The sequence below is a fragment of the Phodopus roborovskii genome, unplaced genomic scaffold (genome assembly GCF_943737965.1).
Source record: "Phodopus roborovskii unplaced genomic scaffold, PHOROB, whole genome shotgun sequence".
Classification (NCBI taxonomy): domain Eukaryota; kingdom Metazoa; phylum Chordata; class Mammalia; order Rodentia; family Cricetidae; genus Phodopus; species Phodopus roborovskii.
Window position 1 is genome coordinate 4924577 of NW_026126407.1, and position 117833 is coordinate 5042409.

The 117833-nt window shown below is 50.2% G+C and overlaps 1 protein-coding gene across 20 annotated transcripts; it reads right to left on the reverse strand.

Annotated features, from left to right (window-relative positions):
• Positions 1-307: 307 nt before the first annotated feature.
• Myo18a (myosin XVIIIA) lies at positions 308-100150 on the reverse strand. Of its 20 annotated transcripts, none has more exons than XM_051179897.1 (46): positions 61768-61857; positions 56078-56219; positions 54183-54241; positions 49788-49865; positions 48490-48633; positions 46359-46446; positions 46063-46169; positions 45794-45970; positions 45265-45478; positions 44900-45042; positions 44013-44113; positions 43217-43280; positions 42900-43044; positions 41264-41275; positions 40487-40663; positions 40198-40288; positions 39771-39963; positions 38893-38979; positions 36730-36871; positions 36456-36615; positions 35066-35252; positions 34533-34776; positions 32087-32196; positions 28530-28595; positions 24412-24540; positions 23683-23826; positions 23267-23356; positions 23036-23155; positions 22731-22842; positions 22056-22183; positions 21676-21830; positions 20081-20204; positions 19795-19995; positions 19106-19216; positions 18506-18610; positions 18076-18222; positions 17550-17663; positions 16114-16230; positions 15741-15824; positions 15197-15334; positions 12836-13021; positions 12332-12471; positions 11548-11592; positions 8014-8136; positions 5576-6882; positions 1482-1538 (listed from the first exon to the last, which is right to left on the reverse strand). In XM_051179897.1, exons 2-45 carry the CDS (start codon positions 56115-56117, stop codon positions 5580-5582), a joined length of 6645 nt encoding a protein of 2214 aa, XP_051035854.1. In that variant the 5' UTR covers positions 56118-56219; positions 61768-61857; the 3' UTR covers positions 1482-1538; positions 5576-5579. The 20 variants fall into 20 exon arrangements, with proteins under 20 accessions (XP_051035862.1, XP_051035865.1, XP_051035866.1 ...); XM_051179899.1 differs by having other exon boundaries at positions 48598-48633; positions 61768-61850; XM_051179898.1 differs by lacking the exon at positions 49788-49865.
• Between the last annotated feature and the right edge of the window lie 17683 nt (positions 100151-117833).

Here is a 117833-nt window from a genome sequence, read left to right on the forward strand (position 1 = left end):
AAAAGTCACCTTTAAAGTGACCAAAGTTAAGTTTTGAGAAAGGCTGGGAAGAGAGGGAGGGCGGGATGGAGGGAGGGAGGAAAGGCAGGAGGGAGAGCATCTCGTTGGGGCTTTCTCTCTTCCCTAATCACTCTCACCTGTCTCCGGTGATCTGCCAAAGTGCCATGAGCGGCGCTGATCTGGCTTGTGAGTAGGTCACCACAGATCAAGTGGCTCCTCCATGTTTCCATCAGAACCCCACCTCTAGCCCTGCCCTGGGATCACCCTGGATTTCCCCTGGGCCTGCAAGAAGAGGCAGGAAGACATGTGACCAGGAGGGAAGGGGCCTTTTATTTCCTTAGGTTAATCAGGTCCACAGGGCCAGCACAGCCCGATGAGCACAAACCAATTGCAGAAGGGAAGGGGGATGGCAGACAGGTCCAGCACCAGGCACTGGTGGAGTGGCTGGGATGTCCAGACCACTTGTTGCTGTGTGTGGGAACAGGGACATGGGCAGAAGAAAGATGACAAAGGGTTAGAATTCTGGTCTGGTAAACAGACCAAAACATTCACCTTCCATTGCGCCCACCACAAAGTCCTCAGCACCAAATGAGCTGGCTACACTGTGGACACAAGGCAGTGCAGGAGGCCATGGACTGGTGCAGGTGGAGAACATCAGCTCTTGAATAATTGCTCATTGCACTTAATACTCCAACAAGGCTTGCTAGGCCCGAGCCAGAAGCACCAGGCTGCCATGCCTTCCCACAATGCCTCTTAAAGAGCCAGGGCCCCAGCTCTCCTCACCAGCGTCCCCAGGCTGCAGGCTGCATGAGTAAGGCCCTATGGAGGAGTGAAGATGGAGGGGAGATTCCCAAGGCATCCCACAGGGCCCAGCTGCGATGGCAGCCCCTCCCACTCTCAAGGATGCAGCTGCAGGAAGGTTTGGGTATTTAAATTAAACAGTAAAAAGACAGCAGGCACTGAGAAGAGAAAGCCCTCACCCCAGCAGAGGGGAGGTGTTGCTGCTCTCTCTTGACTCCCATGGGCCCCGGGCAACTTGGAGTGGTCCAACAGGTAACCTATCCACCATTCCTGAGCAGGAGGCTGAGATGAAGGTCCACTACTGGCTCCATGAAGTGCCAGGCCACTTGACATTGTCCATAATGGCCATAGGAGCCAAGAGTGTGACATTTCTGAGGCAAGAGTGGAAGGTCTCTTTGCAGAGATTCCTCTTTCCTGACCTCTTCCACATGGAGCTATCAGACAGACGCCCACAGCCTGGAAAGTCCCCCTGACAGACAGCCGAGGTGTTTTCCATGCAGAACGGCAGTCAAGTGGGGGCAGTGGTAACCCTCTGTTTCCTGGGAGACGCTGTGGGGTGGACGTACTGTGAGCCACTTTCCCTCCCTCGGGGCTATGCATTGGTCTCTGTAGGCTTGGCCTCTGTGTCACTGTCGCTCAAATAGTTGTGGGAGAATCGGGATCTGGAGGTGCTGTCCACAGGATCATGCTCATCATCTGACAGGTCAGGGGCAAGGGGCTTCCAGTGGCTGGTTGGGCTGCAGAGGGAGAGAGAGGAACAAGGTCAAGGCCAAATAAGACTCCTACTCTGGGGCACCAAGGCTCTGTTCCAGCACTTCAAAACCTCAATGTTGCTGGGTCAGTGCTCTCTGCCGGGTGAGCCCAGAAGATGCTTAATGTAGAGAAAGGAGCACATACACGGTCTACACTTGGAAAGCTTTGAAGATAATCAGAAAGCTTTGAAGATTATCAGGACAGGGAGAATGGTGGCAGCAGGGGCCAGGCTCCTATGAGTCTAACAAACAGCCGCATGTTCCTGGCTTCTTCCCCAGAAGCTAGGACTGAGCATTAGGGAGGAACCCAGGGATTCCGAGAGCTCCCACCTCCAGTGCAGGTGACGAGGATTCGAGATTGAGTGCAACTTGTCAAAGAGGAAACTCAGGAAAGCCACTCCTGACAGGATCCCAGGCCTGGAGTATTTCCCCTAATTCAGGGTTCCCCTGGGCCTGGAAGACTTCTGTCCTTGATCTTGGCATTCTCTACTGGAAAAGGAACCGGAGACTCAGGACAGAGGCTGGCAAGTCCTGTTTCCTGTTTCGGGATGGGCCCCTGGTTCTGGAGGAGGTCGTGAAGAAGTATATCTATCCCCCTGAGGGAAGAGGACTGTGACCTCTAGCAGCCAACAGGACCTCATCCTGTGGCTCCACTCACTCTCTCCCAGAGCTTCAGAGCCCCGTCCTGTCCCCACTGCCCTGACCACACACACTATAGTCTAACACCAGTGGAGAAGACACAGCCCAGCACAGCTTCACCGCCCCTGGTGCCCTGTCTTTAGCTGGGTCCCTGGATCTGTGCCATTCCCTGAGCTCTGAGTGACAAAGGGACACAGCCCTGCCTCCAGGTCCTCATAACATTCTGCTTGGGCTAAGAGTTTCTACAATCAGTAGGCCTGCTGCATTTGGAACTAGGAACCAAGGACAGCCCTTCATTTACTGGTCCTTTTAAAACCACAAGAGGAGGAAGCAAACAGCATTTTAGGTTTCCCTGGAGGAAGCTACAGGAGTGCACAGGGAAAGGTTCCACCACATAGTCTTCCTACGGGAGCCACTGCCCGTGCCCATTGGACCAATGGCTCTCAACTTGTGGGTCACGACCCCTTTCGGGGGAATGCATATCAGATATCCACATTATGGTTTGTAACAGTAGCAAAATTGCAGTTATGAAGTAGCAATGAAAACAATTCTATGGTGTGTGCGGGGGTCCCCACAACATGAGGAACTGTGTTAAAGAGTCACAGCATTAGGAAGGTTGAGAACCACAGCGTAGCCTTACTATTTGGTCTTATTCTCCCTGGCAACCTATGATAAAAAAGATGGCTCCAAGGGAAGAAGGACCTGGGCCAAGGTCTTAGCCAATACCTGACCCTGACCCTGAACCTCAGCCTTGGGGCACTCTGCCACTAGATTAGACAAGAAGAAAGCAAGACCAAACCTGAAGTCTCCTGCTGGTGGGGGAGAGGTATGTAAAGACAGGTCTCTGTGTCCCTGGCGGAAAGGAAGAGCCTGGGCAAATATATGTTCAATTATGCAAAATGGCTCAGCAACAGGGCAGTCTGGTTAATAGTTATGGTATTTCTCATGAATGAATTACCATTTTTAAAGGAATCAGAATAGCACAAAACACACTTAATATAAACTAGACTGAACATAAATGAGTCTTACTCTGATGGGCCAGAAATACTTAGGGCCTTGCACATCTCCAGGACAAAATTATAAAGCTCAGTGATAACTGTGCAACACAGAAAAAATGGGGGTCATTGTAGCCCTGGGGTTGTTTGAATTCTGAATTGGTGGGAGCCAGTTGTTGTCTTCTTTAACACAGAATTTCCTTACAGCCTGTGCTAAAGGTTTGCTTTCCGGCTAAGGAATGCCTGGCTGTGAGGAAAGACAGTGGTGTTATTTTGTGAGCAGAGGGCACCAGGCAGATGCCAGGGCTGGGTTCCAGATGTAAATGAGGCGCAGCCCTGTTTGGCCTGTTGATTCCTCCTTCATCTCTTTTCATAGGTGGGTCTCCAGCCTCCACCCCCACATCCCAGACACCCTGGTACACGCACTCAGCTTGCTCTAAAGACGCTGCGAAGAGGCAGAGCAACCAAGGACAGGGCACACTCTGCCTTGCTGTGGAGCCACAGATCCTTAGCCATCTTTCTTGAGCTCTCCTGTAGCTTAGTCTCCCTATCTGCATCTACAGCTACCACCATCAACAAGCCAATGGTGGGCAGCTCCCTGTCCCCAGAGCAAGAGTCAGAGCAATTGGAACATTTTAACTAAATTGTTTAAAAAGCTTTCCTCCCCACAAGCCAGTGTCTCCTGCTCTGTGCTGTAATAAACAATTTGGTACACATGCTAATTCCTGTTGGGAAAGCCCAGGGCGACGCTGCAGTCTGTGTTTTGGAATTCTTCACCGGTCCTTAACCCCTGGTGAAGCTCTGTCTTCCACCTTCTGCCTTTGCACAGCATAAACAGTTCAAAGGCAGCAGGAACCAGCAAAGCCCTCCCTGCCCTCTGCCCCCCACTCACACTAGTTAGCTATGTTTAGTTGGGGACCTCTCTCTCAACATTGACTCTAATCGCCATGGGGGCACAGTGAGGGTTTTCAGGACTCAGTGGCTCTCCCTGTAGACAAAAGCAAGTGAGCTGTGGGTAGAGGAGGCTGCAGACAGAGGCTTTCCGTCATATTCACTGAGAAAGGTGACTAGGAGCTAGAGAGAGTCAGGGATGGCCCGGAAAGGCACTGGCTTCCTTCTGGAAGGTGTACAGAAAGGCCCGGTCTTCTCCGATTCTAGACCTCCCCCTTCCACCCACCAATGAACTTGTCACCCTGGGCTGCTAAAAGGAGGCTGAAATTGTAGATCAAATTTTGTGACTCCTGTCTTTTCTCCCCATGGAGCTAACAAAGGCCACACATGGTCCCCCTTGAGCACTCCGAACCCATCTGCCCATCTGCCGTGCTTTCATCCCTCAGGCCCCCGCTGCCCTAAGCCTGGTCTGGATTCAAGCTTCATTGCCTCACCCCCACTTCTCAACCACTACCCTGTTCCCCTCCCACCTTTCTAAAGGGCCACGGGCAAACCTGCTCTTGTTCTACTCCTTGAAGGGACCTTAAACACACCCGAATCCATCAGATGCTCCACCACACAAGCATGCTACAGGTGCGTTAGTTCATGCGGATAGGAAACAAGTGTAGTACCCCAGGTGGCTACAGCCTGGGGCTGTGCCTCCTGGGAAGCAACAAGCATGCCTCAGGAGGGCGCCATCCTGAAAATGCTCACAACAGGGGTGACTCAAAATGTCACCACCCACCAGGGACACTGGCAACAATAGGATCCCAGTGATTCAGACTGACTCTCTGTTGAAGGTGTGGGCACGAGGGAGAAGGGCTGGGGGAGGCAGGAGAGCAGAGAGGGGGCTCTGTCACTCAGTAGCTGCTAATTTCTATTCATTAGAACTTTACAAGATGAGCAGCGCTGAGGTGACGCCCCTGTGTGGGCGGAGTGTGGGTGGGAGGGCTAGGGAGGTGGCAGGCATCTCCTGGGTCTGCTGTAGGGTGTGGCACAGTGTGGGCTGCCGCTTGAGATCCATGCCAGGGAAGAAGGCAGCAGAGCAGAGCAAAGTGCCTCGTCAGAGCTCACAGACAATGTGTCATGTCAGCTAGTACCCTTTTCCCGGTCAGAGCGCTGAAATGGGTGCTGGGTGTCACCCACGTGCTCTGCATGCGGGCCATATGGAGAAGCAGTTAAGGTTAATTAAAGGTGTTAACTGGATCTCGGTAGCCTCTGGTAAGCTCACTTCCCAGTAACTTAACCTCTCTGGGCCCTAACTTTTTATGAAACAGTGCTGATCAGACCTTTGTTATGAAGTCATAGTAAAGGTTAGCTCCAAAAACATAGCACAGGAGGCTCTCTGTGGCCCAAGAGGGGAGCCTGAGATGGTGGTTGGAGGGGCAGGGAGCAGGTTAGTTCACAGAGGGTGGAACACGCCATGCTGCACTCTATGCCAGGCCAGGTGTCACCTACTGCGCTAGTCACTCTCTGGCCGGTACAGATACCGCATCATCAGACTGTCGACCTCTTTCTTTCGCTGCTTCTCTTCCTTCTTTGACCGTCTTGGCGCTTGCCCAGTTTCCTCGATGTCTGTGGTTGGGCCCCTTTTCACACTAGAGCGGCTGTGACCTGAGACCGTCGAGCCACTAGATGAGGACGAGGAGGATTCAGACTCACTCTCTGTTTTCTTTCTTCTTGATTTGGATTTCTTCTTGCTCTTCCGAGAGCGCCCCTTCCTCCGCCGCTTGTGCTCGGAGGAACCTTCCGAGCTGGAGGAGCTGGAGCTAGAGCTGGAGCTGGGGCTAGTCCGTTTGCTCCTGCGCTTGCTCCGGCTTTTTCGGCCACTGCGTGACCTAGAGACATCCACGGCAGAGGCAGAGCGGCGGATGCTGGTGCCCCTTTCTGGGCAATCCAGCTGTGCACTACGGGCACTCTGGATGCTCTTCCGGTCGTCATCCTCAGAGTCTGGCTCCAGGCTGCTCCGCTGGAACGGCACAGGTTTGTAGCTCAAGACCTCATTAATGGCAGCCTCCAGGTCTGGATCCAGGTAGGAGTGGCGGCTAACTGGTCGGACGCTGGAGCCCTCAGTGACGGAGGCTGAGGATGAGGCAGAGCCCCGTGGCTGCTGTGGCACAGACAGACTCCGGGCCAGTGACGGGTGGCTGAATTGTGAGTGTGTCTCACTGAGGGCCACGCTGGCTCCATCATCCCACTCATCCAGGCAGCTCTGGCCAAGGGACAGCCGGGAGTCAGGGCTCTCCCGGTCCAGGCCTGAGGCCCTGTTCCAGGAAGGGCTTAGGGTCCTTGACAGGCTGTCGAGCCTAGATGTGCTGCGGCGGGAGCTGGGTGAGCCTGACAGTGAGAAGCTCAGCGAGGAGCGAGCCCGATCCTCCCCAGAGCCACGAGTGGCTGAGGAGGCCCTGCTGACTGGGGCAGAGACAGTCGAGGCTCTGTCAAAGTCTGAGCCCCAGCGCTTCTCCAAACCACGGCCAGTACGGCTCGCAGCCCCTGAGAAGATGGAGCTACCGTCATCCTGCTCCTCACACCTCCTGCCCTGGGCCTGGTCGGGTTCCTCCCTGGGGCCCACACGGGCCTTCCTGGGGGGCCTTTCAGGGGAGGTGGCACGCTCACTCAGGGTGGTGAGGAGTGAGTCCTGGTCCCCAGTGCCCCCGATGGAGTCTTTCAGGGTGAGCCTCTTGCGGTAGCTGAGGGAGCTGAGTGCAGAGGCGGGTCTCTCCTCTGGCCCCTTGCCCTCCTTAGGGAGGCTGTTGAGGGCCGTCCTGAGTGGGATGGGAGGCCCGAGAGGAGAGACCCAGAGTGGATGGATGAATGACAACAGAGAGAGAGAGAGAGAGAGAGAGAGAGAGAGAGAGAGAGAGAGAGAGAGAGAGAGGCATTAACAAAAATAAGGACACAGGGGAGGGAGGGAGGAGGAGAAAACCGCACAGCCCTGGCAAAGCGGTGGCAAGAGCATCCGAGGAAATGAAGCAAAATAATTTGCGTCAGTGAAAATAGCTTCATGGAGAATGTCATGTAAATTAGACTATTGTTCTATTTCATCACTTTTCCCCCTCTAAAACGTTTAGTTCAATTTATTTCATTGTCAACTACCTGGAGCCTTGTGCCACACTGTGGTGAACGGCAGCAGGGCGGGGAAGGCTGCATTATCTGCAATAACAAAATGTTGTTTGGCCGAATAAATTAAACCAATTACAGGGGGCCGCTGGGTGCTGGTGGTGAGGGGCTGCACTTGGGGGAAGGGGCCTGGGGGTGCTGGAAGAGACGGAGAGAGATTAGAGAGAGATTACTTTTTTTTTTTCCAGCCTCCTTACTGTCTCTGGAGAGGTGGGGAAGGGAATATGGAACTCTGTGGGGGAAGGAGTACAGGGAATAGGCCATAGCTGGCCAGTGATAGGTGGGAAGTGGCTTCCAGAAGTGGCTGTCTGTGTGACTGGGTTAGGACTGGCTAGCAGCAAGGGAACAAGCACCCCCCCCCTGTCCTAGAGGGGTGGGCCGTGAAAAGCATAGAGGAAGCAGGGAGCAGAAGAGGGGGCAGCTCTGGGAACTGGTGCATGGCTGCTCTACAGAGGTAGGTCCAGAGCCACCAGGACCGCCCGATGCAGGGCTCTAGGACCCAGAGTCCCCAGTGCCCCGCCTAAGTCTTGATTTCAAAGGCACCAACAGTTAGATGGCTGCGGACTGGGTGGGTGGAATGGAGTTAAATCTACACAAGAGCTCACACCCAAACAGGAAACCCTTATCTTGCTAAGCAGCTAGCCTTCTGTGTTCCTGCTGCAGGCCAGGAGAGTGTACACGTGGCCTGAGGGTGGCGCCCTTGGTGCCAAGATACTGCCCGCCTGTGACTGGTGGCTGAGAAGGCTTTTTCTCCCTGCTTGAGGCCAAGTGCTCACCTGGAACTCTTCAAGCTGCCATCATCAGAAGCTGCCTTGGAAGGTCCCTTGTTCTTTGACAACCAAGACTTGACCCCGTCGACCCGGTCCTCCAGCTCTGAGTCCACATCAGAGTCCCCCTCACTGTTGGGATGAGGAACAAAAAAGGTAGGCAAAGCCAGGATGGAAAGCAAGAAGGGGGTTAGGTGCCCCTTGGGTGGGGATGGAGTGCAGGTTGCATGCACATCAGTGAGTCAGGGAGAACGGAAAAGTTAGAGTGAGCACGTCACCCCACAAGGTGCCCATCCCTTCCCTCAGCAGACCACACTGAGTGACAGCCACTAAGAGGGTCCTGGGAAGCATGGAGGCACCACCCATTCTCCAGGTATGAATGACAAGCTACTCAGCTGGCCAACCAGATGAGAACAATAGGTGGGCCATTTAGAGCTGACAAGATGAGTCAGTGAGTAACAGCACTTGCCACAAAGCCTGAGTTCAAACCCTGGAAACCATACGGTGTTCTCTAACTTCCACACACATATGCTGTAACACATCCATATCCACGCATATACATATAGCCACACAAATATGTGTTTATTGCCAGGCAGTGGTGGCACAGACCTTTAACCCCAGCACTCAGGAGGCAGAGGCAGGTGGATCTCTCTGAGTTCAAGGCCAGCCTGGTCTACAGAGTTCCTACACAGAGACCCTGTCTGGAAAAAACAAACAAAACAAATACATACGTGTGTGTGTGTGTGTGTGTGTGTGTGTGTGTGAGAGAGAGAGAGAGAGAGAGAGAGAGAGAATGTGTGTGTGTGTGTGTGTGTGTGTGTGTGTGTGTGTGTGTTCCCTGGGCCCTTCAGCTCCCCCTTGAGGTCTATGTTGCTATTTTTTTGTTGACATGCTTCAGACTGTGGCTAAGGTTACCACAATTTTTTTTTTATGTCTTCATTATAAAAGCTGGGCTGCTACACCTAGGGCAGAAGACAGAACATTCACATGACTTCAGGTTAACCTGAACCTGAAGGTCTCTTTAGCTGCTAGCAAGGCAAACCTAAGTTAATGAAACACCAGCCACATCCTAGACCTACCTTGTGGTGTCTGTGGCTTTTAGAAACAGGAAAAGAAGAAAGAGTAGGGAGCAGCAGCCTTTCCTGTGGGTTTGGGGTACCTTCAGCATCCAGGGAGCCCCAGAAGTCCAGTGGGCTCAGAAAGTCTCCAGACCTCCTCATCCCTCCCTCAGGCAGCCTCCAGCCCCTGCTCCCCACTGCTACTGTTAAGACAGGCTGACCCCAGGATCTGCAAGGAAGCCTCAAAGAGTCTAATTCTGAGGCTAGAGTCCTGGTGACCCCCCCAAAAGCAGTGGGGGCATAGAGATAGTTTCTGAGTGCAAATGCTTTGCAAATTTTGCAAAATGTCTGCTCCCTAAGTTCCCCTGCTACAGATAGGCTGAGATTTTTTTCTTTGATATAAATTTCCTTTCATCTGTGTCAACAGGAGTGGCCTGGCCCTGAATTATGCTCTGGAATAAATAGCCACACAGGCACATTGGATACCCAGGCATGTGTGTATATGTGTGCACCGCACGAGAGTGTGTGCACACACACAGATACACACACACACATATCAGAGAAAACCACAGTTCTGGGAACCATGAGAGATCCAAGCACATGGGAAAGGGGAACAAAGAGGCATATTTTATGGGCTCCCATCAAATACAGAATTATAACAGAGACAAGGCCTGCCGATGCCCCAGGTAAACAGGAGTTTAGCAGGCAGCCCCCAAACCACTAATGCAAGCTCTGTGCCCATCTGAGCCTGGCAGATTTACTGTGGTGCATGGGTCCCATGGAACGCCAATACCACCTGATTTATACACCCTTGCAAAAAACCTCCCTCTATAGCTTCAGAGCCTGTAATTTATCACTGCCGTTCATAACCATATTGATTGCCTTTAGAAAGGAGGTGCTGTATGCATCGCAAAATCTATGTCTACATGTTAAAAGTGTTTCTGTATAAATCTCCCTTAATACCGCACTGTTTACTGCTTTCATTAAGGTTATGGCAATAACAACTGTATCTCTAAGTAAATCGAAACATTATTTTTCTGCCCGCCTTAGCATGCTCGTTCGATAACTTGGAGCTGCTGAGAAGGAGTCCCTCTGCCATCAGTGGAGCCTGCTTAGAATTGCACATTTTCATATACCTACATTGAGTGCACGATGGTGTGTGTATGTGTGTGTGTCCAACTATAGTTTAGAATATAATATTCAATGGACATTTTATCAGCCCTCAGAGCTCCTTCTGCATAAGGATGGCAGCACAGAACACACTGGGGACAGATTGAGGCCCAGAATATGAATTTCCTTCCTTACACTCAGAGCAGTTGGTGGGCTGAGAAGCTGGCCTTCTTCCTACCCTCACCTTCCGCTTAGTTGCAAGAATCCAGACAATGTTTGGGTTCTCTTCCTTAAATAAGCAGGCCCATAAACAAACTCCGGGGCAGGCAGGCTCAGGGGGCAGTTGAAATTTTAAATGGTCGGAATTAAACCTCGCGTCAAATACAATTTATGTCCAGGCTCATGTGCTATTAGTTAACTGGGAGCCGAATCACGGGGGAACAAACAAACGGAGACAGAACGGCAGGGGATATTAATTGTGTGTGACAACCGGGCTCCAGTGGCCCTCTATCACTGTTACACACTATTACATTTATCATTAGCTCCCCCGGACTCCTTTGCACGGCCGCCAGCCCATCCTGGCCAGGGGAGGAGGCCTGCCAGGCAGGAAATTCAGCCCTATACGGAAAAAACAACCTCCAAAAACAACCCTGTCGAACTTGACGGAGGATCAGCAAATCCACCTGAAGGCCCTGCACATCCCCACACTTTCCAGCTTCCCCCACCAGAAAGAGGGAACAGAGAAGGGCAGATATACTAGACTTCCCACCACCTGACAGACACACCAGCACAGATAGGTTCCTCCTACCACTGCCACTGCCCCAGGTGCCCCCAGGGAGCGAAGTAAACACAACTGGCTGATTCCTTCCCCTGCCACAGCAGAGCTGCCCAACATCAGCTGCCCGGATGCTTTCTCCAAAAGAGCAGCTGTGAGATGTCCCTCACCTTCAATCCTCATCTGCCTAAGGAAGGTGACAGACTTTAAACACAAAACAGACCCCTTCCTTTTGGACAGTTTGGGTTCCAAGAGCCCAAGGATGTAGACAGATGTATCCTGAACACTGCCCCCCCCCAGGCAGGCCAGTGTGGTGGCCACACTTGGTTCTTAGAGAGAGGAGGCAGATGAAGCCTTATCCTGGCTAATGGGGCTATGAAGGTCAGTCTGGCCTTCTAGGAACACACTTAACAGCCAGCCAGTCCTTCCATCCCAGCCTAAGGACAGTCAGTGGTGTTAGCATTAGAGACCAGCTAGAGAGAGTGTGAAGAGGCTGCGTCTGCATGCAGCATGCAGCAGGGGCCCCTGGCAGAAGCCCTGTGTTAGGGATGGTTAGGCACCCACGGGGAGAGGCAAAGAGCACATGGCTCTGGTCCTCACAGTTTATTCTTTCTTTTCTGATATTTTGTCACCATGTCCTGCAAACTGGAAATAGAAAAAATAAATAAATAAACTGTGGGCAAAGGGGCAAGAAGAAGCAGATGGGGGGGGGGAATCAATGGACAAACTGAGAAGTGCCCTCCTCCGAGCTTCTTTCTTCAGCTATTGACAGCTCAGCTGAGATCAGGCAGAAGTGGGGAACAGAATGCTCCGAACCAGGCCTGGTCCACTGCAGGCATGAATCCCAAAGGAGCAAGCTTCCTGGGCTGCCCTGCCCAGCCCACATGATGGGGGACCTGACCCTGAGACAGGTAGTAGCGAGTTCTGGGATCTACCTAGGTTCCAGCACCCCCCCCCCCCTCCACCCATGGCTGGTCCTCTGGATTTATGACTCACTCCTCAGTCTAGGACTACAAATTTCTCTCCTCATTCTCCAAAACCATTCCCTGGGTGGGTTTTATGCGAGAAAATCTCTAGCACAGTAACAAGGCACCACAGCCCTTAAATCTCTGCTCTCCCTAGAGTGGGGTAGGCGCCATCGGAAATGCAGCTAAACGGGGGAATAACTCATGGGGAGCAGGCAGCACCAAAGCCAGGGCTTTGGGAGGCCTGGGAAGGAGAGCATGGGGTAGGGACATACCTATCCCCCAGCACCCTCAACCTCTCCCATCTGAGTCTAGTCCTGGGAGGGTAACTGATAGGTTGCAGCTGTCACCCGGGGCCCGATCCCACTGTCCAAGAGGGCCTCTGCTCCACCTGGAACTCCATAGGCTCTGCCTCTCACCTGTTAATAAGGTCCTCGTTCTCATCGCTCTCCATCTCATCCTCAATGGCGGCTTGCAAGTCCCCAATGCGCTTGAACGCCAACTTTAGGTCAGCCTGCAGGCTTTGGTTAGCAGCTTCCAGACTCTCCAGGTCCATCTCCTAGGAGGGGTGTCTAGTGTACAGGAGGGCCACACTGTCCCCAGTATCTCTGAAGGAGCCTGGGGCGAGTTACTCACTGCCAGGCAGGAGCTACCCTGGTGCTACTTAAAGAAGCCTCCAAAGGTTCCTCTATTCAAGGGCTACTAGGCTGTCTGGGTGGGGCAATTTCACCTGTGGAGGCTTCCGAGGTCAGCCTTGACTCTCTTGCCTGTCCTCAAGACTGAACTGTCCCTCACTAAAATCCAGGGTGAGGAGAACATATACTTAACAGGATTAGGGGGCTGGAGTGCCCCCCCAGAGCCCAGGCTGAGGTGGGCATGTACTTAGCAGGACCTGGTGGCCTCCAGCTTGGAACCCACATTACCAGCTCATGCTTCTTGCGACTGGCCTCGGCCTCCTTCCTGGCAAGCTCACTCATCTCCTCCTTGGTGTCACGGAGCTGTCGTTGGAGTCTCTTGTTCTGTTCCTTCTCCCGGTTCTCAGCTGCAGCACGCTGGTCCCGTTCTTCAGTCAGCTTCTCCATGTTTTCCTTGAGCCGATTGGCCAGGCCCTGGGTGAGCAGGTTGAGAAGAGAGAGCAGCAGGTAGGCTGTCAGCCAGGCAGAGGAGCTGTTGGTAGGAAATCTGGCCAAGCTCTCTGGTCCTACTACTCAGCTATGGCTAAGAGGTGTGGGAGTTTATTATTAATTTCTTCCTACCCCTTACTCCATCCCTTTGTGCCAGAAACAACCTGTATTATTCCTTAGGTGGCATTCATTTTGTCCTTTGGGACATGGTCTCTTATTGAGACCTACAGCTCACCAATTAGACCCAGGTGACCCTCCTGCCTTTGCTCCCCAGTGCTGGGATTACAAGCAAGGGCACTATACCTGTCTTCCCCCCCCCCTTTATTTTTATTTTATGTGCGTTTGGGTTTTGCCTGCATTTATCTTGGTATGAGGACGTCATATCCCTTGAAACTAGAATCACAGAAAGTTGTGAGCTGCCATGTAGGTGCTGGGAATTAAACCCAGGTCCTCTGGAAAAGCAGCCAGTGCTCTTAACCACTGAGCCATCTCACCAGTCCCTACACCTGGTTTTTTATGTAGGCGCTGACTGAACTCAGGTCCTCATCGGAGCAGGGTGAGTACTTTACCAACTGATCTGCCTTCTTAGCCCCTGAGCTTCTCTGTCTGTCAAAGGGGAAGATGACACCTGTATCTAGGAGTCTTTGGAGGATGAAGGAAGGTGGTAATAAGAAGGCAATCAGGAGAGGAAGGGCTGTGGTTACTCTTATTAATGCAGAGACTTGGGCAGGCTCTGGGCAGAGGTTGGTCTGCCATATAATTGTCTCTATGGTCATCAGGGATTTTTCAGAGATGCTGAACTCAGAGGCCACAGCCAGTGTTCAGAGGTGACTGGCTCCACTGTGAGAGTCTGATTAAGAGACACAGGCAGAGGCAGGAAATAATTTGGAGTGGAAGCAGAGTGTGAGGAAGAACTGAGTCAGTGTCCAGTGTCGTTCTACCACTGCATACGCCCCGCCTGGTGTGTAAGTGACAGGCCCAGGCTACAGGGTCATTCGGGATGAGTCTAAACCACCATATTGCCTTTCTCAGTAGAAGGGAGTCTGAGGGGAAGGGTTGCAGCCTGAGAGACGAGTACGGTGACAAGTGCAGGAGCGGAGCCTTCATCCACCATCAGTGGCTTCCTCTGGCCCCAAGCAGCTGCATGAACCCTTTCCTGTGTGTGATGTGGGGACTGCCCTGGGGCCCTAGGGGCAGAAAATAAGCTACTAAGTTCCCTCTGGTTCTGTCTGGTTTTCCATGTTGGGAGTTTTGTCCACACTCCTTTCCTATGTCCAGGCTGGGAATGCCCTTGGCTGCCCACCTGCTATCGCCTCTCCTACAGCTTGCTGTGTGGCTGAGGGGCTGACAGGGGAAGGGGCAACAGAGAAGCTCCTCATCCACCACAGGAACACGTTCCCAGGCAGGCCTGATGACGTTTGGATAGATGTCCATAAGCTCAGAAGGAAAGAGCTTCAAGACAATGCTGCAAGTGAACCTCAGATACAGTACTGACATCTCACACATACAGGCTGGGCTGGAGCACACTGGTCCCAGGAGACCGAAAGAGGAAGGGGCCGAGGTGGAGAACGGAAGGGCCACGGGGATCGAGGGGGAAATCAAAACATGATGAAAAGAGCCCAACCAAAAAGGGGGGGGGCTCAAAGAAAGAGAAGGGGGATGAGGAAAGAGATGAGGACTTTGGAAGAGAGTAAGAAAGAGGTGGGGTGGCAATGGGGGAGAGAAAGGGGACGAGCAGAGCTGGAAAGGGCGGGATGTAAGAAGGAAGGAGAGAGGAGGGAGCCATGAGATGGGAACAGACTTAGAGCAGTGGTACCATCTGCTGCATATTTATGATCCTACCAGAGAGTGAGTGAGTGAGGGGGACAGGAGGGGGAGCTCGTGGCAGAGGAAAATATGAAGACGAAAAGCTAAGCTGCTCAGGTCCCTTGGCAGTAAGCAAGCACGGATACGGAATGTAAAATAGGCAGGCTCTGCGGGGCCCAGAGAGCAGGCCAGGCAGGCCGGAGGGGGGGCTCCCGCCCTGTCAGCTGGCCCTGCAGCTTGGCAGAGGACTCTGAGGAGTGTCCCTGGCTTGCACAGCCCTTCAGAGCATGCGTGGCTCCAGCCACTAGGGCAGCTTTGCTTGGCTTACAGTGAAGCAGACGAAGCTGAACCCACCTCCAGACGCTTCACTTGGGTCTTTTCGAACTCCAGGCGTGTTTCCAGCTCCCTGATCTTCGCTTCTTGCCTGCTGACGAGGGACTTGTCCACCATGGACTGCTCCAGGAACTCCACCTGGCTCTGCAGGGCTTGTAGCTAGGGGTGGAGGGAGCAAGAGAAGATTGAATTGAGTCCAGAAAGGGGGTGGGGGGAGTGGCAAGTCTGGGAGAGGCAATATCACCATGGTGACTAGAAGGCTGAGGGAGGGAGAGATAACACAGAGAGGGTGTGAGGAGGCCCCTCCCCCAGCAAAGGCATCCCCCACCTGCCCCTGCACTTGGTACTGATACTGCCCTTCTGAGAGGAAGGAGAGCAGTAAGGACCAGGGAGGGAATAGAAATGTGATGCAAGGCAGCTGAAGCCAAAACATCTACCATGGTGATGTGGCTGCAAGCCTAGCTCTTCCTGATGGAACAGAGAAACACCCTCCATACAAGGAGATCAAAGCTTCATCCCCACTGACCCCTGAACTCTCACTCCCATGGGAACCCAGGGTATCTACCTTCTCTTGTAGCTCTTGCTTCTCCTTGTTGGATTCTTCTAGCTGAGCCTGGAGATCATTTATCTGTGCCATGTCTCGGGAGGCCTGGGAAAAGAGGGAAAGAATAGGGACATGGGTCCCTAAACAGAAATTCAGCCCCTATCTATCCACTGAGGGCCAGGGCACCTACACTCACAAGCTATGTCTCTCCAAAGAGCCAGGCATGGTGGCGCACACCTTTAATCCAGCACTTGGGAGGCAGAGGCAGAGAACTTGCGAGTTCAAGGGCAGCCTGGTCTACATATCTCAAAAAAAGAGAAAAGTATCTAGCTGGGGATGTACAAGGTGGCTCAGACAGAGGATGGCAGCTGTGACGTCACTCCGGGCAGGGTACCTGGGCCACGGCTGCCTTGTGCTTCTTCATTAGCTCGTTCATGTCCTCCTGATCCTCTTCCAGACGGTTCTGGATCTCGTTTTTCTCACGCTGAAGGCGACTCAGTTGCTCCTCCAGCTGGACAGAGGTAGGGAAAGGTCAGAGAGCATCCATCAGGCCTGTGCCTTCAGGCCCTGGGGTGGCAAGTCCAAGCCTGCCCCACCCACTCCATGCTTCCCCTAGGAGGGGTGATAGTAGGGTAGGGACATGATGATATATATATGTTGGAATGGGTTCCAGAACCAGCGAAGCCATCTGATGGCTTCTGGTCAGGGAGATGAGAGACAGAGCTGCTTGTGTGGGACGGCAAACCCTGGGCTTCTAGAGGCTAAATGGCAGCTGCCTTCTGGAAGCTCTTTCAAGGCTAATGACAAAGTAGAAATTCTGACCCTTCGTCCCGGTGCATCAGCCTGGCTGGCATGCACTCTGCCCACATCAGGCCTCAGGGAAGGACGTTTCAAGCTGGTGACAACCCCTGACTTGGGTTTTGTTTGCCCTGGGGATGGCCCACTCTTGGGTCGACCAGCTTTCCAAGCTGGCCTTGGGGGGAGGGGAAGAGTCAGGTACTGGCAGCTTCAGGAAATGAATGAATCTATTAGTCTGTAATTCCAAACCAAAATGACTGCATCGGTGCCTTCCCTGCCCCATCCATCTTGTTACTGGGCTGTGGGGAACTGGGGAAGCCTCCGCCAAGAAATTTATTAACTCAGATTTAAATAAAATGGTAATTTTATAACAGCCTTTTTTAACACAATTAAGGAATTTGAATTACTCACCTGGAAACTGCTGAAGAGCACAAATGTCACAAGATAAATCTAGCCTGTGAGATTGGCATCTCTCTGTGGCAGGATGACTAGCTAGGGGCCATGAAGCCAAAAGCCAAACTCAGCCTCCTCCCCTGCCCCATTCCTGGCCTGAGGAGGTACGGGTGGTGACCACATCCCAGGAGTGAATACTCAGCCAGTGGATGGGCCCCCACCGCGGGAGAGGTGGGGAATTAAAAGGGAGGCATTAAATAAAAGCTCTAATTAGCTGCCGCCTGGGCTTGTCAGTGGGCTGGGCAGGGGGAGGGAGAGGAAACCTTGCCATCCTGTCCTCTTATCGGTGCTTCGGCTAATCTCGAGGCACCTGTTTACACCCCTCAGCCACATTAGCTGCCTTTATTTATGGTTCCAGGGCCTGCGGCCAAGCTCCCAGAGGCAGGTGCTTAAACAGGAAGATGTGCACCCAAGCTGGTCTCCTCTTCTGCCAGCCCCCCCTCCTCTCAAGACTGCTCTCTCTGAATGGGGGGAGGGCAGAGGATGGGGTAGGGGGTACTCTATCCTGCAGGTGTCATGTCTCAGCCCCCGCAGCCCCCCCTCAGCCCCCAGCCCTGCCCTGCATGTCATTCTCCTCACCGCTGTCTTGGCTTTGGCGATGTCATCAATCTGCAGGTGCAGGTCTTCTATCTCTACCTCCATTGCTTTCCGTGCTTTCACAGCTGCTGCACAGGTGAACTCCGACTCTTCCAGCTGGACACAGAGCCACCCCCACCCAGGGAACAAACATCAGCCGTGCTCTGGGACATGAGGGCTGCTCAGGGCACTGCCTCACAGGGGAGAAGGGGTCCAGGCATTCTCCCTGTCCTCCACCACCTCCTCCCCTTTTTCTTCGTAGATGGCAGTCTAAAAGCCATAGTTGTGCTGTGGTTCGTACGTTGTTCTCTCCTCCAGCATGCACACCTCATCCACATCACCCTAGGACCTGGCAGTGATTCCGCAGGGCAAACACAGACCCTGGGGAATCTGGCTGCTAAGGGCGGCTTCCTCCCCACATTCCAGCCATCTTCATTTTCAAGGACTTAAGAGCCAGCCAGAGAAACAAGCAGTACGGAAGAGCTTCCTGGCTGTGCCTTGAACCAGTGCAATCAACTAGGCACAGTACCTGGCTCTTCAGCTGGGCAATCTCCCTCTTGCTGGGGGCGTTGTTCTTTAAGTGGTCCAGCATGATCTGGGCATCTGCCAGCAGCGCTTTGGTGCGCTTCAGGTCTTTCCGCAAGCGCTTTTCTGATTCAAAGTCCCGCTGGTTTACCTGGGGAGGGAGGGATGTGACCATCCGGGAAGGCAGTGAGCTCCACCATGGGACTTCCTTGAGTCCTTCCCATGCTGACTGCTAATCTTGCCAAAATGAGCAAGGATGCTCTCCTGGGCATGTCAGGATCATGCTGGCAAAAGGCCTGGGTGGTGGACGATGCCCTCATCAACCCCTGTGGTATGGTACCTGCTGTGCAGCACCACCCCATGTCCAACTTTCTGTCCTCAAGATCCCCAGTCTTAGGCTGGTAGGGCAGGCAGCTGTAGGGGTCCCCGCGCACCTGGTCACTGAGTGTGGAGAGCTTGCTCTCCAGTTCCCGCTTCTCCCGCAGTGCCTTCTGCTTGTCTTCATACTCCTCCTCAAGCTGCACTTCCATCTGTTTTAGCTGAGGAGTCATGGGGACAGAGGCTCGTTGTCCTCAGTGTGCACGGGCATGAGTCCCTTCTCACGCTGAGTGTCCCATCCCAGAACAACAGGGCGTGACTGAGTGTGGGTGACCCAAAGAGGTGAGAGTGCTAGAGAGGGACAGCAGGTCACAAGCAGCTTCTGCAGCCATAGTAGACTTCATACTGAGCGAGGAGGGCGGAGACTGTCCAGCTAGGCAGGGTGGCCACAGGCAGCCCCAGGGGCCACAGGAAAGGCTGCTCCTGGACACAGCTGGCGAGGAGCTATGGTTTTTTTAAGGGCCCAAGCTTTTCTACAGACTGAGAGGCACAGGCTGGGCCAGGCCTGAGTCCTGAGAGGGTAAGTGCTGGTCCAGGATAGCAGCAGAATACAGGAGAATAATATGGAGAAACAAACCCCTTCATTTTAAAGCAGTGCCAAAGTACAGGCCCTTACATCAGCCCAGGAAGAGCCCCAGACAGTCCAGATGCCATACCTTCTTCTGACACGACTGCCGGGCCTCCTCCACCTCCTCGTCCCGACTCTCCATCTCCTTGGAATGGGTCTGTCTCATCCTCTCCATCTCCATCTCCAGACGCAGCTTAGCCTGAGGGTTGGGAGTCGGGACTGGGTTCCTTTTCCAATAAGGTCCTGACTGAAGTGCAGCTCTCCCATATTCAGGCGCACAGGCTACCCCCACCACAGTTCCCTGCCTGCTCACTCTTTGCTCCAGCAGACAGCTTCCCCCAGGGAGCTGTGCCCCCATACTAAACACCTGGCCAAGGCTCAGGAAGAGGCTGGTTGCTGGAGATGATCTTGAAACTCTCTCTCACTGTGCAGGGTCCCCCTGAACTGGCTTGGCTGTTTAGTCACATGCTCGATTGGCTCCTGGCCCTCTGGCTGCATATCTTCCCATTCTTTCCTCTCTAGATCCAATCCAGATCTGCTTTTGTAAAAAGCCTTATGGAAACTTAACTATCTTCACATTGTGGCTGGGACAGACCACATACTCACACATTTTATGAGCAGGTGAATGAGCGATTGAGAGAATGAATGAATGAATGAATGAATGAATGAATGAATGAATGAATGAACAAATGTGGACCTTGCCCTTCCCTGGCCTGTGTTAATGGTGACAGTACGTCTTGCTGTACCCCATCCCTCCTTCCGGTAACCCTCCGGTACCTGTTCCAGCATCTGTATGCTCCCCGCCTGTTCATCTAGTTCCTCTTCCTGATCCTTAACCTTGGCCTCCAAGTCCCGGAGCTGCTTCTTGACCTTGGCCAGAGAAGCCTCATCCTTGGACTCTTGAGAAGAAATGTCCTGGAGCTCAGCCTCCAAGGAGACAACCTTCTGGGTAAACCCTGCAATGTCCATGTCTTTTTCCTAGAGCGAAAGGGAAGGCGAGGTTGGCACGGGCTGTCCCCAGGCCGTGGGGGAGGGGGAGATGGAAGAGGGTCAGCCCTGGTACCTCCAGCTGCTGCTTCAAGCCGAAAGCCTCAGCCAGGAGCATGTCCTTCTCCCGCTGAAGTTTCTCCCTCTGCAGCTTCTCCCGCTGGGTCTCCTCCTGTGCCTGGGAAAGCTCACTGTCAAACCTGTGTGGGAGCAATGGCGGCCTCTTCAGAGAAGGACGAAGTCTAGCTCTCCATTACCCAGCAAGTGCCAGGAAGTGGTGCATGGGGGGGCATGGGAGGGGCTCATACAGCCATGACTTGGGGCCCTGATGACACTGAAATTCGGGGCTTATAGGTTAGACTACGGAGTGCTTCACCAAGTGGGCCTAAGAGGGTCCCACGCTGCTCTGGAAAAGAGGCAGACCAAACCTTGCCTCAGGAGACAACGTCGCTACATGAGTAGAGATGACAGCTCACTCGGTGTGCAACTCAGCAACTGCAGGTACAGCTGCTGGCTTCTACCCTGCCTCTGGCATCTGCCTCCGGCCAGTACCACCCACCTCAGCAGTCCCAGAGTCACCACCAGGGCACCCCATGCTGGGCTGGCAATGTGCTCTAAGAGACCCTTGTCTCCTTTACTCCTCTACTTCCCCGCCTTCCTTCCGTTTCCGGCCCAATGACTATAAGTCGGGAGCCTGCTGAGGTCCCTCTTACCCCTTCCCTGCATAGCTAATCAGGTTCCTGTAAAAACTGCACAGCACCCCACCTATCCCACAGCAGAAAAAAAGGAAGAAAACCCTGGGTAGCCAAAATCTAGTAAGTGGCCCAGCGGGGAGCACAGCGACATGGTAACTAGGCCAAGCTGGCCCTGTTGTCGGGTGCTCATGAAGGTGAGGTTCCTGTTAAGAATGCCATCTTAAGGAAAAAGGAGTGGGGTTGAAGCAGGAGGGGATGCCTGGTTGTTCTCGGAGGGACAAAAGACCTCGCAGACAGCCTTGTCCGCCTCAGAGCAACAGGGAGCAGTTAGCAAGGAAGGAGAGGAGGAACTGGGGACACATACTGTGATTCATACTGGGAGGAGTGGGGGCTCTGTTCTGCCCCTCTCACTGCGAGGGCCATGGGGTGAGATTGCCCTTCACAAAGGTAATTGGTACCTTTACTGGATGCCGGCAGAGGAGAAACAGACACGGTTCCCGCTCCCTGGGGCACCCCACTGTTCCCAGGGTGTGTGGGCTCCTCATGCTGCTAATGAAGGCGTCCTATTCCCAGCCAGGGAAATTAATTTAGATTGGATTTTCTCCTGTGAGGGCTGCCCCCCTCCTTCGTGCCATTACCATAATGAGATGGAAGTGGCACGGTAGTTTAATGACATTAGTCAGGAGAGTGTGTTTGTGTAGTGGAGGCGAGTAAAAGCATCATAGGCAGAGGAGGGGGTAAGGGGCAGGGGCAGGGACCCGGTGGTTCTGGACTTGGCTAAAGCCTGTCCTTTGTGGTTCGGGGCAGATGATAGGTACACTTTGAGTGGAACACATGTGAATAGAACAGAGGCCCGAATGGCCTTCGAAGTAGACGTGGCCTGAGACCTCCTGGGGGATGAGAAGTGAGTATTTCACATGCCAGCACAAATGGCCACGCAGGTGAGGCTCTCGGAGCACAAGACGGGGCCACCCACCTCCTCTGCTTCTTCTCCAGCTCATGGTTCCGGACCTGCTGGCCCTCCAGGTGCAGCTTGGTGTCCTGCAGCTCAGCGGTGAGCCGCTGACACTTCTTCTTGAGCTGCTGTAGTGCTCGCTGAGTCTCATCACTGTCTGCCTGCAGGTCCCCAAGCTAGAAATGGAGAGAGGGTGGATGGTCGGCAGCCACCGGGAACTCAAGGTAGAGGACAAGATCAGCCCCATCTTCAGAACCCAAGAGGTGGTACCCTAAGGGGAGTTCCTAGCTGTCCCTTCAGGACTGGCTAACACACCACTTCCCCTGCTCCTCTCCTGTCTGCCTGCCTCTAGCTTGTTTGCCCTGCAGGTTCAAGCCTCAGTGCCCTGGCCAGCCTCTCACCCGCCGCTCCAGCTGCCTCCTGCTCTGCTGCTCGGCCTCCATCTTGTCTTCCAGCTCCTGCTGGAGCCGCTTCCTGGTGAAGTCCACCTCCCGAACAGCGCGCTCATACTTCAGCCGCCACTCTCCCCCTGCAGGGCCGGGGGAGTTGTTGAGGGTCCCCAGGAAGGGGCAGGGGACAGAGGGAGAGGGAGAGGGGTAGGAAGGAGGAACGGGTGGAGCCAGCCAGAAGGACTTAGGAGCATTTCTGAAACGATGGCTGGAAGAAACCACCACCAGGGGAAGGTCTAGAGAAGCTGACCGGGGACCTGTGCTATCTTCCTCCTGGAGGCCTCCAGGACCACGGCCCTTGTCATCCCCATCGTGGTTCAACCCGTTTATTTTCAGCACCTTTACATTGCGGTTTTGAGGTTTTTGTCTTTTGGTTTTTGAGACAAGATCTCATAAATCCCAGGCTGTCCTTAGGTTTACTGTATAGCTGATGACCTTGAACTTTAGTCACCTGAGATTAGAAGCATGAATCACCATGCCTGGTTTTAGCAACTCTACCTTCTCATCCATTTATTTATATTTTAGTATTAAAACAGCCCACAGAAGGGAGACAAGCCTGGACAGGGTGTGTGTTTACCCAGGGCTTGCCATTCAGGCTTCCGCCTACCTCCTCCACTTCAGACCCACCTGCATCATCGTCATCCACTTCCCCGTTGACCTCTGCTGCCCGCATGAGCCTGGCCTCCATCACCTCCATTTCCATAACTTCCATTTTCTTCTTCAGTGCATCATACTGGGTCTGAAGGAAATAGCTTGTAAGCCTTGCAAGTCTCCCCCTTGCCTGTCCTACCCAATGTCCTGAACCACACAGGCCACACGCTTACCCCGGGCAGACAGAGGTGTCGAGCTAGTAGAGGAGGTGCCAAGTGGCTTTGGGGAGGCTGAGTATGGCGGTCACTAGCGGGCTGTCTTCACCCTGGCCCTGCCCTCACCTGTAGTTCCTTCATTTCCTTCTCTGCTCGAAGCCTCTCAGCGGTCTCCGCGTCCAGCAGCTGGGAGGCGGACTCTCCCGTGTTCCGCTCATCAGTCAGCTCCGATGTCAGCTCTGAGATCTAGGGTTGGGGGAGGGGGGGTCGACAGTTGAAGTGACTGCCACACTCAGCCAGAACGCCAGGGCACTTGGGGACAGTGGGCCAGTCTGTCTGGTGACTGGCGTCACCCACCCGGGTCTCCAGCCGGTCACTGTTGAGCCGAAGCTCATTCCTTTCTTTCTCCACCTTCTCAAGCTTGCTGCGCAGCTGCTGGATCTCCTCCTGCCAGGAGCAAGGAAACAAGATGAGGCTCTGCGAGGGTTGAAGACCCCAGTTCTGTCCCCTGAGGACTCCCCAATAGGAGAGGCTCCCAGGATTCATGACCCCTAGACCCTCCTCCATAAACAGTGGATGCCTACAATTTTATCCTAAGAAGCTACCTAGGGCCCATACAGCACTCCAGAGGGGCCTCTGCTTGATGGGCATAGTTCAAAGACACCAGCTCATTCAACTAATCCTAAGAGCACCTTAATCCAAGACAAGTAAGCCAGTAAGACCCTTGTGTACTTGGAGCCCCCCTGGACGGGCTGTGCCCAGAAGTTACGCACGTCTTTGTTGCGGATCTGTTCTTCTGACAGCTGAACTTGGATGAGGGGCCGCACAGTGGTGAAGAGCTTCCACCAGGGCCAGCCCTTCACCCCTTTGTTCTTCTTGATGTTCTTCTGCACACAGCGAATGGCCAGGTCCTGGATCTGCAGTTGGGGTTGCCACATCATAGACTTTCAGTTGCCTTGGTCAAGCCATTTCCCACGGCCAGCACAACCAGGACCCTTTTCATGCCCACCCTGGCTCCCACTTTGCCCCACCCCTCAGAGGGTAGGCAGTCCTGGGAGCCATGCATGGGACACTCATGTCCCACTGTCATTAGGAATAATTTCATCTGCTTTATTTGCTGCCTGATTATTTCCAGCACCCTGGCCTAGCTGTGCTATAAAACCTAATCTTGCTGAAACACAAGAGGCGGCAGTGCTGGCTGTTTTATGGACTTGCTAATAAGAAAAGGAGTCGCTGACACAGCTCCTTAATCTTCATAGAGAAGCCCATGAACCAGAGCCCACCTTTGCCTGGGCCCCGCTTCCCTCCTCCACCCCCTCCTGCAACACAGCCTCCTGGCCAGGGTGCATGTCCACACTGCTGGGCACTCAGGCATGCTCCCGCCCTGGCCCACCTCCTTCTCAGATGATGCTAACTGCTTGACCTCCCCAGCCTGTCTCCCACATGCCCTCCCACTGGCACTCTGCTGTGCCATCTAGGCTGGGATGTCCCTAGAGCAGCACCTTTCTCTTCTTGAAATGCTGGCGGGCGAGGTAGCCCCTGCAGGCCGCTTGGAACAGGGTCAGGTGCCTGCTGGTTTGCTCATCTCGCTGTTCTTCCAGTCGTGCCAACGTGCCTGCCCGGAAGAACACCTATCGGAGAAGAAGCCTGGTAAAAGCCGGAGGCTGGGCTGGGGCAGCAGAGGGAGACAAGAGGAGGTGCCACAGGGAACCAGCAGGCTAGGCCGTGAGGACCCTGGTTCAGGAAGAGCCTGAAAATCCACTGCCCAGGAGAGAGGGGAGGTGCCCTAGCAGGGCGGATGGGGAAGAGCCAGGTGCAGGTGGGAGCCTTTGGGTCTGGAGGAGTGAGGTGGGAGGCCTCCCTTCAGAGGAGAAAAGACAGCAGCACAGGGGCAGAGAAGATAACCTGGGGGAAAGGGGGACAGGAAGCCCTCACTGGCCAAACAAGGAGGGGCAACTACCACTAAGTGTGTGTGTCTGGGTGTGAGAAGATCTAAGAAGCTGCATATGGGGAAAGACTAGAGTGGGGGTGAGGCTTCTGCCCTTCTGCCCGCCCGCTCAGCTTCATTCCAGGCCAGGCGTGTCCTCTTTCATGTCGGTGCCCCACCCCTACCCCACGGCTCACACTCTTCAATCCCAGCACTGGCCTTGCCATACAGGTTTGGGAGCTGGAAGACAGATGCAGGGAGAACCTGCTGGGTACCCTGCACCCAGCGGTTCCTCTCATGTTTGCTGCCCTGTGTTATAAGAGACATAGAGCAGGTGATGATGACTCTGGTGTCCTTGAGAAGCCAAAGGGGCACAAGGTAAACAGCCACTCTCACCTGGTACAGGGCCAGTGAGGTGGCTAAGCTGCCAAGCCTGACAACCTGAGTTTGATCCCCAAGATGCACGTGGTAAGAGGACACAACTGACTCCCTCAAGTTACCCTGACCACCACATATGCACTGTGGCATGCTCACATCCACAAATAGGAAACAAATAAGTAAAACAACAACAACAACAAAAAACTATAATTTATCCTTATAAAGAAAGACAGTCTAGAGAGATGGCTAAGCGGTTAGGAGCACTACCTGGTCTTCAGGAAGACCTGAATTTGGTTTGAAGTACCCATATCAGCCCAATTGCTGTAACTCCAGTGCCAGGGGATCTGATGCCATCTTCTGGCCTCTGTGAGCACCTTTATACACACCGCATACAATACATGCATATTTACATAAATTTTTTAAAAATATTTATTTATTTATTATGTATACGTTCTTATATATGTATATGTTCTGCATGCATGCATGGTTAGACACCAGAAGAGGGCATCAGATCTCATTATAGATGGTTGTGAGCCACAATGTGGTTGCTGGGATTTGAACTCAGGACCTCTGGAAGAACAGCCAGTGCTCTTAACCACTGAGCCATCTCTCCAGCCCTACACATAGATCTTAAGAAAGAAAATGAAATTCCCTTTTGTGGAACAGAAATGGGAAATCGAGAAGAACACAGGTAACATAGTCCTTTTAGGGGAAGGGCCCAGCAGGGAGAGAGCCTACACCCAACGACAACGTCACAGAAGTCTCATCCTCTGAGACTAGCTTGGAAAAAAAGCCAGCGCCGTCCTTGTGATACTGCTCCAAATCCTACAAACTGGAGAAGTGGGGCTTTCCATGTGGCTTAAGTCTGACTCACACCTCAGTTTCCAGTAATATATGAGCCACTAAGGAAAGGGATAGCTAATTTGTTCCTCAGTGAAGCAAATATGCTTGGTTAGCAAACACGGAAGCAGAGGAGTACTGGCACAGGTAGACAGAACAGCTCGGGAATTAAAAAGAGTGGTCTAAGCCATGCAGTGGTGGCACATGCCTTTAATCCCAGTGCTCAGGAGGCAGAGGCAAGTGGATCTCTGAGTTCAAGACCAGCCTGGTCTACAGAGTGAGTTCCAGAATAGCCAGGACTACACAGAGAAACCCTTTCTCCAAAAGCCACCACCACCACCACCACCACACACCCACACACACACACACACACACACACACACACACACACACACGGTCTAAATGCTACAGATGCAAGCCTCTAACCTCTCGAACATTTGTGGAGTTGAGTCATTTGAGGGGAGCTAAGGAAATAGCTCATCCTGTTAAATGCCTGTTACACAAGCAAAAGGACCTGAGTTCAGATCCCAGCACTTGCCAATAAACCTGAGGATCTGAGTTTGATCCATAGTACCCACATGGTAGAAGGGAATAACAAACTTCTACAAGGTGTCCTCTAACACAAGGGTGTGTATACATACCCACATCCCTACTCCCTCTCTAAATAAATAAATGTAACAAAAATAATTAACAATAATAAATAAGGCAGAGAACAATGGAGGAAGACAACAGATTTATTCCCTGGCCTCTATTCAATGCCCACTACAAGCACATATTCGTGAACACACATTTACACACATGCAGAAAAAAAAAATTAGGATCCCTTTGAGTATAAAGTGAAAGACTATGGTCACCGCTTTCTCAAGAACCAATTAATGCAAATTTTACAGGAGGCTCTCAGACTCCCAGAGTCTTTGCCTCACCTTTCAGGGCCAGTGGCCTCTAATGAGGCCCCTCCACTGAAGCATTATAAATATTCAGTCTGTGCTCACCAGGCAGTGCTAAGCACAGCCTGCAATGCTAAAGCTTTCTGTCTCAAAGAAAACACCCAACCTTGTCCCCTTTTCCCTGAGGACCAGTTGGCCCCATGGCTTACCTGCCTCAGCTTGGCACCTGGGAGGAGTCAGGACAGCTGAGGGTCTAGGATGTGGCCAGAAGAAGACCAACCTGTACAGGCCTGTTCCTGCCAGAGATGTGTCTGGGAAACTGGGAACTGACTTGGAGGAGTGCCACTCCCAGTACCTAGCCAGCAGTGGTCCAGCCTGCTAGAGGGGTAGGAGCTTACAGAGAAGCCTGGGTGTGAACTAACCTGAGAGACACTAGGCAGCTAAGGAATGGTTTTGACTGCAGGCAGCCCAGCTGGCTGCCTTGGAGTCTCAGCAAGGGCCTCTCTCTCTCTCTCTCTCTCTCTCTCTCTCTCTCTCTCTCTCTCTCTCTCTCTGTGTGTGTGTGTGTGTGTGTGTGTGTGTGTGTGTGTGGTACAGGGTGACCAGAGAGAAAGGAAGGGAGCCAGATGTCATAGACAAAGCAGAGCCCAGAGCAGAAACATGATACCAAAGGAGTGGGAACACATACAGAATAAAGAGAAAAAGGAAAAAGGGACCAGAAAGCAATACACAGGGCAGAAAGGACTTTGAGGACCCAACAGAAAAGATAAATCCAAGGACAGAGAAACTGAAATGAGAAGACACAGTGAGAGAGGGTCAGGGAAAATCGAGACCTTGACTCAACCTGCAGACTTTAGGACACAGGACAAGTAGTATGTAAGCCTCTGCCTCCACCTCGCCCTGTGCAAGAGGCCTTGTGACCAGGCTTCCTTTCCTCTTTGCTGACACAGGAACACATCCATGACTTTCTCTGGCTGCCCCCTGCCTTCTTCATGCCAGTTCCCAGAGCACATTTGAGCATTTTTTGCTGGCAGAGATAGGCAGGGCTCCCCGCCTGTAGAGAGGCTGTTCCTGGCCCTTTGGTATAGAACCAGGGCCAGGTATGCCTGCCTTTATGCTACACATTCCACTCAGATGAGGAATGTGGCCTGTGGACAGGTGGTGGTGGCCCAGCTCACCTGCCCTTGCTTGCTCTTCTGCTCCTGATAGCACACTGGAGCTCTCTTCCTACTACCTCTGGCTTCCCCAGCCGCCTCCCTCCAAGCCCAGTCCTTCTGTTCCTCACTCCCCACACGGGCCAAGTTCAGGGCCATGTTCCAACCCACTCGGTCCTGAGGTCACAGAGGTTTCATAGTCCTGTACCAGTCAGCTATGCTGGCAAGAAAATAAAGATGAAGGTTGCTGGAACTGGACCATCTATACCCTGGCTTCTGGCTGAAGAAAAGGTGGCTCCTGAGTGCGGAGCCAGGGAATGAGACTCAGAAGGGACACAAGGAGATTTCAAAGTCTGACTGAGCAGCAGAATGGGGAGGGAGGGAGGGAGGGCCAGCCATCGGACTAGGGTCACAGGAAGCAAACACCTACTTACCCGACTCAGGCCCATGCAGCAGCTGCTCTTTTCCAGGTCCAGTGACTCCAGCAGCTCCTCCACAGCCTGAGGAGAGAAAGGCTACCATTAGGTCGGCACAGGTTCTCCCCGTCTCCATTCACTGGCTCCTCTCTGGGTCCCTCCTAGAGAGCCCGTCATTTCTTCCACAAGCCCCTCAGGTAGGTTTCCAAGGTGCCAGCCACTATGTCCACTCTGGGGACCAGGGGTGACGAGAAGAGGGACAGATTGTGTTGCTGGAGAGCAAGGTAAGTGGGAGGCAAGACAAGAGAAGTACATAAAGAAGGCACGGGACAGTCGGGAGTGGGCTGTGAAGGACCCAGAGGAGGGCTGCTTGGCCTGAGAATTTAGCTACCAGTTATGCCACCAACTTGAGCAAAGGCCTGGGATCACAAGAGAACACATGTTGCAAGAGTGAGGGGGCGGGTATTAAAGTGCAACCGAGGTGTGGGGAGCCCTGTGTGCCTGGGAACTCCGCAGCACAGTTCTCTCAGGAAGGGGCAGAGCCAGATCTGAAGAGATCACCCACAAAAGCAGGGAATGTGTGAGAAGAAAGGCTTCCGAGGCAAGAGCGGTCTGAACGTGCTCAGTGAGGGGTAAGAGGACAGAGAAATCCAAAGGCAGAGAGAGAAGTAAGTGTGTGCTTGGAGTGCAGGAGAAAGGTCTGGCTGAGGCATCGGTCTGGGGCAATCAGTATGTATGTGGTAAGTGAAGTGATGGGTGTGAACGAGGTTGTCAGGAGGAGACCAGAATGAGAAATGGAGCCACAGAGGGAGAACTGAGGAATGAAGCCGTGAAGGGAAGCGGGACCCTTTAGAGGGACTGCGGGGAGCAGGGGCAAGGGAAGAAACTGCATGGTGGCAAAGGAGGAAGCAGGGAACATTTCAGAACGGTAAAGTGACATATTAACAACTCCAGGAACAGCCAGGTGGGGCACACCTTTACCCCCAGGGCACTTGGAAGGTAGAGGCAGATGGATGTCGTGAGTTCTAGGCTACATAGTGAGACCCTGCCTCAAAAACAAGAAAACAGAAACAAAACAAAACAAACAAACAAAAAAAAACCCAAAAAACAAACAACAACAACAACAATAAAAACAACTGGAGAGGTGGCTCAGGGTTGAGAGCACTGGCTGCTCTTCCAGAGGGTCTGGGTTCGATTCCCAGCGCCTATCCACATGGCAGCTCACAGCCATCTGTAACTCCAGTTCCAGGGGATCTTATGCCCTCCTCCGGCCTCCATGGGCACCTAGCATAGAAAGTGTGCACATACAGCCATGCAGGCAAAACAAACACATAAAAATAAATAAATCATTTTTTAAAAATTCAAGGATCAGAGGATAGAAAGATGCCCAGTGGATCTGGCAACATGGCGGTAATAGGTAGGCCAGCCCCAGGGTACCAGGGTGGAGAACAGGATGACAGGGAACCGAGGTAGAAAACAAAGGCAGCAGAGTAGGAGCTGGTGGACGGGGCTGGGCTGGGGTGGGGTGGAGTGTGTGTGTGTAAGTGTGTGTGTGTGTGGAGTGTGGGGGGGGATGTGTGTGGGGTGTGTGTGTGTGGTGGGTGGGTGTGGGTGTGGGGGTGTGTGGGGTGTGTGGAGGTGTGGGGGTGTGTGGTGTGGGTGGAGTGTGTGTATTTGTGTGGGGGGATGTGGGTGTGTGGGTGTGTGTGGGGTGTGGAGGAGTGTGGGGGGGATGTGGGGGTGTGGGGAGGGGATGTGAGTGGGGTGTGGGTGGCGTGTGTGTATGTGGGAGGGGTGTGGAGTGTGTCTCTGTGTGTGTGTGGGGAGTGTGTGGGGAGTGTGTCTGTGTGTGGGTGTGTGTGTGTGGGGAGTGTGTCTGTGTGTGTGGGGTGTGTGTGTGTGTGTGTGTGTGTGTGTGTGTATGTGTGTGTGTACAGATGGTTCCAGGCTAGAGAGTAGAGATACAGGTCAGCATGAGAGCTGGACAAAGCCTCTTTCAGATGGAGGTTGCTATCTATGGCTGTTATCTATCTGTGGAATCACTAACAGAGAAAAGAGTCAGGGGGGAATGGATTCTAAGCCACAGAGGAAGGAACTGCCCCAAAATGGCTCACCTCTACCCTGTTTACCCCAAGGCAGGATGAGGGATGGGAAGGAGGATGATGAAGAGACTTACAAAGATGGTAGAAGCCAGACCCTTGATTTCATTAGTTCAGAGTCATCTGCAGGGAAGATGAGCTGGGAAGGCAGGGTAGGGTAGAAGATTTGAGGAGAAATGTGGGGAATGGAGTGGCAGGCAAGGAGCTGGGTGATATGGCCATATAAAGAAGGACATGCAGGAGACTTACTCGGCCATACCAAGGGCCTGCCTAAGGTTGAAGACCACAAACCTGTAGGGATTTAAGTCTAGAGAGTTGTATACCTTCTTTCCATAGACCTTGGGAGTCTAATATGAAGAGTTCAGTCACCCAAGAGCTGTGGGAGGCTCAGGAAAATGGAGGGTGATGGAGGCTAAGTGCTGGGTAGGTTGGGCCACCATGTCAAGACTATGGGGTAAATGATGGAAGAGATAACAGATTGGGTCTAGACAGATTAGGTCTAGACTTGAAAGGTCTCCCTGAGCCCAACAGCAGACTTCCTGAGCGGGGGACACTACAGGTCCGATGCTGTGGTCAGAGAGGTTCATGTAGAAAAGACAGTCTGGGAAGGACAGCATTTCCAGGGGGTCAAGTTCAGTTTAGCCTGTCACTGTGAGAGAGAAGCTGGCATGGGAGAGCCAGGGGGAGGGGCAGGTGGAATGCTGACAGGCCTAAGACTGCAGAATCTGTGAGGCTTCCATGCATGTTTGTGATTCAGAGGCAAGGGGTTGAAGATGCAGGGCAGACTAGGCAATGCTGTGGGCTTTCCTTCCCTGGGCTACAGGGTACCCTCCCTTCAGGGAAGCCTCCTAAGGACTGAGGTGCTTTCAGAGTCAAGCTGGAAGCCTGAGGCCAGTGCACAAGGGAGGAGGTCTCCTCTATTCAAGGGACCTTTAGGCTGCCTGAAGAGTTGCCTCTGGGGATCAAGGCGGCAGTGGAAAGTGATAAAGATACTTCTGCAGTCATGAGTTCACCATTTTTGATTGTAAGAGGCCCAGAGACTTATAAGCTCCAAGCACCAAAGTAGATTTGCCATCTCAGCCTCCTCATAGGAAAGATGCTTGCCCAGCTCTAGGCACCTTCTTACTTCAGGAACCAGATCCTGCCATGGAAGCTGTGGCTGAAGGACCCAGATGCCATCAGTGTGATATCCAAAACAATAAATCCTAGTCATCTACTTGGGAGGTTCTGGCATGTTTACTCAGTGTGACTGTCTGGCTTCTGAAAGCACAGACACCCAAATCCAATAACCCCAGTCCGGTCAGCGCAAGCCCTGAGCCACCTTCACACTGCCACAGTGTTGTGTCTCTGACCTAAACTTGCTTGGCTGGAACTCTATAACCTTGAGCAAGAGCCAGCCTGCAGTAGCTAGGAAAGATGGGCAGAGGGCTCCGAGTGAGTAAGGGGACTGCAAAGACCCTGGAGACCCAAACCTACCCGCTTCTCATCCATCACGATGTAGTTGCGCCCATGTTTCTTGGTCAGGTGTGGAGCCAGGACATCAAAGCGACGGCGGAACTCGGAAAACACCATGTGGTCTGGGTAACCTTGAGAGAGAACCAGAGCCAGATCCGTTAACACCTTGCTTGACTGAGTGAGGGTGTTGGGGTCCAAAGGGACAGGGAAGGTTCAGAAAGGACAGACCATCAGAGCTGTTCCACAATAAGCACAATAAGATATGAGGGCTTTCACTCAGGACGGAGCATGGGTGTGGCCCCAGGTTCCATTTCCAACATCACAGAAATAGAGAGAGAGAGAGAGAGAGACAGGCAGGCAGAGAGAGAGAGAGAATGTGGTGGCTTAGAAGTGTCCTCCGTGGCCAAGGTCACATGGCGGAGAGGAGCTGGGCCTGGATTCCAGGCCAGCCCCACATCTTCCTTCAGCTATATTCTGACGACCTATTGTTTACCCTTATTGAGTCTCCAAGGTTTCGGTGTCTGCATTATCAGAGTCATGCACTTGGGAGGGTAGAAAGTTTCCCAGAAGTCACCTAGTCCTCCCAGCCACCCCCCCCCCATCAGCTGTCCTTCCTGATCTTCATTTGGAGGCCTTGCTGAGTGGGGGTTCCCTTCTCTACCATGAGCTAAAGCTCACCCCAGGCCCATCTTCGCCTTAAACAGGGACCCTGGACCTTATTCCACATGGTAGTCATGGAGACCAAGTCAGAAAATATATAGCGAGCACAGCTTGGCTCACTTGGTGAACACTCAGAGAAACAGGATTTCCTCATCTCCTGTCTCCTGAAGCAGGGTTACAGAAAGAACTCCCTCCTTGCCCTACCTTGACCTTTAGTTTAAGGCTAAATGACCAAAAACCCTGCAATTCTCTTTTCCTAAAGTGTGTCTGGGCTTGAGGTCAAGGAAAGGGTGAGATGGCTTCTGGCTTGGAACAAGGTCAGAACAGTGGATAGCAAGAAGTGACCCCAATTGTAGTGATCTCACCAGCGCCCACAGGGATGGGGGGGGGGGATGGAGACGATGACGACGGCTGAAAGGCCTGCTACTCCAGATTGCAGCATTTCAAGCCAGAAAGGGATCCCAAACAGATCTGCTTCAGCTTTCAGCCAAGGAACCTGAGGCCTGAGACTGGAGCCACTGGGTTGCTCAAGGTCCCACAGTAGCTGTGGTCAGAGGCATAAGTGGAGTTCACACCTGGGCTGCTGACAGCTAGCTGGGGGCTTGCTCTGCCCAGCAGCTCTGGGAAACTCTCCAACTGGGAGATGAGGGCTGATGCATGTGCCTGATAATTGAAACAGGAGGCGGGGGCGGCTGAGGGGCCAAGACAAAGTGAGCTATTGATTGTATCTGAATTGCAATTAAATTGATGGGCCAGGATAGCAGTCTGGACGCCTGGCATCTTAATTAATCATCAGCGCTATCGATGGTGGCTGGGGGCCGGGGGAGCAGGGAGGCTGCTGCCGTTGGCCTCATCGATCTGCTTGTTTGAGTAAAGCACATTGATTTTGGTTCAGAGCGGTAACAATCTGGTTTTGAAATAATAAACACCAACTCCATATCAAGACATGGGGACAGATCAATGATTTATTTAGAACAGGGTAGGGAGCCTGTTTCCTGGCTTTTGCTGCTAAGGAAAAGTGAGGGTATCCATGGGGATACCTCAAGGGGACCTGACTGCAGGTGGGTAGGACCCAGCCTGCACTTCTAGCTGAGGGGGGAGGAGAAAAAGGGCAGAAACCTGGCAGTTCCTAACTTCTCAGCTTGAGAGGCCTGATAAGCCAGCCTGGCTGGAATCCAGCTCTGTCCCTGGGTGACCCTGGGCATGCTCCTTAGCCTCTGCAAGCCTTCCTTCTTATTTAGGGGTGATAACAGTTACCACCTCACGAGGATGCTGTGAATTAATGTGGGAAAGAGCTGCGAATAGCACCTGGTGAGCCATAAATACTGTATGGATGGCAACTGCTACTACTGTCATGCTTGTCCCCCATCCCCAAAGCTGGGTCCATTAAAAGGGTCTATGTGACCTTTCTTGGGAATCTTAAGTACTTCCAAGAGATTTAGCACCTGCTTTCCCCGAGGATATATAGTGCCGAAAGGGCACTGAGTCTTCTATCTGCTGCTACGGGCTAAGTTGACCCGCCCACACCAGGGATGATGGGCAAGAAGATCCATGAGAACAAATGTCAGGGCATTTGGGATGGTGTGTGTGTGTGTGTGTGTGTGTGTGTGTGTGTGTGTGTGTGAAAGGGAGAGGGGGAAGAGAAGAATCCCAAAGTAGAAAGAAATAAAGCAATAGGTTGGGCTGGGAATAATGAGAAGAAAGGGCCTTCAGAAGAAAGGGACCTCAAGCCAGTCCCTAGACAGGACAGCAGCAGGGTGGGATCTGGCAGCTCAGGAAAGAGCAGCAGAGAGGGAAGGTGTCTCACCTTGGCGGTACATTCGTATTGCATCAAGCAGGCGGGATCCCCGAAGCTGGGCACGGAGCAGGGACACATCCAGCTGTAGCAGCCCAGCCTCACAGGGGTCTCCTGGGGGCAGATCCAGCTCACTGCTGCTACTAACTCTTCGGGAAGAGGCAGATCGGGGCTCCCCAGGCCAGCCCTCAGCCACAGGCAGGAAGCAGTGCACAAAATGCATCTTGGACCTCTTGATGGTGTCTATGAGGGCATCCTGCCAAAGGGAAAGGGACCAACCTCAGGGCTCTGACGTCTACGATCCTAGAAAGTTAGTATCTCCATTCTTCACGGGGTAGTTGGTGTTTTCCACCTATTAGGACACTGCTAAGCCTGAACACCTCTGCCCTCCTCCAGCCTGGCTGGCCAGACATAGTGCCAACACTAAAAAGGCAATCCCACCAGCAGTGGTCAAAGCAGGTGGAGCTAGGTGGCCGCTATGACATGAGGACACTGAGCGCCTACCTGCCAGGAGAAAGAGACCTGGGACCTTGCTGGACACTCACCACTTGCAGCTTAATCTGTATGCACAGGGACTTCTTCTTGACAGCTGCCATACCAGTGGTAAAGGTTTTCCTCATGCTAGTCGCTCGGCGCAAGGCCAGCTGGGAGCCACCCTCCAGGCCTGCAATAGAGCCCGAGAGCACCGTGGTACCACCTGCCCGGCCTAGAAACAAGTTGCTGATGATCTTTCTGTGGGGGGAGGGAATGACCAAAACAGGAATTAGAACAAGGAGCAACAGAAGCTGCACCCCCACACACACACACACAATGTGGCCTGGGCCATCTTTTGCTGGGGCAGCATGTCCTATGTCCTACAGCAAAACTAGATAGAGGAAGAGAAAACCCAAGACAGACAGAGGCCACGCAGGCAAGGATTGGGCAGTGGGGGCAACCCACTCCTCTTTCTCACCGGTGAGGACAGAAGAGAGTGTTTCTAATATACAGCTCAGCACACTATATAATTAATCTATGTTTCATCTCTTGTTCATTACCTCTCCTCCACTAGCACGTAAACTCCATAGGGCAGGGGTATGTGCTCTCTTCACTGATAACTGGCTAGCACCTACACAGCCCTGTCTACAGAGGAAGTCTCAACTAATCTATGACATAAATGAATGGATGATAGGGCTTATGTGATTTCTGGATTTAAAATTTTTTTTTTTTTTAGTTTTTAAATTTTGTTAAGGGGTCTGAAGAGACAGCTTAGTAATTCCGAGTGCTGACTGCTCTTGCAGAGGACACAAAGTTCAGTTCCAACACCCATGTTAGATGGCTCACAACCACCTGTAGCTCCAGATCTGGGGGGGATCTGATGTCCTCTTCTGGCCTCCACAGGCATTCCATATATACATAATTAAAAAAAAAAATCTTGCCTGGCAGTGGTGGCCCACACCTTTAATCCCAGCACTTGGGAGGCAGAGGCAGGCAGATCTATGTGAGTTTGAAGCCAGCCTGGTCTACAGAGTAAGAACCAGGACAGGCTCCAAAGCTACAGAGAGAAACCCTATCTTGAAAAACCAAAAATAAATAAATAAAATCTTTTTACAATGTAGCCAAGGATGAACTTCAACTTCTGACTTCCTTGTTTCTAATCTCTGAGTGCTGAGGTTACAGGTGTGCACCACCAACTTTGCTTTGCTGACTGTAGTGTTTCTGCTTTCTCTGAAGGGAATGAGGGAGCTGTTCAACTGAAAACTATAGGCGTCTCTAACCGTATGTCTCCCATCTCTACTTCTGCATGTGATTCCTGTGTCTTCAAGGCCACACGGCCTTGACTGTGATCTCTCAGGGACTAGAGGCTTATCTGCCTTGCTGGTGATGGGCCCCTGACTCATCACCAGAGGAAGGGAGCCCAGAGAACAGTTGTAGGGAGAAGATATGAGAGGGCCTTACTTCTGGGAATCCTGCAGGAGCCGGGGTGCATTCTGGGTGGCTGGGTTCTGCTTGGTGTAGTTCAGCCAGCCAGCCACATTGTACTCCACCCAGTTGGTACCATGGCTGTGGCCCAGGAGAAAGTGCCTTGGTTTGCTGCTGCGCAAGAGAGGGCTCTGACCTGAGGGTACGTGAAGTAAAGTTCAGATCATCAGGGCACAGACACAGACACACGGCTAGAGAGTGCCACCTAGCTTTTCCAAAGCAGAAGGGCTGTCCTCCAGGCACCACCTACCTTTTTTGTCTCCTTCCTGGGGGCCGTAATAGGAGAAAAGACGGTCGAGGAGAGCATCCTCAGTGGCACCTGGCACCAGTGCCTCCTCTTCCAGCAGCCACAATAGCCCCCTTGCCTCTTCAGCATGGGCCAGTGAGCGGACCTATGGACAAGGGTAAAGATCCATGGAGCTATGCAAAGTAGACGCTACCTCCCAACAGTGCACTACTCAACAGCAAGGCTCTGGCTGCTCCCTCTCACTACTGACACCTTGTGGAAGAGATGGGCATAGAAGGAAAACTATCTGAGAAAGAATTCTCTGAACTCACAGTTAAGTTGCTGGGACTTGGGGTCCAAAGGTATCCAATACTGAAGCTTCTTCCAATCTACACCCATGCTCAGAGCTTCTCCTTAATCCTTACCCCCTCAGAGGGCACAGGATCAAGGCCAGCTGCATAATGCCCTCACTTCCCAGCAGATTCTGAGGGACAAAGTCTATGCATAGCAAAAGCTCAAAGGAGGCTTTCTCTGTTTACATTGAAATAGGATGGACCTCATACCCACAGAGATCGATCTGATCTGATTGTACCTCCAGAGTGTTGGGGTTAAAGGCGTGCGCTACCACACTCTGCTTCAAAGAGGCTCTTAATAAAGGATGGCTGTGGAGTTAGCATTGGTCCTCATGGGGACAGCCCAGATAGCTGCTGGCTATAAACTCAGGGACCAAAACCCTGAGGCAGGTGACTCTTTATGGAGGTAGTGGCCAACAGAAGCTGAATGGGGGGAAAGCAGGGTGTGTCCCCACCTACAGGGAACAACCAACAACCAACAGACACTCAAACAGACTGGTGTCCCGGAAAACAGCTAGTGAGTGTTAGTAAATCTCTCTCTCTCTCTCTCTCTCTCTCTCTCTCTCTCTCTCTCTCTCACTGTGTGTGTCTGTGTGTGTGTGTGTGTGTGTGTGTGTGTGTATGTGTGTGTGTGTGTGTCTCCCTTGTCTTCTTTAGGCAGGAAGAAATGCCCACATCCCACTCTTGCTTGGCTTTTAGGGCCTGGCAGACAAGCAAAATAAGAAAAGAGCTGTTTTCCCTCTCTCTCATCTACTGTTTAAATCTTCTCCCCATAGGAGTGGGTATGACTCCTAGAAGGCCAAGGGCCAGGGATGGTGACAGTATTCTAGTAGCTAGAGATGAACAGCAGGAAGGAGTGACGTGGTGGCATTGGAGACCCCCTCCCCAGAACCATCAAATAGCAGAAACCTAAGAGCAAGGATGACTGATTTGCAGCCTAACACACGTCTGCCCCCTGGTGCTCATGGGACACAAGGACAACTTCCTTCCACCTGAAGATGGCAAAGGCTCTGCAGGGAGGCCACCCAGGGAGCCAGGTGTCAGTAACAGGAAATCCATCTTCCCTGGGGAGCCTGTTGGGGCTTTAAGCATTTGTGTCCAAGCCTGTGCTAGCCCCGCAGGCCCCCAAAGCAAGGCAACAGAAAGCCTAGAGGGAGGAGCCTCAGCCGAACAAGAACTCTGCTGCCCAGCATAAATCTCTCTCCAGAAAAACCACAGGTGGCAAATCCCCAAACTGAAGACAATTACCAAACACCAAGTACTCACTAGACCAGCCAGTACCCCAGGCAACAGGGTATCCAAGATATTATCATAAAAGTGACAGCTTGCTCCCAAGGTTGAGGAGTCAGGGCTAGTAGCATCCTTGTCTGCCCTGCTTGGGACATTTTAAATCTGACACTGTTTCCCTGTTTGAGGGTTCTGCTGCCTCCTCATCCAGGCTCTGGACGACTGTGGGAAGGATGATTATATCCTCTGGATTTGGATTCTCACCCCATGTCCACCCCACAGCAGCAGACATCAGGGCTTGGGGCAGATATACTAAGGGCTCAGTCAGGCTCAGGACAAGGTCTGAGCCTCAGGTAGCAAGAGAGAAGGCACATTTTCTTATTCGGCTGGGACTCTGGATTATGATTCCCCACTCACTAGGCAGGGGAGTGTGCCACCTTCCCAGAGAGACTGAGTGTCCAAGGATAGAGTCCTGTAGCCATGCAGTGCATGACATGTGGGTGTGACCCTTCCTCAGCCTACAGTGGCAACTCCAGCAAGCAGCTCAGTTGGGAAGGTCTACCAAAGGCAGATGAACGGCTAGCCCAGGATTCCCTGGAATTCCTACCAGGGACTGGTGGGAAGCTTGGTCCACAACAGCCACTGAGTCGTCTGTGGCTGGCTCCAAGTCATCAAATGCCAGTTCGATGTTCTCCTAGGAAGGAAGGTGTAACAGTAACACTCAAGGGGCCATGAAGAGTATGCACCACAAGAGCAGGCTAGGCAGGGCCTCTGGGAAAAATCCAATGCCTCATCTCCCTAAACTATTCCAAAGGACAACTGCTCACTGCCTCCCAAGGTAATACTCAGTATTTTTTTGACAGCTAAAATTCTCATAATCTCTTTTTATACTAAACTGCAGTCACACTCTGATGTTATTTGCAGCAGTTGATTAGGCAATGCAGAATAAGACCTCTCTCCATTTCACACAATCATCCTTAGAGCTCATGAAGACAAAATCACATCCCTCCCTCTGGGGGCTTCTTTTAATCAAGACAAACACCCTCTTTATACAGGAGGAAGGAATCCCAGAACTCAGCCCATCCCAGGGAGGGACTCAATAGCTAGCCAACATCTAAACCTTAGATCCTAAGAGATCTGGAAGAAGAGGCACCCAGGCCCACCTTGAGGCAGAAATTGCACTGTAGTAATTCATAGACTGAAAGGGGGGCAGACCATAAAGAGGAAAAAGGAGACATCCCAGAGACTCTGAATGTGCCTTCAGCTTCCTGGAACACAGACTGTCCACAAACAAAGGGCACAGCCATGGTCCAGGACAAAATTCTTGTTCCAGAAGACAGGGAGGGCAGAAATGAGGTGGGGGGTGGGGGTGAGATGGGGGGTGGAGGTAGAGAGCTGGGACTTAATGTTGCACATGTGCAGATGCCCTGGCCAGCAAGCTTTGGCCAGAAGGTGAGGCGGAGTAGGGTTTGGGAAGCTACCTACCTCCTTGTATCTTTCCAACTCTTGCAGGAAGGTACGCTCATGGAACAGCCTCTGCAGCCTGTCTTGAGCATAGTTGTGACACAGCTCCTCGAAGGAGGCTCCACGGGCCGACCCACCCCGCTCAGGGTTCTGAAAGCCTGGCGTATCCACAATCATCATGGAACAAAGCGAGTGCTGGCTGGACTTGAGAGCCCTTCATGGGAAGAGTCTGAGTCAGGGCTGGATGGGGCATTACCACACACTAGGCCCTGCTGCTCTGTCCCTGGCAGGCAGCCGACCCCTTTCCCTGCCCAGGGCTCCTCACCTGGCTTACAGGGACAGTGAGTCTCTGCTGGTGGAGGACAGACCTGCCTAAGTCACATAAGCACCAACCCCATTTTTACTAAAGCAGAAAGTGGGGCACCTCTGGGTTCCACTTGACACTTACCTGTTTACCAGAGAGATGAGGAGGGTAAAGAGCTCACTGTAGAGGCCGGATGCCATGCCCTCTAAGCACTCCATAGCACTCAGTTTGGGGCCTGTGGGGCAAGAGGAGCTTCAGTCCTTGGGGCCACCCCCACCTGCCCAGGAATGTTCTCTATCCACATCGCCGGCTGTCCGGGACTATCCCACTGGAGACATCTAGTCACTCTAGTAGTCGCTCCCACCTCCAGGATGGCAGCAAGTCCCAGGAAAGTCCTTCCAATCCTACTCATTTGCCACGGAGCCCCAGGTACCTGTGCCCTCTCCCAGGCCGCTCTCCTCAGGGCCCTGACGGAAGGAGGTGGAACGCTGCAGGGTGCCACCTTTGAGTTGATGCTTAAAGATAGCTGAGGATAGCTCTTCCAGGCTGCAGCCCAGCAGATATGCGGCTTTCTGGGCCCATTCGTGGCGAGCAAACTGCTTACGTCCAGCTGTGGTGTAAGGGTTTAAAAAAGACAAAAAAAGATGTAGCATCTTAGGTTCTCCTTAGGACAACTGGAAGCCACTGTGACTTTTGGCAACCTCACCCCACAGGATCGGGGAGTTGGCATCTTCCTGATGACACTACTTGAGGCTGACATGGAAAAACAGAACAGTCAGCAGCTGCCAGCTCTTCCAGAGTCCCCCAGGGGTGGGAAGGAGGAAGAAGGGTCCTAAAAGAGGCACTAACTTCACTGCTGCCACTAGAGGGCCCACAATCAGTGGCAAAATCCAGGGGTGTACAGCTTGAGCTGGATGAGGACAGGGTCAGAGGATGAGGAGGCCCACCCAGCAGGGGCACCAGAGCCATGTGTGCCTGCGGGGGTTTAGCAAGAGAGAGCAACTGCACCTGTCCTTTCCCGATACATGGACACATTAAGACATCCCACCCCCTTACCCTAAGGGAGACCATAGACACCTTAATGGCTCAACAGTGGGGAGGCAACTGAGCCGCAGGGGAAAGGGAACAGCCCACACAGACATGTGTGCCTGAGCCAACATGTGCCTAATCACAGCAATTAGGGAAAGCTAACAAGAAACAAGGTTTTTACCTTCAGCAGCTTCTGTAAGGCAAAGGACCAGCATGCAGCATGCAAAGAAAAACAGTGTGTTAGCAAACAGTCATCAACTGAGCCCGCCAGGCTCTCGGGAAGGGACTGTGGGAGGTAAGGGTTTATGAAGATGAGCATGCAGGAAAACGCGATCACATTTGGCCCTGAGATACAAAAGTACATAGTCTCAAAGGAATGTGTTTGTGGATGTCACCACACTGACAGAGAAACAGACACACAAAAGATGCTCTACTGTCTATGTGGGTATACACACATACCATATGCACGCACGCTCATGCACACACACCACACACACAAATGCATGAATACACACACACAAATGCATGAATACGCATACACACAAACACACAACATACACACACAAGTGTATGAACATACACATACACACACAAATGCATGAATACACACATACACTCACAAATGAACACACACGAGTACATGTGCATACACCACACACACACACATCCCTTGGAAACACTACAAACTTGGGAGAGAATGGTGCTGGCCAACACTCAGAGCATTCCATCTGCAGTCACAACTGAGAAGGGTCTGAGGAAACCAGGGCCTGACTCCTCAGAATACAAGAACTTCTCTCGAGACACAACCACACGCCTTCACACTCTCTTGCACAGCAGTCTGCTTCTTGACGCAGGTATCATCTACTGGTACCATAAAGACCAGACACCCCACACTTGTTCCCGCATGCACCCACAACTACCAATGCTTCCCAACTCCTGCCAAGCAGCCCACTTTGTCACATCTCCAAGAAGACGGAGCAAAAGCCAGAAGTGCTGTCCAGAGCCAGCATCCCTTTTTCCAAGGCTGGAGGAAAAGAGGGTGAGGGCTGCTACAGTCGTGGCCCTTCAGTGCAGTATCCAAGGAAAAGAATAATTCTTCCAAGCCATCCACAAGCATGGATCCCAAGTGCAGAAGTTTAGAGTCCATCCAACACCAGGTGCCTGCTGCCCCCTTGTGACCTCCACCTTGACATGCAGGAGAAACAGCAGCAACTACCAAACCAGTGGATTGAAAGATGGGGAAACTGGTCTCAGGAAGCCCCAGGTTCCGGATGCAGAATGGGAAGGAAAAGCTGATATTCTGGGGGCTCTAAGAAGTTCCATAGCTAGCAGCTCCTCTTCTACCTTAACATAGAGCTTCTCCTTAGACCAGTTCCCCATGAGAATGAGCCCAGTGCCTAGAAGCCCAGGGAAGCACCAAGACGGTCAAGCAGGGCCCTATACCCCAAGGTATACCAAGATCAGTTACCAGCTTGCTCCTCAAGGGCTTCTATCAGGAAGGGAATGAGAAGGACAGTCACTCAGGTGCTGCTCTGAGGGAGTAACTTCCATCCCTCAACCCCACACCCCAGCCACCCACTCGCTGCTCACTGTGGTCTGTCTTGACTGTTAAGGCCAAGCCTCAGGCAATCATGGGCAGATATGTCTCTCTAGACTTCTGCTCAGATGTGGAGTACTGAGACAGGGTACAAGTCAAAGCATGCATAGGGCAGGAGAAGGTGGTCTGGTAACAGCTGAGTGCGTGGGACAAGAATGAACCACACAAATGGGTAGGGACCACCAAGGCATTCTGGATAACAGGGCAGGCTGCCCATTACCTTTGGTAGCTCCAGCAGCCCCCAGGTGGTAGATGGAAGCCAGGATGAGCCAGCAGGCCTTCTGTTCCTCAGGGGAGATGGCCAGCACCTTCATGGCCGCCTGTAGCTTACTGAACTGCTGAGCAGCTTTCTGCTTCTCCTCGGGCTATAAGGTAGACGGGGACGCTGTCTCTGATGCTTCCCTTCCAGCATTCCCCATACTGCTGGACCCTCTGGGACAGAGCCATGCTAGAACCACCCATGGGGAACCAACTGCCAATGACGGCATCTAGTCCCAGAGCCACCAACTCAGTCCCCATAGCCTGCCCAGCTCTCACCTTGGCCAGTGGCACAATTCCAAACACATTGTTCTCTGCCAAGTGGTTCAGGTGGAGCTCTGTCCTAGAGGTAAAAATGAGGCATCGGCATGAGGTTTGGTCCCCAGGCCATGGCCTTGTCTCTCTCAGGGGTGACAACTAATCACAGCCTCCAGACTATGTGTTCTATCTGCCCATCACCCCAATCATCCAGCCAGATCTGCCAGCTTTCCTAACTGGGCTAGGTGCCTCAGCAGGACACCAGCCTCCCTAGGACTATGGGTGTAGTCAGAACCCTGGGAAGGAGCTGGGAGCCTGCCTGAAGGGCATATCTAGGCAGGCCAGATGGTATTTCTGCTGTGAAAGGAGCTGAAGAGAATGCCTGGAGCCATGTGCTTGGCATTGAGCAGGGAGCCAGTCTGAAGGCACATATGGAGGAACACAGTAGGGGCATCCAACAGGGGGTGCAGGGGAGCAGCTGGAGGAGGCTTGGCTTCCACACCAGCTCAGCTTACAGCAGCTATGAAATGGCAGACAAGCCATACCACCTTCATCAGATCTTCTTCCCCAGACCCAGAGATCACTGAACACTAAGGAGCCAGTTGGGTCCCTTTTATACAGCATGACCCCAAGATTTATGGCCAAGTAATTCCTAAATGGCCAACCTGAGTCTCTATCATCTCACCATTCCAAGGGCCCAGCTTGGAGCCAGCACATGGCAGGTAATGGACCCAGGGCCCAGTGGGCCAGAAGGCCCAAAAGCCTAGTCAGTGGGCTGGAGTCCAGAGTCCCATTGGAGCACACCATCCAATCTCACCTGAGGGTGCTATCACCACAGGCCAGCAAGTAGTAGAAGACATTGAAAGTGGCCTCGCTGGCTGGGCGCCGGGCCACACGTAGCTTCTCCAGGAGCATCGTCTATGGCACAGCATAAATGAGGAAGATGGTCACACTCCTCCTATGCCTCAGCAGTGGGAACCAGGCCCTGGTCCTTCAACCCCACAGAACCCTCAGAGCGTCCTATCCAGGCGCCCAACCACCTGCCACTTCACCCCAAGACCAGAAAAAGCAAAAACCAGAGCCAGGCAAAAGAAGAAAGTTCCAAACTCCTGGAACTACCATGCCCAGTACCCAGCCTTCCTTAGGTGATGGATGTTTATGGCAGAAAATTTCATTTAGGGGATGGCAAGATAGCTTAGCAGGCAAAAATGCTTGCCATCAAGCCTAACAACCTGGATTCCATCCCCAGGACCCACATAATGGAAAGAAATGACTTACTCTAGCAAGTTGTTCTCTGACCTCCATATATGTGGATGCATGTGTATATGTACGCATACACATAAATGAATAAATGGAAATTTTTTAAAAAGGAAATTTACTGAGCATGGAAAAGGGTTTGTGTGCCTGGGCCTTACTTTATTGCCAAGTGTGCAGCACTAGCCTGAAAGAGTCCTAGTACCGGGATCTCAAAGAGTCGGCAGAGAGGGTAGGGTTCCCTGTAGCAAGCAGGGTGTGGGGGGAGGAGATGGCAAGAGATCTGAAGGACAGAATTAGGTCAGGACAGACCAGCCCTGTCTATCCTGCCATGGGTCTCCATTTCATCAGGGCGGAGTTCCGGGTTAATGGGGCACTGGGGAGGCTGACTCCTAGGGCATGAAACCAGGGGTCCATTTTGGCTCCCTAGGCCTGGGGAATGCCCCTTACCTGAATGGAGGCTGAGGCCACCTGGCCAGCTTGGTCAAAGTCCAGGGAGAGAATCTGGGAAAAGCGGGTGGCACTACCATTCATGATGGTAGGACTGTTCCCGAAGGCTTCCAGGAGGGTGTACAGGGCCTGCCACTTCTCCACTGCAGAGCACAGGCACAGGGACATCAGCAAGACCAGGGACAGCTTACCTGCAAGCCACGGGCTCCCAGATGCCCCAGACAACAATGCCCAGGGATTGGGGTATGTGAGTCCAGGGGGAAAAGGAACCCAGGGATAAAAGAGCCAGCGTCCAGGAGAGTCCTTCTCCTTTCCCCGCACCCCTGCCCCATCCCTGTCTGATTTTCCTGCTGCCCCTGTCTCACCAGAAAACACCTTGCTCCCGCTGGTGCCAGCAATGGTGGCCAGATATTGCACCAGATGCTGGAAGCTGGTAGTCTTGCCACTGCCACTGCTACCCAGAAGGACAATGGATTGGTCCTGGCGGCTCATCAACATTGCCCTATATGCAGTCTGGGCCACGCCGTAGATGTGGGGTGCCGTGTCCTCCCGCCGACACCCCTTGAACATGTGCATCACCTTGCACAGGAAAGACATAGAGTAAAGGAAGGCACTTTTAGAGCTAGGCCCACCCAGTCAAACCTCTACAGCTTGCATATTTTTGTACTGCAATTCTACAGATGCCCAGGCATTTTGAGGGCAAGGCCGTGCATGGAAATGTAGAAATCTACCAATTCTATTAAAGAGTGCGGGATATCCTTCGGTCCCCACCCTTTGACTCCTCTCCCCAAGGTCAACTATGCAAGTGGGCAGTAGCCCAGTGGACTCCCAAGAGGAAGAGGAAAAGAGCAGAAAGGGTAGGGCATGGGCGGGTGGGTCCATAGGAAAGCACACCTTCTCTGAATACACAGCAGGGGCCCCTCGGGGGCTGAGGACAAGCAAGCTAGGGCCAGCATAAGTGTGCAGCAGGCTAGCCCCGTAGCGCTGGCGTAGTGTGTGCAGGACGCTAGACTCGTTGAGGTACACCAGTGAGGCTAGATCTTCTAGACGGTCACATGAGGGAGCGTTAGCCTGGGAAGACAGACGAGGAAGACACTGATCCATCTCCATCACAGGGGACAGGCCCTGCCTGTGCCCTCCCTTGCCAGCAGCCTCCTTCCAACCTTCTCTATGTCGTCTTCATCCACATCTAGGATGGCTCCATCGTGGTCTAGCTTCACGCGCACCTTCCCCTCAGGTAGGCTGAGCTCCTCCGACTTGAGCTGGCTGGCTGCAGAGCAGAGATAGTCGGACTTGGGCCTGGGAAATTCTACTATTCTCCTTAGACCTTCGTGTCCTGCCTTCATTCCCACTGGCTCACCAGCCTCTCCTTGCTCATTCTAGCCCTTACCAGAAGTAGAGGCATTCCCCATGCCAGCCCCGAGTCAAGCCCTGCATCTATCCCAACCTCCAGACTCACCCAGGGAGAATCCATCCTTATGGACCAGCCACACCTTCTCTGTCTCATACCAGGCCTCCTCAGCTGCAATCTGGTCTTCTGTCTTGGCCTAGCAGAGGGAAGGGAGGGATAAACAGACACTGCATTAAAATAGAGAGAGACAAGAACAGCAGGAATGAAGAGACCAGGGGGGAAAGGCTTCAAGCTAAGCCATTGGACAAATAGGAAAGTTAGGAGGGAGACACAGACACAACACAGTGGGGGGGGGGTGAGGTCAGGGAGCCATCAGTGCTGAGGACAAAGACAATGAGATTAGGGATTATACCGACTTTGAGGGTCCAGGGACACAGGAGCATTGTGGCCAAGAGCACTGGCCCCAGGAAAGCAAGTCACCAGGTTCCATCTCCAGCTGTTCTATCCCCTCCTCCCTGGGCGCCTGAGGTCTGTACCCTGACTCAAGCCCTGAACTCTGGGCCACAGTCATGGGTTCTTTCATGCCAAAAGAAAGGCTTCTTCCGCCAGGCTGGGAAGAGCCATTTCCTGTATCCCAGGATTCTGCCTTATGGAATAAGAGGCCCTGGGCTCTAGCCTGAAGATGTTCTATGTGGGCAAGGGGACAGTGCCCTTCTCCAAGTTACAGTTTACAAAGGCATTACTTGGAAGATAGCAGCTGTACAAACTTAGTGGACATCTTAATATCACATGAGGACACAGAGCAGCATGGGCATGGAGACAGCGCTGATCTGTCAAACACAGGGAACACAGAAAGGGTGTGAAGGGGCTGGGACACCCCCGGAGGTCCCCAGAGGTCACCAATCAAAATAAGCATTTAAAAGCACTGTCAGAGTGGGGGGACTATCAGATCTGACACCCTCTAATAAGAACGCTTGAAGCTGGACAGTGGTGGCACATGCCTTTAGTCCCAGCACTCAGGAGGCAGAGGCAGGCAGATCTCTGTGAGTTCAAGGCCAGCCTGGTCTACAGAGAGAGTTCCAGGACAGGCTCCAAAGCTACACAGAGAAACCCTGTCTCGGACTGGAGAGAGAATTCAGTGGTTAAGAGGTTTAATTCCCAGCAATTACATGGTGGCTCACAACCATCTGTAATGAGATCTGGTGCCCTCTTCTGCCCTGCAGGCAGAATGCAGGCAGAATACTGTATACTAAATAAACAAAAACAAAACTTGAGTTAGGAAGCAGCAGCACCAGAGGTACTGGGACACGCAAGGGACCATGGTTACCAGGCCCCTTGGCAGCATGTGGGCAAAATACCAGCAATGTAATGGCTGGTATCTTGAGGGAAGCTGGCCATTCTAGCAGACCAGCTCTCAGATTTGCACTGACTCCAACACTCTCCCCAGCTGGCAACCCCCCCAGATTCTTACACTAGGTGTGTCCCTTTCTCATGAGACCCTGTGATACTGAACCCTGGGTGAAGGGTCAGAAAATGGCAAGAACACATAAGCAGAGTATTGTATAGTCTTCAGCACAGTTTTAGATTTGAAAAGGAGAGAGATAAATAGGCTGGTCATAACAAAACTGTCAATGTTTTGATTTGTCAAAGTGAGAAAAACTTTTTAATACTGGGTTTTTATTTTTTAGTATTTGAAGAACTAACTAAGCTGTGAGTGATGGCCCACACCTTTGATCCCAACACTCAGGAGGCAGAGGCAGGCAGATCTCTAAGTTCAAGGCCAGCCTGGTCTACATAGTAAGTTCTAGAACAGCCAGGGCTACATAGAGAGACTATCTCAAAAAGAAAAAAAAAAAAAACACCAGTGTTTTGCTTTTTGTCAGATCACATGAGCCAGCTGAAACCTTTGTCTTGAGTGAGCACATTCTATGGCCAAGTGTTAGAGTGACATCAAAGGGTCATGGTCATGGCCACCAGCTTCAGAGAGTATCTGAGAACAAGTTTCTCATGCTGACCATGAGGTGGAGACAGAGACCATCTCATCTTCAGGCTGGGGCTAAGGGGAGGAAGAAGGGTCTTTTGGGTTTTTTCCTACCCAAGGTGACCTGGGTTCCAATGGCTGAGAATCACATGAGGCAAGGCTGGGACCATGATGGTCCCCAAGGAGCCACAGTGCAACATCTCAGCTCCCCTGGGTCCTCTACTACAGAGTGGAAACCTGGAGGGAAAGGGGCCTTACACTCCAGCAGGAGGCCCGAGCACAGACGCCTGCCCAGGTGTAAGCTGGGAGTGGTGGGTTGTCACCGGAGAAAGCAGAGGGCTCCTGGGTGGGGCAGGAGCACCCTACCTGGCTGTGGGCAGGAGAGGCGGCCTCAGGGTCCAGCTACCAGCAGCAAGCAAAGAGAGAAAAAGAGAAAGGTGAAGACAGGTAGAAATCACTGCAGGTCCCCATGCAAGAGACACCCCTGGACCACAGAGCAAGCACTCTGTTCAAGACACATTGTGGAGGTCAAGATTACTTGCCCAGGACTAGGGTGCTAGCCAGGCAAGAGAGGCCAGACCACCAGGGGTGGATGGGGGCGGGGAGTTCTTGTTATCACCAGACCCTCCAGAGGAAAGGTTTTATGGGTCACTTCTTGTGGTATATAGGCTGTCCCTCTGCCTCTAGTCTCTCCTGGACTGGCTATTCAGTCCACCCTGAATTAATCTCCATCTTCCATGACCCTGGCAGGCCAGGCCATCTCACGATACCCAAGGCAAGGGTCCCCTGAAATCCTCTTGCTTTTTCAACAGGGTATCAGCTTTCTTATGGCTACCAAACACCAAGAGGATGCAGGCCCTCTTCCCTAAACACATGCACAGGGGTGCCACCCATGCTGTATTCCAGAGCTAGTACAAGGGCAACTACAGCCTACATCTAAGATGCCTTCCTCAAGCTCCCATGGCACCATGTTCTACTGAGCAGGCACACTGAACAGTTGGCAAGCAGAGGCATCATTCCACCCAGCTCCAACCTTAGGGTTGCCTGTCAACTGCCCAACCCTTGAGCAGCCATGACCTCTACATTACAGCCTGGGCACTTAAAGCCTTCAAACGCCTTTTGGAAGAAATTGGAGCCAGGCAAGCTTTGGATGTTGCCTGTTAGAAATGAGAAGGGTTAATATCCCTACATGGGTCTAAGACACTGGGCATCAAAATTGGAAGCATCGACTCCTGCCTCGTCACACACCAGGCTCTTAACACCAATGAATGTCGTCAAAGTAGAAGCCCAGGGCTAGAGAAGGAGACTAGATCCCCAGCTATGAAGGGCCCTCTATGGTCACGGTCCTAGGCTGTCTGGAGTAGCAATACTCCATAGAGTTCGGTTTTCTTTTCCTTAACCAGAGCCATTGTGAGGGTTCATAGACAGCCAGAAGTTCCCCTGTATCATCATCATCATCCCCCCTCTCTCTCTCTCTTACACACACACACACACAGTCCAGCCTTGGGGACAAGAGGGCCAGACACTGGGAACCCACACACAAGAGGTGACATTACAGAGGCTGTGAAGATCCTCTCAAGTCGCTGGTGTGCCTCCTCTGCGGGACTCAGTCGGACCTCAGGGTCAGCTCCTGTCTAAAGGTTAAACCACTATTAGTTCTGTTTCAGGGGGCAGCAGGAGGCACCACACGCCAAGCTCTCAGCCCCGGGAGCCACTGAGACCCAGTGCAAAGGTAGAGCGGCATCCGGGAGATAAGCCAAGTGCTAACTTGAGTTTTGAAAATATATGACGCAAAAAAGGAAGAGGTAGATGCCTGTGAGGGCTGGGGCTACTTCCCCCTGCTTCCCTAACCAGTGTGAGCTCTAAATGACCCTGTTACCCCCCCCCAATTCACTCCTGTCCCAGGATGTACAAGAGATGAACTCCAGGTCAAGACATGTGTCAGCTCCCAACTCCCTTGTGCATAGAGAAAGTACAGAGAGCTGGAGAGAGAAGGGAACAGCCCCAGACAGGCCCATGCCATTCCCTGGCTACTTATAGGTTCCCTGAGGAGCTGAAGCTCAGCTCCTACCCAGATTATCAGACCAGAAAACCCCTGCCAACTCTTCCCCTGGAGGCCAGAGCAGGCCAGGAGGATGGGGAAGGGTGGCAGCTGGCTTTCCTCTACATCCTGCCATATCCAGGAAGAATGGGGGCAAGGCCACTTCCAGGAAAGATGGCTACCAAGAGGAAGCACCCAGTGTGTGCCTCAGCGTCCCTCAGGCTGTGCCCTGGCATCCACCTCATTCCTCTCCTAGCTACAAGAAACCTGAGAAAGCCCCCCCCCCAACACATATCCTACGAGACCTCAGCAGGACCCACAAGGTGGGGGAGCTTGAAAAGGACTGTTTCTAACTCAAGACCAGCTAAGGCGCCCCCACCTGTGAAGATGGGGTAGTACAGACACAAAGGGGTTTACCCTGCCTACCCGCCACCCAGGCACAGCGCTTCCCAACAGTCCTGAGGCCAGGTCTGAGGAAAGCAGTGATGGCATTAAGAAATGTCATCAGTATCACTGTCAGTCCTATTTGTGGGTTCCTGGTGCCAGAGAACAGGCTTGACACACAACCTGTGTCGTACCTAGTCAGCACAGCCACCCTCCAAAGAAAGTATCACACCTTGTTTGTCATTCAAAAATCCAAAGAGTCCCCCAGTCAAAAGATTTTTCTGAATTGTTTTGGTGGCAAAACTGTTGATCTTTTATCCTCCTGCAGTGAGAATACTCATGGGTTTGCTTTGGAAATAATTAAGTTTGTTGCAGGTGGCTGCTTGTATATATACCATAAAGTATTCCAAAATATAAAAATGACTAATTTCCAGTACTTAAGGCTTCATAGAAGGGACTAAGGACCCGCATTATAACTCTCTACTTGACAGATAGGATCTTAGGGGTGCAGCCTGCTGAAGTCTCACAGGAGTGTGGCTGTGGGTGTGAGCCTGGGTCATCTGACCCCCGAACACTGCTTCCACCCTGCACTCATCTGCTGAGACTCTGATCTCTAGATCTGAATATGGTGCCTCAAGCTGGCTTTGTATAGCTAGAGACCAGGTCCTGACTCTCAAGGAAAGGCCAGCAGCATGCTGGTTAGCAAGCCAGAGCACCGGGCCATCACACGTTCTAGCACAGGGTTAATGGAAGTCATGCAGTCCCCTGCCATGGGTGGACACATAACTCTGGGCCAGCCGGGATCATGAGAGGCTCCTTCAGGCTTGAGGAAGCCACCATGAGGGTGCTTAGCCCTCAAGCAAGAGTGGTGAGGGACATGGGAGATTAGTGGCACACTCGGGTACCTCCTGCCGCACACCCAAGGCTGGTGACTTGGCCTGCAGCTCTCCAGAGGCATTCAACTTCGGGTCAGCTGAGTTTGGGGCAGCCAGCTCTTGTGCTGGGGCTGGGGAACAATGCTTATTTGGGGCTTCAGGCTTGGCTGGGGATCTTGCTTTCTTTGGGGCATCCACCATGTCTGGGGAGCCTGGTTTCCCAGAGGGGCCTGGCTCCTGGCTGGGGGCCTTTTCTCCTCTCCCAGGAGGCTGCTTGCTGCGGGACTTGTGGTCCTTGCCTCGGCCCCGAGACATCAGACTGTGCAAGCCCACAGAGAGCTCATCCTTGACTACCTCCTTCTTCACATCAGGCTTTGGAGCAGGAGGAGGAGGCGGTGGTGGCGGGGGCTTGGGACTAGAAGCTGCCTTTTCTCCCTTCTTGACACGAGGCGGGTGCTCAGGGGACTTGGCTCCGCGGCCTGGAGGCTCCTTGGCATTCCCAGACTCCTCCTCACCAGGCAGTACCTTGCTTACCACCCTCCTCACTGCATTTGCCACCCGTTTCCGGGACAGACCTTGGGCCTCTTCATTTGGGGTGGAGGCAGAGGCATCCCCCGGGCCATTCATAGTGAGTGTGGCTTCAGGGCTCTTTGCTCTCTGGGGAGTCTCTGAAGGTACCGGGCTGGTGGCAGGCTGAGGGCTTCTAGGTGGACCACTGCTGTCCTTACTGCTGCCCTCTAGCTACAGTCACATAAATACAGGTAGACATGAATAGAACATCCATCCCTATCTCATGCACACAGGATACAAGGGGGTGCAGCCTCAGGCTCCAAGACAGATTCACCCACCGAACAACACACAGATCCAAAAGCTCCCTTTCTTCCCCCAGGACTCCTCTCTCCACCTTCTAGAGTCTAAACAGGTAGACTCTACCTGCATCGGAAAGTTTGGCTTCTCTTTCTCACAAATCATCTCACTGCCCTCCCCCAGAAGGTGTGGAGGGACCTGGAGGCACCAACATAAAAGACCCCAAAGCCCATGAGCACCCTAGAGTTACTGTCTTTATGTCAGGGTCACAGCCAGCACTCAGCAGAACTGGAAGGTGAGGAGGTCGAGGAGGCAGCTCCTTCCACAGTCTTAGGCCTATCCCATGGGGCTTCCTGCCTTTGTCATCCCTATTTCATCATCAGTTCTAGGCAATCAGACCCACAGCCTGACCATCCTGAAGAAAGAAATTGACAAGGCACTCCCGGAACCCAGCTCCTCTGGCCTGTGGCTGGTGTTGTCTCCCTTCTGCAAACTTCTCATGGGCTTAGTGACCACTGCTTCTCAGAGGGCATGTGTGGAAGATGGGAGGTAAAGGCAGGCAACTCAGGCTCACAAAGGGTTATTAAGAATCCCAGTAGCCACAGCTGCACTGCCTGGAGATCAGGATCCTGGCTCAGCTGGGAGTTTACCCAATCCTGGGTACCCGGGATGATGCGCATTGGCACTCTCCAGCTAGGGTTCCCACCCACTCCCTGACCCTCTGCCAGGAACTGTCTGAGGTGGCCACCAGGAAAGCCACGCTGGCTAATGGCAGGGCAGAGTTTCCTGCAAAGCTAGCCACACTGCCTGGGGAGAATGCAGGTCATTTCAGGGGCTACTCACTGAGCTCAGTCTTCCATCCCCTGAGCAACTGTGATTTTAGATTACACAGCTGTGAAGGCCTAGCTGCCATGCCTGTTCACAGGCTCACAGATGACAGACCTGCCACATGCCGAGGTCACACCACCTCCTGAGCACAGCTGAGCCTTAGTCCAGGCCTCTGCTCTAGGAAGGTTCTGCTGCAGGGGTGAAGAGGGAGGGCTGGGAGGTGGCTCTTCTAAAGCTCCTTAGGCCAAGAGAAGTCTGTGGCATGCCACAATACCCTGGAACTGGTCATAGTCAACTGCCCGGTCTTTCTCCCTCCCTTCTCCACGGGAGAAGATGATGACATGATAGCAATTGCTAACACATACATAGTACTTTGCCTGCTCGGCACGCGCCTAAGTACTTTACATACTATTTTTGAAAAAGAAAGAACCTTTCTCGCATATCTCATACACATCCTTTTGGAACCACGGGTTAGCCTTGGCCCTCCAGGGTTGTTCACAAGTCCAAAGGAAGGCGCATGCCTGGCTAATCAACTCATCCAAGGAAGCAGGGACAGCCAGGACAGCTACCATTTGGGGTAAGGGAGCATGGTTTCGTGCTCCAGTGTGCCCACCCTGGCAACGACTGCACCCTCTCTTGGACACATATCTGGACCACTGCTCAGAAGATGTCTCGCCCTCACCCTGTAAGAGTCCAGCTTTATTCAGGGACTCTGTCCCAAGGCAGTAGGGGGCTGGGGACATTGGGCACCGCCCACCCCAAAGGGTTCAAGAAACCAAAGCTGAAGGTAGGCAACTAAAGGGGGCAGGGGAAGACAGAGGTAGCCCCCCCCCAGCACTCAACTTACCCCCACTCAAAGTAGAGCCACACATACTGTGCTTTCCACCCCATCACAGGCAATCCCTCTACACCAGCAACACTGGAAGGGACAAGGCCAGCCCACCAGAGACATGGGCACTCACAGATACACACATGTACATAAATACACACATGCGCACATCTCAGGAAACACTTACAGCCCCTTCCTCTTTGCCAGGAGGGCCGGGTTTTGGCAGAGTTTTGTCCTCCTCTTTAACCTGAGGGAGTAGACAGAGAAGTCACTGGCAGGTCCAAGCAGGGGGATCTGATATTAGGATGAAAACATCTAGGGGTCTTTCTGTCCCTGGGAAGCAGAGCGGTGCTAGGGCTGGGGTCTGAGGAAAACATAGCTTTATTTGCCATTGAAACTGCCCAGAGACAGTGTTTTAAGAACTAAGAGTCTCCATGGCAGTAAAATGTAAGAATGCTGGGGGCTCAGCAGGCAGCTCAGGAGCTCAGAAGTCCACACCAGGGTCAGGAAACTGCCAGCCATGCAAATAGGGGAAGGAACCCCAAGGCAAGGTGAGGTATGGAGGTATGGAGGCCTGACTGGGACAGGGCTCTGTGGGAAGTCCGAGTCAGGCAGGAGGTGCAGTCAGGGGAACAGCAGGCACTGGGGGTGTCTGGGGAAAGGACTGGAGATGCCGATGCCGATGCTTTGAAGGTTCTTCCAGGTCAGAGACGGCTGAAAATGGACTCCAAGGGGCTGGGCCCCAGTGTCAGAAATGCTTGCTCTTCTAGCATCTCTCCCTCCTAAAGCCTAGGCAGGCCCAGGAAATTTAATGGTCCTTCCTTCCCCAGGCATCTCTGCCCCTAAGCTCACAGCATCCCCAGCATGCCTTGCTTTCCCTGGGAGATAGGCACCCAGGAAGAAGTCTGATCTATAGCGGAAGATATTCTTAGCAACATCCAGAATCAATTATCCAATAGCCAAGTGGGACTGTCCATTTTCAACCAGGGTCTGTGATCAATTTGGAGCTCCAATTAGCAGTGCCTGGACAGTGCAGTATTTAAGCTGCACCTTGTCCATGAAACATATTCAGTGGGTCCAGGGTTCAGTTAGTTCTCACTCACAGGCACAGAGGGAAGATGACAAATGCTCATAGAGAAAACCTTTCTGCTTTAGAAATGGGGGTCTGTGCAGAGAAGGGGCAGGGAAGGCTGGATAGAGAGGATATCTGCAGTGTGTCTGGGTCAGCACCTGAAGCCCTCCTCTCCAAGGGCCATCCATCCCCCTTCCCACAGGGATCACACCACGCACCGGCCACTAGACACACAGGTTAGAGGATGGTAAGTATTCCCAAACCACACAGACACCCTCATTAGTGCACACAGTGCTGTTAGCTTGGTTCAGCTATGGCCCAGATTCTAAGTTCACTCTAAAACCCTCACCAGCTCCAAATCTGTCCTTTCTCCAGTAGCCTGTGTTTGGAGTCTCAAACCGCTCCCCAAGGTGAGGCATTGGGAACACTGGTTGCCCCCCAAAGTGTCTGGGACACTGGGCTCAGGTCTGAGCTCAGCTCTGGATTTAGCCTCAGGCTGACTCACGCCCCCATCCCCCTCCCTAAAGGTTCTGGCTGCTGTAGGTCATTGCCCAGCCAGAGACTGTGCATCTGCACAAAGGCATGCCCAAGTCTGCCACAGCCTGAATTACTCTCTGGACCCAGATGCCAACTGGCCTGATGCCCCCACTCGCAGCTCCTTCCTTCTGCCCACCTCAGCCCCCAGTCTCAGGGAATCTGAGTTCCAGTGACATCGGGCCCTAGCCTTTCCCGGAACCCCACAGTCCCAGGGCTGAGTCTGAGCCACAGGCTGGAGAAGGGAGTGGAGGGATTAACTTGGAGGGGCACCAGGGGCACAAAAGGCAGCTCAGCTTACTAGAGGTGGGGCTCAGAGAGGAAAGTGACTCAGCACAGCTCATCGTGACAGAAAGGGACTCCCAAACGCCACTGGCAACCCTCCCTGCACCCCAAATGCACGCACATGCTCCAATCCGTCTCTAGCTTCGCCATGCCAAGCACATAAGAGAAACAAGATTTTGAAATCCAACTTCCCTTTTGCTCCCAGAAGGCAAATCGAGATGAAAAGGCCATAGTGCTGGAGTCAGCCTGCACCCTGAGTCAGAGAAGAAATAGGGGCAGGGCCTCTCAGGGACTCCAAGTCTTCCTAAAGGTCAGGACCCGCTGGGACAAATGCTGTGGGTAACAAGAGCAAAGGAGGACAGAAGGAAGGACAGATCACAAAACTCAGGTCACTTTCCACAGAGAGAGGGAACAAACTGTGGGAAGGAAACAAAAGCCAGGTGGGTAAAGGACAGAGAATTCTAGACTAGGAAGCTGTGTGTCCTCAGATGAGCTACTTCACCCCTCTGGGCCTGTCTGGAGAAGCAGAAGCCAGACTGGTCTAGATAAAGGATAAAGTTACTTCTAGACCCAGTGTTGTAGGAGTCAGCCAGTGGACAGCCACCCAAGCCCTTGATTCTCCAGGAGGCAGAAACCTCTCCCTTCTACCCGCAGCCCAAGTCGCCATCCAGGAACGAGAGGTCTGGAGGATGGCAACGCTTTCCCATATGCTGGTCCTTCTGACCCTCAACACAAGTCTGTCCTTGCTGAGGACAGGCTTCACCAAAGAACCACTTCCATTCTATGGAGCTGGAGATCTGCTTTGTTCCTATAACTGACTGTGGTAAGTAAATGGTTAGAAATTAGTTTTGTTTTGAAATGCTAGGGCTGGAACCTAGGGTCTCACGTGTACTAGGCAAGGGTCCGCCTATGACCTACACACACCCTAGCCCTCAATTTTTTTTCTTTCTTTGTTTTGTTTGTTTTTCAAGACAGGGTTTCTCAGTGTAGCCCTGGCTATCCTGGAAATCACCATGTAGGCCAGGCTAGCCTGGAACCCAGAGAGATCTACCTGTCTCTGCCACCCGAGTACTGGGATTAAAGGTGTGTGCTACCATTGCCTAGCTCCCCCCCCCACACACACACACTATTTTTAGTTGGCTCTGTTGACCTCTGCTTTCCTATCCAGTTAATATGCTACCGGCTTTATATTTATTTAATTAACTCATTTGCTCTTTGTCCAAGTTTTCATAGTGTCTAGGGAGGTCCCATCTGACCCAGAAGGACACTGGCCGCTAGACATATGGTTCATTCGTCTGCTCTGGCTACTCCAGGGAGCATCACTCAGACAGCATGTGGGGACCTCCCCAGAGGAAGTTGCCTCTGTGCCTTAGAAAAGAACTGCCTGAATCTGTCTTCTCTTCCTTACAACTGCTTGGGCCCAGGAGCAGGCTATCTTTACCCAACATGGAACAGAGCCGGTGGCAATACCTCCATAACAGTCACCCTAGGTGTAAAAACAAGTTTCTTCTAGAACTAGGGACTTGCTGTGGCCCAAGGGTTCCTAGAGTGAAGGACTCTTGCTCCTGACACATTCCTGCTCTAGCAATTCCAGTCATTTCTAACATTAATTACTGAATGTGGAATGCCTATAGAAGGTGTTTAACATAAATGTCCTTAGCTGGGCGTTGGTGGCACAAGCCTTTAGTTCCAGCACTTGGGAGGCAGAGGCTGGTGGATCTCTGTGAGTTCGAGGCCAGCCTGATCTACAGAGTGAGTTCCAGGACAGGCTCCAAAGCAATACAGAGATACACTGTCTCAAAAAAAAAAAAAGTCCTTATTTTTCCATCCACTCATTCTTTCTTTCATCCACTGATTCATTCCTCCATTCATTTATTTATGTGTGGGTGTCCTCACCCTTGCAGAAAAGCATGGAGGCCAGAGGTTAGCATCAGAACATCTTTCTCAATCATGTCTCCACCTTATTTCATCTAATTTTATTACCTTCACTGATATATGTGTGTATGTGAGAGGATGTGCACATGCACCATCGTACAGGTGTGATCAGAGGACGACTGGCAGAGTCAGATCTCTCCTTCAACCACGAGGGTCATGCAAACTGAGTTTCTGAACTTGTACAGGGGAGACTCCAGTATGTCCCCCACCACCTCCTGAGGCCCTGACCACCTCTCTCTGTGTGTCACTTCTGACCGCTTCCCTTGGAAGAAAGGAAGGGAAACCAACACTCCTGGGCGTTCTCCTGAGTCAGGCCCGGGCTCAGGCACTCTCCTAATTGCGGCCCGTGTTACAGAGAAGGAAAAGGGGAGAGCTGTTGAGAGATCCCAGCTAGTAAGTGGCAGAGCTGGCATTCACAGCCAGGAGGGATCTCCTTGACTGGACTCTCTCTTACCTATCACATCATTAGACACTTACAAGTGTTTGTCACATGACTGTACTGGAAACGGAGGGGGGGGGCAGGGTTCTTGGCCCAAAGCTCATTCCCATCTGGTCTCTTTCCCACACATACACTACAGAGAATCAGGCTTGCCCCTCCTGATTCTCAGAGATGTGAAACCAACAAGAGAGGTGTACTCTCCAAACTTAGCAACAATGAATAGATAGCAAACTCCATGCCATGGGACCCAGATGAGGAAGGCACGGACTTGCAGAAAATGCATGATCCTCTGGTCTAGTCAGCCCATCTGCAGAAATGTATGTCCAATGAGCTGACTTCAAGAAACAAAGAGAAAAGAAAACCCACAAGCTCATGCAAGCATTTTCTCATAGATGCACTCTACATAACAACAAACTGCAAACAACCCAAGGGACTAGAATCAAAGATGGTTAGGTAAACAATGGCTTCCACCCAACACATGGCTATGCTGCCATTTAAACTGACAAAGATGTGGACAATGAAACCATATGGAAAATTCCACACAAAATGACATCAATCAAAAAGAACTAGAACATAAATAGCATGCAAATGGTGATCATAATAATTTTGTAAATGGTGTGAATTAGACACAATAGACACACTTACTATTTATTTTGCTGTGCATTTGTTACTTACTGCTTGTTTTTATTGTAAAGATGGCTAAATAGTCAATAAAAACAGAAAAAGAGAAGGAGATAATAGCTAGAAGCATTTGTTTTCAAAGAGGAGAAATCTGCTGAGAGACTGTCTCCCCTCAGCCCCAAAGGCGCCTGTCTGTCACTCAGGAAGATGAGGCTGGGTTTTTCTGTCCCCAGTGCCAGCACCCACCACCCTCCCTTAGCTACCACAATCCACTCTGTTAAGAAAAGGGGAGCTTGGGCTGGAGAGATGGCTCAGCAGTTAAGAGCACTGGCTGCTCTTCCACAGGACCAGGGTTCAATTCCCAGTACCTACATCACAGATCACAACTGTCTGTAACTCCAGTTCCAGGGGATCTGACACACTCACATAGACATACATTCAGGCAGAACACCAATACACATAAAATTTAATATTGAAAGAAAAAAGAAAGAAAGAAGAAGGAAGGACAGAGAGGGGGGGGGAGAGTTCAAAGACCCTGAGAATAATCCTATCCACTGGGCAGCCCCTCAGGCCAGGAATGCCGAGTTAAAGCATATGTGTCTAAGCCAGATATCCATGCCCAAGAGCAGCAAGTAACTCCAAGAGAGAGAGACTATCTGGAAGGAACTAAAACGTCATCAGTAGCTAAGGTAAGTTCCCAGTCTGTCCCACTCCACCCCATGCTAATGCTGGCAATGCTTGCCCTTCTCATTCTGAGGACAAGGAAACCCAAAACTATCTCTCCTATCTTCATTCCCAATCTGAAGGACAAGAGGCAGCTCGCAGGAGATGTTCTCCTGGACAATCTCAAGCTAGCACCCCTCAATCTAAGAAAAAGGGGTGTAGAAAGGAATGAAGGGAAAGAAATAACAACAGCAGTAACTTCTTTTTTGAAGTGCTGGGGAATCAACCCCAGGCCTCACATGTGCTTGACAAGCAGTCTGCCACTGAGCAACACATCCAGTCCCAAACAGCACATCTCTACTGAGCATCTTCTTAGCGCTGGGTACTGTGCTCGGCCCCTAACAAGCACTGTCCCATTTGATGCTCACAACATCCCTCTGAAGTAGACGCCAGCATGGCCTCCTGACACCAAGTGGCAGATCTACAACTCGCATTCAGATCTGTCCTTTACCAAGCCTTTAGGGCTTACTTTAAGGGAGAGTGGTCAGCCATCCCCCATACGCCCTTCTTCACCTATACACACCTATACAGTAGCGGCAGCTTGGGTAGAAGGCAGTGATTTCCATTGGAGACCTGGCTCTCCACTCATGACCTGTACACGCTTCAAGGGACCTCTTTAAAGGAGATCCGGGAGTTCTGCAGGAAGGGACTGAAGGCCACACTCACTGCCAGCCAGAGGAAAAGGGAAAGAAGAGCTAGCGCTCAGGGCCAGCCTCTAGCCAGAGTCCTCCCCCACTGCAGGGCGAAACAGAAAGCAGCAGAGCACCCTGGGCCACTTGCCCACCAGCCTGGAGGAAGCAGGTGCACTGGGTGGCTTCCTGACTGCCAATGCAGTTGCAGAAGGGCTAGGCCTTCCTCCAACAGACAGGCCGCTGACGGCCTCCCCTCCCTCAGGACAATCAAGGCTCCTCTGCAGGGCACTTTGCCATCTGCTAGCATCATTTCTCATGGCCCCGAAATGTGACAGACAAGGTACTGGTGCCCTGTGCATGCAGGATAGGGTGGGGAGTAGGCCGGAGCAGGAAGCTGCCCGCTCACAGTTAAGCGCCCTCCCTGGTAACACCCTGCTCTGCCCCCACACACCTCCACAATGGTGCCAGTTTGGCAGCTGGGACAGGGCAATTCTTTGGGCACAGAGAGACACAAATGCTATGGGCATACCTCAGGCTTCTGATACACCTCCAGACCAGGCCAGCCCACACTCTGCCAACTGCTGACTCAATTGAAAACCTTACCCTTAGTGGCTGGGGGAGTAGAGGGGAGGACAGGATGGCCTGGGAGGTAGCTATGTCTTTCTCACTTGCTTTTTTAAGGAGCTTACTTCTCTGGAATAGTCTCTGCTTTAGAGAGACATGTACTGGGAGGATGGCTCAGTAGGAAGGGATGCTTGTTGCTGAGCCTGAGGACCTGAGTGTGGTTCCTAGAAATCACAGGGTGGAAGCATAGAATTAAGTCACACAAGTTGCCCTCTGACCTAGACACACACACACACACACACACACACACACACACACACACACACACACACGATAAAGATAAAAAGTTTTCTCTAAATTAAAATTTAAAAAAGACTCACAGATAGGACATCCCTGAGATGCTACCTATGTCCCTTCTAAGTATCCTGGGCATGGGAATGGAAGAAGCCATTCTGAAAACAGTAAGATTCCAGCCAACTTCAAGGACCATCCCCTGTCAAGCCCTTTTCTCCTGTCTAATCCAGAGTAAGAGGAGACAGGGGTCCACAATACCAGCTCAAGGCAAGACCATAATCTCCAAAGAGATGCTTGGGTTCCTGGGCTTTGGAAGACATAAAAGCCTCCATAGCAATCATTACTGTGGGAAAGGCGTGCCTCAGCCTGCGGGGTGGCAGAGGCAGTCCCAGGAAACTGAGGGTCAGCAGATGATTCCCCATCACCACTCCCCAAATCATGAGTCAGGCCCAATATGTGCCTTGCCTCTTAGAGGTTTTGAGGCAGCTGGAGCTGAGTAGTACCCTTTTAACCAAGTAACTGAGAGAGGAACCCCAAGGCAGCGCCACCCCTTCCTCTCCACCTACTTCTGCCACATCTGGGGAAATAACAAGACACCTTCTTTTCCTCAATGAGAAAACATTATGGGGAGCCCGGGGCATTTCCGGGGTTGGGGGGTCAGAAGGACACTCACCCGCATGGCCTGGCCTGGAGCAGCCCAGAGCAAGGAGTCTCCTCTCTCTGCTGCTCCCGTTAGCAGCTCAAAATAGCACAGGCTGCAGCCCCGCCCCGGTCCCCTCCCACTCCCAGGCCCCTCCCGCTGCAGCTGCCCAACCCTGCCAGAGCTGTGGAGACAGCAGAGGCTGGAAGACTACGGGTACCAGGTATGCCCACAGCCAGAGAGAATGGAGTCTGAATGGAGGGGAAAGTAGGCTATTCAAATAAGGGCATGGGGTCGGGGCAGACAGTGTCGTGGGGTGAGGGACAGGAGACAGGAAGGGTGGCACTTTTCCTTCTGACACACACTCAGGCTCCTGGACAGCTGAGCTGATATGGCCCCTAAAAATAGCAGAGGAATTTGAGACCTGCAGCCCCCAGCCCTCCAGGCCAAGACTGAGACTGGCACGTGCACGCTCACACATACACACATATCAAGCATGTATGAACTCAATCACAGCACAGTGTACTTGAGAACACTTCAGTCATATGCCTAACTATGCCATCTAATTACATGACACACGGGGCCGATGCACACTAGGCCCAGGCAGCAGTCACGTAGCAGTCCTGTAAGGCCCAGCAAGGGCATAATCCCACAAGATCAGGCTGAGGCCTCCTGCTACTGACTCATAATAGACACGCAGAGAATCAATTGCTCTCCCTCTGCCTACATTTCCCTCTACCACACACCAGCCAGCTGTTGCATAGGCAGAGGAAAGTGGGGTGGGAGGGGAGGGAGGGGTCTTAGAGCTGCAAACAGAGGAAACTGGGGGTGTCTGGCCAATGAACAAAGGTTGTCAATGAAGACCTTGTGTTTCTTGTGAGATTTCCTAGCCTGGCTCTAGGTTACACTACTAAATACCCATCAGAACTATAGATACCCTGGAGGCTGAGATGGGTTCTAGAAGAAAGATGACAATAAGCAAAAACATAGGACCTGCCAAGTGTCTATAGAAAGACGGAAATAGTCATTGCTTCCTTCTTCCTTCTTCCTCTCCAGGGAGGGAGGAACTGGGAAAATGCAAGCTTATCACCCACAGACAGTTCTAAGCACCAGTGGTCCTGCATCTATGACATCCTCCAAGAACAGACTGGTAAGCACTGGCCAAAAGGACCAAACCCAACTCTCCTTTCTACACAAGTCACCCAGTCTTACACGCCACAGTCCTGTGGACAGACATACACAGACTATCAGGAACAAGCTTGAGCCTCTGCTTTCCAGGGACATGGCACATCTTCCCAGGGAGGGTCCCTGGTCCTTCCGAGGCAGTGCAGTGTCAAAGACTCTGCCTCCCCACGGTGATGTTCACTGAAGCCCCTGAAAGACCTTAGGTTATGATACCTAGAGCTCCCAGTCTCCCTCTCAGTTTCTGATTTAATTGGTCTGGGAAGGAGTCCTGGGTACTGGGATTTTTAAACATCCCAGGTGATTGTTTGTTTTTAATGTGTATGGATGTTTTGTCTGCATTTGTGTTTGTGCAACACATGCCTGCCTCGTGCCCAAGGAGGTAAGAAGTGGAAATCAGATGGCTGCAAACCATCACATGGGTGCTAGGAACCAAACCCAGGTCATGTGCAAGAAAAAGAAAGGCTCTTAACCATTGCGCCCTCTTTCCAGCCCTGATTTTGGCTTTTTTGTGAGAAGGCCTCACTTTATGGTCCAGGCTGACTTGGAACTCATTATTACAGCCCAGATCACTTCAAACCCTCAGTTAATCCTCCTGCCTCAGTCTCCCGAGATCTGGGATTACATCATGAGCCACCGCACTTAGTGTGTTGTTTTGTTTTTGAGAGAATTTGGCTAAGCATCCCAGGCTGGCTTTGAATGTGAGACCCTCCTGTCTTAGACTCTCAAAGCTTGCATTACAGGTGTGTGCCCCCAAGCGAGGCTCCTGGTGATTCTGGCTTAAGCCAAGGCCAATTGAGGCAAGCATAAAGTCCAGCACTCATGTGTCCAATTGCTGGATGAATGGATGGATGGATGGGTGAGTGGATGGGTGGATGGCCTGGGTTGGTGGGTGGGTTGTGTAGCCATGGGCAGGTGACTTTAATGCCCCTCATCTCTACAATGAAAATTATGCCCATACTATTTCCCAGTTAATAAGAGGCAAGTACAGGATAGAAAAGAGTTCATTCTCAAAATGTAGTCCCCAAACCAGCAGCATCCACACCAACTGGAAACTGGTTAAAGATGCTAAAGCCTCACCCCAGCCTCCTGAATCCAGAGCGCTAGATGGGGCCAGGCATTTGTGGCTTCAGCCAAGCCTCTAGTAATTCTGATGCATACTGAAGTCTGAGAACTGCTGCTTGAAAGGAATTATTCACAGTACACCATGATTAAAGATAAAACTGGCTTCAGAGCCAGACTTCCTAGCACATCTTGGTTCTTTCACACAGTAACTGTACACAGCAAACACTCTATAATTCAATTTTCTTCACCTGAAAAATGGAGGAAATAACAGTACCTGTGGCATAGAGTTAGCCTAGGGTAAAAGATTTAGTGCACACAAAGTTCTAAAAGTCCAGCTCTGGGGCTAGGACTAGTGACAGAATATTTATTTATTTGGCATGTTTGAGTTCCTGGGTTCCATCCCAGCACTTAGGGGAGGGCACCTGTAAACAAATGTAAATAATAGCTGCACTGTCTCAGTGAGTAAAAACACTTGCTGTGTACGCATAAGGCCATGAGTTCAAACCCTAGAACCTACATCCTGCTCTTCCAGAAGACCAGACCTGAGTTTGGTTCCTAGCACCCATGTGATCACAGCTGCCTGTAACTCCAGCTCCAGGGGAGCCAACACCCTCTTTTGGCCTCCACAGGCACTCTCACACATGTGGCATATATTCACACAAACCCATACGTCCATGCACACGCATGAGTGAATGAGCACACACATCACATGCATGCACAAACACATATGTGTATGCATATGTGTGCTCACATATGCCTGGGTTGTATGCCTGTAATTCCAGAGCCTCTGCCCATGCTTATGTGCAGGGATCATAACACACATACAGATACACAAAGATTAAATACATAATTTTCTATTAAAAACTGATTAAAGTGGGCCAGAGAGATGGCTCAGAGGTTAACAGCACCTACTGCTCTTCCAGAGGTCCTGAGTTCAGTTCCCAGCAGCCACATGGGGGCTCACAACCCTCTATAATGAGACCTGGCGCCCTATTCTGACATGCAGGCAAACAGAGCACTGTGTAAATAATAAATAAATAAATATTTAAAAAAAATGTTTGAAGAAAGCCGGGTGTAGTGGGGCATGCCTTTAATCCCAGCACACGGGAAAAAGGCAGGTAAATCTCTGCAAGTTCAAGATCAGCTTGGTCTACATAGTGAGTTCCAGGGCAGCCAGGGCTACATAATAGAGACACTCTGCCTCAAAAAACGAAAACAAAACAAAAAGATTGAAGAAGATACCCAGTGTCCACCTCTGCCTCCATATGTACACACACACAAAAAAAAAGTAGTGGGGAGAGCTGAAGAGTTGGCTCACAGGTTAAGAGCACTCTTGCAAAGGACCCCATGTTAGTATTCAGCATCTGTACTGGCCAGTCCTTGGGGTTCTGACAGGATACACCCTCAGCTGCAGCCACTAAGAGCACCACCTGTGCACATTCACTATGTTCCCTTTTAAAAGGGCCCTGCCCACCTCCCATCCTTCTTCCTCTCTCTCTTTCTTTCTCTCCCTCTTTCTATCTGTTCACCCCATCTCTCTCTCTTTCTCTATGCCCCTCTGCCCTTTCTCCTGCTGCTCCTGTCTCCAGAGGTTTTTCTCCCCACTTCCCTTTCCTCTTTCCATGATCGCTTTCCCTAATTAAAAAAAAAAAAAAACCCTCTGCAGCTGGGCAGTGATGGTCCATGCCTTTAATCCCAGCACTCGGGAGGTAGAGGCAGGTGGAGCTCTGTGAGTTTGAGGCTGGCCTGGTTTACAGAGTGAGCTCCAGGAAAAGGCTCCAAAGCTACAGAGAAACCCTGTCTAGAAAAAGACAAAACAAAACAAACCATCTGCTTGAACTCTGTCACATGGCATCTTTCTCTAGAGCACTGCTTTTCTTAAATTACAACACCCCAGGTTTGGTTCCCACGTAATGGCTCATAACCATGTGTATGTAATTCCAGTTGCAGAGGATTCCACACTGTCTTTCAACCTCCAAGAGCATCGAGCATGTATTATGATAGACATACATGCATGTACTCAAAACAGCCATACACATAAAAGAAGCATTAAAAATTCTAGGTGTGTGGGTGCATGCCTTTTTTGTCAGCACTCTGGAGGCAGAGGAAGATGGATCTCTGTGAATTCAAGGGCAGCCTAGTAGTCTACATAGTAAGTTCCAGGAGTTACATAGTGAGACCCAGCCTAAAATAAATAAATACATATATACATAGTAAATAAATCTAAAACAAACTTTTAAGTGAAGATGGAGAAATGATTTAGTCAGTAAAGGGTTTTTTTGTATTAGCATGATGACCTGAGTTGGATCCCCAGCATCTATGGAAAGACTCAAGAACAGGAGCTGCAAAGATAGCTATGGAGTTAAGATCCCTCTTTTATAGGAGCTGGGTTCAATTCCCAGCACCCCACATGGTGGCTCACAACCATCTGCAACTCTAGTTCCGGGGAATCCCTCTTCTGGCCTCTGTGACATGTAGCAAAATCCCCATCACATTAAAATAAGAATTTGTCTACAAATCAAGTTCCACAACAGTCATGGCTATTACACAGAGAAACCTTGTCTTGAAAACAAAACAAAACAAAATCAAGCACAATAATACATGCCTATAATCCCAGAGTTGTGAGGGTAGAGATGGGAGGATCCCCAGGGCTTACAGGCCAATAAGTCTAACTGAATTGGTAAACCTAGAGAGCAATCATGACACCCAACACTGACCTCTGGCCTAGAGAGAGAGAGAACACCAGTAAATGGCTATGAGGTTTCTGAAATGAAATTGGTGTCTGTGGCCGGGGATTTGGCTAAGTGGAAGAATGCTTGCCTGGCACCGCAAGGCCCTGAGTTGAATGTCCGGCACTGGGGGAAAATCTTGTCTAGTATATTAGCTTTTCAGTAAACTTCAACTATTGTCACACTGAGATTAGCAGGAAGCTAAAAGGGGGTAGTATTGGGGGAGCTATAGAGATGACTCAGCGGTTAAGAGAACTGGCTGCTCTTCCGGAGGATCCAGATTCAATTCTCAAAATCCACATGGCAGCTCACAACTGTCTGTAACTCTAATTCCAGGGGATCTGGCGCCCTCTTCCTTCACACATTCAATCCATTTCCACACCCTCTTGTCCTGGAGGTACACTGTCCCCACTGTGATGGCTCTGGGCCTTTCTACTTGACTACAACAGCTTGGTTTCTGCCCCACCAACTCCACAGGTGCTCTCAGAGGGCATCAGCCCCATCAGGGACCATGGCCAAGCAGTATCCTAGGTATACGTACACAAGGAGGACCAGACACCCTTCAGCCGCATGTTTGCTTTCTGAATCTTTTGTTTGGAACTATGTCAAGCTGTCAGCTGTCTCTCACTTGACAGTATGCCTGCATCCAGTAGCCTCGCTTCCTTCCGATGAATACTTCTTCAAAAGTTAGAGAAGCAAACTGCCAGGCCTAGGAGAGGAGTGCCCAGGGCAGAACAACTAGAGATCCTCCGGTAAGCAAAAGGTCTGGGCTTTCAAACAAAGCCTTAGCACGTCTATTACAGCTGCTGGCCAGCTTCAGCAGTGCCCCGGAAGATGACTTCTGGGTGGCCAAGATGTCACTTTACCTGCAGTCTGGCCTGACTTGCTTGCTCCCACCTCTATCTTTTTCTGTGACAGTTACTAATTTTGGTCAGCTCTCTGAGCTGTCTCATTACACAGGGAAGTTATCCCAAAGCAGTATCACTTCCCCTAGAGAAAAGGGCAGGCTCTCAGGCAAACAGAGACAAACACCAGAGACCCCAGAGCCCAGTGGGCTTCACCGGCAACCACCACCAACCCTACTGTGCAGGTGCTGCCCACACATTCCACATCTTCCGGGAGACCAAGGACATGCTTGTGGCCATGCAGCACTGTACAGCCAGTCAGGCTAGGCCCAGGCAACTCTGCCTGCCTCCAAGCACGGACATCATCTGGAACCTACCTGCCCATTCCACTTGCCCTCGGCCTTTACTTTTTTAGTCATCTCTCCCTGTCCCCTGGGGGCCTGATTCCCTTTCATTCTCTCATGATATCTCATGTAAATCTCCCTACATTGCCTGCCCACAGGGCCACCGCCCTTCCACCTTGCCCAGCCCTCCCCATTCCCGGAGACCCACCTATCCATAGCTCTGTCTTCTTTAAGATACATTTCTGGGGTGCAAGAAAATGTAAAAAAAAATAAAAGGCCAGCTGGGTATTGGCAGTGTAGGCCTATAATCCCAGCACTCAGGAGGCAGAGACAGGCAGACCTCTAAGTTCAAGGCTAGCCTGGTCTATATAGTTGAGTTCCAGGACAGTTAGTGCTACACAGTGAAACCTGTCTCAAAAAGAATAAAATAAACAAACAAATAAGTAAAAGGCCCACCCCCGAAGAGCAGTCCCAAAAGAGATGGAGCAGCAGCACAGCCCTGGGGCCGGATCCCAGCTCAGCCCCTTTCTTGGCATCTAACACAGAATTATTTCACTCCCTCAAGTCATCATTGCCCACCTTACAGTAGTATAATATGATTCTTGTCTTGTGTGGTTGTTGTGAGAATAGACGACAGCACATATAAGACTATGCTTGACAAGTTAAATTGTAGGTGGTAGCTACATGATTAACCTCACTAAATTATCATTTAAAACCACAGCACCCGCCATCTAGATCTACACACCTCACGCAGTGGTTCCTGATTACACTTGGTGTGGGGTGGTTCTCTATTGCACATGGAGAGTCGCACATTATGTGGGATTGGACTCTGAAGTCATCGTGTAATACAAAAGTAAGGTACGGTTAAAAAAAAAACAAACTTCTCAAGCTGGAGAAGTGGTTCACTAGTGACGACCACTGGCTACTGCTCCTCCAGAGAACCTGGGTTCAATAATTCTAACAATAACAGTAACTCTACTTCGTAATGACCTTGGAGATGGGCAGCTCCGTGGGAGAGCGCTTGCTGGCACGCTTAGAGCCCTGGGTTCAGGCACCAGACTGTTAAATTAAAAAATACCAAAGAGGGAGTAGTGGGGCCTGCAACTCAGACACGCCAAAGAGAAGCTGCCAAGTGCTTCCTGTAGGAGAGAACACAGGAAGACTTTTGGAGAGAGAGCTGACATGTATGCAACCTTTAGTTACAGCATATTGTTACTGTTGTTGCTATATTATTACTTACTGTTAACCTCTTACTGTGCTTAATTTATAAATTAAACTTTACTACAGGTATGCACATAGGGAAAGATTTATTTCTAGGATCTGGTATTAGCCAAGCTTTCGGGGCCATTTACTACGGATCTTGGAACACATACCCTGTGGATGATGGGGGCGCCACTGTACCATTCTATGCAATATATCACCATGGAAGCACAGTGTACAGTGTGCACAACATATAATAAAAAATACCCAAAATACTACTTTTGCCCTTTAAGGCCAATATAATTTCTTGCACAAACATATACATGAATTCATTCAAATGTATTGTGTGTGCCATGGCTGTGGAGCCTAAATTAATGTTCAGAATGGTTGTCAATTGATGTCATGTGTTTAAGCCTGCTCTCCCATAAGGACCACTTTCTGCCTCCTTTAAATGCCATGGGTAGACACTGGTCCTTCACATATTAGCTAGAGTTGACTCCACCTTGCAGCAAGCTTCTGTCTAGTTATTCTATATGCCAGGCTACAACGAAAGCCAGCCATCTTTCCCACAGCTGGATAGCGTTTACCAAGACAGGTGGAAACCCTGGTAAAGGCAAACATGGAACACACACGTGCCATGTGCCACGGGATATTTGATCACACTGTGTAAAGATGTGTCTCTGTCCTTCCTCACCTGCCTGAAGTTCCTTCTGATTGGTTAAATAAAGAGCCGAGTGGCCAACAGCTAGGCAGGAGAGGATAGGCGTCCCTCGGAGACAGGAAATCAGGGAAGAAACTGAGGCTGCCAGACAGCCAGGGAAAAAGTCAGAGGTATGGTACTGAGGAAAGGTAATGATAAACAGATAATATAAACAGGTTAATTAAAGTTATAAGAGCTAGTTGGGAACAAGCCTAAGCTAAGGCCAAGCTTTCATAATTAGTCTCCACATCATTATCCAGGAGCTGGCAGTCCAAAGAAAGACCTGTTACGCACATGCATACAGCTTTCCAGACTCTGCCCTGGTCTATGCCTTTTTGTTGTCCAGCACTGGAGTTAAACAATGGGTGGCACTAAGAACCCAGGTTTATAACAATTCTGTTGCAGAACCCAATAAAATAGGACCTTGGTGCTAGGACAGATTGGTGACATCAGGAAAATACAACTGTCCAGTGTTCATCACTCTGTAAGTAACCCAACAGAAGGGCTGTTGTTCATTGGTAGAGTGCTTGCCTAGTTTGCTTGAGGCCCTGTGCTCAAGATCCAGTACAGCTGCCCCCCATGGGGGAGGAGGGTGATGCAAACTTGAGTGAGTCACTCTTCTGGGGGTTGGTGCTGAGGGCATATTTAATTTTGTAATTTCTTTAAAGACTCACTTGACACCATCCTACTCTCCAGCATTAAGCACATAGTAGGTATTCAACAAGCCACTGGATTGACCCAACTCATCTAGAAGGTGCAATAATGAGCTGGATTATTGGAGTTGAGTAAAGAGGTTGTCCCCATGAGGCCAAAACTTTAATACTCTGCCCTGCCATGCAGGGAGAATGATGATGGCCCTGTAGGTGGCTAAGCAGAGCCTTGGGGAGTCTGGTGGGAAGCTGTGAGGGGCCAAGGACACTGCCATCCAGCTAGCAATGCAGTGTACCACCCCACATTGAAGGTTATGGGGAAACACAGGGTCCTGTTCTTTTCCATCTCTGAACTAGCTACCCTGTGAGCAGGCAGAGGTGGGGTGTTTGTTGTTGCAATCCCATCACTCAACCACCACTGGGCTCTGCTTAGAGACGAGGCAATACACAAGAATGGGTGAGTGGCACAAAATAGTGACTAATAGAGTCTAAGTCCTCCCCCAGATGACCAGCAGAGAGGAAAGAACAAATGCACCCCAATAGTTATAACTGAAGGGGAAACGTGCTCCACTAGCAAGGGCCACCAACCAAGCTCTGGGGAGATGCAAAAGCTGAGACTGTTTTGGGGGAAGGCATTAGACAAACAGTACAGACAGCAAGGCCATGAAAGGGTTTTTGCTTGGTTTTTTTGTTTGTTTGTTTTTGTTTGTTTGTTTGTTTGTTTGTTTGTTTTTTTACTTTTTAAGAGACAGGGTTTCTCTGTGTAGTCCTGGCTGTCCTGGAACTCATTCTATAGACCAAACTGGCCTTGAAACCAGAGGTCCACCTGTCTCTGCCTCCCAAGTGTCTGGATTAAAGGCTTGAACCATCACCTTCTGGACTGGGGGTTTTGTTATTTGTTTGTTTGTTTTTGGAAACAGGAGTTCACTGTGGTAAGTACTCTAAGCCGGCCTCCAACTCACAGGGACCTCACTTAGCTGCACAAGTGCTGTTATCATAGATGGTTAGTTTATCAGAAAAGATACAGTGTGGAAAATACTAAAACCAAGGTTCTTTTAAAAGATTTATTTGTTTTTATTTTATATGCATGTGTGTCTGTGTAAGGGTGCCAGATCTCTTGGAACAGAGTTACAGACAGTTGTAGACTGTCATATGGGTGTTGGGAATTGAACCCAGGTCCTCTGAAAGATCAGACAGTGCTCTTAACCTCTGAGCTAACTCTCCAGCTTCCTGTGGTTCTCTTTAAAACCTTAAAAAAAAAAAAAACATGTTCCTCAACCTCGTTTGTCCCTAGTTCCTCCTGTAAATCAAAAGTCTTATAAATATATATGCATACATATATATGTGTACATATATAAATATGTATGTCAAGTTGGGCATGATGATCACAACTTTAATCCCAGCATTCAGAAGACAAAGGCAGGTAAATCTCTGTGAGTTCAAGGCTAGGCAGAGATACACAGTGAGACCTTGTCTCTAAATACATAAATGAATAAATAGAAATTTTTAGTCAGTCTATGGAATTGAGATGACTCAGTGGGTAAACGTCAGAGCAAGAATACCTCCGTATTTAATGCAGTACAGTGATCAATGGGTCCTGGAAGGGAAGAAGCCAAACTCCTTAAAGAAGACTAAAGATGACATCACAGAGGGTAGGAGCAGGTAAGAGGAAAGTTGGACTGGCTCAAAGTCGAAACATCGGGAGTTCTCAGTGGCGGGCAAAGTGCCTTAGCCCAGAAAATACCTCCGCACTTCCTGTTCCGCCCAGCCGCCCGCGCAAGGGTGGAGCCAGGCTTAGCACATGCGCTTGAAGCTACACAGACGCTCCGCCCTGCAGCTCCACAGGGGCCCGGCAGAGGGCAGCCTTCCCCTTCTCATGGATCTGCTGGCACCGCGGAGGCTGCAGGACTTCGCCTCTGCTGGGCCCCGCCCCCAACAAGCGTCCCGGGGAGCAGAGGTTTTAGGGGGGGGGGCTACAGCCACAAGATGGCCTCTCCCTTTACATAGGAGGGAGTCGGCAAAGAAGGTGCAAAAATGAGTTGGCGCCTACTTTTTTCTTTTTTCTTTTTGCTACTGACTTATTCTCAATACCCGAAATAGTTGCAACACATAGAAGATATTTAATAAGCATTTACTGGTGGAATAAAATGAATGAATGAATGAATGAATGAATGAATGAATGAATGAATGAATGAATACCTGAGTTTATAGTTGGAAGATTCAAGGGACGCCCTAAATTTTATAGTGGAGAGAGGGCAAGGAGAGTAGGCAAGGAGAGGGCAGCCCACAGATGGCTGTCCGGGAGTCTGGGGTCAGAAACTCCCATACCCTCCATTCTACCAGACAACAGCTTAATACATCCTCGGGTTTGCTCAGAGCCCAGAGCCTTATGCTAACACACCATTTTGCCTGCTCTGCCAAGAACTAAGCAGTCAAACCCAGGCTGTGTAGGGAGCCCACCTCCTTGGTGGGCCCAGGGCAATGCTTCTCTCTAGGGACCCTCAGCTGCTGGGGATTTCCTCAGCTGGGGGGGGGGATTTCCAAACTGCCTCTGCTTTCCCAGTCCTCCACAAGGCCCAAAGCCCAGGGCCAGTCTTGATGACAGTCTCCCCAAGCCTTCCATGCTCTGCCTCAATGTCAGGGAGACTTGGGCCTCTGGGTCTCCTAAACACACTGCATTCACTATATCCAGATCCCACCCTGCCTGGCGGACATTTGAGAAAGAGCATAATGAAGTATTGTGCTCTTTTCATATAAATGACCACTTTTCTCTATTCCCACAGAACAATCACGGAAAACCAGGGTAGGCCACACTGATGAATAAAGCCCAAAGGAGGTCTTCCAGAGTGTGAGAGCTGGATTGTGGAACTCCCCCAGACACCCTCAGGCTCTCTGAATGGGGGGGGGAGGGGGCACAGAGCCATTGTTTGAAGATCTGTGTGTTCACTTCTGGAGGCCCTTACTGGGCCTGTTTCTAGAACCCTTTGAAGTAACAACAAAGCCGATCCCAGTCCCCACAGAAGCAGGAAGAAGGCTTCTGCTTTGCCTACCTGGTCCCCACACCCCCACCCCCACCATGTGCAAAGCCCGCCAAACCCAGTGGGCGTGTGAGCACCTGTGTTGTTACCAGGCCAGGCAGAAGCCATGCTTGGCAAGGTGAGGAACACTGCCCCAGTGTGGCACATCGCCAGGGACCTGTTGTCCCCAGGGCATCGGGATTCCAGAGCTGGTGAAGTGGAGAAATGGCCAGGGAGAACAAACCTTCCTTCCGCAAAGAAAGGGGAAATGCCTCCAGGCCCAGCCTGGCGGGTGGGGGATTGGGGGAGCTCTCTGCAGAAGGAGATAAGACTGACTGCAAGGCCTGTGTCCCTGCCCCCACTCCCTGCTTCTGGGAGCCCAACAGAGCTGCACTGTTCAACGCAGTAGCTACTGGCCATGGGTGGCCATTTAATTTTAAGTTAAAAACATTGGGACTCTTTCTCATTAAGTGAAAATCAAATAAAATATAAGGTTCTGTTTTTCTGTTGCACTAGCCACATTCCAAGTGTCCAGTGGCCACAGAACATTTCTGTTTTCACAATGTTTTCTGTCGGACAGTCCTGCTCCAGGAGATCCCCTCCAGGTCGTTTAAGGTCAGGTTTGTCCAAGCCTCCTTCAGATGTGGCCCCTGACTTGCTGCTGTTCTCTCCCACCCCTGCCCACAGTCTGCTTACACCATGTCCCATGTGTCACATCTTGTTCCCTGGGCCCCAAAAAGAAACTGGAAGATGGAGCAGTCACAATTAGCATCCAGCCAATGAGCAGAAGCCAGATGCCACAGACTGAATGGAAGCCTGCCTCCACCCCAAGGCGTCCTGGCTTGGGAGAAAGCCCCTCACAGTCCTGCACAATCCATCCTTGTTTCCAGTCTCTGGGCCAGGCATGGGTAAGACGTCTGGAATGTAGAGGCCTGAGGGTTTCCCCACCACAGCACTGTGCAAGACTTGGTAGCACCCCAGAAGGGTCCTAACGGAACCTTTAATGTTCAAGGGCAAATAAAATCAATGAAGTCACCTTGTCCCAGGTCAGGACCTCTGTCATGGGGCAGCGAAGGCCATAATTGGACATCTTCTAACCAGCCAAATGAAGCAAATGAGGAAAAGGAGAGTGGACTCGGTACCTGCTAGATAGAGTGAGTGGCTCAGCAAGCTCTACTAGGCCTGGGTGCTTGGAAGAACAGTCAACAGTGTATCTGACTGCCAGCACATTCTACCACAGGAACTGAGTCTGAGGGTCTTGCTACTTTAGTTAGAAAACCACACAAGAGAGTCTGGGCAAACTCCTAAGTGTGACGAGGATGGAGCCAGGAAATAGGCTAGTTGCCTCTACTTCTGTGTCTATGTTTGCTAAGCCCAACTGGAGATGGGCTGCTGGGAGCAAGACAGGAATGAAGACAGACAAGGGCAAGGAGGAGAATAGGTCTGCCAACTGGAAAACCAATAGGAAGAAACCTGGTCCTCTGAGGGTACTGGTACCAGACAGACTCTGCCTGGGGAAGGCAGGAATAGCTCAGTACAATGCAAAAATCTGGTGTGAAACTATGAAGAGCAAGCTGGAGCTCAGGGCAGGCCGTCCAGGCTGCGGTTACAGGGGTGCCCTGAGGAAGCTGCGGCTCTTCCCTCTCTCCACTGGAAAGACACTTAGGGCAAAAGCAGTAGCCTGAGGACCTGAGTAAAGGACACACAGCTGAGTCATTAACAGGGATGGAGACTGCAGCACTCCCGTGCACAGATGGTCTCCACGTGGGACACCAAGCACTTCCTGGGGTTTGGAGGTGGATTAATGACAGCATCGCTCTCTTTCCAGCCCACGTAGTAGCTCTTAGTTATGGTTCCACCTGCTATAGTCCCAGTTAGCCACAGTCAACTGCAGCCCAAAACATCTTAATAGCAATTGCTAGCAACAAATGATTAATCGGGTTTTCCATTTGCTTGTTGTCTTTGTTTTATCGTTTGTTTGGTTTTTTGTGTTTTTGGCAGGGTCTCTTGTAGCCCAGGCTGGCATCAAACACACTATGTAGTCCAGAGTGACCTTGAATTCCTGATCCTTCTGCCTCCACTTCCTAAATGCTGGACTGCAGGTGTCAATCACTGCACATGGTAACTTATAAGTTTTATTACAATGTTCTGTTAGGGTTATTTTATTTTACTATTAATTTCTAAATTAAAATTTACTATAAGTATGCATGTAGAAGAAACAGTATGTGCAGGCTTTGGCACATGCAATGAGGGTTAACAGTTTTGAGGCACTATTCAAAGTGATTATAAATGCAAATGCGCCAGAGTCATCAGTCCTCAGAGCACCATCATCACTCTTGTGGTTTTTTGAGACAGGGTTTCTCTGTAGCTTTGGAACCTGTCCTGGAACTAGCTCTTATAGACCAGACTGGTCTCCAGTTCACAAAGATCTGCCTGTCTCTGCCTCCCTAGTGCTGGGATTAAAGGCATGCTAGAACAAGTGTTCTTAACCATTGAGTCCTCTCCTATCCAGCCCCTCTTCCAGCTTATGTAGCTCAGGCTGGCCTCGAACTTGCTATAAAGCTGATGCTGAATTTGAGCTCTTGATCTCTTTGCCTCCAACTCCCAAGTGATGAAATAGACTACAGTTGTCCACCACACCCAACAAGGTCCCTCTTCCAATGGCAGAGAATAGACACCCGAACACCAATAGCTGAAGACAAATGGGCTAAATACATGGACATGTTCGGCCTTGCCTTCCCAGAGACCCACCCCCTGCTGTGGAGTTTCATATGGACAGAGATGGTACGGACTCATGGAAGGACTGGAGGCTAATAGCAAAATAATGTTTCGGAGGAGTCTGGGAAAAAGAACTGCCCAGTCTAGGTTTTGCAAGGGTTACATGGGTGGAGCATAGGGCATTCTCACACTAAGAGCAAAGCCACAGACTCCAGCAGAGCAAAAGCCAGTCCCCATGCCCAAGCGAGCACAGAGGGGCCTCCCACCAGCAAGGGAAGGGGCATCTGAGGTGGTCAGGCTGGTACCCCTCACTTTCCCCAGTCCCCACAACCTACACAAGAAACTCCTGTCATCCAGAAGTTCCAAGGCCAGACTGTGAGGCTACAGTACAGCAGGGGCACTGTAAGGCATAGCTCAGGGATGTGGGGAACAGCGCCGTTTTCAGTCACTGGATTCCAGAAAGGGAGACCACAGCCGCGCTCTCCCAACACACACACACACACACACACACACACACTCTGCCTCAAAGGCCATGGGCCCAGTTTCTCTCTTGCCTTTATTAATATCAATCCCTCTCCCCAACTCTGTGGGGGGTATGCATGTTTGTGTGCATCTCTGTGTACATGTATGTGTACCTGTGTGTATCTCTGTGTGTGTATATGTGTGTAGTATATGCATGCTTGCATGTGCCTCTGTATGTATGTACCTGCCTGTGTGTGTGTAGGCCAGAGGCTAATGTCAGGCATCTTTACCTATCTTGTTACCTTTTTTTTTTCTCTTAAGATTTACTTTGTTGCCGGGCGTTGGTGGTACATGCCTTTAATCCCAGCACTTGGGAGGCAGAGGCAGGTGGATCTCTGTGAGTTTGAGTCCAGCCTGGTCTATAGAGCTAGTGCCAGGACAGGCTGCAAAGCAGTACAGAGAAACTCTGTCTCAAAAAAAAAAAAAAAAAAAAAAAAAAAAAAAAAAAAAGAATTTACTTTGTTTTAATTTTATGTGTATTAGTGTTTTGTCTACATATATGTACATGCACCACATGCATGCCTGGTGCCCAAGGAGGCCAGAAGAGGGGGGCATTGGATCTCCTGGAGTTGGGGTTACACATGGTTGAGAGCCTGTGTGAGATGCTAGAGGCACCTCCTAACTGCTGGGTCATCTCTCTAGTCCCATCACTGCTTTTTACTAAGACGGAGTTTATCACTGAAGCTGGTACTCCATGATGGTTAGTCTGGCCAGTTGGTGGCAAGCTCCGAGATCTCTTGTCTGTGTCTCCCAGTGCTAGAATTACAGGCATTTCATATACTTCACTTTTTATACGAGTGCAGTGATCCAAACTTGAGTCCTCTATCCAATTTGCCCATGAGCCATCTTTCCAGTCCCTACTTCTTTTCTTTTCAGTCTTGATGTGTGTCCAAATGAGTAGGGACTTGATCCTACCCTGTGCCTGGTCCTTTAGGTAACCCAGGAATCTGCTCAGGAAGATACAAGGTTATGGTGCACTCAACACAAACTGGGTCCCCCCAGTGCCTGGAGTGTCAGACACACAGAAAGCTCAGGGGCCCATGAGGTGGAAGATGCCAGCCCATGAGGCTTCTGTACTCAGTCCCACAATCGAACCAGTTCATTAAGGAGGGAGGCAGGAGACAGAGCCCATCAGCAAGAACTCACAGGAGACAGCCCCAAATATTTGCCATGCTTCTATTGGAATTGTCCAATACTGCCCCATCAATATGATGGGCCTGAGCATGCAACTGGGTATCACAGAAGGTCATGACGTTCTCAGGCTGCCTGACAGTGCTGTCACCACTTGGCCTGTGGCCCATGCCATCCAGGGCTGAGGTCTAGCTTTCTACAGGAGCCTATAGTTCTAGGGGAAGCACGGGCTCCTTCATCACAGGGCTGGAACTGTCAGTCTCCTCCCCAGACGAGCCCACAGTGGAACAAGAGCAGGTGCTCCCTGACAGCTGGGGGCATGGGGAGGATCCCTAAGGCCTGGAGCAATCCCCTGCCCGCCCGCCACCTCACATTCAGTGCTTTCCTGCTCCAGAGCCAAGGATGGCCTCCCAGTCTCAGTGAAGTGCCCAGGATGAGAGCTCTCTCCTTGAGTACACCCTGTTTGCCACAGGGCCTGGCAGTGAGAAGCCTTAGGAGGAGGGAGGAAGTGAGTCAGCTCCTTACAGAATGGGAATGGGACGGAAAAGAAATGAGATCAGGGGACAAAGGGCACAGGGGCTGCAAAGGTCAACAAGAAAGGAACCAGATCCTAGCAATGTTAAGAAGATAGGCACGCCTGACCAATCCAGGGGTGTCTGGGTGGCCCCTGTGGACCTGAGAACCCGGTGCTGGTAGGCAGGCCCCACCTGAGGATGGAATCTGAGGCTGCTCCCTTCCTGTTTCATGTCAGGGCTGGACAAGGCAAGGCCTTGTGGGAAAGGACCAGCCTCCTCTCTCTGCAGGCCTCCCTGGCCTTCCCTTTCCACTACTGAGTCCTACTGCTCCTGAAGCCAAGAGGGGGAGGCATGTTTACATCTGCCACCACTCTGAGACCCAGGAATATAGCCTTTCCCACTGGCCCAGAGCTCCTGCTGCTGCCTCTGGTGGCCTCTCTACCCATGTGGGAGCTGTCCTCAGGCTCCAGCTGGAATTTGTTGCTGAGACTGGAAAAGAACCTTACCATGAACCTTCCCAGCCTTCTGACATTCCAGCACAGAGGCTGCCTAGGGAAAAACAGCAGGAGGGAAGAGGAAACCGGGGAACCCAAGCCACATTCCAACCCCTCAGAGACCTGCAGACAGGCGCATTCCACCAGGGGCTCTTGGACCGGACACTGTAGGCTCCCTTGTAACCCCGAACCTCCAGGGGTTCATGGGGCTTCTCCCTCCCTACCCAAGATCCTGCTCCTGGATACCTGTAGAACCTCATCCTCCTCCACTCCTGTGAGAGATAGTGAGGCTAGGGAAGGCAGCATACTGTAAACAGGTCACCAGAGCCTGGCTAAGAGGAGAGTTCTATTAGCCAAAATTTAGCTACACAAAGAATACCAAACAAGAACGTGGGAAACAAGTTCCTGGCTAAAGAACCATCCTATAATCCACAAATGCCTACATAGGCCCCACCCCTCCCCTAACGCTGACCTCCACATGTGGCTTAGAGAGACAAGCAGTGCTATGAAGGAGGAGGGTGGCTGCTGCTAAGGGGAACCCAGACAGGGTCTGAAAGGACCAGTGAAGGCTTCCTTGAGGAAGCATCATCCAAACTTTGGGAAATGGGCATGCGGCATGCAGGGAAGAGCACCCTGGACAAGAGGAATGCCCCAGAATCCCAGATTAGGAACCAATGGGAACTCAGGGTTCAACACCCACCTGATGGCCCTCCACTGGCCTTACTCCTTCAACTTCTACCACAATACAAACAGAAGAATAAAGGTACACAGCTCTGTGCTATGCAGAGGTGACGCTCCAGTGACCCTGACACCCTAAGCTCTGAGGAGAATATGAGAGGATGGGCCAAAAAGGTGAGACAGGCCTTGCCTGTGCCTCCTGGATCTAGGGACTGCCAGGGAAGAAGCTGTGTAAGGGGCAACCGTGTGTTCCTCCTTCTGCGTGGGACAACCACACCCTAACCTGCCAAAGGCAGCTGTCCTAGCCCTTCCGGAGACTTCTTCAGCTACCCTTCTTTTGTTAAGTCTTCAAGCCCCAGTCACATCACACTGAATACTACCTGTGCCATCAGCTGTTCATTCTTCCAGAAGACTCTCAGGACACACTGAGAACACACCCACACCCTTCTGCAGGACAAGACGGTCACCTCTAGCTTCCCCTTCCTTCCTGACAGGAAGACAAGGAATGAAGAGGGTTCTAGGCTTGGGGCATCAGAGGGTTCAGGTCAAGTGAAGCTGACAGCCTCGTCTGTCATTATTTGCCATGCTGTTCCTCAAGGCTTTTCTGTTCCGTGGAATCTTATCTAGATCCAATCATCACCACTAGAGAGCACATGTGCCCCCACATCCACCCTGGACTGAGCACCACAGAAGCCCATACTCTCCCTGGGCCAGAGTCTATGCAGTGTGGAGGCTGAGTCAGCCAGGGCAGAAGGCCATGCCCTGATGCCGAGAGGCATATGGCAGGAGATTAAGGGACTCAGAGTGGTGACCCAGGTCTAAGGAAATAGTCTCCCAACCAAACTGCTGCCAACTAGAAATTAGTTGTGCTGACACTAGCCCTAGTTAACAGATCCGAGGCTGTTGCCAACCAGCATCCGGGAGCTGGAATTGGCTGCCCCCCTGAAACTGCTCAACAGGGGGCAGGGAAACATGAAAATGCCACTCCTTCACTGAGCCCATCTGACACAGGAGGTGCCCACAGACTTGCCTGAAGCCTGGGGCACTTCCCTGCCACAGGGCTGACAATAGAGGCGCCAGACGTCTTGTCCTGGCAGCAGGGGAGCCCCTATCTCTACTGGGTCATGGATCCCCATCATTCCCCCCTGCCAAGCTGACTTCCACTCAGGCTCCATGAGGAGAATCTAGCTGCTTGGGGCAGTGGGGTGGCGGGAACCCTGCTGGCAGGCAGAGTAAATGCTTGTGGTTTCTGGGAAACGCTGTAGAGATTTGCAGCATTTTTAAAATACTTGTGTTCCCACCCGCCACACACCCCCCCTTCACCCCACTCCCCAGCCACCCCCAGTCAGGGTGCTTGCCTATCTGGTATTTTCCAGAACCATTTCAATGTAAATAAGAGATTAGAAGGAAACAGAGGGCAGAGGGCAGTGTCCTGGGTGGCTCAGGGCAAGCTACTTTTAAGACCCTGCCCCCATGCCAAGCCGCGCCTACAAAAACAACCATTGACCAGGGCATGTACCCACACTCCGTTCAATGTGGCCTAGGCACTGTGCCCACCACCCACAGGCTGGGAGGCCAGAGCACACTGGGACTGCCCTTTATCACAAGGAAGTAGATTGGTGCCTCTAAGGACAGAGAAAGGAGACCTGGCAGAATAGACTGAGCCTCACTCACTGAACCCCAGCAATCCAGGACGGAACCTCCAAGCACTCCCAGGACCTTCCACTCACCACTTCTGGCACTTTCGACGCCGGCCCATTGGCCCTTCATTATCAAAAGACTTAGTTTGAGCTCTCCCGTGGTAAGACTCTGATGCCAGAGGTACCTGAAGCTTTGGCATAAAATCAAATAAAAATTTCCTGTTTAAAACAAACAAACAAGACGGGCATTGGTGGCACACGCCTTCAATCCCAGCACTCGGGAGACAGAGGCAGGAGGATCTCTGTGAGTTCGAGACCAGCCTGGTCTACAAGAGCTAGTTCCAGGACAGTCTCCAAAGCTACAGAGAAACCCTGTCTGGAAAAACCAAAAAAAAAAAAAAAAAAAAAACCAAACAAGGAAAGCCAGTGCTCAGCGGCTGGCCTGGAGACTCCAGGTACTATACAATTCCCAGGCTGTCCTTGGAACCCTGTGGGTCCCACCCTGATGGCACCTGGAACCTCAATAGCAAAGTTAATGTACTTCATACCATTTCCATCCAGGAGACTTGAAATTCTTCAAAGGCCTAAGGGGCTCTGGTGCCCTCTCCCAGACATAGGCAACCCTGACCAGCCAGTCTCCTACTGGTCTCCACTATAAAAACCTGGAACACCCATTATGCCTTTTCTTCCTTCGGCTGACTTATTTGTTTATTCATTTTTTGTTATTTCAGTGCTGGGATAACACCCAGAACTTCCCCACATGCTAAACAATGCTCTGAGATAGCCCAGAGACTGCTGGCCTAGGTTAAAAAGCCTAGGAATCCTCTTAGAAAACTGTACCAGGAGGAAGCACTGGGGAGTATGAATGAGGAGGCTGCATCCTTGGAGGGCTTAAACTGGACAAGGGGTGGTGGTGGAGGTGATGGAGGTGGTGGTCGTGGCAGCTGGCGGCGGTAATGTTGATACTAACTTCCCAAAGTCTCACGTGAGCCAGCTCACCTTCTGCACACACATACTCATCTTCTGTAACGACCCACAGAGGACAGCGCCCAGGGCTAAGCTGATAGCCTCCGGCTCTGCTTTTCCCAGAGATGCCTAGAGGAAAGTTGCTGGGTTATCCAATCTAACCTTTTAAACCTCTGGGAGGAGACAACAGATACATTTTTATAGAATCAAGAGTCACTAAGGTGGCTTCTGCTGACTGCCACCTTTCCTAGGGTCAGATTAAGCCGCTTCCTCCTTCCCAGCCTCCTATGTGCATGCATGCCCAGCCTTTGCACAAGCAGCTGTGCTGTCCAGCTGCACATCTGCATCCAGGGCTGTGCTTCAAGGTCATAGTCTACTCATTTAACCCCCTCATGTCCAGCACTGTGCCTGGCACGTATCAGACTTCTCTGAGTATTGGGAGAATGAGTGAATGGTTCAGAGAAGCCTGGCTCCTCAAACAGACGTCTGTTTAATGGGATAGTTTCTACAGAAGGACAGGTGACAGCGGCATGAGAACTAGGTGCTTCTCACAGGCCTGCTGAGTGATTTCTGTCACTTAGACCCCAAGTCTCTCTCACCACCCTGGTTCACCCCTCACCTCCTTCAATTGCATTCATCTACAGGACAGATGAAAAGGGCTTGCAAATTCTGCAAACACCTCGTGAGAGGGAATCCCAAAGGTTGTCTCTCCCCTGGGGCCTTAAAACAGGCTATAAAGAATCCAGGCCTCAAGCCCCCATCTGTGTTGGGGAGAGAGCAGATGGCTAGTCAACTCCCTCGGATTTCCCTAGGGACAAGCAGTCTGTGGACACAGTTGACGGATGACCTGATGGGCAGGGTGGTTGCAGTAGCTGTCCCCATGGAGCTACTGTCATCAGGATACCCCACCCACAGGCTTGAGGCTGCAGGAAGGCTCTTGGCATGGAAGTGGGGTTGGAACCAATGCCAAGATGATGAGCAGATGTTGGAGTGGGAAGAAGAGAAGATAGGCTGAGGGCCCCCAGGAGAGTTGGCAAGCCTTCGCATTCAGCTCCTGGGGTCTGTGTCAAGAAGCTGGAAATGCTGGGCTCACCCTGCTCCTCAGCTTGTGCATGAGTCCTTATCACAATCCAACACCCAACAGGGAGAAGGTATACAGATTCTTTCAGCCCCATGTGTCTTATTGTGCCGTTACATTGCTTCCGAGGTTGCATAGGCATGGGGTCCCCTAAGGTGTCCTCTGTCAGATCTGTTAGGCTAAAGTCTGGGGAAGATGTCCTCTGGGCACCAGCTGGGCTTGTCCCATGGGAACCAAAGCAAGCCAAACTTCAGGGATACCAGCTGCAAGGTGGATGCTACCAGCACCTCCAAGCTAAAGCACCTCTCCCCTAGGGATAAGGTAGCAGCAGATAGCTGGAAAGGGAAAGTGGCTGGGAAATGTGAGATATAAAGAGTAAACATGGATGCCAGGCTCAGGGCCCCAGAGGCCTGGCTGTGGTTCGGCAGGGAGCTGGCAACAATACTCAGGGGGTTCATGCTTAAAGAAGAAAATTCCATCTGCTGGAAGCAGTATTGGCAGAGGAGAAACTGGACAAGCATGGCAGTATATTATAACCTTGGTTCCGAGTTAAAATGTTTCCCTTTCACTTCTCTCTTTAAACCATCCTTCCTTGAGTTCAGTGTGCTAAGTGGACAACACAGAGAAGATGCTCAATGTATATTGTGTTCTCTCTCTCTCTGTGTATGTGTGTGTGTGTGTGTTTTGTTCATTTGTTTTTGTTTTTGAGACAGGGTCTCTCTACATAGCCTTGACTGTCCTAGACAAAGCTTGCTCTGTGTCCCAAGTGCATGGGAATTACAGGCATGCACCACTGCACCGGGCCTTTTTTTTATTATTTTTTTTGTAAGATTTATCTATTTTATTTTGTGTGTGTGGTGTAGGAACATTTTTCCTGCATGTATGTGTATGCACCTCAGCCTTCTTGGTGCTCCAGGAAACCAGAAGAGGGATTCTGATGGGGGATGTCCTCCTGTATGCTGTAAATATCTGTTTCTCTTACTGGTTGATGAATAAAGCTGTTTTGGCCAATGAACAGGCAGGATGTGGCCAGGCAGGAAATCCAGACAGAGATAGAGAAAGGTAGTAGGTGGAGTCAGGGAGATGCCATGTAGCTGCCAAGGAAGCAAGAGACCTGGGCATCACTGGTAAGCCAAGAACATGTGGAGACACACAGATTAATAGAAATGGGTTAATAATTTAAGAGAGCTAGCCAATAAGAAGCCTGAGCCATAAGCCAAATAGTTTATATTTAATATAAGCCTCAGTGTGTTTATTGGGGAGTAAATGGCAGTGGGACCAGGCAGGACAGTAACTTCCATCTACAGGCTTCAGATCCCCTGAAACTGGAATTACATTTGCCTCTAAGCTACCATGTGGGTGCTGGGAACCAGACCTGGGCGTTCTGCAAGAGCAACAAGTGTTTTTAACCGCTGCGCCATCTCCCTAACCATCTCTTTTTCTTATTTATTATTTTTAGTGTGTGTGTATCAGTACAGGTATGCATGTGGAGGTCAGAGGACACTTTTTAGAAGATGGTTCTTTCCTCTGGGATCAGGGAACCAAACTCAAAGCTGTTAGGCTTGGATGGTAAGTACATTTACCTGCGGAGCCACCTGGCCCTCAATGTGTAGCTCTAGAATGAGTAAGTCCAGGTTCCTCTCTGAATTCCACATAGGCACCCTCCTAGCCACTAACTTCCCTTCTGCAAAGCTGCCTAAACCCAATCAGTTCCAGTATAAAGGAAAGCCTGAAACACAAGTCCAGTGTGTCTGCCTGAGTCTGACCTGCCTCTCTTAGCCTCCTCTAGACCCAGCATACCACAAGCCAGAGCCATCAAACCCAACAGCCTACTCCCCCTCACTGGGAGCTGGGTTCTGCCTGCTTCCTTCCCTTTCTGGCTTTGGCACATCTGGCTAGTCACTTAGTGCTGAAAGGTCCCAGGCACGCCATGCACTGCTCAGGCTGCAGGGCATAGATCTGAACAGTCCTAAAACACACAGCTGGACGAGAACAATGACTAAAGGCCTTCATACACCATGTCCTCACAGGACAGTCAAAATTCTTTCACTCTCCCTGTACCAAAAGATGCCCAAGGTCACAGGTCTTGATGCTCCATGGAGACCTCCCCAAGCATTTGCTCTGAATCTCCGCTCTCATGCCTTCCACTGGAGTTTTTCATGGAGTTCACAGCTGGTGGGTCTTAGGGACATTCAGGATGCAAACTGTCTCTGCAGTGTAGGTGAATCTAACCTACAGACATGGTTTACAGGCTCTTTCTGACCTGACTCCTGCTATCTCACCTGCTGGACGATGCCTCCCTCACTCAGGGTGAAAGAAAAGCCATGGCAGAAGTCATCTCCCCCAGAACTGTAACCATGACAACTATACACCCCCAGATAGCCATGATTTTAAGTCATTTGTCATATTGTTTCCACCTCTGAGATCTAAACAACATGGACTTCCTATACTACCCCCCCACCCCAAGACAGGGTTTCTCTGTGTAGCCTTGGCTGTCCTAGAACTCGCTCTGGAGACCATGTTGGCCTCAAACACAGAGATCTGCTTGCCCCTGCCTCCCAAATGCTGGGATTCAAGGTGTGCGCCACCAGCACCCTGCTGGACTTCCTATACTTTGATGCTCACATACTCTCAGATTTGGAAGTAGCACCTGTTAACCTCCAGTTTAGGGCTCAGGAAATATGGTACCCAAGCCCTTAAGCTATCTCTATATGATGAAGCTGAACACTTCCTCACCAGCTACCCATGGCATCTCACTCCTCTTGATAGTGACAGGGAAGCAGCTCAAGTTCAGGCAAAAGCTGGTCTTAGCCCAATGGCCTTGAAAAGTCCTAAGACTGAATTCAATCATGTCACTCCAAAAGGATATTGGAGGCAAACATGGGACCCAGAGGCCTAGCTGAATTGCTGAGGGCTTTGTCCCATTGAACTTTTGGGGCATCGTCTTTAGCATCTTGACAAGGCACAGAAGAAGCAAAGTGTCACTTTAGTGAGCATCTAGTACGGGGCACCTTCTCCTGGGGTGGCACACCCCTACTGGCCCAGCTTTGCATTTTCTCACTTGCTAAGCTCTGCTCCCCTATCCTGGGCACTCTCAATCACCCGCTTAAGTACACCAAGGGGAGATGCTCACAAGCCCACTCCCTGCTCACCCTGATACCCAGGGAAGCACTCACATCAGCCGGCTCCCTGCGGTGTCCCTCAGCAGTCCGTAGCCAGCTCCGGCTCAGCTCACTAAGCTCTGGGATGGGCTGTACCTTGAGCCGCACACTGTCCCCAGACTGCCGGATCATCTCCACAATTTCATCCCTGGACTTATTCTCCACATTCTGTCCGTTAATCTCCACCAGTCGATCTCCTGGCACCAGCCCCAAGGCCAGGTCCTTGGTGCCTGCACCTGGCTCGGCAAAGTGAACCACCCGTCGATAGGCCTGACCATCAGGAGCCCGGTCCAGCATTGTTGTGCGCCGAAGTGAGAAGCCAAAGTCTCCTGTGGGTCGTCGTTGCAACTCTAGCTCCCGGAGAGCAGGAGGTGGTGGGGGCACCACAGTGGGGAGGCGTAAGTCAGCTGGGAATCTTTTAGTCACCAGCTCAGGGACTCGAGACCGTGGTCCTGGTCGAGGAATACCTAACCCAGGATGCTGCATTAGCTGTCCCTCAAGCGTCCTCACCTCTACCTGAGGCGATGGGGCTGCAGAGTGCTCTGAGGGGGTGGAGGTCTCTGAGGCACTCTCATCCCGGCTCCGTTGGGAGAAGGAAAAACGTTTGACAATCATCTGAGAGTTCTGCTTGGCCAGTGAGCCGAACTTGGCTGCCCGCTGCAGCACAGAGCCCCGGAAGCTGCCTTCCTCACCCTTGAGATCATCACTGGAGCTGGCTGTGCTTAGGTGACCTGAGTCCAGGATGATGCTGCCCCGATTGCTGTCAGAGTCGATGTCAGTCAGGTGCAGGTCAGAGCCGCTGGCCACCTTGATAGGGATGGGGTTGGAGATTTCCAGGCGCGTTTTTGATTCACGCTTGGAGGACAGGTTCAGGTTGAAGAAGCCACGGCGCATGCTCATCTCTTCCAGGCTCCGCAGTTCTGCGGCTGACATCCGCTCCTTCTTCTCCTTTTTCTCCTTCTTCTCCTTCCGCCCGCCATCTTTGTCCTTATCTTTCTTCATGAGGTTAAACATGGTGGGTATGTTGTTTCTAGGGGTTGTACCCTCAGCAGATTATGGATGGTTAACACTTTGTCTTTGAACCCCACCTTGCAGCTGCAAGTAGAAACAGAGAAAAGCTATTCAGTCTTTCCCACTTCAGACAGAAGCAGCTCATACTGACGAACCAGTCACCTCTTCATCGAGCACTAATGATGGGTCAGGCACTCTGATTTACATAGCTTTATCTAACTTCACTCTTTAGACCAAAATGTAGGTGAGCCTGGAGAGGCTTGACCTACAGAAAGCCCTGTGGCAACCTGGAGCCCAAATGAAGAACAGAACACAAAAGGACACAGAGGAACTCTGCAACACCACCTCCCCACAAGCGTGTCCCACTTGACTGGGCTCTTTCCTATGCCTGGTGTCCCCAGATCAGCAGCATTAGCCTCTGCCTCAAAGACCATGAAGATTCCAACTTTTTAAAACAATATTCATTTCTATAAGCGTTTTGCCTGCCTGCCTGCCTGAACCACATGTGTACCTAGTGCCATAAAAGATCAGAAGGGTGTGGGATCCCTGGTACCGGAGTTACAGCCGTTGTGAGAACCCTCCATGTGGATGCTAGGAAATGAATCCAGGTGCTCTGCAAAAACAAGTGCTTTTAGCCACTGAACCAGGGGACAGCATTATCTGATGTCTCTCATTGGGACTTCACACACACACTCCTTCCTAGTCAATCCTCACGGCACACCTGCAAAGCAAATGCCTGCTTCACAAATGAGAAAGAAATGCACTTAGGAAGGACATGTTAGGTGTTACCCATGAAGTAAGTGGCAATGCTACTGTGTCCCTTCTAAGACCCTGGGCGCCCAAAGAAAAGGAGGGAGGAAAGGAAGGGGAAATTCCAGACTGTACACAGAACAGACAGTTGTGAGGTGGGGGTGGGGTGGGGTCAGCTAGATAAACAGGATCCTGAAAAACTCACATCCTTTTCCCTAGACCAACACCTAAATATAGCCGAGGGAAGAAAGTTGTGGCGGCACAAGAGACAGGCCTAGCTCCAGGATGTGAGGACCTATGGCACCATCTACCCCCACTCTCATGCATACCCAATTGGGGACAGGACTTAGGAAAGCCTGGAGGGGGTGGAGTTCAGAGGGCCTTTCTTCTTCTAACCAGCAGGGAACACAAAATAGAAGTAGGCCATACCATCTAATTAGAAATTAACTAATTTTTCTCTCTTCATGAAAGCCTCCCCTCTGAATTCCACACAGAGGATCTATGAGCTTCCCCCCTCCAGTAATGGCCTGTTGCCAGGCCCTGGACAGGCATTTCCTCTCTCTACCCCACCCCACAGCCAGGCAAAGTCCTGCACTATCCCCAAACCACTGACAAGGACCAACTCCCACCAATCAAGGTTCAATGCCCAGGAAGGCATCAAGACCAGGAACTCCCAATGGCCCTGTGTACTGCCTAATTGCTTCCCCTCTTCAAATCACCCTGATTCACATGGTTCCTCGAAATCTTCCTTCTAAAGCAGTACTATCTATAAGAAATAAAACCCAAATTAATACATATGTGTGTATATACATCTGTTTGTTTTCAAGCAGCCATATTTAAAAAGAGAAAATGAAACACGTGAAGAGGATGGAGAATTGGCTCAGCAGCTAAGAGCACTGGCTGCTTTCCAGGAGGACCCCAGTTTGATCCCAGTATATACATTGCAGCCCAAATCTGTACTCCAGTTCCAGGAGATCCAATGGCCATTTCTGGCCTCCATGGACACCAGGCACATATGTGGTGCACACACATACATGTAAGCAAAACACCCATACACATAAAGTAAATAGCAAAAAGAAATAGGTGAATTTGGGCAGAGCAACACATGCCTATAATTCTAACCACTTGGAAGGCTGAGACAGAATCTTAAATTTGAGGCAAATTTGGACAGGAAATATAAGTCTTGTTTATTAATAAACTTAAGTTTATTAATATATTTCATCTGATACAATATATCCAAACTGTTGTCATCTCAACATGTAATCTCCATAAAAAAAATTGAGATATTTTTATATTCAATTTTCCATATTTGGTTCTATTTTTGGTCTCAAAATAAGTAAATAGAATTCTGGTATGGACTTTACATTTACAGCCCAATTCAGACAGACTACATTTCAGATAGCCAGTCAGTACAACTCTAGAGAACTCTACCAATAGAATGTATCCTGGTTAGTTTTTTTGTCGACTTGACACAAGCTAGAGCTATCTTGGAAGAGAATCAGTTCAGAGAATGCCCCCATCAGATAAATCTGTATGGCATTGGCTTGATTAACATTTGATATGGGAGGGGTGAGCTCACTGTGGGCCACTCCTAACAGGAGATCTGAGGAGGTATAAGCAGGCTGAGCAAGCTGTGAGGAAAAAGCCAGTGAACAACAGCATCCTCCATGGCCTCTGCCTCAGTTCCTGCCTCCGAGTTCCTGCCTTGAGTTCCTGCCCTGATTTCCCTTCAGGGTTAACTAGGAAAACCCTTCCTTCCCCAAACTGCTTTTGAAAGGTCTCGATGTTTACCACACCAAAAGAAGGCAAACCAGGACAGAATGTATTCAAAGGGGTAAGAAATCTGGTTTGGTCACTAGCTAGCTCCTTATAGCTATTGTAGCAAGAACCCATGTCCCTCTCTGACTGCAGTTTCTCTGTGTGTACACTGGTGCACACATGTGTGCTTGTACGTGTGCATATGAAAACCAGAGGTCAATCTCCGTCAGATCTTTCACTAGCCTGCAGCTCAGAGTCAGCTATGCTAGCAGGCCACTGAAACCCAGGGACACACCTGTCTCTGCTCCCCAGCACTGGGGTTACAACCTAAACCAACATCACACCCATTTGCTTGCTTTTTGTTTGTTTTGTTTGGTTTAGTTTTTAACCTGAGTACTGGGGAAAGAACTTGTGTCCTCTTGCTTACAAGGCAAGCCCTTTACTAACTAAGCTATCTCTCCAACTCCAACTCTGGCCTCAGTTTCTCCTTGGTAAAACTGAAATTTTTGCTTCTAAATATTCCAGTGAACAATCCCTGGAAGCTGGAAGACCGCTTCTAAAAGCACCAATGAGGAGCACTCTTGGTCAGTGGGAGTACGAGACAGCCGGCACTTTATAGGGGGAATATCTCCCGGTGCTGACGGAATAAAGCACAGATCCATCCTATGCCAGGCTATGGGATCTCTGGCTGGTCAGCACACATACTGCCCTAAAGGGCTAATTTAGATGATAATTCCAGTATAACTGGAGAGGAAAATAAAAACAAATGGAAAACTCCTAGCGACTTAAGAGGGAACAAACAAGGGGACCTTAGCCACTGCCCAACCACAGAAAACCCAACTGTCAACCATGCTGTCCTTACCCAATCTTTGCTGGGGTTTAGCGAGCTGAGCACTATCAACGGACAACAGTCCCAAGATTCTAGAATCTTTGAGCTGGAAAAGTCCCTTCAAAGTAACTTCATGTAAACCCCTCTCTCGTGGATAGCTTGTCCCCCACTGTCACTGCAACAGGCAGACTGGACAGCACCACAGGGGACAGCTCTGACAAATCTGTTAAGGATTTGCCACCGATCTCCAGGGCACCTTGAGCCTGTCACTTTGCTCAAGGTTGAACTAAATGATCTAGACCTCTTCCAGCCCTAAAACGCCAGCGGTCCAAGTCTCTTGTGGACACAAGTTAGCTATTAACTTTCTGTCAAAGACACTCCTCTCATCACAGACCCAGGCTTCAAAGGCTGCACTGTGAGCGGCTTACCACTCCTGTCCTGCCATTATCTGCCCAGCTCACAAGTCAGCCTTTCCCCACAGACAGCCCCATGTGGTCGGGCCTGGCTGCAGATCAGGTCTCTCACCACTACCTGACTGCCTACACCCTCCTCTCCAGAACAGAATTTGCGGTGCAGCTGCAGCTGTTGCTGTACTCCTCAGCCTTGCTCGGCTCACTGAAGAGTTGCATTCCATAGCCTTCTCAGAGTCCCTGGACTTGCCAACCACCACTGCCCTCAGACGCAAACCTCCAGCAGCTCTAAAACCACCACTTCCCAGATCCTCACTCTGGTTGCAATTCCCTGGCCACACCCCCTCCCCCTGCTTCCTCTCTTGCCCTCTCCCTTTCTTCCAGTGACTTTAACCTTCTAATCATCCTGACTTCTTTCTCTAACTCCCCAGACCAGGAAGCTTTTCCTGGAGGAAAGGTAAGTGTGTCGATAAGTTATCTTGACCCTCCCGTCTCCAAGGGCAATCTATCAACTCAGCTACTTTATCATTTTAGGACAGTGAGCCTCTTGAAGGTAAGGACCACTCAACTCAAATGTGCTCCATTTGCCCAAAGCACAAGAATAAACAATTTACGTATCTTCAAAACAGAATACTACTCAGGTAACAAGAATGAATCTCAAAAACATTTGAAACCATTGACAAAAGCACACACATTAATATGATTCTGTTTGTTTGCTTCTTATTTTGACAGGGTTTCTCTGTGCAGCCCTGGCTGTCCTAGATCTCACTCTGCAGACTAGGCTGGCCTCCATTGAACTCAGAGATCCACCAGTCTCTGCCTCCCAAATGCTGGGATTAAAGGCATGTGCCACCACGGCCCCAAACTGTTTCTGATTTTTTCTTTTTCCTTTTTCAAGATAAGGTCTCACATAGCCTGGGCTGGACTCACTGTGTAACTGAGGATGGCCTTGAATTTCTAAAGCTCCCAGTACAAGGTTTACAGGCATGTACCACATACACTATACCTGCTAGTAGGATTCTACTTATTGGGAGCAAAACTAATCTATGCTGAGAAAGGCCAGAGCAATGGTTATCCTTGGAGACTAGTGTAGTCAGAGTTTCTTTCCAGACTAGAGGTCAGGAATGTTTGAGAAAGGGCATGAGAGGACTTTCTGGAGTGATGATCAAGCCATGTATGTTCATAGAGGTGTATGAGCTGACAAGTTTACAGATTTGTTAGCTGTTATCAGATATTGTGCTGTAAGATCAGTGCATTTATTTGGGCATAAATATTTACTAGAGAGAGAGAGAAAGAAAATTACTGCTGGGCATTGATCCCAGTAATCAGGAGGCAAAGACAAGTAGATCTCTGAGTTCAAGGCCAGCTTGGTCTACAGACTGAGTTCCAGGACAGCCAAGGCTATACTGTGAGACCCTGTCTCAAAAAAAAAAAAAAAAAAAAAAAAAAAAAAAACTGTAAACAAATTCAAATTCTAGCTAGTGAATATTTGCTACAGGATTTGGAGTGCGGCATACTGACAGCTGTAATTTACTTTGAGATGTGTCAAATTTTTCATATAACTTCATGGATGAACAAGGATAAAAATGTTACAAAATAAGGATGAGAAATGGTAATTGTAGAATCTAGGAGGCAGGGTAGCTGCAAAATTCTTTAACTCTTCTGAATATTTGCTGGTCTCTATAATAAGAAGTTGAAAAAAAATATGAACCAAGTGCCCACTAAATACAAATGATATAAAATCAAATGGATTCATAAAGAGCTCAGGTTTTGGATGTCAGGTAAAGACATAGGAACAAAAATTTAATATCTATACTGCTTAGGGCAAGTTACTCAGAGACCCTGAACAACTCCTCTTCCTCATCTGAAAAATGAGTAAGATAACAGTACCTACCACAAAAAGAGTGGGAATGAAATATGTATGTCACTTAATGTATTATATGCACATATAGATGTTCTTACAATGCCTAGCCACATGGGAAGCTCTCAAGAATGGTACGAAAGGGCTACCAAGAGAGTCCAACAGCCAAAGGCACTTGCCACCTGAAATACAAGCCCAATGACTTGAATTATTTCCCTGGACCCCTCTAAGAGTAGAAGGAGAGATTTAACTCCTTTGAGAAGTTGTCCTCTAATCTTTACATGTGTGTCATTTAGCATATGGTACACTTCCCCCAAACACACACACAAACTAATAATTTTTTTTAAACTGATGATATCTAACAAAAGCAAAAACATTTTTATTTTGGAAGGGACAGGTTGAGACAAGCTAGTCTCAAACTCAGCACACAGCCAAAGGGTGATCCTGACCAAGAGAGCCTCCAGCTTCTGCTTCCCAAGCATAATCTTTGCCACATGAATAATATTGAAGACTGCACAAACTAGCACAAATGTGACCAAATTAAGTCTAGACCTTTGCTTTTGTTTTGTTTTAGGTTTTTGAGACAGAGTTTCTCTGTGTAGCTCTGGCTTTTCTGAACTTGCTCTGTAAACCAGGCTGGTCTTGAACTCACAGAGATCCACCTGCCTTTGCCTCCTGAATGTGGGATTAAAGGTATGTACTACCACTGCCTGGTTTTAGACCTTTGTATAGAGACAGTAAAGCCCAAAGGTGTGAAGGCAAGCCAGTGAGCACATGGCCAGATGAATCTACTGGCTTGAGTTCACAGGCCTCCATAGCTACTGCTAAGAATATAGACAGGAAATTCACGAATGCAGAACCACAAAAGGCTAGCAAATAAGAACAGCAATCCAGCTTCCATAATAGTCACAGAACGTGTGACACAAGCACACAGTATGTTTTACTTAGTGGTTTAACGAAATCTTCAAGAGCAATATGAATTAGGACATGGGAAACAGACTCATATATGTTGATGAAAGTACAAACTGATATGATCTTTACAAAGTTTTAAATTACATTTATTTATTCTAGGGGTGGGAGCAGACATGCACAGGTGGAGGTCAGAGGACACCTTGTAGGAGTCATTTCTCTTGTTCCACTATGTGGGCTCAAGGGATCAAACTCAGAACTCCTGGCAGCAAGTGTCTCTACCACTGAGCCATTTCTTTCTTTTTGAGTATCAAAAAGGCCAGGCTACTTTTATTATAAAAATAGGAACTGGAACTGCTATGCTAGCCTAGCAGTGGTGGAATATGCCTTTAATCCCAGCATTTGGGACGCAGGGGCAGGCAGATTTCTGAGTGTGAGGACAGCCAGGAAGAGGCTACACAGAAAAACCTGGGGGGTGCGGGGGAGTAGCACTCTCATGACAGACAGGAAGTGCTTCATGAACTTGTATGTGATCCTTGCCAGGAGCCATGCTAATTCCTGAATCATTCAATTTTAGTGTACACTGTGGGAGTGAGCCCTGGCATAATCTTCTAGTAGGGCTAGTGGGTGCTGCCTATGAAATTACTTATATATGTTCATTTTTACTAGTCCAATTTTAAAATTGTGTGTGTGTGTGTGTGTGTCTGCTTAAGTAACACCATGTGAGTGCAGGTACATGAAAAAGTCAGAAGAGAGTGTCCAGTCCCTTGGTGCTGTCGTTAAAAGTGGTTGTGAATCTAGGCCCTGGTAGCACACGCCTTTAACCACAGCACTCATGATGCAGAGGCAGGCAGATCTCTGTGAGTTCAAGACTAGCCTGGTCTACAGAGCAAGTTCTGGGACAGCCAAGGCTACACAGAGAAAAACCAAACAGGAAAAGGAAACAACAGAAAAGTGGTTATGAGCGGAACAGAACTTAACTTGGGTTCCCTGCAGGAGCAGCAAATACTGTTAACCACAGAGCCACCTCTCTGGCCCCTGCCTGGCCAGGTCTACTTGTGTGTCATCTATAAATGTTTCACACAATAACCATAACTAATCTTTTGTGGGTTTGTTTATAACAGCAAATCTATAAACATAAATATGTGTCACTAGAGAAATTGCTAAATTATAGAATACATAGGAATAAGGTAAGAGCTGAGGGTATAATTCAGCATTAGAGTGCTTGCCTAGCATGTACAAGGACCTAGGTTCAATTCCCCTGAACTGCAATAAAATCGGGAGGGGTACATTAGTGTATACTAACTAGAAAAATTCTATTGTTAAAAAAAAAGCAAGTTATTAGAAAATATATGCTGTGTATATGTACTGACAGGCACTGCTTGCAAGTCTGGTGCCTATGGAAGCTACAAGAGGGCATTGGATCCCCTAGAGCTGGAATTACAGAAGGTCGTGACCCACCACGTGAGTGCTGAGAACTGAACTCAGGCCTCTGGAAGAGCTGAGTAGCTGAGTTATCTCCCCAGGCCCATGTTGCTAAACTCTTTGTTTGTTTGTTTTGTTTTTCCAGAAAGGTTTTCTCTGTAACCACCTGTCCTGGAACTCACTCTATAGGCCAAATTGGCCTTGAACTCACAGAGATATGCTTGACTCTGCCTCCCATGTGCTGGGATTAAAGACAAACATCCAATTGCTAAAATTTTTTAAAGTAGGTGTGTGTGAATGTATATAACAATTTTATTTGCACGTTCATGGGGAGAATGTATGCTTTGAGAAGGAGATACAGATTTTAGAACAGCTAAAAAACAGTTATGATAATATGTATGTGTGTATATGTGTGCTTTTAATTTTTAATTACTTTATTTATCTGTGTGTGTGTATGAGTTCTTGTGCCACCGCACCACTGTGGACATAAGAGGACAACTTGTGAGCGTTCTCTTCTTCTATCATGTGGGTCCCAGGAATTGAACTCAGATCACTGGGCTTGGCAGCAAGTACCATTGCCAGTTGAGCCATTTTTCTGACCCATATTATATAAGTTGTGTGAGTAGTCAGCTGGTATGTGTGCATGTGTGTCCAAATGTGAGCAGGGGAACTGAGTGGAATGGGATTTTGTGCAACTTTTCTACTTTTCTGCATGCTTTATTTTCTACAGAAAGCATAAAAATACATGTTAAATTATATTTTGATGTAACTTTTAACCCTGTCTATAAATCAACAGAACAAGCCCTTACAAGCTCAGCTGAGCTAGGCTACGCGTATAGCTCATCGGTAAAGGATTTGACTGGCACCTGTGACAAGCCTAGGTTTGAATCGCCAGCACTACACCAGAAACAAAACAAAGCAAAAGGTCTGACTCTAGAGTTGGAGATGAGAAGGGTGGTCATTTCAAAAAACGGAGAGAAGTCTTGACAACGTAGTGAGCAATGCACCGGTATCAAAGCTGTAAACAGGACTTGCCATGGACAGTATAAGGCCCGCTTTCTTGTTTTCAAAAACTTTGAGTGGCATTCTGTAGCTTTAGGACAAAATTAAAATGGACCGTCCTGCGGAGGGCAAAGCAGAAACCCTAGGAAATGGCAACTACTATAGCATTAGCATACCATACAGAGGCCCTGCCTCAGCTGCTGTGGATGGATGCTTAGGTAAGTCCCCCAGCCCCCACCCCACTCCACCCCACACTCATAAATAAATACAAAGGAAATGCCTTCCCGAGGGGGCCGGCTTCTCTCCCTTGGCCTCTGACCTCGGGAGCAGCGGTTCCCTCCAGGCGAGGCCCCTCTCCCCAGGCCAGCCTGCGACAGTGCAGCGCCAGGCAGGGTCGTGCACGCTGACCTGGCCTGCGCCCGCCGCGCCCGCCGCTTCTGCTGAGCTCCGCAGTGCCGCGTGACTCACTGCCAGGTCACACGGAGCTTATCTGGCTCCAGGTGTGCACTCTTCTCACATGACATCAGCCGGCCCGCCCAGAGCAGCCCAGTAGCCCCGCGGCCCTCTGCCTTTCCTCGCCAGCCAGCCCGCACAGCAGCATCTGCAGCCCCGCACAGCCTGCTGCTGCAAAACCCACTTCCACAAGAAGCAAAAACTGCGGGCCCGGGAGGACCAGGGCGGGAAAATGCCAGCAGCCCAGCCCTCCTCCAAGTGTCACCTCTCCCTCCAGTGCCTTTTGCCCACAGCCCAGCCCTGCCATTTCTCCGCAAGCCACCCACTCCTGTGTGACCTTGAGCAAGGGGCATTTCCTCTCCAGCCTCGGATTTTCCAACTGTAACATCTTCAAGGGTCAGACAGCACAGACCTGGCTCCAAACCTCTGAGAGAAATTTTGCTCTACTACAAAATACAGATTCCCTCTCTGCCTCTGACTTACAGTGTGACCTTGAACCCAACTCCAACATCTCTCTGAATGTGTGTGTGTGTGTGTGTGTGTGTGTGTGTGTGTGTGTATTCGAGTACCTGGCAAAAAGAAAAACCCCTCTTTGAGCCCTGTAAAAGCCTCAGTCTACAACCTAAAACCCCTGTTTTTCTCAACAGAAATGTCAAGGGAATGTGGGTCATTTACAAGCCACACAGTTCCTACCTCCACAAAGATGAGGGAGATGAAGCAAGTAGGGGAACCGGAGAGTCACCACCCACTCCTACCACTCTAGCTCCAAACTCCACTGCTCTGCACCTTCTAATTCTGGCTACCCCAGAAAACGTTTAAAAAAAAAAAAAAAGACCACAGTAGAGCTGGGATGGGTGAGTGGGGTAAGCACAACTTCTTTAAAACTTCATTCAGCAGGAGTCCCATGAGAACCTGTCAATCAAAACATACAGTGGATCCCCAGCCCTTCAGCTTTACCCTCCATGCCAGGACTCACTCACATAGATGCTCTGCTTCTAGTCTGTGGTGCCCACTCCAGACACTACGGACAGATGACGGATCCGTGGTTTTTTAAGCAGCAAGAACAACCCAGCTGCCCTGAAATCCTTTGACACACTAAGTCTGGATGGAGACTTCCGGAGTCCCAGCTCCCTGCTCCACCCCAGCAGGGTGGATTCCCTTTTCATGTAAAGCCCAGTTCTGCCCCACCCAGGTGTCCTTCAGATACCTGCTTCGGGGAACCCTAGGCTTAACGTCCCCATTTTTGAAGACACGTGCCCCCTTCAGTGAGCAGTCTCCAGTAAAGCCATTGAAGGGGATCTGGGCAATGATCCCAGACAGCCCTGGAGTTGGGAAGGGCACCATCCATGTGACGAGAGCTTCTGAGGAAGAAGTCTCCAGACACACAACCCGGGACCTGAGCCAGGCCAGGAGAGAGCAAACAAATGAGACACTCGGATGCCGAGTATCCAGTAGTCAACTATCCAAAGTCCAAGCTCTCAAAGGAAGTGTCCATAGCCTGTGACCTTCCTACTCCCTCCCTCCTCCCCTGGCTACAACCCTTCCTCAGTCCCCTAAGCCTGCAATACAACAGCTTACCCCAAAGTCATTGTTTTCCTGGAATTGAGGCTCCACTCCCAGGATCCTCAATCTCCAATAGAAGCACACCTCCACCCAAGGCTATATATAGCCAACCAAGTCTTGTCCAGCAACCAGGAAGATGCTTCCTGGAAAACCTCCTTACAAAAGGATGGGGGGGCGGTGAGGAGGTGGCAGGTCTTTGACAAAGACCCCAAAGCCTGTTAGGAAGCCTGAGACATCAGGGGAGCAACTTTCAACATCCCCAAATAGAAAGTAGCCCCAGAACCAGAAAGGGTGGGCGCACGGTTCAGCCAGGCCTATTGCCATGGCAACGGGACACCAACTTGCTCAAGAAAAAGGCTCCAGATTTGGTGAGCATAAGCCAAGGCAGCCTAAATCAGCGTCCTCCAGATTCATCACCCTGATAGAGTGGCCCTGCTCTTAGTCCTGGCGGGAACAATTTCAGGGCCTCCTCGGCCAGATATGACCGGGACACAGAGAAGCAAACTCAGCCTATGTAAATCAGCCCAGGGCATTAGTGAGATGAACGCTATTATTTGGAGGGCTACCTGAGGACAGGAAGGAGCTACATGAGAACCCCTTCCAGGAAATGTCTCCCTGCCCTCTCCACACACTATGAGGCCAAACACATACCTTATTGGCTAAAAGACCAGGCAAAATGAGTACAAAAGTAAGTTGGCTGTCCACCCTTCCCACCTCCAGCCATCTCTAGCTCATTTTGACAGCAGTCTTTCCAACTGATCAATAGGATATTGTGCCATGCCACAGGACGACACCCCCACAACAAACCCCCAACCTGTGGTGTGTCTCGGAAGGCCTTGTTTCTTCCAGGAGTGTGGCCCACTCCTTGGGTCATGCTGGGTACCAACCTGTGTGTTTCTAGCACAGGGAAGGGCGGGGACACCTGACCCTGCTACCTCCCCTTCCATTGGCGAAACAACTGGCAAGGCAGGTTCGCAGGGCGGGGCATCGGTACTCTCTCTCAGGCCTGGGGCAGGCTGCCCTACCTTCCCACACACACCCCACCCCCTGCAGGGAAAGGTGAAGTAGGCAACCAGTTACACAGGGCAGCCTACACTGCTAATCCCCAGCCTGACATTCGCCCACCCGCCCCCATCATCTATCCCAAGAGGAGGGGGCCCAGGAAGCGGGGTCTCCATTGTTTTGCCAGCTGTCTAGCAGCTGCTCCTTTGAGAGGAGCCCGCTGTCGGCCTGGCACTGAAAGGGTGAAGGCCGCTGGCAGGGATAAAGGACTCGGAGGAGGTGCTCGCTTTTCTCCCAGTCTTCCTCAGCGCCTCACCCGCTTGCTTCCTTTGGGGGTCTTGGGCCTAGCCCAGAGATGCCCCCCGACCCAGTCCCGAGGCTGCAGCCCCATGCCGCAGCTCTGGGCCACCTGGTCCTCTAAACCTTCAGTCCCTCCCAAGCCGAAGGCCACCCTATCCTGTCTCGGGCGCTCAGCCTGCCAGCAAGGGCCCCGCGCTTTCCCTGCTCGCTGCTCTCGATGGGCCCCCACCCGGACTGTCCAGCCCCGCGGCGCCGCCAGGGACAGAGCCTAGAGTCCGGGCCGCCGCTTCCAGGGGACAGGGCACGATCAGGCGCTCGCGGGCCCCGCCGACCGGCCCGAGCCCTTCGCGCCACCCTCCCGGGCCCGGCTCACCACCATGGGACTACCCCACACTCACCGGCCGCCGGAGCCCGCCCAGCAGGCAGCAGGAGCGGAGAAGCGGCATCCAGCGGCCCCGGCCGGGTCCCGGCTGGAGCGCAGCACCGCGCAGCGCAGCGCCGCCCCCCCCTCTCCCCCGCGCCCGCGCGAGCTGAGCGGACCGAAGGGCGCCCCCTCCTGGCGGATGGCGGGATAGACACCCGCCGGCCTTGTGCCCGGGCGCGCCTCCAGACCTGCGCCAAGGGGGCGCCCGACGCTGCCCAGCGATTGTCCGCGATGGACTCAGAGACCCCGGAGGCCGTGTCCGAGAAGCCTTGCCTGGAGATTTTGTCCGCTCTATCCTCTACAGGCTGAGTACATATCTGAAAGGTGCTGAGTTGCACTGTCCAGGGAAGACTCCAGAGGGACGTGCTAAATGTATGGAAGTTCTGCCCAAGGCAGGCACTGAACGTTCATGGATTTGACCAGAGGTATTCAAAGATTGTAATTGAGTCTTGGTGGCTGCCGCTTCCCAGAGTGGCTCTGCACAGGTACACAGAAGTCCCTGCTGGATGATGTCAACTGGCAAATTCAAGGGGGCACTTCCTAAGCTACACCCCTAAGGTGGGAACATGCTCTCAATGGCTTAGTCTAGCACCCACAAGGCCCCAAGTCCAGACCCCAGCATGGAAGAGGAAGAGAATGACAAGTTCAAACACCAATTGATGGTGGTGACACAACTACTTTGAAAGACGGTTTATTTAATGTAATTAATTTATTTGTTTTGGTTTTTCGAGACATAGTTTCTTTGTATAGCCCTGACTCTCCTGGAACTCTCTCTGTAGACAGCTTGGTCTTGAATTTGGAAATTCACTCTCCTCTGCCTCTGCTTCCAGAATGATAACCACGAAAGTCGAGAGCCACCACACCCGTCTCTGACAATTTCTTACAAATTTAACCTCTTCTTGTTATTTTCCCAAATGAATTGAAATCATGTGCACACAAAAACCTGCACACGACTTTCTAACAGCTTCATTCATAATCGCCAAAACACGGAAGTGAGCAGGATTTCTTCAGCAGACAGATAAATCAATATAAAGTGTATAGTACATCTAGACAACAAAATATTCAATGCCAAAGAGAAATGAGCAACTAAGCCATGGAAAGACACGGAAGAAACTTACTGCATATTACTAGGTGAAAGAAGTCAGTTGGAAAATGCTACATACTATGTGATACTACATGTTGTTCTAGTGAGCTTCCTGTGGAGGTGAAGGAAGATTGGTGGTGTCAGGAGCTAGGCTGGAGGGATGGACTGAAGGACAGAGCACAGAAATTTTTTAGGGTGGTAAAACTATTCTTTATGACACTACATCAGTGAGCACGTGTCATGATACATTTTTGGAACTCTATAGACTGTATATTACCCACGATGAACTCCAGCTGGTGTACTGAAAGGAGAGAATTTCAGTTGAGAAAATGTCTCCATAAGATCTGGCTACCATTTTGTTAATTAGTGATTGGTGCGGAGGACCCAGCCATTGTGCAGGAGCCACCCCTGAGCAGGCTGAGCTTGCCATGGGCAATAAGCCAGTAAGCAGCACTCTTCTGTGGCCTCTGCATCATCAGCTCCTGCATCCAGTTTCTTGCACTGTTTAAGTTCCTGTCCTGACTCCCTTGATGATGAACAGGGAAAGTGATGTGAAAGTATAAGCAGAAATAACCCTTTCCTCCCCAATTTGCTTTTGGTCATGGTGTTTCATCACAGCATCAGAAACCCTAACTAAGCCATCTGGGAAGCCAGTGGTGGCGCACACCTTTAATCTCAGCAGAGGCAGAGGCAAATGGATCTCTATGAATTCAGGGACTGTCTGGTCTATAGCCAAGGCTACATAGAGAAACCCTGACTCAAAAAAATAAAATAAAATAAAACAAAAGACATCTGGGTATACTGCTGTGTGCCTACCCACACTTGCTGGGTAGGAGCAAGAGGCACATTCAAAGCCAGCCTAGGTATATAAGACTCTGTCCCCAAGACACAAGGGAAGTTAACCTCGTGTGTGCTGTAGACTGGGTGGTTGGGATTCATTGATTGTGACGACTATGTGTCTCTGATGTATGGTGTTGATAGTGCAGGACTCTGGAGGGAAAAGGGATGTATAAAACTCCCTGTTCTTAGTCAGGTACACATCTTTAATCCCAGCACTCAGAAGGCAGAGGCAGGTGGATCTTTGAGTTCAAGGCCAGCCTGATCTACAGAGTAAGTTCTAGGAGAGTCAGGGCTACATGGAGAAACCATGTCTTGGAAGAAACAAAAACAAAACAAAACAAATCCTCTCTGTACTTTCCACTCAATTTTACCATAAATGTCAAACTGTGAAGGTTGTTTGTTTGAATTTGTGGTTTTTGTTTTGGTTTGAAACAGAATCTCAATATGCAGCTCTGGCTGGCCTGGAACTCGGTGTACACCAGACTGGCCTTGAATTCAGACCTGCTGCCTCTGCCTCCTGATTTCTGGGGTTGAAGGTGTGTGCCATTGTTTTGTCTTGGCTATAAATGGAAGTCAAAATAAAACAGCCCTCCCTACTCCACAGGAAAAAAAATAGCAGAAGGATGTCCCCATAAAATAACACAGGAGACATTTCTTTAATAATTGTTATTGAGACACAATCTTATGTAGCTTGGGCTGGCATTGAACTTCTGAACTTCCTTGTCTCTGCCTCCCAAATGCTGAGTTACTCACATGGCTCACTATGGAAGATTTGGTTGAGGTCACACCCAGAATTTCGTGCATCTAGGAACTGGACTTATACTCTAGCCTTATTCTTTGTTTCATTTGTTTCTTTGTCTTTGTGATGGGTCAAGCTATTTAGCTCTGAATGATGTGCAACTCACTTATGTAGCCTAGGCTAGCCTTAACTCACAGTGAGTTTTCTCTCTCTTGCCTCTAGAGTACTGAGATAACAGACATGGCCACCATACCCATATTGTTTTTGTTTTTAAGATTTATTTATTATGTTTACAGTGTTCTGCCTGCATGTGTGTCTGCATGCCAGAGAGGGTACCAGACCTCATTATAGATGGTTGTGAACCTGGTACTGATAATTGAACTCAGGACCTCTGGAAGAACAGTCAATGCTCTTAACCTCTTAACCATCTCTCCAGCAACCCCCCCCCCCAGCTCAAACCCAATCTTGTTTTTAATAGACTTTTTCTAAACTCCTAAGGTAAGCTGACTTTGGCATGCCAAGTGAGAAACAAGTAAGGTGATTAAAAAACCCTTACTTACATCAGTTACCCTTAGTATGGGTCAGACACCAAGCTGACTCCTGGATAGAACTGTCTCATTAATCTCCACAATTACTCTGTTAGAACGTTGTTATTATTATTTTCATTTCATGGGTCAGAAACCAGGCTTCAGAAAGCCAAGCCATCCCACCCCCACAAGGCCATGGCTCTAACAAGTATCGGATCCAACCTCTTGCTCAGAATTGCTAAGATAAATTGCATCCTGGGAATTTTCAGTGAATAGTAACTGGGGTTTGGGGCCACACAGAGAGGATCCTTGACTCTACCCTCTCTAAACCTCAATTTCCTCATCTATAAAATGGGGATAATAACAGTGCTTAGCTCATCTCTGAAGGTGGGAAGAAGAGTAAATGAACAAATTCACTTAAAGCAATTAGCCCAAGACTTGAAATGTGGTACGTGGTTAGAAACGTTAGCTATTATTAATCTCCCTGGACCTCTATTCCCTCATCTGTAATGGGGGGAGGGTGCTGACAGCATGGACTTCAGAGAGCTAGGGTGAGGCTTAGGAGACTAGCTACCATGCTATATTCCTCCAGAAAGACCCAGGTGGGGGCCTGTAGCCCTGAAAATTTGGAAGGCAGAAGGAGCATCCCTCAAGCCCAGAAGTTTGAGAGGAACCTTGTAAATGATGAGAGTGGATTTAAAACAAACAACAATAAAACCTTGCAAATCAAGAGATTCTTTTTTTTTTTTTTTTTTTAAGACAAGATTTATTTCTTTGTAGCTTTAGAGCCTGTCCTGGAACTCACTCTGTAGATCAGGCTGGCTTCAAACTCAGAGATCCTCCTGCCTCTGCCTTCCCAGTGCTGGAACTAAAGGCGTGTACCACTGCTGCCTGGCTAAGATATTCAATTCTTAAATTTCCTTATTATTATTACTTTATGTTTATGGGTGTTTGGGTGTTTGACCTGTGTGTATGTCTGCACACCATGTGCTTATAGTACCTGCAGAGGCCAGAAGAATATGTCATATCCCTTGGAACTAGAGTTACAGATGGTTGTGAGCTGCCAGGTGGGTTCAGGGAATCAAACGCAGGTTTTCTGGAAGATCAACCAGTGCTCTTAACCACTGAGCCATCTCTCCAGACCTTCACATTTCTGTGTTTGCTTTAAGAACATAGGCAAAAACCAGGTGGTGGAGGCACACGTCTGATGGGAGATGCCATTATGTATATATGTTTCTCATACTGGTTAATGAATAAAGCACTGTTGGCCAATAGGAAAGCAAGATAGGAGGGACTAGGAGACAAGGAGGAAAGAGGAAGTAGTAAATAGAGAGTCAACATGGAGAGTCTGGAGAGAATAGAACCGCCAGCCGCCTCTCGCTGGTAAAACCACGTGGAAATACATAGAAATGGGTTAATAATTAAGATAGAGCTAGCCGATAAAAAACTAGCACCTGGCCAATAGCATTGTATCAAATACAGAGTCTCTGTGTGTTATTTGGGGCCTGCGCAGCGGCCGGACAAGACCGGTGGCGGGAGGAAAAACCTTACACCTTACACACATCTTTAATCCCAGCACTCGGGAGGCAGAGGTAGGTGGATCTCTGTGAGTTTGAGGCCAGCCTGGTCTACAGAGCGAGTTCCAGGACCAGCTCCAAAGCAATACAGAGAAACCCTGTCTCGAAAACAAAACAAAACAAAACAAAAAACCAACTTATGAGACCTTTCAGCTACATTCCTGACGGCTGACGGCCCCTGTTCAGTATAAATTTGAAGCAAATCCTAGGTATCACAGGGTTTCAGCTGAAAATGTTTTGAGTGCTCCTCCAAAGAGCAGCCGGTCTACCCAGAGAGTTCCAGGGTAACTAAGGCTGTTACAGGGCTACATAGAGATACCCTACCTCAAATAATTTTTTTTATTTGTTTTTTAGACAAGGTCTTGATAAGGTGCCCAAACTGGCCTTGAGCTCATAGAAATCCACCTGCCTCTGCCTCCCAAGTGCTGGGATTAAAGGCGTGCACCACAGCCCGGTTTATCAACTGTTCCTGACTCTCTTGTTCACAGGACTACACTACTGCCCCCTCCTCTCAGTCTGTCAGTCCCACCCACTCAGGGGTCCTACTGATGCTCCTCCATGCATCTGTCTGCATCTGCTCTCCTGGCATGTTATCTTTCATGCTTCATAATTGCTTGTCTAGACAATTGCAACACTCACAGTTCACCTGTGTCCACATCATCCTCCCTCCCCGTGGCTGTCAATCTTATATAGTTCAATCACTTCCTGGTTTCAATTTCCTGACTCTCATGAAATGCTCTGATGACCTGGTGTATGGGTCAACAGAATTTTCCATAAATAGCCTGAAAGTAAGTAGTTTCAGCTTTGCTAAATAGGAGGTCTCTGTCTCAACTATTCAAAAATAACTCCAAAGCAGGCAAAGATAATACATGAATAAATAGGCATGACTGTGTTCTAATAAAACTTTATTTACAAAAGCAGGTATACAGCAGATTTGGTCTCAGAGCTCCAGTTTGATGATTCCTGGGCTAAGAAATGGATGGAACTGGACTCCTTAGCATAATGAAAGGCCCTCATTTAAACACAGCAGCAACAATGAAACAGCATGCTTCCCTAAATGGGTCACCAGGCCTGAGAGTGCGCTGTCCTTCATTTACGCATTCTTACCATCCCCCTAAATATGAAGTCTTCCCTGACTCTTTAAGGTCCCTTCCAGATGCTGGCTCCCCTGGGAGATATCCACAATTCCATTAGGCAGGGCTGATTTTCTCCCCTGAACTCCAATACTTGCTACCTATTTCTCTCTCTCTCTCTCTCTCTCTCTCTCTCTCTCTCTCTCTCTGTGTGTGTGTGTGTGTGTGTGTGTGTAAGTCAAAGGACAGCTTGTGTAGGAGTTTGTTCTCTTCCTTCACTATGTAGGTTCTGGGGATCAAACTCAGGTTGTCAGGCATGGTGGCAAGCAACCTTTCCCACAGAGCTGTCTCTTGTGCCCATCTACCTGCTTCTGTTACATTTAGCCTTTAGGGGCTATGTTCCCTTTGTGCTTCTCCTTCTTTTTCTTCTTCTGCTTCTTCCTCCTTCTCCTAAGAAAAGTTTGCAGACTAGAGAGATGGCTCAGAGGTCAAAAGCACTGGCTGCTCTTCCAGAAGTCCTAAGTTCAATTTCCAGCAACCACAGGGTGGCTCACAACCATCTGTAATGAGATCTGGTGCCCTCTTCTGGCAGGCAGGCATGCAGGCAGGACACTGCATCCATAAAAAATAAATCATTTTTTTGTTTGTTTTTTTGTTTTTGTTTTTTTGTTTTTCGAGACAGGGTTTCTCTGTATAGCCTTGGCTGTCCTGAAACTAGCTCTGTAGACCAGGCTGGCCTCGAACTCACAGAGATCCGTCTGCCTCCTGAGTGCTGGGATTAAAGTCGTGTGCCACCAACATCTGCTTATAAATAAATCTTAAAAAAAAAGTTTGCTTGTTTGGAGTCAGGTGGGTTTTTTTATTTATTTGTTTGTTTAAGATTTATTTTTATTTATATGTATGTGTGTATATCTGTATGAATGTGTGCTCATGTGTGTGGATGTCAGGTCTTTTGGAGCTGGAGTTACAGGAAGCTAAGAGCTGTCCACTTGGATGCTGAAAACTTAACTTAGGTCCTCTGGAAGTATACTAAGTAATCTTAACCATCTCCCCAGCCCCTATACATTTATTTATTTTTGAGATAGGATTACATATAGTTTAGGACAGCCTCAAACTCACTATAGCAGAGGATGACCTTGACCTTCTAATCCTCCAGTGGCCATTTCCCCATGATGGAATTTACAGGTGTGTGCCACCCTGGTGTTTCCAAATATATTGAAACCAATTAAGTTAGCATAATGAGCTGAGCCCCTAATCCATGTCTCCCCTGCAAGATACACACACACACACACACACACACACACCACCCCACATCACACCCAGGGCCCTGCCCTTCCTTGAGACTGAGATGGCTTGCCCAGAGAGCAATGCAAAGCAACCCAGCAGGATAGACTGAAGTGACTCAAAGCAACCCAGCAGGATAGACTCAATGTTCAAGACCACAACAGGAATAAGTCACAGGGCGGATTAGGAAGTGGAATGTGTGACTATTTATGAAATGGAATGAACTTGGGGCCACAGAGGGGAGAAGTGGCTGGAGATAGGCAGGGCAGGAACTTCCCATAAAGATCAGGCACTTACGGACCTCACACTGGCTAGTCAGGGACTCCCATGGGCCTCCATCCACCTCTCTGCAACAAGTAGCGTTATGAGATGCCTTTTTACTCACGGGCAAAGTGCCACCACAGTAGCAGGTAGCCCACCCAAGGCCACACAGCCGGTCAGTGCTGGGCAGGTTTGCCAAGATTGGGGTCAAGCATCCTTCCCAGTCATTCTCCACCTTAGTTTTTGTGATAAGGACTCTCCTTGAACCTGGAGACACAAGATTGGGATCAGTGGGCAGTGGATTGAAAAGCTTCAGGGATGGACTTGCAAGCACTGGGGATTGGGGTCTGGTCCTTATGTTTGTGCTTGTGCAGCAGGCACTTTACTGGCTGGGCCATCTCCCCAGTCCTATGTCAATCACAATATCTGTTGAGGTAGCTCCCTTGGGAGCAAGAAGGGGGATTTGCTAAATACACTCCACTTGCCCCGCTTTCAAGGACAAACAAGATGCCAGTATTTCTCCCTGGATGACTGTCCTGGATAGTTTTATATCAACTTGACACAAGCTAGAGTTATCTGTTAGGAGAGAGCCTCAATTGAGAATTTACCTCCATAAGATCTGATTGTAAGGAACTTTCTTAATTGGGGGTTGGGGGTGGGCAGGGCTGAGCAAGCTAGTAAACAGCACCCCTCCATGGCCTCTACATCAGCTTCTGCCTCCAGGTTCCTACTCTGGTTGAGTTCCTGTTCTGGCTTCTTTCAATGATGTTCTACAATATGGAAGTGTAAGGCAAATAAACCTGCCCCCCAACTTTATTTTTAGTCATGGTGTTTCATTGCAGCAATAGGAACCCTTTCTAAGACAATGATGATGCCTGATCAGAGACTGGTCCTTCCTGCTACCCTGTGCTATGAGCCTGGGGAACAACACCCTAGGGCCTGACTTATCAAGGCACTGACCAGAATGAGAACAGCTGAAGCCCAGTCCTTCTACAGAGTGGAGCAGCATAGCATAGACAAGCAGCCCTCAGCCATGGTTTCTGCTGGCACGGGCAGCAAAGAATTCTGGCAGTAAAGATCTAGCCTGTCAGTGCAGCTCTGTATAAGTCAGGAGTCTCTAGAGAAACAGATGTGGTAGAAAAAAAGAACACACACACACACTATTTATTATACTGGCTTACAGACTGTGGTCCAGCTAGCCTAACAATAGTTGTCTACCAATGGAAGGTCCAAGAATCATGAGACTGGATGTCTCAGCTGGTCTTCAGTATAGCCAGAATCCAAAGAAGTAGGCTCTAACACCAGTGAAGGAATGGGTTTGTCAAAGACAGCAGGCAAAGAGCGAAAGCTCCCTTCTTCCATGTCCTTTATACAGGCAGCCAGCAGGTGTGACCCAGATTAAAGGTGAATCTTCCTACCTCAAAAGATATGGATTAAAAGTAGGTCTTCCCACTTCAAATGATTTAATTAAGAAAAAGTCCCAGGGCTGGAGAGATGGCTCAGTGGTTAAGAGCACTGGGGCTCTTAACAGAGGTTCCAGGTTCAATTCCCAGCACCCACAAGGCTGCTCACAACTGTCTGTAGTTCCAATTCCAGGGGTTCTGGCACCCTCACACAGAAATGAATGCTAGCAAAACACCAACACATATAAAATAAAATAAATCATTAAAAAAGAAAAGAAGGGGCTGGAGAGATGGCTCAGTGGTTAAGAGCACTGGCTGTTCTTCCAGAGGTCCTGAGTTCAATTCACAGTACCCACACAGCAGCTCACAACTGTCTGTAACTTCAGTTCCAGGAGGTCTGATACATTCACACCAATGCACATAAAATAAAGTAAATTATTTTAAAAAAAATCCCTCACAAGTATGCCCAGCCCCTTGAGTTTTAGTTAATTCCAAATGCAGACAAATTGACAACCAAGAACTGCCATCACAAGGTCCCCCAGGTATGGAAGGGAGCAGCCACCACCCACCACACACAGACAGCAGGAGGACAGTCTTCTCTGAGGCACTGGACAGAATATAATTGGCATTTCTGAGACTGGGGAAGGCTGGCAATGAAATAAGCCTAGAATGCCAAACCCAGAGAGAGTTGCCCAGCAAGTCCAGCTCCATGGGCTTCTGCAGCACCCTGAGGTGATGGGCATTGCAAGACCCTGTGTAACTATGGACCAGGATACTAGGCTGCAGGCCCAAGAATGTAAGGGTAACCTCCCCTTTTACTGTATCCCTCTAGGAAGGACCAAGACCCCAAGCCTCAGATTGACAGCTTCTGTAAGGCCTCCTCTCCATGCTCATCCAAACCAAACTTACCTCTCTCACAAACTGGTATAGGACATAGGAGATAGAGGATGTGGCTTGCAGCAGATTCTGGAACCCCTGCAGGAAGGCATGGGAATGAGCAAGAAGCAGATGCAGTGGTTTGGTGTGGCCTGACTGCAACATGTGGTCAATGAACTTGCAAGGCTTGTCCTCATAGCATCCCCATCACAGTGACCAGCAAGACACTGAGTTACACTGACAATCACTGTACAATGTCTGGGCACTTTGGTCAGGAGCTGAGACCAGGAAGACCAGTCTCCATCTGTGGATACAGAAATCACAAGCCTGAGAGAAAGTGAAAGGCCAGGTGTAGCAGAGCACAAAGGTCATCCCAGCACTGAGGAGGCCAAGCCAACAAGATTGTCAGTTCTAGTAAGGTCTTGGATACATGGTGAGTTCAATGCTGACCTGGAATACTTAAAGAAACCTGTCTCCAAATTAATTAAAGAGAAAGAGGAGGAGGAGCCTGCTGTGGAACAATCTTTGTACATTGCAAATATGTCTTACTCTCATTGGTTAGTGAAGAGCCACTTGGCCTATAGCTGGGCAGAAAGAGATTGGGTGGGAAAGCCAGACTAGGAGGGTGCTGAGGAGGGTGAAGTCTTAAGAGTTACCAGGCAGAAACAGAGGAAACAGAACATGTAGGAAATGAGGTAACAAGCCATAAGCCGCATGGTAGAACTTGGATAAGAAATATAGGTTAATTCAAGTTGTAAGAGCTCGTCAGTAATAGGCTGGAGCTATCAGCCAAGCATCTATAACTAATGTTGAGTCTCTGTGTTGGTTATTTGGGAACTGGAGGGCGGGAAAGAAAAGTCTGCCTACAAGAGCCAGGCATAATGGCACAGGGCTATAGTCATAGCACTTGGAAGGCTGAGACGGGAGGGTCATTAGTTCCAGGCCAAATATGAGCTACATAGCAATACCGTGTCTCCAGATTAATTCAGTCAGTCAGTCAGATAGGAGCAGGAGAAGGAGGAGATTGAAAGCGTGGGGCTCAGGAGAGACGGGATGAAAAGATGAAGCCTCCAGGCATAAGCAAAGCTGTTTCCGGCCCACAGCGAGATCTCCAGTCCATCTGTCTCTGATGACCAGGCATTTCACTGGTTTTGACAAGGACAGGAGGAATAAACTGAGGACAAAAGGACAAGGGTCCTGAAAGAACAGGACACACCTTCAGATGCAGCTCAAGCCTCACCTGAAATTACTTCACTGGACTGCAAGCAGGCCTTCAGGGCTTCCGGACATTTCCTCCAGCCTTCCAGCATAACAGGTGAATCCTTTCCAAGATGTCTTGATAGTCATTTCATGGTTTAGCTTCATTTCTCCTCTGGGACCCAGGATCACCGATGTCTGGGTTGATAGGGACAGATGTCACTATGTCTCTGCCCAGTGCCTGAGGATGACTCATGCTGTGAGATATTCCTTTACACTGTGTGAATATATGATGTTGTGACTGGTTTAATAAACAAACTGGAGCCAGGCAATGGTGGTGCAGGCCTTTAATCCCAGCTCTTGGGAGGTAGAGGCAGGCAAACCTCTGTGCGTTTGAGGCCAGCCTGGTCTACAAAGCTACACAGAGAAACCGTGTCTTGAAAATTCAAAAATAAACAAACAAATAAGCTGACTGGCCAATAGCTGAACAGGTTACAGTTAGGTGAGAGAGCCAGACTGAGAATGATGAAATGAGGAGGGGCAGAGTCAGTTGAGTCACCAACAGATGCAGAGAGAGCAAGATGGGTATGCTGTACTGAGAAAAAGTACCAAGCCACGTGGCAAGGGATTCATTTAAGTGTAAGAGTTAGCTAGTAACAAGCCTGAGCTATTGGCTGAGCATTTACAAGTAATAGTAAGTCTCAGTGTGTTGATTTGGCAGGACAGAAACTTCTGCTTAGATTCCTGTTGCTGGGGAACCCATCTTACTGAGGTGGGGAAGAAGACAGGGAGACTTTGATGGATATGAGGGGGAAGAGAGAAAAGCCCAGCACCCAGGTAGCCAGTTAAAACTTCTGGCCAGCATGGAAGCAAAAACTCCAACATAGTTAACAACTGCTTAAGGCCTTCTTCCCTTCCCAGCCACAAACCTGCAATTTTCTAGAAATCTCACCAGAAACACCATTTACAAGAAAAAGACCTGGACTAAACTTCTTGTGTAACCCACAAGAAGGTGGTCTCTGATTTTATCTTATCAGATTGCAGTTCCAAGCAAGTCACCTGGAGCCTCCACATTTAACTGGCTTATCAAGAGAGCAAACACTGGCTCACGAGCTGGCTTGGTGAGTAAAATATGTGAATACACTCGTGCCATAGCACACATAGGAGGCGACCTTAGGGGAGTCAGCTCTCTCCTCTACTGTGTGGGTCCCAGTGACTGAACTCAGGTCATTAGGCTTGCTGGCCAGCGCCTTTACCCACCTACCTCCTGTCTTAGTATGTTTAACAAAAATCCCCAACTCTTGTTTATCATACCATCTATTCTTGAGATTCTTTTCAGCATGCAAGCCATGCATCCTGATTTGACCTGCATCAAGGTCCCTAAAAGACTGGTAGACTTCCTCAGGTTACCCGGAGTGACAGCAGGGATTATGTCCCTGTTCCATTACTGTTGACATGACTTTACACCTCTGTAGTTCTGAACCTGAGAACATCTGGAAAGGTTATCCAGTTGTAGTTTAGGGAGGACAGTGAGACCCCATGATGGGAATGAACGCCCTCCTTCAACCTGGCAGACAAACAGATGGAGGGTGTGTCAGCAGCAGGCAAGCCTTCCCTGACCGCCATCCCTGCCACCTCATGAACTGCACCGAAACTGCTTGTAGGCTTCTTCTTCAGCTTTCAGGAAATGGCTGCTCCATTGTGGCCAAAATGCCACTCCCTTCCTGCTGAAAACATCCATGCCTCCTAAGATGTCTCAGCCTCTGACATCTCAGCCTCTGCCCAGTCCTGATGAAAGCACTTTGTTAGGATGCTCCAAGTGTCAATAATTCAGCATTTCCCAGGTCACCTTCCTCACTGGGGGAGGAGAGGCTATGATGAGATAGGAGCTATACTAAAACAGTAACTGGGAAGGCTGGGCATTGGTGGCACACGCTTTTGATTCCAGCACTCGGGAGGCAGAGGCAGGTGGATCTCTGTGAGTCCGAGGCCAGCCTGGGCTACAGAGTGAGTTCCAGGACAGGCTCCAAAGCAATACAGAGAAACCCTGTCTCGAAAAACAAACAACAAACAAACAAACTCAGTAACTGGGGGGAATTATTAAATATGGAAAAGAAGCAAAACGCAAGAAAGATGGGTAGAATTTTGGTTTAGACAATGGTGCCATTCGCCAACACAGGAAAACAGATATGTTCAGAGGAGTGACAGTAGCATCTACTATTAATGAAGTACTCTGTGTGTGTCCAGTTCTTTTCTCTGTGCTTTGTGTGCCTTCATCCAAGAAGCCAGCACAACTTGATGAAACCAAAGTCACCGTGCTCCCTATTGTACTGATGAAGAAGCCCAAGCGTAGAAAGGCAAAGGGACTTGCCCACAGTGGCATGGCTCTAGACAGCTTCAGTACATTTTCCCCTACTATGGCAAAATACCCGACAGAAGCAACATCAGGAAGGAAGGGTTTATTTTGGTTCACAATCTGAGGATGCAGTCCATCATGGTGGGGAAGGCATGAAGGCAGCTGGTCACATCTTATCACAGCCAGGAAGCAGAAAGAGATGAATGTTGGTGCTGGGTTCATGATCGCTGTATTTGTTTGTTTGTTTTTGAGACATGTCTCTCTTTGTAATCCTGGCTGTTCTTAAACTCATTATGTAGATCAGACAGGCCTTGAACTCAGAGATTTCCCCTCTCTATGCCACTATAGCTGCCAACACACTCTTCTTTTTATTCAGCCCAGGAACCCAGCCCAAGCAATGCTGGGATGGTGGGAAGAGACGGTGCCACCCACTTCCAATTCCCAGTCCCCATGCTATGGCTCACAGCTGTCTGTAACTCCAGTTCCAAGATCTAATCGCTTCTTCTGACCTCCATGGGCACCAGGCATACACATGGTGAACATACATACATACATGTAGGCAAACACTAATACACATAAAATAAAAATAAATAAATCTTTCAAAGTTTTGATAAGCCTAACACTACTCAACCAAATAAGTGCAGAAGCTGGGTACACCTTTAATCCCAGCACTTGGGAGCAGAGGCAGGTGGTTCTCTATGAGTTCAAGGCCATCCTGGTCTACAGAGAGAGTTCCAAGACAGGCAACAGGTCTATGCAGGGAGACTCTGTCTCAAAAACAAAAGAATAAAGGTAGAGTCTCTTCAGAGACTCAGACAACTTTTACTTTTTTAAAGTGCTTTATTTACTTTATTTAAGGCACACATACCGCCCTATGCATGTGGGGATCATAGAACCACATGGAGAGTTGCTTTTCCCTTTCCATTGTCAGGCTTGACAGAAAGTGCCTTAACAGCTGAGCTCTTGCCAGCCCTTGAACACATTCTGAACTGTGAGATCCTATAAAAGACAAGAGCCAAGGGCTGGAGAGATGGTCTAGCCATTAGGAGTCCATACTGCTTTTGTAAATGACCTGAGTTTAGTTCCTAGCACCCATGTTCTGTGGCTTACAACCACCTGCAATTCTACCTCCAGAAGATCTGGTGCCCTGTTCTGGCCTCTGAGGATATTGCCCTCATGTGTACATAGTCATACAGAGACACACATAAGTAAAAATAAAATAGGGGATGGGGACATGGCTCAATAGTTAAGAACACTGGTTTTTATTCCAAAGGACATGGCAGCTCACAGCTGTCTATAACACCAGTTCCAAGGGATTCAATACCCTCTTCTAGACTCCAAGGGAACTCAAGTGGTATATAGACATACATGCAGGCAAAGCATCCGTATATATAAAATAATAAAAATATTTTCTAAAAATGATGGTAGAGAAAGAAGTCAATAAGACCTAGGGGTCTTGATGGAAAATGCCAGGTAGCCCAAGGAGAGGAAGGAACTGGGAATTTGTCTGTCTTTAGGCTAGTGCTAAGAAAAGGCCATAAGAATAGCACTGGGAGTAAACAGAGTGAGATGGTTCTGTAGCCCAGGCTCAAGGTGATGGAAGAAAATAGACTCCCAGGAGGACTTTGAAAATGGGACAGAGCTGCAGCTTAGCAGGCCAGGTTCTCAACTTTAGCTGCAACCTCAGCACAGCCACACTGGGGACACAGTTGTGGGGTCTCTTGAGACCACTGTAAGAGCTGTGGCAACATCTTGGCCTGGTCTACCCTATATGCTGCCAACATCCCCATCCTCAGCCATCTATTGCCTCATGTTCCCTGAGAGAAAAAAATTCCCCTGCCCCAATCTGAGAATCACTGATCCAGACCAGACAGTGTTTCCTGGCTGGAGACAGGAGAGCTACACCTTTGTTTCCTTGGTAACACTGGTGACAGAACCCAGGGTCTCACACTGAGTTGCATCCCTAGCCTTTTGTTTTTGTTTGTTTGTTTGTTTTTTGTTATTGCTGCTGTTTGTTTGTTTTTGGTTTTTCGAGACAGGGTTTCTCTGTATTGCTTTGGAGCCAGACCTGGAACTCACTCTGTAGACCAGGCTGGCCTCGAACTCACAGAGATCCACCTGCCTCTGCCTTCCAAGTGCTGCGACTAAAGGCGTGTGTCACCAATATCTGGTGCTTTTGTATTTTTTTTTAAGATTTATTTTGGGGGGCATGGTGACATACTCCTTTGATCCCAGCACTTGGGAGGCAGAAGCTGGTGGATCTCTGTGAGTTCAAGACCAGCCAACACAGTGAGTCCCAGACTATTCAGAATGACACAGTGAGACCTTCTCTCAAAAGAATATTTATATTTATTTTAAATTATATGTGTATGGGTGTCTGTATGTGTGCACATATGAGTGTGGGTACCTGAGTAGTCAGATCCCCTGGAGCTCCAACTTGGAAGCTCTACCTGCTTCTCTGGTTTCCTATTCTTTATCAGCCTGAACACAGGGATCCTGCTCCCCATCACTTTCTGGATGGCTTTGATCAATACAATCAATCTATCTCTCTGGTACTCCTCTGTATAATAAACCAACTACACCTGATGGCTGCCCAGGGCCAAACACATGGATGCTTACCATCTCTTGCTTCATTCAAAGCTTCCTACCAATAGTATTAGATTGATAATAGAATCTCTGTGTTGGGGGTTTGGGATTGAGTCAGTGTGGTAGAATCTTACAGAGCATCCACATGGTGGCTCATAACCTCCAGTTCTAGGGAGTCTGACACCCTCTTGTGTTCTGCTTAGGCACCAGGCATATGTGTGGTACACAGATGTACATGTCAATGAAACACCAATACACATAAAATAAAGTAAATTTTAATTAAAAAACAAAAAAGCTAACTTGGGCCACATAGCTGAAATTCAAAGCATGGCCTGGGGCCCGAAACCCTTCACGTCATCAATCACACAGTAGTAACCCTGGGCAGACAGGAGTGCCCGTCCTTAACTGCAGGCCACAGGGAACAGATGGCCACTTTTGTACACCCAGGCAGCACTAAGTTCTTCTTCTGTCACAGCAGCATTTTGTCAAAATGTCCTTAAACAGGTGTAATTAGCTTGGTGGCTTTCCCTGCTCCCTCCACTCCAGGCAGGAGGCCTTAGGATTTGAAGCCAACTTTCTAGCTTCTCAGCCTCATGCTACAGCCATCCCCTTGCTATGTCCCCAGGCTCGGTCCCCCAAATCACAGTGGGATCCCTCTTGCTGGGGTGGCCACCTCCACAGGCATAACTCCCCTCTGTCACTTCCTCCCATGGAGAAGGCCTAGCTTCTACTTTCTTTTTTAGTTTCTAGTTTCTCTGTCTTCCTGCTCCCTTGTGCCTAGGCCATCCGCCTTTCGTTTCTGTGTTTTCAGGACCATCTAGGCTGTGCCACGAGGACACCCTGGACCCCAGTAGACAGGTCAGAAAGAAGTTTAATTCTTGAGCCTTGTCTCGAGGCAGTGAGAACAGGACAGAAAAGGAAAGGAGACAATGGTGAGCTGGCTGGAGAGCTGGCTCTGTGATCCAGAGCGTGCACAGCTCCTGCAGAGGACCTGAGCTTGGTTCCCATCACCTTATCAGGAGGCTCACGACCTCCTGGAACCGCAGCTCTGAGGGATCCGATGGCCTCTTCTGAATTCAAAATTCATCTGCAGTCACGTGTGCACACCACACACACACACACACACAATAAATCTTTCTTTAAAACACCAGTAAAAGCAGGGTAATGGTGGTGCACACCTTTCATCCCAGCACTTAGGGTGATTACAGAAGTGTAGCAGCCAGAAGAAGACACTTAATTCCCCTAGAGGTGGGATTGCAGTCAATTGTGAACCACATGGTTTGGGTGTTGGGAATTGAACTCAGGTCCTCTGGAAGATTAGTAAAAGCTCTTAGTCATCTGAGTCATCTCTCCAGCCCTAAATTTATGATAATTATTTCTTCTAGTTTCTTTACAATATCTCTAAAGCCCCCTCCATTTTTGAAACAGGGGTTCGCTATGTAACGCAGGGTAGCCTTGAACTTGAGATCTTCCTGTCTCAGCCTCTTGAGTGCTGGATCCCAGATGTATACCAGTTTCTCTGCATCATAATCATCATTATCACCACCACACGTAGTTCATTCTTGGGTAGGTCAGACACAATGATCAGTGTTTCACCTACTTTATTTACCAGGTCTCATGTACCTGAGGCTGGCATCAAACTTGATAAATACTCAACTATGACCTTGAACTCCTGATCCTCCATCTCTATCTCCTGTGTGCTGGGATTACAGGGGTATGCCACCATGCTCCGTAAATGTGGTGCTGGGGACTAAGCCCAAAGCTTTGTGAAATCTAGGGGGGCACTCTACCAATGAAGTTCCAGCTAAACCTCCAGCCTGAGACACTTACATCGAGGCCCTGATAGTCAGAACACAAAACAGTAGGAAAAGCAGACATACACTTGCTGGAGCCCCTCCTGCAGAGTCACCAGGGGCACTGTTGTGTCTGTGAGGCTGTGAGAACTTCCTGCCGAGCTCACCCGG

What these genes read in the sequence shown, in the direction of transcription:
- Myo18a (XM_051179890.1), bottom strand. Translation starts at nt 87,383, where the DNA reads ATGTTTAACCTCATGAAGAAAGATAAGGACAAAGATGGCGGGCGGAAG. An exon ending in TGTGGTGATAGCACCCTCAG is followed by an intron (nt 43,281 to 44,012) that starts GTGAGATTGGAT and finishes TTTTACCTCTAG; the next exon opens with GACAGAGCTCCACCTGAACC. An exon ending in CTCATCTCTCTGGTAAACAG is followed by an intron (nt 39,964 to 40,197) that starts GTAAGTGTCAAG and finishes CTTCCCATGAAG; the next exon opens with GGCTCTCAAGTCCAGCCAGC.